This window comes from Eurosta solidaginis, chromosome 2 (genome assembly GCF_040869045.1).
Source record: "Eurosta solidaginis isolate ZX-2024a chromosome 2, ASM4086904v1, whole genome shotgun sequence".
In the NCBI taxonomy this organism is placed as follows: domain Eukaryota; kingdom Metazoa; phylum Arthropoda; class Insecta; order Diptera; family Tephritidae; genus Eurosta; species Eurosta solidaginis.
This window is the reverse complement of record NC_090320.1, coordinates 256,463,566-256,601,042: the sequence shown is the minus strand read 5'-3', so window position 1 is coordinate 256,601,042 and position 137,477 is coordinate 256,463,566. Positions and strand designations below refer to the sequence as shown.

The following is a 137,477-nucleotide window of genomic DNA, read 5'->3' as shown; positions in this document are numbered from 1 at the left end:
TTTATGTTTGTAGGTATGCTGCCACCTTGTATCGTTCCACCATGATTTCGCAATAAATCGCAAAATACTTTTCCAAATGTAGAGCTCAACTTTTTCAAATATTTCGCAAAGAAATATGAGAATGAGATATAATTTGTTTACAATTAACCCTAGGATGCATGCGTAAAAAAACTACAGTTATATATACGATGAGCCTCGGAGGCTCAAGTACCAGAAGTATGGGTTTAATTATAAATAAAACAAAATATTACTGGGATAAAACTTTAATTCATTTATCGTTTTTTTTATTATTACAAATATGTGTAATGGTTATATAAATACAAAAAATTGTGTGCTAATTAGTACAATTGGAACAAGTTTCGCAAAGCAGTAATGAATGTTCTTTACAAATCCTTTTAGCACACTTAGCGCAAAATAGTCTGCTCATGTGATTTATTTTGGAAGGACAGAATTCATATCTTTTCGTTTTATCGGCGAAGCATCATTCTTAGTCGGTACTTCTTCTTCAATCTGTATAAAATTTGCCATAGCCATTTTATGAACTTTAGACAGTTTCGTTGAACTTTCTGCTCTCCGCTTCATAAATGGAAGTACTAACTCAATTGCTAGTTCCTTCAGGCAAATACGCCATTTGTGCCGTATCGCAGTTTCATAGGCGGGATTTTCCTGAATAAATACCAAAAAGGCGTTCAGAGCTACAACATCCATTATATTATACCAAACAGCCATAGGCCATCGCCTTGTTTGCCTCTTGCATGTATAATTACACCCTTGGTTTTGTTATAGAACTCGACAATATCTGGTTTTTTAGTTACATTCTCAATGTTAACAACATCATCGGGATGCATAGAGCTTAGTAATATAACCGCTTTGTTTTTTTTTTCCGACGTAACTTACTAATGTTAAGTCATCTTTGAAACCAAATTGAGATGAGTAAACGCTTCTTCCTTTAGAAGCTTGGAATTCTTCTGGTATTTCGTTTTATTTTTACGCAAAGTTCCTACAATCGTTATTCCAGCTTCCAATAAATCCAATGCAAGGGGAATTCTCGTGAAATAATTATCAAAAGTTAGATTTCGCCGAGAATTCTCTATGGTTGTAACAAGGGATTTTACGATATTCTCAACTACATTATGTGGAACATTATTTCCGTGCTGGCGACCTAAATAAACTTAGCCATCAATCGCATAACCCGAATCGCTTTCATAAAGCCAAAAGAATTTAATTCCGTACTTGGCTGGCTTCGATGGCATATACTGAATAAAACTTGCGCGTCCCCTAAAACTTAATAGCTGTTTGTCAATTGTTACAAATGCTTTTGAAATGATTACTGTTCGGCACCTCTGTAGAAACAATTCCCATATATGACGATTGGGCGCAAATTTGTCTGATGAAATTCGAAAGTTGCGTGTTCTCTTATCATCGAATCGAAGTATCCTGCGTATGTTTTCGAATCGGTTCATTGACATTGTAGCTTTGTATAAAGGGTTTGCCGTCTTATCCAGGAAAAGCCTGCGGCAAGTATGGCTGTCTTAAGGGGTGACTAAAATACCAAAATGATTCAAGAGATTGTGTAGCGCAACCCTTTCAAAAGGTTGCCAGCGCAATTTATAGCTTATACAATTCAATTATCAACCTGACCTAAAAGTGGAGAATTCTGTTTCCTTAGCAGCCGAGGCTCTTACGACCCCCAATAGAACTAGGGGGTGGAGGGCGGTATGACCTAGAAGATTCATTGTGGTAATTTTAAATAGTCGCCGAAATGGTCGGGCTTGTACCTCGATGGTGCTATATAGGAACGTAGGTAACGAATCTATATCCGGAAAAGGACCATCAACATCGATAACACTACTCATAACCTTTGGAGAGAGTCTTTATTGCACATGCACAACAACAGACTATAAATTGCGCTAGCAACCCCTTTAGTCCCAAAATATTGACATTATTAGTGCATGTGACATTGATTTGAGCCCCCAGCTGTTTAAGGGGGGTTGAATATCCCCGTGGCAGAGCCGCAAGAGGCCACTAAATTCAACAGAGGTTCGAAGGTAAAAAAAAACTACGAAAGGCAATGCCGTTGTACCGGTTTCTGATTCATATTCCCTTACACTTCGTAGTGTTTATGGTTACACCAACTACAACACTAATTTGCTGCTAAGACTTTGTCAAAGTATACTCATTCAGTATTTTAGAATATGCCAAGGCTTATGACGCTCTTTTCTTCCCCGAAATAAGATTTGAGTCTTGCGGCAGTGATTGAGGCTAAAGAACAACTCATCCTTCTATATTGTAACAAATCCAACCCTGTTTAAACTCTTACAATTTTTCTTTCTACTCCAAAAGATCAAGATTCTGCTCTTATCAAACGTCCACTTTTATGATTACAATAGAGTTTTAGTCAACACAAATTTCAATGTTTCGAAATTAGTATATTCTTCACTTCAATTCATATTCATACATTTTAATGTAAACACAGAAATAACAAACGAAAAATTCGCAACACTCGTCTTCGCCATTTCCAGTAGTCTACTTCAACTTCTTCTTGGGACGCAAGTTGTTGGTATGTCCACACTTCTTCTTGCGACAATTTGTCGCACGTGGATGCAAACGAGCGTAGCATTTACGGCAGATCATCTTATCGCAATTATATTTTTGTGCCAAGATACGCAATGATGGTTCAATAATACCACCACGTAGACGCAATACCAAGTGAAGTGTTGATTCCTTTTGAATATTGTAATCAGAGAGTGTACGTCCATCTTCCAATTGTTTGCCGGCGAAAATAAGACGTTGTTGATCTGGTGGAATACCTTCTTTATCCTGAATCTTAGCTTTGACATTTTCAATCGTGTCAGAGGGCTCGACCTCCAAGGTTATGGTCTTGCCAGTTAGCGTTTTAACGAAAATTTGCATTTTGTTTGTCTTTCTGTAAGATAAAAAGAGGTAAAATTATAATTAATCAGGATAATTTGTAGAATTCTATATTTTGCGAAATGTATTTCGTGACGTGCAAGTTTTCGAGGTTAGAAATGTCTGGGAGCATATTTTCTTTTATTTTTACCGATTTCTTGCTTAATTATTTAGCAAAGTTAGCTCATTCACTGTTCTTTAACACTGATATACTATAATTTTTAATTGTTTTAGAGATAATTAATAATTCACTAAAATTATGGCTCACCTCTGGAAACGTGTACACAAATGCCAGAAAAGAATCCAAGAGGGAAATTTGCAAAAAGGTGGGGAATACTTTGACAAGGCATGAACAGTGCTGCCAATGCTTTGGTATCTAAAGGCTAGTTCGCATCGCAGAACATGTGACCCAAATAAGGTTTAGAAACATTTGGTTGATTCCTCGAGTTTAACACCCCTATTATGTGTTTTCATACGATAAACGCTTGCTAGCGTATCGTAAAAAATCAGCTTTCGTATTCCGATTCCATCACGCCCGATAGATGTACTTTATTTATTTATTAATGACAGCAGAGTTATTTTACAAATTTTTGTGAATCTATATGAAACAGATTGCAAAACAAAACATAAATACTAACAATTCATTTCTCTTGTACGTAAAAGTGTTAAAAAGCTGCAAAAGTTCTTAAAAGCTGTAAAAACAAAGAGGATAGATTTAAATCTATCCTCTTTGCTAAAAGTAAAAAAAAAAAGTTTAATAAAAAAATAGATTTTAGAGTATGTTTTAACAGAAGTAGAAGGCAGTTTGCGCGCCCGTAAAAATAAGTCAGAAATATTTTGAAGGTTTGTGCCACTTTAAGGTTTCGTGCCCAGGGTGTTTCAACAGAGTGTTGGGAATGAGGCTTTAGTTGAATTTTTTTGGATTTTGTAATTATTTTATATTTACTTTTATTTAAGTAGCTCCCTACGTATCGTGCAAAAATTTATCAACGATAGCTAGCGTAGAAAATTGTACAGCTGATGCGATAGTTAGCGTATGGCAATACCACGATAAACGTTAACGATCGGGTTTCCCGCACAACCAAGCTCAAGATCCGCTACTGGTATCGTATGAGTTCATAATAGGAGTGCTAGTCTACATATAATGAGATGATTTTAATTTTCTTTTCATACCAATTTTTTCCTTTGGTTATTATGCCCTTTATTTTTTTTGAAAGACAAACAACAAACTCTAGGTGAAAGCACGAAATAAAAGAGAAACATGAACATTCGAAAGCTAATAATTTACTATTGGGTGGTTTATTTTAGACTTATGCATGTGTAAATACGGTAAAAATCAAAGCGTTAATTCAAGCAATTAATCAGCTTCGGTGATCGGCCAATTAGACGGCCCATACATGCCATAAAAGCTATGCGGAAATATAAAACGACGGAATTTGTACAAATGAAAATTTTGACATACACGGCTCAAAAACACTGCGCAATATTCATTTTTAATGTAGCGCAACAAATGAAAGATGTGTTTTAATTGTATAAAAAAGGCACTAATTTTATTAAAAAAAAAACACTTTTTATTTTCCACAGTGCTGGTAATTTACAGTATAAGTCGAAAAACTCGCACCAGAAGCGTTTATTTTCCATTGCATTAATAATATATATTTTTTAGTTGCAAGACCAGCTCAACTCATTGCAGCACTGCGCAATATTCATTTTTCAACTAGCGTAACAAATGAAACATGTGTTCTAATTGTATCAGAGGCGTCACTCGATACTTTGTTGTTGCCAAAGCAACCCTGTCATGTCGAATGTGATTCTCAAGGAAGTTTTGTTTAGTTTTTTTAAATTGAATCCTATAAAAGCTGGAGACATTGGTGCTTTATCGGTAACCGTATCGGTAACCTTTTAACAGCTGATTCGACCAACCTTATGAGAATCAATGCAATCGATTATTGGTGCCGCTAAAGTCGTAACCGTATCGTAGCCAACCAATTGGGTTTTGGTTTACCGTCGTAACGATAAACAGCTGATTACGTTAGGGATACGGATACAGCGATACGACATACGGCACCAATGACTCCACCCATAGTTATGCGGTGAAGTGGTTTTGCATAATTACGACACGAAGAAAAAAGCATGAGCAATATTTGCAGACATGCGTAAATATTAAAATCGTTTTGATTTTAGCGCAGTTCTCTGCGCAAATAGCGCAACCAACCGGGCAAATCCTTGTGCAAGTTGGTAATTGGCACAAGGATACTTGAGCCGTGTAAATGGCGTATTAGTTGTTCAAAATCGAGATTTCCGTTCAGTTTCGGCTCAAAATTAATTTTCACTGAGACTATATTTTTAGCATGAGCCTATGTCAATCGGTAGCTTCTTTTACCGAAGGTGACAAAATTTTTCTAGTGTGGTGAGAATTCTTTCCAATGCAAATATAAAGCGACGTTAAGTTATATTCACCTTATATGTATCAAAACTTTTCATTCAAAGCAGAGAACGTATAACTCAAGAGAACCGCCAACACAAAGAATAGTGGGCAACAGTAAAGCATCAAATCGCAAGTAGGTAATTCACCATTGGGAAAAAGTGGCATAAAATTCGTCAATTCCAACGCTAGAAAACCTTTATTTTGATATAATGATCAAATTTTGTTAACGTTTTTAATAACTTTTTTGTGAGATTTCATCGAAAAGACCGCGTTTTTTGCTGGTCTTCAAGTGGGTACTGTGGTGAATTATCTATCGCCAGCTCGGAAATTTGTATTGCTGTCCGTTGTTGGCGATTCTCTATAAATTTACGTCTCTCATTCAAAGTATTGTCATATCGAGCCAGAAATCGTGGTATCGAGTATAGCAGTGCATACTTTACACTCGGTTTGTTTCATTCCTAGCCACCAAAAGTTAAGGAACGCAAAATACATTTTATTTGCAGTTTTTCCAAATATTTTTGAATACGTTGCGAAAAGGTTTGTTTACAAATAAGTTCGTTGTTCTGTTTACGTTTTAAAGTATTGAATTTAAAAACCGATAATGGATTCCTTGGCAGAAGCATATAGCAGTATTAATAATGGTAATGTGACTGAGTTTATTTTTAGAATGAAAAAAATTAAAAGCTATATAAATTAAACCTTTTCCAGATCATGAATACATCAATGGAGATGTTGAAATTATGGAGAACTCGGAGGTAGTTGAATATATTGTAGAAGAAGCACAAATCGGTAAGTAATGAGCAATGAAACAGCGGAGTCACAGATCCCATTGATGGCCTATAAATGTATATAGACACGTACTTATATCAACTACACTTAATATCTTTCTGTCTGTTCAGCAAAACTAAACACTTGCTTAAGTATATCTAAGTATCCAGAGATTGCCATTAAATGATCCCAATGAAATTCTCTGAAATGTGTCTGTTGACTTGTAAGGGCGAGTTACTTCACTATCGCCTGTTGTTGCTGTAGCGATAAGGTTGCTCCCCGAAGGCTTTGGGGAGTGTTATCGATGTGATGGTTCTTTGCCGGATACAGATCCGGTACGCTCCGGTGCTAGCCCGACCATCTCGGGAACGATTTATATGGCCACGTTAAACCTTCAGGCCATCCCTTCCTCCCCACCCCCAAGTTCCATGAGTACTTGGGGTCGCCAGAGCCTCGTCTGTTAATCAAATACGACTCGCCTCGGATAGGTGAGGTTGACAATTGGGTTTGGAGAAGCTATATATTGCGCTAGCAATCTGAAGGGTTCCTCCAACTGAAGTTAAAGCAAACTTTGGAGTCAAAAGGATGTTATTGTCATGTTAACACAAGTAGGACGAAAATCCGTCACTTATTGTATTAAGCACAAAAACATTTCCGGAAGTTTTGAGGAATTGTTAAGTGGAAAGACCTTTGCCGAAAAACATTCCGGTATTAGCATCTTCTGGTACAAATCCGCCTGCCGCGGTAACGATTTGTTCCACCCTTCGGGCTTATGAGTTTTGGACGCATCTGACGACAGGTGTTCGTGTTGTTGTAGCGATAAGGACACTCCGCGAAGGCCTTGGGTAGTGCTTTCGATGTTAACGGTCCTTCGCCGGGTGCAGATCCGGTACTAAGCCCCGACCATCTCGATTTGTTATGGGCACATTCGACATTCTAGGCCATCCCGCCCTCCCACCCCCTAGATCCACGAGGTGTTAGGGGTCGTAAGAGCCTCGGTTGGTAATGAAACAGGATTCGCCACGGATAAGTGAGGTTGACTTTTGGGTTTGGAGAAGCTATATATTGGGCTGGCAAACCCTTGAGAGGCTTGCGCTACACAACGCCTTGAATCCATTTGGTATTTTAGTCGCCTCTTACGACAGGCATACCTACCGCGGGTATATTCTAACCCCTAACCCGCTGGGGGGACGACAGGTGTTAATGGGGGATTGTGCTAGGCCGCTCACAGTATATTGAGGTATCCTCATCGAAGTATGCTCATAGTAAACTTACCTTAGAGTATTTCTGGTGCTAACATGTTGTATTTCCGGTCCTAAATACGGAAATATTTGGAGTATATGGGCAAAGGCATTAGGTCCGTAGGTAAACCATTAATTACGCACTCCTCGCCTGGGGATTCAAGGCGTTGTATAGCGCAATTTATAGCTTATCCAACCCAATTGTCAACCTCACCTTCGAGCGGCGAGTCCCGTTTCACTAACTGACGAGGCTCTGTCGACCACAAGCTCCTCATGGAACTTTGGGGTGGGGAGGGAGGGATGGCCTGAAGGTTTTATGTGGCCATATAAATCGTTCCCGAGATGGTCGGGCTAGTACCTTAATGGTGCTATGTTACCGGAGCGTACCGGATCTGTATCCGGCAAAGGACCATCACATCGATAAAACTCCCCAAAGCCTTCGGGGAGTTACCTTATCGCTACAACAACAACAACAACTCCTCGCCTGATAATTGATAATTGCTGACCCCATCACTTTTGGAGGTGGTGGTGATGCACTCGCAAAATAAATCAGAATCCTCCTAACAAACCTTATGGCAGAAGCAGTTTCCACCGGGTTAGAATATAAAAAAGTTGCTGTTAAGTTTCCATATTAAAGAAATGTTACATGCAGGGCATACCATGGCTATCTTTAAGCCGTCCGTACCCCAGACAAGGAGTCTGTTGGAAACTCCCTAACTTCTTTTATATACCAATTCTATTTCAAGATTTGTTTTCTGAAACTGAAATTTAACTTTGTTGTGAGAAGGGATGAATCTGACTCTACCTCTCTGCGCTATCCTATGTATCCGCCGATGACATATTGAGTTTATTTATTTACGTCTATTTTTGCAGTTGAAGAACGTGAAGAGCCGAACATTTTCGACTCAGATGAATACACGCAGACAGGCAGAAAAAGACTTTGGTCCAAGCCGGCAGTAAAGTTGATGTTGTGTCTAGTAGAAGACATACTGCCTGATGTGGGAACCACTACCAAAATGCCTACCAAAGCTGAAATGTATAAATATGTTGCCAAAGAAATGAGAAAAGAAGGTTACTCCTTTACTGGTCCACAAGTAGAAAATAAATTTCGTGGCATTGAGAAAACATATAAAAGAAAAAAAATGCAACTTACTACTACGGCTAGTGAGGCGTTAGCAAAACCACCTTCATCTAAAAAAAAAAGGTAAACAAAAAATATATTTCTTCTTTCTTTTCTCAAATTTTAATTTCCTATAGGAAAGCCGATGCTACATCAGAAAGCGATGAATCAAAATCAGATACAGAAGTCGTATGGATGCGCTGTAATGAACCCTCTAATCCAGATCGAGCCGAATTTAAAGTTGAACCGAACACCTCACCTAGGGCTGCATCACCACAAGCTGATCTACTCGAACGAACCACAGAAGGTACGAAAGAAAAAAGTATTTGGGCACATTTTGCCGCAGCAAAAATGCGTTTATTCACTTGCCGCTCTGAAAACGACCTTTTTTTTTTAAACTGATTTGCTTTTTTTCGAATTTAGACTCCGAAACAAAGATATTAATTTTTGAAGTTCGAAGTTAAACCCATCCATATATATTTTTTAATTATTATGATTAAAACTGTAACCAACAAAAATGAAGGCTTGGTCTGGCTTCGAACTTGGATAGCCAATATCAATGTTTTGGAGGCTAGCTTCGAAAAACTGTGAAATTGCTTTTTTTGCTTACGGATCAATCTCAGCAAAGAAGTTAGTTTGATCCAATAGTCATAAAAAAATGTTGAGGGTTATACCTTTATTCCATTCAGCAGTAGAGTTATTTAGTATTGACGTATTTGACGATCTTTATAAAATTGTCTTGTTTGTTTATGTTACAGGAGACTTTCCCAGCACAGCCACAAATCGTAAAGATAATATTTCAGCACGTCCGCTGCTAAGGATATTTACAAAAATGGCACACGAAAGAAGACGATACCATACTAAAGTACTGGAATATTTGAAAGAAAAGGAACGAAGAGGCAGACAGCGAGAGGAAAGAGATCAAAAGAAATTGGAGCTTCTTGAACGTGTTATTCGGCAGAATACGTAGAGTATACATTAAGCTGTTAAACCAAAAATTTGTATGTCGAGTGGAATATGATACATTTTGGTCTAAATATAAGCTCAGCGAAAATTCATTTCTATTGGATAAATCTTAAAACGTACATGATGCTCATTATTTGGAATTCTTGGGTTTAACACTGTGGAAACGCACACTTTTTCATTATACCAAAAATCTCCAGTCATTGTTATTAGATCGATATAACAATTTTAACCTTAAATAGGTTTCAATCCTAGCAAGTATTCACTGAAAGCAGTTAATCCCACCAATGTGAATGCAAAAGGCAAGAGTTAGCATAAAATTAAATCTAAACCTTATCCAATTGAATGCAATTTTTGCACAGCTTATTCATAGACTAAAATCTATATCATATCATATATGTATATATCTAAAGAGAATTATTTTTTTCTTGATGTTGGCCTAGCATAGATATCTAATTATGATTTGTTAATAAATAACACCGTTATATTCCTATAGTTTGAAAAACGACAAGGCAATCATTAATTGCGAATATAAAATTTAGTTACTCGAAGTATGCAAATATGATGGTACATGTCTCAGACGGGGTGGAGCATGTGTTGGATCTCCTCTGACTAACATTATAATGCTTTTACTACCCGGTTGGCGGCGATGTTAACTCAAAACACACGGTAAGAAAAATGAAACACAAAATTTTGCAGCTGATGCCGGCAGGATCGAAGTATTAAGAAAAGGTCAACTGTCAGATCCAATGAGCTGGACCTTAAATTATATACAGGTTTATTCAAGTTTACGAATTGTGCAAAATTTCTCGACTTGATCGATAGATTCCAGTTCCAGTAGCTTTAAAAACATAAACTGAAAGTAATTGAAATATATGAACGCGGTTACTGGAACAGCTAAAAACAAATCGTAAGATGCGGCTCCAAAACCGAGTCGAATGTTTTGTGAAAACCAAAACATGTCTGATAAAGGAGGGGAAGAAAAAGAGTATGCAAGAAAAGTTAGCCGCTAGATGATGGTTATCCCCCATAATCACACCAAGTGCGATAAAAGGCTTTCACCCAAGTTTGGTGACCCACGAACTAAGATGACCCAATTTTACAAAATGTCAATTAAATTCTTAATATAAATTTTTATACTTAGCTGAGCAGAGCTCACAGAGTATATTAACTTTGTTCGCATAACGGTAATCCGTAACGGCATAAACTAATCGAGATAGATATAGACTTCTATATATCAAAGTGATCTGGGCGAAAAAAGACATTTATTTAGCCATGTCCGTCCGTCCGTCCGTAAACACGATAACTTGAGTAAATTTTGAGGTATCTTGATGAAATTTGGTATGTAGGTTCCTGGGCACTCATCTCAGATCGCTATTTAAAACGAACGAAATCGGACTATAACCACGCCCACTTTTTCGATATCGAAAAATCCAAAAAGTGCGATAATTCATTACCCAAAGACGGATAAAGCGATGAAACTTGGTAGGTGGGTTGACCTTATGACGTAGAATAGAAAATTAGTAAATTTCTGGACAATGGGCGTAGCACCGCCCACTTTTGAAAGAAGGCAGTTTGAAAGTTTTGCAAGCCGTAATTCGGCAGTCGTCGAAGATATCATGATGAAATTTGTCAAGAGCGTTACTCCTATTCCTATGTGTTCTAAATAAAAGTTACCAAAATCGGATGACAAACACGCCCACTTTAAACAAGACAATTTTTTTAAGTCAAATTATAACAAAAAATTAAATATCTTTACAGTATATAAGTAAATTGTGTCAACATTCAACTCCAGTAATGATATGGTGCAACAAAATACAAAAATAAAAGAAAATTTCAAAATGGGCGTGGCTCCGCCCTTTTTCATTTAATTTGTCTAGAATACTTTTAATGCCATAAGTCGAACAAAAATTAACCAATCGTCGTGAAATTTGGTAGGGGCATAGATTCTATGACGATAACTGTTTTCTGTGAAAATGGGCGAAATCGGTTGAAGCCACGCCCAGTTCTTATACACAGTCGACCGTCTGTCCTTCCACTCGGCCCTTACAGGATATCTTGAACAAAAATCAAAAATTTCTTTACTAAACTTAGTTCACGCACTTATCTGTACTCACTTTATCTTGGTATTAAAATGGTCAAAATCCGACTATGACCACACCCACGTTTTCGATATCGAAAATTACGAAAAATGAAAAAAATGCCATTATTCTATACCAAATATGAAAAAAGGGATGAAACATTGTAATTGGACTGGTTTATTAACGCAAAATATAACTTTAGAAAAAACTGTAAAATGGGTGTGACACCTTCCATATTAAGTAGAATAAAATGAAAAAGTTCTGCAGGGCGAAATCAAAAGCCCTTGGAATCTTGGCAGGAATACTGTTCATGGTATTACATATATAAATAAATTAGCGGTACCCGACAGATATGTTCTGGGTCCCTCTGGTCCACATTTTGGTCGATATCTCGAAAACGCCTTCACATATACAACTAAGTGCCACTCCATTTTAAAACCCTCATTAATACCTTTAATTTGATACCCTTATCGTATAAGCACATGTTAGAGTCACCCCTGGTCCACCTTTATGGCGTTATCTCGAAAAGGCGTCCACCTATAGAACTAAGGTCCTCTCCCTTTTAACACCTTTCATTTGATACCCATATCGTACAAACGCATTCTAGAGTCACCCCTGCTCCACCTTTATGGCGATATCCCGAAATGGCAAACTGCGGAAAGAACCAAAACGGTGACCTTGTAACCGATGTGCAGAGAGTACTTAGATTATGGAGGCGAAATTTCTCTGCTCTCCTAAATGAAGACAGCGATGTACCGTTCAGGCATGATGAACCTAATACCGCAACCGATGTTGATGGAATTAATGTCCCCCAATCCAAGTGTGACGAAGTCAGAATATCAATAATCACCGGAGCTATTCAAATATGTCGACGAGGAGTTAGAAAGACGCATGAATTAATATGAGTCCAGTCCACAAGAGGGATTCTGCAAAAATCTTAATTTCGCATATAAGGTCCTGCAAAGCGTATTGTGTTAAAGAGTAAAGTAGACCGTGAATCGGCAGTTTGGACCTTATCAGTGCGGTACCTAGTACATGTACCATCGACCCATGCTGCAAGGAAACCATACAGATGAAGTCAGTAGTAAAACAACACAAACTTGACGGCCCCCATAATATGGTCATGAGTTTTAATTTTGTAGGGAGGGAAAAGTTGTGGTACTATTTCGCTACTTGTTTACTACTTTAGTAATGCAATGTGCAAACAAAGGCAGTCTGGATATAAATCCACATTGGAGAAGGGGACTCGAAAGAAAAGAGAAGCGGTGAAATGAAGAATTCTTTACTTAAGCTCATAACTGCTATAACTATATCGGGAGAGGTCTCAAAAGACGCGCTTTAGACCCAGGATCACGAATCCGAAAGCGGAAATTGGAAATTTTATTTCTTTTCGGAGATATTTGCAAACAAAATTGAAAATTTTCATGTGGTGTAATTTTGATGATTTTGTTGTATCCACAAGAAAAAATGTGGGTGTTTTGCTCTCCAAACCGGTGTTAGACCCACTCAGGGCAATTTTTTATAAGCGCGGCCGAAGGCCGCCAATGCAGAAAGATGTTCTGCTCAAAAATACTATGGATCCTACTATGGTTTTTGGAAATATCTTTTGACAGAAATAAAATTTTGAATTTCCGCTTTCGGATTTCTGACACCTCTCCCGCTCGCTTTGATTTTTGCAAATCCGACGCAGCCCTCTGTAGGTAATTTTATCATAAGAAATATGTAAAAATTTGTGAATGTGGCAACGCTATATAATGTAAAAAAAATTTCATTGGAGAAAATACAGCATTTTGCATTGTCAACCAACTGCTGAAGTGGAAGCTGCGAATTTATACAGGAGTGGATAAATTTATTTTAAAAAAAAAATCTAAGTTTGAACAATTAATATTTAAATTGTCCTTATTAAAGAAAATAGAGTAGATATAAGTGAATATAAGTGAATAAAACACAACAAGAAAGAGAAGAAAATCATTTTATATAAATAAAGCTTTCCCAAAAAAAAAAAATTTTCTTTATAACACAAGGCGGTAAGTTACAATTAAAGCTTAGTGCGTTCAAAAATAGCAACAAAATGGCGGACGCTTCGGCGTCTACGCACGCCGATAGTGAAGATGTAGGGACACATAGCGGTTCTAAGAAAAAGAAAAAAAATAATGCTGCGGCCCATGAAATGCATCCATATAAAGAGAACAATTCGAAAAATCAAAAAAATTTACAAAAAGATACCCCAAACATGGCTGCGCTGCAGATTCCAATGCAGGGTATGCTTGTACCTAGAGGTACGTATAAAAAATTTTTAGAAAAGATTGAAATAAAAGACATGAGCCCCTCTAAAAGTGATGTGCAAAAAGAGACACAACACAATCAGTTATCTGACAAAAATAAACCTGATCAAACTGTACCTGAAAGGATGAGTATTGATATCAGCAACAAAACGTTGATGATACAGCCTGCAAAGGACATTACCAATGAATCTTCAGAAATACTACCCAAATGTGACGAAAAAACTAACAATTTAACTGACATTGAAGTAATAAAATATGACAAAAACCACAACGGTGAATTTTGTGTATTTTTTGATACGAGTCAAAGTGAAAATTTCAACAATACGTCCATCAAGAATGGCCTTTTCCTAATAGATAAAATAAGAAAATTTAACATACCAGGAATCAAGACAGTAAGGGCAATTGGACGTTCCTTATACAAAGTCTTCTTTAATACACGTATAGATGCCAATAACACAATTGACAATAAACAACTAAAAGACAATAATATCAGAGTTTTCATACCAAAAAGCATGGTGGAAACCTATGGTGTTATAAAACAAGTTCCTCAAGACTTCTCCGACAAAGAAATTATGGAAAACATAATTTCAGATGTAAAAGTTACGTCTGTAACACGAATTCTTAGAAGAGACATAGACAACAAAGACAATTTCATACCAACATTCACAGTCAAAATAAGTTTTGCAGGAGTAGAAATACCTGAGTCAGTAAAGATTTTCTTTGTAGACATGAAAGTCCACCACTTCATACCCAAAGTAAGACAATGCTACAACTGTGGAAGACTTGGACACACCAAAAAAACATGCAAATCAAAAAACAGATGTATACTTTGTGGAAATGAAACAGGTTGTGAATCAAAATGTGTAACAGGGAACAACAAGTGTATTCTGTGTGGTCAAAATGGACATGTTTCACTGAATCAAGACAAATGCCAAAAGTGGACTCAGGAAAAAAACATTACAGAAATCATGACTATAAAAAAACTCTCCAGAAGGGAGGCCTATGACACATACAAGCAACTGAATAACTATACAAATCGTTTCGATTTGCTTGATGAAGAACAATTCCCAAATCTTCCAACACAGAAACCTAAAACTGTCAACAGAGACAATATAATAAACAGGAAATTTACGAAAATTAAATATAGCAAGGTGGTAGAAATGCCAGAAAATAATAACAGAGCAAGGGAAAGAAATATGGTTGCAAAAGATGCTCTGAAACACAATCCATCATTTGCCTCAAATGAATGGTTTAAAGTATCAGAAATTGAAAAACTAGTGACACTCTTGTGTCAAAAATTTCAAATAAACTCTGAAGAACCTATTGTAAAATTGTTAAATAATCTGTACAAAAAAAATGCAAATGAGAGACTAGAGTCAATCAGCACAGAAAATTACATACTAAATGATAATGCGTATTCTACAATATAACTGTCAAAGCTTGAAATCCAATAAAAATTACATTGACTTTTTCATCCAAAAATATAACATTGATATAGTAGCACTACAAGAAATATTTTCACATGACATTAACACTAATAATCACAAACTAATAGATTTTAATCTTATTAAAAAAACTCGGCCTGATGGTTACGGAGGGGTAGCCATAGGCTGCAGGAAAAATATTCTTTTTAAAAAAATTAAATATTCTACATCGTATGACATCCTTATGATGAAAACCACTAGTCTACAAACCAATTTAACTGTATGCACAGCATATTTCCCACCAAATTTAAACTGTAACATTTTTCAACAGGAAGTAACCAAGCTTTTTGACAAATTATCCACACACTCTAATGTAGTTATCCTGGGTGATTTTAATGCTAGATCTCTGACATGGGGTGATACAATAACAACGATGAAAGGAAAAATTTTGGAAAGCACGGTTCAATTATACAATTTTATGTGTCATAATGATGGCACTATAACACACAATATTGACTCAAACACTGGCTCAGTCTTGGACTTGAGTTTCTCTAATCTCAGACAAAATGTTCTTTGGACTTGCAGCCAATCCTTCATAGGAGGAAGTCGCCATCACCCTATTATAGTTGAAGTTGAAGATATAAGAAAACAGCCTATTCACTTTATTGCCAAAAACAAACTTAGTGCTGAACTAACAAAAATATCTAATGCCAACTGTTCTTCAAATATAGAAAACTCTATTAAAAACGCAATCAAAAAGGCTACAATCCATCTGAACAATTTCAAACACACCCCAAAGGCATGGTGGGATGAACAGATGGAAAAAAATTATCGAGTTCTTATTGCAAAAACCAAAAAAGCAAGACTAACAGGAAGAATTGAAGATATAAATGATGCACTAGAGGAAAAAGGAAAATGGAAAAAGGCTGTAAAAAAGGCAAAAAGCCAAAGCTATAAAAACAGAATTGAAGAACTCAATCGAGATCCTCATAGTAAAAATGCATGGAAATTTGTACGCAATGTGAAGGGAAATGCCAGCTTTGCAAAATGTAGCTGGCCGGAAGAAAACAATACTCCCTACCTAAATTTCCTAAAAGAACAAGTCACTAATCTTACAGACAACAACTTAGTCATTAGACAAATTGATAATGATGACTATATTAATTTCACACAAGAAAAATTCGATGAGATTCTTATCAACAAAAGATCGACAGCTGGAGGACTTGACCGGATAACATATGAGATGCTGAAAAAATTGCCAGTGGAAGCTAAAAAAGCACTAGCTCAAATGCTAGAGAATCATCTAAACAATAATAATGTCAAAGACAGTTGGAGGAGAATAAAAATAGTACCTATTCTAAAACCAAACAAAAATTCGGACGATATTACAAACTATAGACCAATAGCCTTAATCTCTGTCATTGCAAAGACTGTGAACATGTTAGTGAAAGAAATCCTGGTACAACATTTGGACACAAATAAAGTGATACCAACCAAAAGCTATGCATACAGAAAAAATAGATCTTCAGTCATGTGCATAAATGAAATAACACATTATATTGCTGATCAGAAAAGAAAGAAAAGGCATGTATTTGTATGCGTATTAGATCTTAATAATGCGTACAACTGTGTAGACCTAACAGCTCTAAAATCTATGTTAATTGAAATACACACCAATCCTACTATAACAATGTGGATTCATAACTTCTTTTCAAGAAGGTATTATATCTTAGGAAAAGAGTCGATAGAAATAAATAATGGACTGCCTCAAGGCAGCTGTCTGTCACCAATTTTATTTAACTTATACACTAGATATCTACATACTATCAGCGATGAGTCTACGCAACTATATCAATATGCAGATGATTTTGTAATAATATGTCATGACAATATCAAAGAAAGAGCACTTAATACACTACAAAACAAAATCATTAATTTTCAGGACATATGTAATTCACTTAAACTATCATTTAATTTCTCAAAAACAAAATTCATGTACATGACATCTGGTAAAAAACAATCTTTCAATCTTAATATACAGAATACTCCAATTGTACAGGCAGATGAAATAAAAATATTAGGTAGAGTTATGAATTTTAGATCCACTATAAAAGATCATGTTAACAAAATCAAAAAAGAAGTGCAGAAAGCAGTTAACCTTATATCAAAGCTAACTACAATTAAGGCAGGACTAAGTCCAAAATATAGTTTAAACTTCTACAAAGCCTTTGTGAGAACAAAGACTGAGTATGGTTGTACTACCTTTGCAAATGCGCCTAAAGGTTACAATTCAAAACTTCAAATAATCTCTAATGAAACTATAAGGAGATGCTTAGGAGTACCTCCAAGTACTCCAATTCATAGTAGATATGCATTGGCAGGAGAACTACCGCCATTAACAAGAGCTAAATGGTTGACAGCAAAGGAGCTAACCAAACAATGGTTTATTAATGACTCACTTATATCTCAACTCCAAAACAACCCGGAAATAAACTCTAGTTACAGCTACATATACAATAAGTTTAAAAATATCTTTGACAAAATAGACACAAACATCACATTCCGTAGACACTGTACTCTACACCTATTAGGCACGAACCTTGACAACTCAAAAAATCAGTATTCTAAAGAACAACTTAAAGCTATGTACAATGAAATAAAGACAGACTTACATAACAAAGGCTTTTTTATTCTTGCAACGGATGCTTCGGTAACAGAAAGCAGCACAGGCTGCAGCATACATGATATATACAAAAATTTATCATACTTATACAGGCTTGATGATAAATACTCATCTACCTTTGGGGAACTGACAGCCATCAAACAAGCGATAAAAATTGCAGCAATGGAAAAATGTAAGAAATTGGCCATCTTCACAGACAGCCTATCCTCAATAAATGCACTAAAAAAGAAAACAACAAATAATTTCATAGTTGCAGAGATTCATAATAAATTGAATAGCTCAGACCTGGATGAAATCCAAATTATTTGGACGCACAGCCATGTTGGAATTTTGTTTAATGAAAAGGCGGATATTGCTGCCAAAGAAGCTGCTACAAGAGGGGCAGCAATAGATACTGCTCTCACACCTCAAGAAGCTCTAATAAAAATAAAAAAGATTTTAACAAATGAATGGAACCACGAATTTCAAACAATAAGTATCTCCAAAGGTACTTATTTTGCAACAATATGTTCAGACACGGATCAGAACCCCTGGTACAATAATAAGCAAATTCATATGGACCCATATGAAATTAAGCTTATTAATAGACTCATTACAGGACACACGTACTCCAAACAATATTTAAGCAGCTTCAGGCATGATGTGTCTGAAGTATGTTCATTTTGCACCTCCATAGAAACGCCAGAGCATCTTATATTTGAATGCACTAAGTTTGACACGCTGCGAAACAAGTACAATATTTTTAAAAATTCCACATCATTATTAGAACTACTTAAATCAAAAAGTATAAAAATATATGAAGAACTTGTTAAATTTATATGTGAGGCACAGCTTTCTAAAAAGTTATAAGGTGTGTTTAATAACCAACACATAAAAATTTTTGAATTATTAGATTTAGAATAAAATCACAGATTTTCTTTTCTCGCTTTACATACATTAAAATATAAAATACAAATACACAATGTAAATATATATAAACAAACATCTAAATGTAATGTAATCATAGAATATAAATTATAATTAATATCGAAATGAAGAAATTAGAGTAGATATAAAAATATTATTAAAAAGAAAAATTCAATGTAAATCCACTCCAAAACATCCACTGTTGGTTTTTTGGCAACATAAACAACTCTACAAAAATCTTGTTACATGGTGTATAAGGTGATATCACAAACATCTTAACCAACCAGCTGTATTCGGATGAATACAGACAAATCCACAAAAAAAAAAGGAGAAAATACAGCAAACAAAAACGGAATTCGACTTTGGACGGAAGCAATCTGGAACATATTGGTAGCAAAATCAAATTTAAAATTGCAGGAGTTACATAAATAAGAAAATGAAACCGAATTTAATTAGTTTGCTATTAATTTTACTATTAACTAATGCACAAGTTAGTGTGGCTGGACCAATTGGTGCCGGCATCTGCTATGCCGGTTGTGCCGCCGTGGTAGTTGCATGTTTCGCAGCTGCTGGTGTGACTTTTGGCACTGTTCCAGGTTCAGTTATTGCAGCCACACCAGCCTTGGCAGGATGCAATGCAGCTTTCGGAGTATGCGAAAGTGCGTGTGTGGCGGCTCTTGTTGCGCCCACACCGTGAATAATTGGAATGAAAAATTGGTAATAGTCTAGTTGAGGGGTCGACTGCTAATACGCTACCAAAAATATCGAGTGAGGTGTCAAAAGGCGCGTAATAATCTCGAGAACAATAAGCCGAAGGCGGAAAAGAAAAATTTTATCTCTGTCCGGAGATATTTGCAGTTGAAGTTGGCGATTTCCATGTGGTTGTTGTTGTGTTTGTACCCACAAAAAAAATTGGGTAATAGTCTAGTTGAGGGGTCGACTGCTAATACGCGTCAAAAAATATCGAGAGAGGTGTCAAACGACGCGTCTTGACATCAGTATTAATAATCCGAAGGCGGAAAATAAAAATTTTAACGCGTTCAAAAGATATTAACGAAAAACCGAAAAAAGACCCGCGGGTACCTCCGAAACCGGGGGTCGGATCCATAGTATTTTTGTGCAGAACACCTTTCTACGTTGGCGGCCTTCGGCCGCGCTTATAAAAAATAACCCTGGGCTACGCCATGCCAAGTCCGGGTGTGTCGTATAACCGTGGCTACCGCCACGGTGATGCACAATTTTTTTGGGGGGTACTAACACAACAACAACCACATGGAAATCGCCAACTTCAACTGCAAATATCTCCGGACAGAGATAAAATTTTCCTTTTCCGCCATCGGATTATTGTTCTCGAGATTAATACGCGTCTTTTGACACCTCTCTCGATATTTTTGGTAGCGTATTAGCAGTCGACCCCTCAACTAGACTATTACCGAAAAATTAATGTAATAATTTCAATAAAGATGTACATACAATTTAATTTAAGTTTTATTATTTTTTTGGTGAAAGTCTAGTCAACTGATAATACGCTACCAAAAATATCGATGGAGGTGTCAAAAAACGCGTATTAATCTACAACAATAATCCGGAGGACGAAAATGAAAATTCTATGTCTGAACATATTTCCAGTTGAACTTGGGGTAAAAGTCTAGTTAGGGGTCGACTGCTAATACGCTACCAAAAATACCGAGAGGTGTTAAACGACGCGTCTTGACGTCAGTATAATTAATCCGAAGGCGGAAAATAAAAATTTTAACTCGCTCAAAAGAGTTAGAGAGAGTGGCTACCGCCACGGTGATCCACAATTTTTTTGTGGGTACAAACACAACAACAACCACATGAAAATCGCCGACTTCAACTGCAAATATTTCCCCGACAGAGGTAAAATTTTTCTTTTCCGCTTTCAGATTATTTTTCTCGAGATTAATACGCGTCTTTTGACACCTCTCGATATTTTTGGTAGCGTATTAGCAGTCGACCCCTCTACTAGACCTTTGCCCGATATTTTTGGTCGAGTTTTAGCTGTTTTGCGCTAAAGTAAATTACCAAAAAAAAAAAATAATAATAAAATTCAAATTAATTTTTATATACAGCTTTATTTAAATTATTACATTTTTTTACAATGTTCATGGTGTGGGCGCAACAAGAGCCGCCACACACGCAGTTTCGCATACACCGAATGCTGCATTACAACCGGCCAAGGCTGGTGAGGCTGCAATTACTGCACCTGGAACAGTTCCAAAAGTCGCACCAGCAGCGGCAAAACAAGCCACCACTACGGCTGCACAACCGGCATAACAGATCCCAGCACCAATTGGTCCACACACACTAACTTGTGCAGTAATTAATAATATAATCAAGAGCAATGTAATTGAATTTCGTTTCATTTTTTATTTAATTATTGATTTTTCTACTAACGTTTTCGAACTTGCTTCAGTACCATAGTGTACAAGTACAAGTATAGGTACACTATGTGCAAGGATCAAGGCAAGTAACTTCAAATTTTGTGCGCCATTTGCGCGTGAAGCATCCGCGACAGTTCTTGGAGTATGAATGTGGTAAAGTTTCCAAGTATAGAAAATCGCAAAACCGTGAAACACAATTTGAAAAATTAACAGTAAAGTTGATATCAGATAACATGTTTCCAATTTCACTAGTGGAAAATTAAACCTTTAGGCAATTCGTTTCATTTTTGAACCCCAAAGCAAAATTAATGAGTAGAGCAACGGTCGTCAAAAGAATTGACGAGTATTTCGATTTAATGATGGTACAAATTAAAAATGAATTGGCGAATCAAAATTATTTATGTACCACTGCTGATGTTTGGTCAAGCAAGCATCGAAGTTTTTTTTGGATATACTTGCCATTGGCTAACTAATTCTTTCGAGCGCAAGTCGGTAGCTCTAGCGTGCCATCGATTTAAAGGGACACATTCGCATGACAAAATTAATGAAATCATCATGAATATCCACACAAAATTGGGTCTAAATTCGAATAACATATTACATATTTCATCACATAGATTTATAACCTTTTAAAGAAAGCATTCCTTTAACATACCTGTATAGCTACTGAAGTATAAAAATATCAACTCTGATATAAGAAAATTAGTACTGAATGGTAAAAAAGTGTGCATTCATTTCAAGTTTACATTCAATAAAGAGTGGGAATGGCTCCTTGGAGTGGACTTCTTAATCTTAAGACGATGCGATATAAAAACATGGATGTGCCACTTCATTTCGGCTACGAGAGAGGCTACAGCAGTAAACGAGTGCTGGTGGAAGAGAGTCAGCAAATACCACCAAAATCAGAAGCAGTCATCTTGACAAAGGTTGATGGAGATTGTGGGACAAACAAATTGTGGGTTGTCGAAGCAGCAAATAAATCAGCACTGAACATACTTGTAGGAAAAACCCTGGCTATGACAAAACAAGATGGACGTATTCCGGTAAGAGTACTCAATGGAGCTATTTTGGGAAGATGCCAAGAGGCCGAAGTAGTTATTAACTGTGAACAGCTCCAGGAACACGTTTCATCTAGTAATACTGATCTTTCAAATGACATCACGGCATGGACGCAGGGGCTAGAGGAAGCCTATTAGAGTAAGGTGAAACAACTGCTCCTAAAGTACGCGAACATATTTGACCAGGATGGTTCCAAACCAGGCCGCAACAATGTTGTGAAACATCAAATTAACACTGGAGATGCGAGGCCGATCCACCAAGCTCCACGTAGGGTTCCACTGGCGAAGCTGGAAGTTGTGAGTCAAATCATACAAGAAATGAGCGACAGCGGCGTCATCGAACCATCAGCTAGTCCATGGAGCTCACCGCTAGTACTTGTAAAGTTGAATGACGTTACGAAAAAGGATAGCTATCTATTGCCAAGAATTGACGACACTCTGGACTTGCTATCCGGTACGAAATGGTTTTCCACACTGGATTTGAAAAGCGGCTACTGACAAGTTGCGGTGAAAGAGGAAGATAAAGAGAAAACAGCCTTCAGTGTCGGTGATTGTCTTTGGCAATTTACAATGATGCCTTTTGGACTTTGTAATGCACCAGCTACTTTTGAGAGACTCATGGACCAGGTACTGCAAGGACTACATTGGAAAACATGCAATTGCGTACCTGGACGACATCATCGTATTGGGCAAGAATTTTGATGAACATCTTAAGAACTTGGAGGAAGTTTTCCAGAGAATAGCTGGCGCTAGTCTGAAGTTAAGTCCCAAAAAGTGTGCGCTGTTTAAAAAAGAAGTAAATTATTTGGGTCACAAGGGAACGAAAGAGGGCATCTGCACAGCGAATGAAAAGATAGAGGCAGTAAAGGATTGGCCAAGACCACAGAATCTGCATGAATTGAGAAGTTTCCTTGGGCTGTGTAAATATTACCGCCGATTTGTACCAAATTTTGCCAGCATAGCCCATAGTCTCCACGAGCTAACAAGAAAAAATAAAGCTTTTGAATGGAAGAAGGAGCAAGGAGTAGCTTTCCAAACATTAAAAGAGCGTTTGTACACTGCCCCAATGTTGGCATATCCGATTCCAGGAGCCACGTTTATTCTAGATACAGATGCGAGCGGATATGCTATAGGAGGCGTTTTATCACAACTGGTCGATGGACAGGAGAAGGTAATTGCATATTACAGCCGTTCAATTGGAAAACCAGAGAGGAACAATTGCGTTACACGGAGAGAGCTGTTGGCATTGGTAGAGTGCATTAAACATTTCCACAAATACCTCTACGGCCAGCGATTCCGAGTCAGGACAGATCACGCAGCGTTGAAATGGCTTCTGCAGTTCCGTAATCCGGAAGGACAATTGGTACGGTGGATCGAGCGACTACAAAGCTATGACTTTTCCATTGAGCATCGGATAGGTAGTACCCATGGAAATGCTGATGCAATGTCACGAAGACCATGTAGTTTGGAAAGCAAGCACTGTTCAAAGGCCGAGGCTAAAGAAGACATTATAGATGTCCGGCTAATGACTATAACAGGCACAGATGAATGGGACAAGGAACAGCTAAGAAAGTGTCAGCTAGAAGATATAGATCTGTCACGTGTTATGCAAGGGCTCGAACGAAACGAAAGACCAAACAGAGAAGAGATGTTAGCAGAGAGTCCCATTGCGAAGTCATATTGGGCACAGTGGAACAGTTTAGAATTGATATCCGGTTGCCTTCATCGAGTATGGGAAAGTAAGGATGGTAAATGTATCAAAGACGACTGAGTTACAAGTAAATGATTCGTATACACATATGTACTTATGTATTTATTTGAATTTAAAGAAATAAGAGTTTAATATGAAAATTGATGCTTGAATTACTGAATACTATGTATGGGACTCGCACGTCTGCACCTGACGAATGCTCGACGAACACTACTCTTTACATTCGGCCTCCTGACTCTTCGACCGGCCCGGTCGATTGGCTATCGTCATCATCGGTTGTATCCAACTCTGGGTTAAGTGCGCACCAAGGTTTAATGTGATCTACACTAACTACATTGCTATATCGTCGTTGAGTGATCATTGTATCCGGTAAATCTTCGATTAGATAACTGTCATGATCCAGTACCTTAGATACAATGTATGGACCCCTATAGGCTGGATCAAGCTTGTGTGATTCGCCCGTAGCCACTGGTGCGTAATCGACAAATACCAAATCGCCGACTTCATACTGGTGTGGTTGCAAATGTTTTTTATCATACCTCTCATTCCACTTTTGGCGTTCAGTTAAGATATTCGTGGCTGCTTCTTTACGCTTTGTTTCGATGTCTCCATCCATTAGTAGATACGTCTCTTGGATTGAAATGAAATACCAGCTCATTTGGAGTGAATTTGGTAACACTGTTTTGCTGTGAGTTTAACGCCCATTGGATGCTTGGTAGGGAGCAATCCCAATTTTTCGCTTCTTTGGTACTGCACTTAATGAAACTGAGAATAGTTTTATTGACCCGCTCGGCCTGGACGTTATGTTTAAAATTGGTATAAGAGGAAAGGCTTTGGAATGGTTCCGGAGTTATTTGGGTGACAGAAAACAGAGAACGATAATTGGAAAGGAGGTTTCATCAGTGGTGGATGTTAACATTGGTTTACCACAAGGCTCGGTCTTGGCGCCAATATTGTTTACATTGTATATCAATGATATCAAAAGATGCTTAAAATATTGTAAAATACGTCTATTTGCGGATGATGCATTGCTTATCATAAGTGAAAAATATGCAGAATGTGCCATGCTGAAAGTACAAGAAGACCTGGACTCGCTATACAAATGGTTATGCCTTAGAAAACTGAAATTAAATGTCGAAAAAACTAAGTTCATGATATTTTGTAAAAACACCAATATCATAAGTAACAATAGTTTAAATAATATTACGCTGAAGGTAAAAAACATGGAAATCCAAAGAGTAGACAAAATTAAGTATTTAGGAGTTTTGATTGATGATAATCTAAATTTTGGAGAGCATGTAACTTATCTGGAAAGGAAAATTGCACAGAAAATAGGCTTCATGTATAGAACATGTAAACATATCAGTCAAAGTCATAAAATATTGGTATATCGTTCAATTATTGAACCACACTTTATTTATTGTCCTACTATTCTGCTATTAAGTAATGATATATATATTAAGAAACTTCAAATACAGCAAAACAAGGCAATGCGATTTATTTTAAAATGTCCTCCAAGAACGCCAAAAATTGTAATGCTCAATAGATTAAACTGGCTTAGTATTAAACAGTCAGTTAGTTATTTCACATTGAAATTTATACACCAACTTAGGTTAGGAATGTTACCGAATTACCTGAGTAGTAAAATACATTATAATCATGAAATCCACAATTATGGAACAAGAAATTGCAATAATATAAGACTGCCTAGAATAAGAACTGAGTTCGCCAAAAGGTCTCTTGAATATTTAGGGTATAAAATGTATAATGAGTTACCTTCTGATTTGAAAGACTGTGAAAATATTAGTAAGTTCAAAGAAAAATTGTTTTTATATTGTACGTCACTAAATGTGACATGAGTAGTTATGTTTAATTTCTTATGTTAACCTAAACTAGGTCTTAAAGACCGTAATAATAAATAAATAAATAAATAAAATAAATTAGCTCTAGGAGTCCTGACAGCTGTTTTGACGTGTTGTATACCATTCTTTTGCATAAAGTACTGGAAAGCTTTAGAGGTGAATGCTGTACCGCGGTCAGATATGAGACGGACTGGCTGGCCAAATATGGACATCATCTCTTCCAATGTTTTCGTGACAGGTTCGGTTTTTGTATTCCGCAATGCCTTCAGTAGTACATACTTGCTGAATCCACATACAATGACCCAGACGTATGCATTACCCCTTTTGCTTTTTGGAATCGGTCCCAGGTGATCAATATTCACCGTTCGGAATGGTATCGGTAAGACTTCGATAACATGATGCTGACTCTCAGATTTCCCTCCTTTCACCTTGAAAAGACAACACTCTTCGCATGAGTTAATGTACGATTTTACATACCTTCTGATTCTTGGAAACCAGAAGCGCTTCCCAATGCGTTCCACTGTCTTCTCTACGGCAAATTGGCCCATATCATCATGACATGCCTTTGTTATTCGCCATCGTACTGCTTTCGGAATTACCAGCTTTGGTTGCCCTTTGACGTTACGATATAACCGACCTTGCTGCATCTGGTAATCAATCCGTATTTGCTTTTCGTCTACGTCAGGTGTGGAGGTATCGTTTTTTAAAATGTGAACGATCCGCCTTAACTGGTTATCTTGCATTTGCATAGCGTAAATCCAATCATCTTTGATAGCTGTCGGGCCACGTACTCTCATCACCTTTTCGGCTGCTGTAATCGTAGGGCTCGGTGGTTGCACTGGAGCTCTACTAAGACTGTCTGCATGTGCCATTCGTTCGCCAGATCGATGAATGCATTCGAACTCGAACTCCTGAAGCTTAAGCCACCATCTAGCTACTCGAGGTTGAAGTAACGTTGTTGCCTTTGTAGTTGCTATGGCGTTGCAGTCGGTTACCACAAGAAAATGCGTACCCAACAAGTACACTCTAAATCTTTCTAGTGTTTCTACGATTGCAAGCACCTCTAGTTCGTGGCTTGCGTACCTGCTTTCAGCTGCACTGCACTGTCGACTGTAGTATTGTACTGGCTTCAGACCTTCGTCTTCCTTTTGTAATAATATACCTAAGATACCTAGAGCGATGGCATCTGTGTGCACCTCATGTGGCTTTGAAGGATCGAACAGTGCCAGAACCGGTTCAGATGAAAGTGCTAACTTCAATGCATCGAAGGCTTCATCTTGTGCTTTCGTCCATTCGAAACATTCGCCCTTTCTGAGCAATTGAGTGAGGGGCTTCGTAATGACACCATAATGTGGAATGAACCTACGAAAAAAACCGGTTAGTCCCAAAAACTGACGTACCTGTGTCGCTGAAGTCGGTAGTGGGAAATCTTTGACGCTTTGTACTTTCCCCTCGCCTGGCTGAATACCATTTTGACCAATTATATGACCCAGAAAAGTAACTGTCTCCGCCAAAAAAACACATTTCGATGGTCGGAGCGTCAAGCCTGCTTCGTGTACTTTTGCTAAAAACTCTGCCAATACGTGAATACCCTCGTCCTTTGTTGATGAAGTAATGATAACTTCGTCGACATAACTCACAATCTTGTCCCGTTGCTTGAGATTCTGAATAATCTTCAACACCATCTCCTGGAATACCATAGGTGCGTTCACCAGCCCGAAGGGCATAACATTGTGCTCAAACAGCCCATCCGGGGTAATAAACGCAGTGTATTGTTTGCTCTCTTCCTTCATTGGGATTTGATAATATCCCGCGGTCATATCCAGTGTGGTATAGAATCGGTTGTTCCCTAATCTCGCTAGCTGTTCCTCTACTATAGGCATTGGAAATGGTTTCTTAACAGTCACAGTATTGAGTGACTAAAATAAATTGATCCTCTTGAAAAGATTTTATTTTATATAAATTGCAGATTTCAACAATGTGGAAATCTTTCTTTATTAAGAATTTTTCAAAAACTAAAAAATATGACAATCTTGATATTCATTTTATAACATTTTCAAATATTACTTAACAAGTCTAACAATTTTCAAATACATAACAAAATGATACAGTATTATTTATAACCAAGTATAATATAACTCGCCCTTTCCTAAAAATTCGAGTTTCATCGAATTCAAAAATACAACAAAGATTGATTTTTTTTTTTTTTTTTTGTAAATAACAAAAATTAATTAATGTAACATTTTATATTAAATCAATATTTATTAATAATAAAATAACATATAGTTTCCTCCATTTATGAAATGATTTCCAATTTGAATTATAATTAATTTATATTTTTTTTTTTTTTTTTAATTAATAACTCTATATCATTTGTATAATAAATGATTTTTACTTATTTTTTTTTTTTTTTTTTTTTACAAATCTATGTATTTAGAGGGTCTGCGAAATTGAGCAATATCTACTTTTTTAGCATTATAATTATATTTATTATACCTTTTAGCAGTTTTCTGTCTATTTGCGTAAGGATTTTTAATATACAAGTTTGGATTTTTCAAATCCAAATTCACATTTTCTCTTTTACTATTTACTCTTTCAATTGTCTTTCTCTTACATTCTTCAATTCCCAACTTAACTTCTTCAAAATTTATATTTGTTTTATTTATAAAGTCAACTGGTTTTATTTTAGTTGTACTGTGAATCGTGTTATTGTAAAAATGTATCGATTTAAGTACCAATTCTTCTGCGTTATTAATATTACTACTGTTTTTATACTCAGTTGAGCAGAGCTCACAGAGTATATTAAGTTTGATTGGATAACGGTTGGTTGTACATATATAAAGGAATCGAGATAGATATAGACTTCCATATATCAAAATAATCAGGATCGAAAAAAAATTTGATTGAGCCATGTCCGTCCGTCCGTCCGTCCGTCCGTTAACGCGATAACTTGAGTAAATTTTAAGGTATCTTGATGAAATTTGGTATGTAGGTTCCTGAGCACTCATCTCAGATCGCTATTTAAAATGAACGATATCGGACTATAACCACGCCCACTTTTTCGATATCGAAAATTTCGAAAAACCGAAAAAATGCGATAATTCATTGCCAAAGGTGGTTAAAGCGATGAAACTTGGTAGATGGGTTGACGTTATGACGCAGAATAGAAAACTAGTAAGATTTTGGACAATGGGCGTGGCACCGCCCACTTTTACAAGAAGGTAATTTAAAAGTTTTGCAAGCTGTAATTTGGCAGTCGTTGAAGATATCATGATGAAATTTGGCAAGAACGTTACTACTATTACTATATATATGCTAAATAAAAATTAGCAAAATTGGATGAAGAACACGCCCACTTTTTAAAAAAAAATTTTTTTTAAATTCAAATTTTAACAAAAAAGTTAATATCTTTACTGTATATAAGTAAATTAAGTCAAAATTCAACTCCAGTAATGATATGATGCAACAAAATCCAAAAATAAAAGAAAATTTCAAAATGGGCGTGGCTCCGCCCATTTTCATTTAGTTTGTCTAGAATACTTTTAATGCCATAAGTCGAACAAAAATTTACCAATCCTTCTCAAATTTGGTAGGAGCATAGATTCTGTGACGGTAACTGTTCTCTGTGAAAATGGGCGAAATCGGTGGAAGCCACGCCCAGTTTTTATACACAGTCCACCGTCTGTCCTTCCGCTCGGCCGTTAACACAATAACTTGAGCAAAAACCGATATATCTTTACTAAACTTAGCCCACGTACTTATCTGAACTCACTTTATCTTGGTATAAAAAATGGCCGAAATCCGACCATAACCACGCCCACTTTATCGATATCGAAAATTACGAAAAATGAAAAAAATGCCATAATTCTATACCAACTACGAAAAAAGGGATGAAACATGGTAACTGGATTGGTTTATTGACGCAAAATATAACTTTGGAAAAAACTTTGTAAAATGGGTGTGACACCTACCATATTAAGTAGAAGAAAATGAAAAAGTTCTACAAGGCGAAATCAACAGCCCTTGGAATCTTGGCAGGAATACTGTTAGTGGTATTGCATATATAAATAAATTAGCAGTACCCGACAGATGATTTTCTGGATCACCTGGTCCACATTTTGGTCGATATCGCGAGAACGCCTTCACATATACATCTAAGGGCCACTCGCTTTTAAAACCCTCATTAATACTTTTAATTTGATATCCATATATCGTACAAACACATTCTAGAGTCACCCTGGCCCACCCTAATGGCGATATCTCGAAAAGGCGTCCACCTATAGACCTAATGCCCACTCCCTCTTAAAATGCTCAGTAACACTTTTCGTTTGATACCCATATCGTACAAACATTCTACAGTCACCCCTGGCCCTCCCTAATGGCGATATCTCGGAAAGGCGTCCACCTATATACCTAATGTCCACTCCCTCTTAAAATGCTCAGTAACACCTTTCGCTTGATACCCATATCGTACAAACATTCTAGAGTCACCCCTGGCCCATCCTAATGGCGATATCTCGAAAAGGCGTCCACCTATAGACCTAATGCCCACTCCCTCTTAAAATGCTCAGTAACACCTTTCGTTTGATACCCATATCGTACAAACATTCTAGAGTCACCCCTGGCCCACCCTAATGGCGATATCTCGAAAAGGCGTCCACCTATAGACCTAATGCCCACTCCCTCTTAAAATGCTCAGTAACACCTTTCGTTTGATACCCATATCGTACAAACATTCTAGAGTCACCCTTGGTCCACCTTTATGGCGATATCTCGAAAAGGCGTCCACCTATAGAACTAAGGATTACTCCCTTTTAAAATACTCATTACCACCTTTCATTTGATACCCATATCGTACAAAAACCTTCTAGAGTCACCCCTGGCCCGCCCTAATGGCGATATCTCGAAAAGGCGTCCACCTATAGACCTAATGCCCACTCCCTCTTAAAATGCTCAGTAACACCTTTCGTTTGATACCCATACCGTACAAACATTCTAGAGTCACCCCTGGCCCACCCTAATGGCGATATCTCGAAAAGGCGTCCACCTATAGACCTAATGCCCACTCCCTCTTAAAATGCTCAGTAACACCTTTCGTTTGATACCCATATCGTACAAACATTCTAGGGTCACCCCTGGCCCACCCTAATGACGATATCTCGAAAAGGCGTCCACCTATAGACCTCATGCCCAGTCCCTCTTAAAATGCTCAGTAGCACCTTTCGTTTGATACCCATATCGTACAAACATTCTAGGGTCACCCTTGGTCCACCTTTATGGCGATATCTCGAAAAGGCGTCCACCTATAGAACTAAGGATTACTCCCTTTTAAAATACTCATTACCATCTTTCATTTGATACCCATATCATACAAACACATTCTAGAGTCACCCCTGGCCCACCTTTATGGCGATTTCTCGAAAAGGCGTTCACCTATAGAACTAAAGCCCATTCCCTTTTAAAATACTCATTATCACCTTTCATTTGATACCCATATCGTACAAACACATTCTAGAGTCAGCCCTGGTCCACCTTTATGGCGATATCGCTAAATGGCGTCCATCCATAGAACTAAGGCCCACTCCCTTCTAAAATACTCATTAGCACCTTTCATTTGATAACCATATCGTAAAAACGCATTCTAGAGTCACCCCTGGTCCACCTTTATGGCGATATCTCGAAAAGGCGTCCACCTATAGAACTAAGCCCCACGCCCTTTTAAAATACTCATTAACACCTTTCATTTGATACCCATATTGTACAAACGCATTCTAGAGTCAACCCTGGCCCATGTTTATGGCGATATCCCGAAAAGGCATCCACCCATAGAACTAAGGCCCACTCCCTTTTAAAATACTCATTAACACCTTTCATTTGATACCCATATTGTACAAACGCATTCTAGAGTCAACCCTGGCCCATGTTTATGGCGATATCCCGAAATGGCGTCCACCCATAGAACTAAGGCCCACTCCCTTTTAAAATACTCATTAACACCTTTCATTTGATACTCATATCGTACAAACACATTCTAGAGTCAGCCCTGGTCCACCTTTATGGCGATATCCCTAAATGGCGTCCATCCATAGAACTATGGCCTACTCTCTCTTAAAATACTCTTTAATACCTTCCATTTGATACACATGCCATACAACCACATTCCAGGGTTACCCTAGGTTCATTTTCCTACATGGTGATTTTCCTTATTTTGTCCCCATAGCTCTCAACTGAGTATGTAATGTTCGGTTACACCCGAACTTAGCCTTCCTTACTTGTTTAATATTCGAATATTTATTTATTTATTTATTTATTTATTAAACATTTCTTAATGCATATTTTAAATAAATTACAATATTGAAAGAGCACATTCTATTACTCTATAGCATAAGAAAGGTACATGGCATTTTTTATATTAAATTTTTAAAATAGTATTAAATTCCAGTTCACATATTAAAATTCTTTTTCAGTGTGGGGTGTATAGTTTTTAATAATATTATAGAATAAACTCATAATAATTCAGATAATTAGTTAAGATTACGATAGAGAAACAATTGATAATTCGTTAATTAGTTAAGGTTCCGATAGAGAAACAGTTGATATAGTTAAAAAAGTTACATATGACTTACAACAACGTCCTCAGCAAGGCTTCTAGATCGTAGTGGCTAAAACTAATCAGATACATTTTTATTTTATTTTGAAATAGGTTAAGATTTCTTATAACTTGTACAGAAGTAGGGAGAGTGTTGAACATTTTGCACGACGTGTATGTATAAAAACTTCTGAAGTGAGATGTCCTAGCATGCGGGATTTGTACCGATGGAAGCAGATTGCTCCTAAGGTTGTAGACTTCAGACGGATAACTTTCTAAGTACCCCGATCTAATAAAGAACGTTTTTAGGACTTTAAATAAATATAGATGACGACATGGTAGTATATCTAGTCTCCTAAAGGATATCATAGCGTGAGACCTGTAGTTTGCGCCACATATGCGTCTTATAATTCCCTTTTGGAGTGTTACAATGGGTGATAACTTACTAGCCGAGGCGCCACCCCAGCAGGTAATCCCATATTGAAGTTTCGATTGGACTAGACCATAGTAAACAGCTTTTAGAGTGGACATAGTGCAACACTTTTTGAGACGATAGAAGTGACGGGTAGTGTACAGAAAGTAATGTTTTAGTTTCTGAATGTGTGCAGACCAATTTAAATGATTATCGATTGTAATGCCTAGGTATTTGAAATTTTCAACAACATCAATCCTGAAGCAGTTATCACTGCATTTAACGTTGGTTGCAAATGAACTTTTCGTGCCATTCAAAGTGCACACCATATGATGGATGTTAAAACGTGCTCATTCTGCTGAATGAAAAAAAAGATCACAAACCTCAAATTCTTTGGGAGCAATGCTAAAATACATCAACTTCGTTTTGTTACTAACTAGTAGCGTGTGTAAAGCAAACCAAGTCCTCAGCATATGTACATCGTGGCTAATATCACATATTAGTTCGAAGTAACTCGTTGTACTATACGCAATGGCAAGATCATCTGCAAAGGCAGTCGTTTTGCCCTTCAATGGAATTGAAAAAATTGAATTAATATAAATGAGGAACAGTACCGGGCCAAGGACAGAGCCTTGGGGTACGCCCAGATTAACTTCCTGCAGGCTACTGTAGTAACAACCCACTTTAACTTTTTGTATTCTATTAGACAGATAGGATGTAAACCATTTGTACATAAAGCCACGAAAACCTGCACTATGTATTTTTTCCAGAAGTATATTCCTGTCTACCATATCAAAAGCTTTTGTTATGTCGACAAATAAACCAGCACAGCTACTTTTACTATCTAGAGCTTTGTACACCTTTGAACAGAAATCTAGTAGAGCGTCCTCTGTTGAGAGTCTGGATCGAAATCCGAATTGCATGGGGCTGAAAAAGTTCGATTTATCTAGAAAGTTCACAACTCTATTTTTAACCGCCTTTTCAAATACTTTGGAAATCGATGGGAGTAGAGATATGGGCCTGTAGTTACGTGCGTCCCTCTTATCCCCTTTTTTGAAGATCGGGATTACAATGGCACATTTAAGATCATCAGGAAAAACACCCTGAGTTATACTTTTATTGAATAAATGTTTCAGTATATCTACTATATTGAGCGATATTTTTTTTAATAAACTATTTGAAATACCGTCATCGCCGCAAGAGCCAGAGTTGGTCAATGTTTTTATAATTTTAGCGATTTCGAAGCTGGATATGGGGTTAAAAAAGAAACTATTAGTTGCAAATTGGCATAAGGGTAGATTGGCTGCAAACTGACAATCACAAACGGTTGAACTTGAATTACCAATCGAGGTAAAGTATGTATTAAATTTGTTAGCAACTTCTTCTGGGTCTGTAGTCAGCTGGCTGTCAGCACGTAGGGTAACTGGCTCGTGGCTCCCTACACTGTCCCGGTTTAGGAAACTGTGGATGACGCCCCATTCTTTTCTGGTATTGCCCAAAGCTGAGTTAAACTTGTTTTTAAAAAATGTATCGCGCGTAGTGCGTATTGCTTTATTGGACTGATTGCTAATTTTATTGTAGCGAGAGCGAAGCTTCCTACAATTGGGATGCTTAGCACATTTTTTGCCTAACTTATTTTTGAACTTTATTTTCCTTAATAGATCTCGGGTAATCCAAGGTTTAAGCCGCAGAGCTTGTTTACGCTGACTCACATTAAGAGTGCAGTTATTGACATGCACTTTTAAAGTGTTTAAAAATACACCATAAGCCGCCGATACGTTACTTTCCGCGTACACGTCTGACCAATTTTCGAGAAGAAGCTTGTTATTCAGCATCGTAAAGTTTACCTTACAAATCGATTTACGAGCGCGGTTGATACATGGTTTGCCTGACGTAATACCAGTAAGCTGTATACCAGTCATCGTGTGATCGGTTACTTGCAAGTCCATATTAAGACTTGTACAATTTCTATTAGGGAGCGAGTTGAAACGACAAAACGCGTGGTCAATGCAAGTGCCTGAACTTGTTCGTGTTGGTTCATTTATGTAGGATTCCAAACCATTTACCGCCATTAAAGCCAAATATTCGTCGGTAATACTGGAACGATGCAAAATATCCAAATTGATGTCACCAAGAATAAAAAAATTAACCGATTTCGCATTTACCACTAAAGAGGAATATTCTTCAAGGAATAACGAGATAGGTACAGACTGAAGTCTGTATACCCCCAAGAAAACAAATAGTTCGCCTTTGATATTGATAGAAAGCTGTAACGTATCTGCACTTTGTAAGCTATTACTAACTGACGAGCAGTCAAAAGTATCGCGTACAAAAGCTGCAACACCTCCTGCACTGTAGCTGTCATTGGTATTTGTATAAAAGTTATAATTGGGGATTTTATAATCTCCTACTTCATACGAAAAAATCCATATTTCAGACAAAAATATAATATCTGGAGTGTTGAATGCATCCTTTCTATATCTGAATTCCCAGTGTGGGAATTCGCTGTAGTATAATGTGCTACAATATCATTTTCTTGACAAAAAAAATTTATCAATGCATTATTGAACTCGTTGTCCATTATTAATTTTTCTGGTTTCCCTAAAAATGCAATTCTCTCTTCAATTTTCGTTTTGACAGTAATCATATTTTTATCACTAAGTCTATGTGCCGTTCCTAGCTTTGTAAACTTATCAATCGTTGTTAAAAAACAAGTTTTCTGAATTTGAAAAATATCTAAATGTACCACAGAATTTGGTTTATCAGGTGTAAAAGTATTTTTAAATTGTTTTTTTATCGGTCTCCTATCGTATTTATTTTCTTTACAAATTCTGCAACTATTGCAATATCTATTTATATATTTAAACAATTTTGGATTAAAATATAAATCTTTTAATTCTTCATAATTTTCTTGAATCCCTCTATTATTACCCTTTAAATGATTATCATTGATAAAATCTAATAACTGCTCTTCAGATTCAATGTCCTCAGCCAATTTTAAACAATTAATAAATTTAAAACTATTGTCATTAGAGAAAAGTTCAATTAATTTTAATTTTATTATGTTATATTTATCTTCTTCAATTTCAGAATATATTCCAATTTTCCCTTTTCTTAATTCTCTTCTAAATAAATCATTTAAATAACGATCATTTATTAAATCTTCTTCGGCAATGTAAACTATTTTGTATTTGTTAAAAAGTAATTTTTTCTCCCTACGTTTATTTTTGAGTATTCTAATCTGAGTTCGATATTCGTTAATAATGGAATCTGTTGTAATAAAATTATTACTTAAGTTTTCTTGAAAACAATGAAAACTACCCAAAGAACTTTGATTTATTGAAACTCTACTTAAAAAATCAGCTACTGCATTTTCTTTCCCTTTAATATACTCAATATCGAACTGAAATTCGTCTAATAAAATTTTCCACCTAATAATGCGCGAGTTGGGGTCTTTTAGAGAAAATAACCATTTTAAAGGCTGCTGATCTGTCTGTATAAGAAATTTTCGACCATAAAGGTAACAACGATAGTACTTTACGGACCAAACTATAGCTAGCAATTCTTTTTCTATAGTTGAGTAATTCTTTTCATGCCCATTTAATGTCCTACTAGCATAACTCACTGGTTTCCCTTCTTGGCTTAACACTGCACCGATAGCTAAATTACTAGCATCAGTAGTCAAAACAAATTTTTTATTAAAATTAGGATAACAAAGTAAAGGCGGGTTAATTAGAATATTCCTCAATTTCTCGAAAGCATCTATATACGACTGATCTTTAGCATTCATCTTGGTATTTTTTTTTAAATACTTTATAATAGGACTTGCTATAAAAGAATAGTTTTTTATGAACTTCCGGTAATATCCGGTTAAACCAAGGAAGGATTTTATTTCTTTCACAGTCTCTGGTAATTTCAACTTTTGAATCGCCGCAATTTTTTCCGGATTTGGCTTTATACCTTCACTTGTAATTATATGCCCAAGAAAATTCGTCTCTTTAGATAAAAATGTACATTTATCGACTTGTACCTTAAGATTAAATTCATTCAATTTTGAGAAAATTTTTTGTAAGCTTTCAATATGCTCAGTTAATGAAGTTGAAAAAACAAGTATATCGTCCATATATATTACACAAATTTTATTGATAAAATCAGCTAAAACAAAATTTAACATGCGCTGAAAAGTTCCAGGCGCATTTTTGAGACCGAAAGGCATTCTGACGAACTCAAAATGTCCCCTCGACGTCGAAAATGCCGTTTTTTCTATATCTCTCTCGTCCATCAATATCTGATGAAAACCTTTTGCTAGATCAAGTGAAGAAAAATACTGAGCTTTACCCAACTTATCAAATAATGATTCAATATTCGGAATTGGAAATTTATCATCCACTGTTATTTCATTGAGTTTCCTAAAGTCAATAACTAATCGCCATTTTTGTTTCTTAGAGTTATCGGATTGTTTTTTAACTATCCATAAGGGAGAATTATATGGCGACTTACTATTTCGAATAATATTTTGTTTTAACATGTCATCTATTTGTGACTCAATTTCCTTTTCCAAAAATTGAGGATGCCTATAATTTTTACAATATATTGGCTTAGATGGTGTTGTTATGATTTTGTGTTTAACACAATTAGTGGTCGTCAAATTCTGACCATCTATATAAAATAGATTTTTATTTTTAAACAAAAAAAAATTCAGCAAGGTTTTTTCTTCTTTATTTAAATCTTTTGGAATTAAATCTTTAAGTTCCGAAATTCCAAATTTTTCCAAATAATTAACCTCTTCATACTTAATATTAAAACCATTATCGAAGAATTTAATGTCATTATTATTTACTGTCAATTTATTATTTTGAAAATCTATAATCGCTCCAATTGATCCTAAAATATTTATACCAATAATACAGTCAAAATTTTTATTCCAAAATTTTATTAATTTTATAGACATAGTACTATTTTTATCATTAAATTCCGTTGGCACATTTACTATAACCTCATCTGTAATAATGTTTTCATTGACTAATGTATTCAATAAAATTGGTTTTACTAATTTTTTTCGAATTCCCATATTTTGAAAAAATGTATAATTGCCAAGCGACGTTGCAGCCCCGCTATCAATCAAGCATTTTGTCTTGATATTATTTATAGTACATATTATTACTGGTAATGTTGATTCCGAGGCTGCAAATGAAAATTTTCATTTATATTTATAACGTCAACTTCCATCGGTTCTTGACCCTTAACATTTACAAAATTTCTACTTGGTTTTCGATGTAAGCTCCTAAAATTCCCTGTGTTATAATTTTGCTGATATCCACCTTTTCCATTATTATCATTTAAATTTTGATAAAAATTGTTTCTGTTATTTTGATCATTAAAGTTTCCATAATTATTGTTATCATATTTGTTTTTTATTTTGGAATTTTGATTTGAAATAAAAGTATGATTTTCATTTAAGAAATTGTCACGATTTGAGCAATTAACTCTGTTTTGAAAATTTTTATTTTCTAAGGTATGTTCATTTTTAAAATTATTTGGAAAACTATAACCATACTTATAAGTTACCAGCTTTATATCATTCAAAATATTATTTTCTAAGTAGAAACTATATGCAGTGTTAATAGATCTTATATGATTTTGCAACAATAATGATTTAATATGAATGGGCAAATAATTAACATATATATCAAATATTAATTTTTCATTATTCTCAGGAGTATATAAATTATCTGGTTCTAAACTAAATTTTGTGTTCATTTGACTTAAAATATTTCTTAATTTAAAATGTAGCTCCTCAATATTTTTTGCATTTACATTTAGAGCATCACTTCTCAAATTAAAAAATGTCCTTTTAATACCAAACTCTTCTTTTAACTTTATAATTACACTCTCCCAAGTAGGGTTAACTAATGTCTCAACTACTCTCAATGCTTTACCCTGCAATCGATTACCTAAAACAGTTTGAAGAGTGCCTTGATGTTCTGCCGGTGTCAACTGTAAAACGGTTGTAACGTCCCTTAAATAATTTGATAATGTATAATCATTACTTCCGTTGAATGCAGGTAGACTTCTTGCTTCACGAAGACATTCAGCTAAAGTCAGAGCCATGTTTAATATTATGAACTTGAGTCGTTGTGAAAATCTGGAAAATTATGCTGCAATTTCCTTGTTCTTTTTAATATATTTTATTGATGATCTTTCGATTTATTTAATTGGTAAATCTAATTGTTTACTACATTTTTACATTATTTTTACGAAACAGTCTTTCATTAATTCCTTTTATTATTTGTTAATATATATTATATAAATGTCTTTAAATAGTTTTCAATATTTAAAAGTTTTTTTTCACACAATTTTTTTTTTTTTTTTTTTAGTGTTTTCCATATATTTAGTAATTCTCCATATATTATTTTTCACATAAATCACTGTTTTACCAAATAGAGGTAATTTTCCAAATTAGTTGTTGGTGAAGTTGGTGTATTCACTCCTTTTTTGTTGGTAAGGTTGTTTTAATTTGATGTATTCGCTTAAATTGTTCGATCGCTGGATATGTTTTTTTTACCATACATATCCCATCCTCGTCGCCACTAAAATAAATTGATCCTCTTGAAAAGATTTTATTTTATATAAATTGTAGATTTCAACAATGTGGAAATCTTTCTTTATTAAGAATTTTTCAAAAACTAAAAAATATGACAATCTTGAATATTCATTTTATAACATTTTCAAATATTACTTAACAAGTCTAACAATTTTCAAATACATAACAAAATGATACAGTATTATTTATAACCAAGTATAATATAACTAGTGCGCGGAAGTCGACACACATTCTGTCTTCACCATTGGACTTCTTAACTAAGACCATTGGAGCTGCATGTGGCGACGTACTTGGACGAATGATATTGTGATCCAATAGATTTTCCACTATCGTTGACAACACCGGACGTTGCGAAAATGGCAATTGATAGCGCTTTCCCACAATTGGCTTATCAGTGGTGACTTGAATCTCCATTTCAGTCATGTCGCATCTTCCTAAGGCTGACAGCTCTTCTGAAAAGCAATATTCGTACTGATCTAACAAGGTGCTCAACTGCTTGGAGTCACCCCCATTCACGGTGTTTACTTTCATCTGTGGCCCTGGCTCTTCTATCCTCAACACTCCTGAGTCGATGACAAATTTTGCGTCTCCACTACATAGCACATCACGAACGATGAGTAACTCATATGGCATAAACTCGTCTGCCACTATGATTAACCAAACTTGCACTTCTTTACCATCCAGCTGCATGACGACATTTACCTTGTGCTCTGTTTCGACAATACCGCCTCCAAAACCTTCAAGTTTCTTATTGGCGGCCTCACGTTGTAAACTGATAGGAACTAGAGACTCCTTGACCATTGACACATCGCTGCCCGTGTCAATAAATGCTGAAATATCTCGCCCGAATACATTTACATTTTTGGTTACTGGTGGTGGTACTGTATCCACTGACTCTGCTATGTTTGCTACCAGTGGTTTCGCTATGCCACATGATTTGGCTTCGTGTCCAAATTTGTTGCATTTCTTGAACTTAATTTTGCGCTGTGGATGTGGACACTTAGCTGCTATGTGTCCCACCTCGTTGCAATTATAGCACCGTACTGACTTCCGAGCTTCTTGACTATTCAGAGCTTCTGTTGTACCCTGGCGCTCGTTTACTACACTCTTTTGCCACCCAGGCATCGCAGATAATCTTTCAATTGATAAAAGTAATTCGTGATATGACCCCAAATTCATAGCATGTAAAGTTCTGGAAATATTCATATCATTTAGACCATTAATAATATAAGAATTTATTGATACTTCATCTATATTTCCGCTGCGTCCCAAACTTAGCATTACGTAAAAGTACTCTTTCAAACATTCACTGGGCCTTTTCCTGCGTCTCCCCATTTCGCGATGTATTTCAGCTGAGCTTGGTGCACTTGGGAAATCTTTTCTTAACATCTCAACGAATTGAAACCATGTTCTGAATGCTGGCTGGGAATCAGCCCAATCTTTTGCCACCCCTCTTAATTTTTGTTGCGCCACGAATAGTACTTCTTCATCACTCCATAAATATATATCTCGCAATTGTTCGATCTTCGCTATGAACTGACTCGTTGCTTGGTGTCCCTTTAGTGGGTCAAACTCTAGCAAAATGCCGATAATCTCCCTCATTGAATATCTTGTACCTGCATGCGTCGTCGTTGATTGGACATCCGTCATTCAATCGCGACGTACTTGTCCAAGCACAGGAGTACTTAACTCTCTAACCGGCGTGCCTGTTGCTCCTGGAATTTCTGTAGATCGCCCTGGTACTGTTGCTACAATGTTCGTTGGAGCTTGTGCTGATGCTTGTGAACTCCCAGATGCTATTTGCTGTTGGCTTACCCCTTGCTCCAAATTCTTATCTCCAACCTGGAATGTTTCACTACGCCCTTGCGTTATAGCCTGTAATCCACTCACGGTTTTTGATAAGCTGCTCATAATTTCTTTGAGTTCACCAATTTTTTGCTGCCACGATGGATATTCACGCGATTCGACCTCCTCAATATCCACCTCATCCGACTCATATAGTTCCATTAGCGATGCAATCTTGTGGCTCTTATTGCCCGAAACTGCGACTATCGTTTCTCTGAATTTTTGAACGTCTATCGTTTTTCTGAATTTTATCGCGTCTATCGCTGATCTCTCCTGCCTTACCAGTTGCGTTCAATAACTTAATTCCGTGAAGCAAATACACACAAGTGTGTATATACTTTAGTTTAAAAAAAATTCTTTGCGTGATCAAAATTCCTTGAATCGAATCCTACTTCTGACGTTGTCAAAGACGACTGAGTTACAAGTAAATGATTCGTATACACATATGTACTTATGTATTTATTTGAATTTAAAGAAATAAGAGTTTAATATGAAAAATGATGTTTGAATTACTGAATACTATGTATGGTACTCGCACGTCTGCACCTGACGAATGCTCAACACACACTACTCTTTACAAATGCAAGAAGAAACTGATAGTTGTTCCCATAAAGAGGATTCCTGACGTGCTCAACGAGCTACATAATGGTCCAAGTGGAAGTCATCTTGGAATCACGAAGACGCTCGAGAAAATTAAGCAAAGATTCTATTGGGTTGGTTGCCGTCAGTTGGTCACCGAGTGGATTGCCAACTGTGAGGTTTGCAACAGAGCGAAAGGGCCCAAAACACGAAGTCATGGCCAGATGAAGCAGTATATTTCAGGTGCACCATTTAAAAGGATCGCCATGGATGTCGCAGGTCCATTTCCTACTAGCAACCACGGAAACAAATACGTACTGGTGGTTATGGATTATTTCAGTAAATGGCCAGAGGTATACCCAATCCCAAACCAAGAAGCAGAAACAGTAGCAGAAGTGTTTATAAACAAATGGGTTGCAAGGTATGGTGTACCAATGGAATTACATTCTGACCAAGGCAGGAATTTTGAATCAGCTGTGTTCCAGGAAATGTGTAAATCATTGGGCATTCGAAAGCCAGATACGATAAAGCAATTGATTCGGAAGGTTTTCAGGAAGGGGATTTGGTGCTGTTATACAACCCACAACGTAAAAAATGTTTTTCCCGAAATTGCAGTGTAATTGGGAAGGCCCATACAAAGTTGTAAAACGGATCAACGATGTAGTGTATCGCATACAAACCATCGGTAAACCACGAACCAAAATGAAAGTGGTCCATTTGGAAAGGCTAGCAGCGTTTATATCGAGAGATTTGTCTGATCGGGACGATCAGACTTAGGTGGAGGGCAGTGTTACGAATATTAGCAAAACTAAGGGGCGCTGCTATCTCTAAGCCGATGCTAAACAGTGATATCATGCACATCCATAGATCAATCATTATGTATCTACATAAACAAAACAATAATTGCGTCTACACATATGTACCATGTACGTATACGAGCAGCTGAGAATCAATGCACAAACACATGCATATCTCTGAGATACTCTTGAAAGTATGCAATGAGAGAAGCTATAAAATCGTGCAATTGTAGTTACAGCTGAGAAGTTTGAGAGCTGATGGCATCTAGCAGATTCTGGAAATGGAAGTGCCTAGAAGACGCGAACGTTGAAAGCAGAGAGTATAAAAGGCAGCAAATGTAGAGGCGCTGGAATTCAGTTTGATTTGAGCTATCAAGCAGTTTCGATTAAGACGCTATCTAGCGAGCCATAGCAGTATTATTTTGAAAGTCAGTTTTCATTTGAGCTATCAATCAGTTTGTTTATTAAGCAACCTATTCGTTGCAAGTATAAGTGTTATTGTGAAGTACTTTAATAAAGGCCATTTTTCCATTATTCAATATTGGAGTTATTTTATTCAACAGTTTAGCGATACGAACGTTGGCAGAAAATTGCAAATAAGGGGAATTGCAGTAAATTCGTTACAATATTAACTGGAGAAATGGGTTGAATATTCATTTGAGAACTGTAAATTTTCTCAAAATCTCTCGAAATTAGGATAATAATTTGAAAATATTAATGACCTTGGAGATCAACTGGGACACTTTTAATTTTAGAAAATTTCTCAAAGGCTGGATAGTGACTGGAGAATGAAGTTGGATATCAACTCGAGAACTATCTGGTTTAAGAATAATTAAATAATGATGTTGGATATCACTTTCCGAACTAGATATATATTTCGCCGGATAATTTTTTTCCATGTTTGTTGGGTAAACAAAATCCAGCAGTTGCCGTATCTACAAATCTAGATGATAAAAAACCTACGTTGCCGCACAAAACATCATATCCCAAAGGCAAGGCGAATTCATTACAGGTGGTGTTATCCCATCAGCTGATTGCTTCTTCTTGATAATTTTCCATACAGCGCCTTGTACTACAACATGTCAGTTAATCGAAATCAATGCAATTTTTCTTTTGACTTGACATTCTTCCGCACGGCGAATTGGTCGAATTCGCTTTGCCACCACCTGGTATGGATTCGCCTTAACTGGAGTTTAAATTTGACTAGAGTTTAAGCACACTTAGTTTAAGCTTAGCTTAACCAACCACTGATAAACCGGGCCTAAGAGACATATCTTTTACGTGACTATGTGAAATGACTAATTTTGTATATAATTTTTGCCGAAAACGGTAGTTTTAGCTAATTTCATTTCATTTATTAAAAGAAATATATAGTAGTACAATAAGACCATGTATGAAGTTTTATAGTACAACAGACATTAAATAACAGGATAATAATAAAACATTAAAGTTTCAAATTTAACACATTAACCTAACCTATTTAAGGTATATAAAATAATATATGATGGAAACCAAAACAGATTCATAACAGAATATGCTCACTACAATTCATAAAGAAACAAGCAAGGAAGGTTAAGTTCGGGTGTAACCGAACATTACATACTCCGTTGAGAGCTATGGCGACAACATAAGGGAAAATAACCATGTAGGAAAATGAACCGAGGGTAACCCTGGAATGTGTTTGTATGATTAAAGAGTATTTTATGAGGGAGTGGGCCATAGTCATAGTGTACAAGTACAAGTGTGTTGACTTATCTGTCAAGCATTCTGACAGGCACTCGCTGGATTCGGAATGACAGCGAATTCAAAATGGATACCATTACCGAATGCTCCGAATGATTGAAAAATTGAAAAAGTCCATACGATTGGTAGTCAAAAATGTTGTCGTTGAGACTAAAAATGCGACTCTAGACCTGAGATTTCCATCAGGTGAGCGAGGCTGTTTGTAGTTTTGACGTTTATCGCACTTGGTATAGGTACACTATGGCCATAGTTTTATAGGTGGACGCCATTTAGGGATATCGCCATAAAGGTGGATCAGGGTTGACTCTAGAATTTGTTTGTACGATATGGGTATCAAATGAAAGGTGTTAATGAGTATTTTAAAAGGGAGTGATCCTGAGTTCCACAGGTGGACGCCGTTTCGAGATATCGCCATAAAGGTGGACCCTAGAATTTGTTTGTACGATATGGACATCAAATGAAAGGGGTTAATGAGCATTTTAAAAGGGAGTGGGCCTTGGTTCTATAGGTGGACGCCTTTTCGAGATATCGCCATAAAGGTGAACCAGGGGTGACTCTAGAATGCGTTTGTACAATATGGGTATCAAACGAAAGGTGTTAATGAGTATTTCAAAAGGGCGTGCGGCTTAGTTCTATAGGTGGTCGCCATTTCGAGATATCGGCATAAAGGTGGACCAGGGGTGACTCTAGAATGTGTTTGTACGATATGGGTATCAAATTAAAGGTATTAATGAGGGTTTTAAGGCGCTTCCCAAGGCAGTCGGTTCTATGTACCGGAGCGACTCGGGATTTTTCCCGACCAAGGACTGTCATTTCAGTGTGACCCCATCTAATTTGTTTCGTCCCTCCCACAAATTGTCATCCTCCCAGCAGCTCCTTGCAGCAGGACTGCTCCATATTCTCTTACTCCGGGAAGGCATCGAATCCAATCCGGGTCCGTCTCCTGACCCCGGTCCTGAGAAATGGTTTTGCTGCATCTGCCGGAAAAGAATCTTTTTAGGACGGTCATACTCTGTTCAGTGTGTCTCGTGCGAGGGATGGTTGCATCGGACAGGTTGTTCTGGGCTTGATCCCAAAACCCGACGTCCACGTAACTTTTATAAATCTTTTGTGGCTCCTTGCTGTTCACGCCCAAGGGCGTCCCGTAGTCTACGCCTAAGCGCCCCCACTATCTTCCAGCAGCCCCGCTGCTCAGCAAGCCACAACAAGTACCCGCTGCTGCTCGCGCCCCACGGCGCCAACAACTCAAACAGCTGATACCACCCATAACTACTACCTTCGTAGTAGAGTTGGTAGCAGTGCTGAGCATCAGCCCCTGCCCCCGTCTTCTTTCCCCTCTTTCCGGCAGCAATCGTGCAGGTCAGGGAAACATACTCTTAGTCCCTACCTCCGTTTGCACCGTCTGCCAGCACAGAATATATAGGTTTGCGACATCCGCCCAATGCAGCTCCTGCCTTGGGTGGTGCCACTTTCCTAGATGTTCTGGTCTCCGCGACGGCAACCCCCCGACGGGTTTCATCGCGTCATGTTGCCAGGTCGCAAACCCAAATCATCCGGGTACCCCAATGCTTGCCCAAGGACGCCCAGTCCCAGGGCCACAACAGCAATTGCGTCCTGGCCTTCCACAACCCAGGCGTAGTCACCCGTCACTTACCCCCAGAGTGGCGACGTCTCCCCTTATGCACTTCAGAATTCTGCAGTTAAACTGTAATGGACTAACTGGGAAGATTACGGAGATAGTCGATTTCATGAAGCGGCACAACATCCGCATTGCTGCGATTCAAGAGACTAAACTCACAGCAAGATCTGCATTGCAGACCTGCTCTGGGTATAATGTCCACAGGAAAGACCGCGAGAGCGGAAATGGAGGCGGTCTCGCGTTTATCATACACCACTCTGTGCAATATTATATATTTGATCCTGACATCGACCGCAGGGACAATGTCTCAGAACGTCAAGGCCTATCTGTCCGGTCAGGCGATGCAAACCTAGAAATCATCAACATTTACATCCCTCCTGCCACCTGTTGTGCCAGTGGATACCGCCCTAATATCAGGGCCTTACTCACTGGCAACAATCGCATTATCTTAGGCGATTTCAATGCCCATCATGATCTATGGCATTCAAACTTGCGGGCGGACAGTAGGGGTGAGATGTTGGCGGATCAAATAGAAGAAACGACGTTCTGCACAATAAACGGAGACGCCCCCACACGTATGGTAGGAAGCTGTCACAGCTCGCCAGATATCTCAATCGTGAGCGCAGAACTCGTAAACTGCGTCAACTGGCAGCCGATGGTAACATTGGCATCCGACCACCTGCCCATACTTATTTCGCTTGAGCGTATCGCCGACTTCATCGTCACTGAAAAACGCACTTTCATAAACTTCAAAAAAGGAAAGTGGGAAGAATATAAATCCTTTACAGACAGCCGCTTTGCTGCCCTCCCTATCCCGACTGATGCCCGCCAAGGGGAGCGTGCCTTCCGTAAGGTCATTAAATCCGCCTCGGCACATTTCATTCCCGCCGGGAGAATTCCCGATATCCGGCCCCACTTCCCGGCGCAGCCCGCAAACTTAGCGAGAGATCGTGACCTTATAAGACAGCTTGATCCAGGCGACCCCCAAATAAGGGATATAAACCAACGCATCAGATTGCTTGTGGATGAACACAAGCGGGCGAAATGGGAGGAGCACCTAAGAGGTTGTAACCTCTCTACCGGTGTGGGTAAACTTTGGTCCACCGTAAAGTCCCTATCGAATCCGACTAAGCACAAAGACAAAGTTTCCATCGCCTTTGACGACAAAGTGCTGTCGGACGCGAAAAAATGCGCGAGCGCTTTCTGCCGACAATATATAATGCATCCTACGGTCGACAAAGATAGACGGAGAGCCAATAGACACGCACATAAACACAAATTCAGCGCATCACAAATCACCATCACCGCAAAAGAGGTTGAGGACGCCATTGGTCGTGCTAAACCATCCAAAGCAGTGGGCCCTGACGGCATAGCCATGCCGATGCTTAAAAGCCTAGGGAAAGAGGGTTTCAAATATTTAGCGCATGTCTTCAATCTGTCTCTTTCCACCTTTGTCATACCTGAGAAATGGAAAATGGCCAAGGTGGTCCCGCTACTAAAGCCTGGGAAACCAGCTAACATAGGTGAGTCGTATCGTCCGATATCTCTCCTATCGCCTGTGGCAAAGACGCTCGAAGCCATTTTGCTTCCTTATTTCCAAGCAAATTTGCAGCTAGCCCCTCATCAGCATGGCTTCAGAAAACTCCATAGCACTACCACCGCGCTAAATGCCATTAGCACCCAGATAAATTGCGGTTTAAATCAATACCCCTACCATAGAACAGTACTCGTAGCGCTAGACCTATCAAAAGCTTTTGATACGGTCAACCATGGCTCGTTACTGCAGGACCTGGAAGGGTCTACCCCTCCCCCAAGTCTTAAAAGGAGGATCGCAAATTATCTGGGTGGTCGGCAGGCATCGGTGCAATTTAGAAACGAAACATCAAAAACAAGGAGAATTAAACAAGGGGTGCAACAGGGTGGTGTCCTATCCCCACTTTTGTTTAATTTCTACATATCTAAGCTACCTTCACCACCGGAAGGAGTCACAATCGTTTCCTACGTCGATAACTGCACAATAATGGCCACAGGCCCAGGCCCAAAGATCGATGCGCTATGCAATAAAATAAACGGCTACCTCCCTGATCTCTCCAGTTTTTTCGCCTCGCGAAACCTGGCATTATCACCGACTAAATCTTCCGCGACCTTATTTACAACATGGACGTCCCAAATGTCGACCATTTTGAACATCCACGTCGATGGCACTACGCTACCGACTGTCCTACACCCCAAAATCTTGGGTGTGACGTTTGATCAGGATCTACATTTTGGTGAGCACGCAGCCGCAATTGTTCCGAGAATTCAGAGCCGTAACAAAATCTTCAAATCCCTCGCTGGCAGTACTTGGGGAAAAGATAAAGAAACGCTCATGACTACATACAAAGCAATTAGCCAGCCGATTACGTGCTACGAGTCACCCATATGGTCGCCAAGCCTAAAAATCACCCACTGGAAGAAACTACAGGCCTGCCAAAATACTGCTCTCAGAATCGCCACGGGCTGTCTTTTTATGTCCCCAGAACACCATCTGCATAATGAGGCGAGAATACTCCCCATCAGGGAGAGAAATGAGATGCTGACCAAACAGTTCCTGTTGAATACCCAGAAACCTGGGCATCCCAACAGACATCTGATGAACCAGCACCGCCTAGGGGCTTAAGGAGTCATTTCCGTAAGCATTTTGAGGAAATACGGCACCTGAGAACCCAGCCGTATGAAGTGAAAAAACACAAGCAGGTCCTTGGTGAACTCCAGGCGTCGGACCTTTATGCCGGGAATTGCCCGGTGAATCCAGTATTTAACGAAAATTATCCAAAACTCGCGGAAGAGGAACGCATACTCCCCAGGGAAACGCGTGTCACTCTTGCTCAACTTCGTTCTTGATACTGTAACAGGTTAAACTCTTACCTATCCAGAATCAACCCCGACATACAAAATGTATGCCCCGCTTGCAATGTGTCCCCACATGACACCAACCATCTCTTCAATTGTAATGTGGAACCAACGCCTCTAACACCCCTTTCCTTATGGTCCACCCCTGTTGAAACGGCAAGTTTCCTTGGACTCCCGTTAGAGGATATTGATGACAATTTGTGATCGCTCGCGGCTATTAGGTGGGGCGAGCATTGATACAACAACAACAACAACAACATGAGGGTTTTAAAAGGGAGTGGGCCTTAGTTCTATAGGTGGTCGGCTTTTCGAGATATCGCCATAAAGGTGGACCAGGGGTGACTCTAGAATGTGTTTGTACGATATTGGTTTCAAACGAAAGGTGTTAATGAGTATTTCAAAAAGGCGTGCGGCTTAGTTCTATAGGTGGACGCCTTTTCGAGATATCGCGTTAAAGGTGGACCAGGGGTGACTCTAGAATGTGTTTGTACGATATGGGTATCAAATTAAAGGTATTAATGAGGGTTTTAAAAGGGAATGGTGATAGTTGTGTATGTGAAGGCGTTTTCCAGATATCGACCAAAATGTGGACCAGGGTGACCCAGAACATTATCTGTTGGATACCGCTAATTTATTTATATATATAATACCACGAACAGTATTCCTGCCAAGATTTTAAGGGTTTTTTATTTCGCCCTGCAGAACTTTTTCATTTTATTGTACTTAATATGGTAGGTGTCACACACATTTTACAAAGTTTTTTTCTAAAGTTATATTTTGCGTCAATAAACCAATCCAATTACCATGTTTCATTCCTTTTTTCGTATTTGGTATAGAATTATGGCATTTTTTTAATTTTTCGTAATTTTCGATATCGAAAAAGTGGGCGTGGTCCCAGTCGGATTTCGGCCATTGTGTATACCAATACAAAGTGAGTTCAGATAAGTACGTTACCTGAGTTTAGTAAAGATATATCGATTTTTGCTCAAGTTATCGAGTTAACGGCCGAGCGGAAGGACAGACGGTCGACTGTGTAAAAAACTGGGCGTGGCTTCAACCAATTTCGCCCTTTTACACAGAAATAAGTTATCGTCCCAGAATCTAAGCCCCCACCAAATTTCACAAGGATTGGTAAATGTTTGTTCGACTTATGGCATTAAAAGTATCCTAGACAAATTTAATGAAAAAGGGCGGAGCCACGCCCATTTTGAAATTTTCTTTTATTTTTGCATTTTGTTGCACCCTGTCATTACTGGAGTTGAATGTTGACATAATTTACTTATATACTGTAAAGATATTAACTTTTCTTTTAAAATTTGACTTAAAAAAAATTTTTTTTAAAAAGTGGGAGTGGTCGTTCTTTTTGGCTAATTTTTATTAACCATACATAGAGTAATAAGGGTAACGTTCCTGCCAAATTTCATCATGATATCTTCAACGACTGCCAAGTTACAGCTTGCAAAACTTCTAAATTACCTTCTTTTAAAAGTAGGCGGTGCCACGCCCATTGTCCAAAATTTTACTAGTTTTCTATTCTGCGTCATAAGTTCAACTCACCTACCAAGTTTCATCGCTTTATCCGTATTTGGTAATGAATTATCGCACTTTTTCGAAATTTTCGATATCGAAAAAGTGGGCGTGGTTATAGTCCGATATCGTTCATTTTAAATAGCGATCTGAGATGAGTGCCCAGGAACCTACATACCAAATTTCATCAAGATACATCAAAATTTACTCAAGTTATCGTGACAGACGGACGGACGGACGGACATGGCTCAATCGAATTTTTGGCAATAGTCTAGTTGAGGGGTCGACAGCTAATACGCTACCAAAAATATCGAGTGAGGTGTCAAAAGACGCGTATTAATCTCGAGAACAATAATCCGAAGGCGGAAAAGAAAAATTTCATCTCTGTCCGGAGTTATTTGCAGTTGAAGTTGGCGATTTCCTTGTGGTTGTTGTTGTGTTCGTACCCACAAAAAAAAATGTGCATCACCGTGGCGGTAGCCACGGTTATACCACACACCCGGACTTGGTCTGGCGTAGCCCAGGGTTATTTTGGTAATAGTCTAGTTGAGGGGTCGACTGCTAATACGCTACCAAAAAACGTGTCAAAAAACGCGTATTAATCTACAACAATAATCCGGAGGACGAAAATGAAAATTCTATGTCTGAACATATTTCCAGTTGAACTTGGGGTAAAAGTCTAGTTAGGGGTCGACTGCTAATACGCTACCAAAAATACCGAGAGGTGTTAAACGACGCGTCTTGACATCAGTATTAATAATCCGAAGGCGGAAAATAAAAATTTTAACGCGTTCAAAAGATATTAACGAAAAACCGAAAAAAGACTCGCGGGTACCTCCGAAACCGGGGGTCGGATCCATGGAATTTTTGCGCAGAACACCTTTCTGCGTTGGCGGCCTTCGGCCGCGCTTATAAAAAATAGCCCTGGGCTACGCCATGCCAAGTCCGGGTGTGTGGTATAACCGTGGCTACCGCCACGGTGATGCACAAATTTTTTTATGGGTACAACACAACAACAACCACATGGAAACGCTTCCCAAGGCAGTCGGTTCTATGTACCGGAGCGACTCGGGATTTTTCCCGACCAAGGACTGTCATTTCAGTGTAACCCCATTTAATTTGTTTCGTCCCTCCCACAAATTGTCATCCTTCCAGCAGCTCCTTGCAGCAGGACTGCTCCATATTCTCTTGCTCCGGGAAGGTATCGAATCCAATCCGGGTCCGTCTCCTGACCCCGGTCCTGAGAAATGGTTTTGCTGCATCTGCCGGAAAAGAATCTTTTTAGGACGGTCATACTCTGTTCAGTGTGTCTCGTGTAAGGGATGGTTGCATCGGACAGGTTGTTCTGGGCTTGATCCCAAAACCCGACGTCCACGTAACTTTTATAAATATTTTGTGGCTCCTTGCTGTTCACGCCCAAGGGCGCCCCGTAGTCTACGTCTAAGCGCCCCCCCCCCCCCATTACCTTCCAGCAGCCCCGCTGCTCAGCAAGCCACAACAAGTACCCGCTGCTGCGCGCGCCTCACGGCGCCAACAACTCAAACAGCTGCTAACACTCACAACTACAATCTTCGTAGTAGAGTCGGAAGCAATGCTGAGCAACAGCCCCTGCCCCCGTCTTCTCCCCCCCTCTTTTCCGGCAGCAATCGTGTAGGTCAGGGAACCAGACTCTTAGTCCCTACCTCCGTTTGCACCGTTTGCCAGCACAGAAGATATATGTTTGCGACATCCGCCCAATGCAGCTCCTGCCTTGGGTGGTGCCACTTTCCTAGATGTTCTGGTCTCCGCGACGGCAACCCCTCGACGGGTTTCATCGCGCCATGTTGCCAGGTCGCAAACCGAAATCATCCGGTTACCCCAATGCTTGCCCAAGGACGCCCAGTCCCAGGGCCACAACAGCAATTGCGCCCTGGCCTTCCTCAACCCAGGCGTAGTCACCCGTCACTTACCCCCAGAGTGGCGACGTCTCCCCTCATGCACTTCAGAATTCTGCAGTTAAACTGTAATGGACTAACTGGGAAGATCACGGAGATAGTCAATTTCATGAAGCGGCACAACATCCGCATTGCTGCGATTCAAGAGACTAAACTCACAGCACGATCTGCATTGCAGACCTGCTCTGGGTATAATGTCCACAGAAAAGATCGCGAGAGCGGAAATGGAGGCGGCCTCGCGTTTATAATACACCACTCTGTGCAATATCACATATTTGATCCTGGCATCGACCGCAGGGACAACGTCTTAGAACGTCAAGGCCTATCTGTCCGGTCAGGCGATGCAAACCTAGAAATCATCAACATCTACATCCCCCCTGCCACCTGTTGCCCCGGTGGATATCGCCCTAATATCAGAGCCTTACTCACTGGAAACAATCGCATTATTTTAGGCGACTTCAATGCCCATCATGATCTATGGCACTCAAATTTGCGGGCGGACAGTAGGGGCGAGATGTTGGCGGATCAAATAGAAGAAACGACGTTCTGCACAATAAACGGAGACGCCCCCACACGTATGGTAGGAAGCTGTCACAGTTCGCCAGATATCTCAATCGTGAGCGCAGAACTCGTAAACTGCGTCAACTGGCAGCCGATGGTATCATTGGCATCCGACCACCTGCCTATACTTGTTTCGCTCGAGCGTACCGCCGACTTCATCGTCACCGAAAAACGCACTTTCATAAACTTTAAAAAAGGAAAGTGGGAAGAATATAAATCCTTTACAGACAACCTCTTTGCTGCCCTCCCTATCCCGACTGATGCCCGCCAAGGGGAGCGTGCTTTCCGCAAGGTCATTGAATCCGCCTCGGCACGTTTCATTCCCGCCGGGAGAATTCCCGAAATCCGGCCCCACTTCCCGGCGGAGGCCGCAAACTTAGCGAGAGAACGTGACCTTATAAGGCAGCTTGATCCAGGCGACCCCCAAATAAGGGATATAAACCAACGCATCAGATTGCTTAAGGATGAACACAAGCGGGCGAAATGGGAGGAGCACCTAAGAGGTTGTAACCTCTCTACCGGTGTGGGTGAACTTTGGTCCACCCGTAAAGTCCCTATCGAATCCGACTAAGCACAAAGACAAAGTTTCCATCGCCTTTGGCGACAAAGTGCTGTCGGATGCGAAAAAATGCGCGAGCGCTTTCTGCCGACAATATATTATGCATTCTACGGTCGACAAAGTTAGACGGAGGGCCAACAGACACGCACATAAACACAAATTCAGCGCGTCACCAATCACCATCACCGCTAAAGAGGTTGAGGACGCCATTGGTCGCGCTAAACCATCCAAAGCAGTGGGCCCAGACGGCATAGCCATGCCGATGCTTAAAAGCCTAGGGAAAGAGGGTTTCAAATATTTAGCGCAGGTCTTCAACCTGTCTCTTTCCACCTTTGTCATACCCGAGAAATGGAGAATGGCCAAGGTGGTCCCGCTACTAAAGCCTGGTAAACCAGCTAACATAGGAGAGTCGTATCGTCCGATATCTCTCCTATCGCCAGTAGCAAAGACGCTCGAATCCATTTTGCTCCCTTATTTCCAAGCAAATTTGCAACTAGCCTCCCATCAGCATGGCCTCAGAAAACTCCATAGCACTACCTCCGCGCTAAATGCCATTAGCACCCAGATAAATTGCGGTTTAAATCAAAACCCCCACCATAGAACAGTACCCGTAGCGCTAGACCTATCAAAAGCTTTTGATACGGTCAACCATGGCTCGTTACTGCAAGACCTGGAAGGGTCTACCCTTCCCCCATGTCTTAAAAGGTGGACCGCAAATTATCTGGGTGGTCGGCAGGCATCGGTGCTATTTAGAAACGAAACATCAAAGCCAAGGAGAATTAAACAAGGGGTGCCACAGGGTGGTGTCCTATCCCCACTTTTGTTTAATTTCTACATATCTGAGCTACCTTCACCACCGGAAGGAGTCACAATCGTTTCCTACGCCGATGACTGCACAGTAATGGCCACAGGCCCAGGCCCACAGATTGATGAGCTGTGCAACAAAATAAACGGCTACCTCCCGGATCTCTCCAGTTTTTTCGCCTCGCGAAACCTGGCATTATCACCGACTAAATCTTCCGCGACCTTATTTACAACATGGACGTCCCAAATGTCGACCATTTTGAACATCCACGTCGATGGCTCTACGCTACCGACTGTCCTACACCCCAAAATCTTGGGTGTGACGTTTGATCAGGATCTACATTTTGGTGAGCACGCAGCCGCAATTGTTCCGAGAATTCAGAGCCGTAACAAAATCCTCAAATCCCTTGCTGGCAGTACCTGGGGAAAAGATAAAGAAACGCTCATGACTACATACAAAGCAATTAGCCAGCCGATTACGTGCTACGCGTCACCCATATGGTCGCCAAGCCTAAAAATTACCCACTGGAAGCAGCTACAGGCCTGCCAAAATACTGCTCTCAGAATTGCCACGGGCTGTCTTCTTATGTCCCCAGAACACCATCTACATAATGAGGCGAGAATACTCCACATCAGGGAAAGAAACGAGATGCTGACTAAACAGTTCCTGTTGAATACCCAGAAACCTGGGCATCCCAACAGACATCTGATTGACGAGCCAGCACCGCCTAGGGGCTTAAGGAGTCATCTCCGTAAGCATTTTGAGGAAATACGGCATCTGAGAACACAGCCGTATGAAGCGAAAAAACACAAGCAGGTCCTTGGTGAACTCCACAAACAGGCGTCGGACCTTTATGCCGGGAATTGCCCGGTGAACCCAGTACTCAAAGTAAAGTATCCAAAACTAGCGGAAGAGGAACGCATACTCCCCAGGGAAACGCGTGTCACTCTGGCTCAACTTCGTTCTGGATACTGTAATAGGTTAAACCCTTACCTATCCAGAATCAACCCCGACATACAAAATGTATGCCCCGCTTGCAATGTGTCCCCACATGACACCAACCATCTCTTTAATTGTAATGTGGAACCAACGCCTCTAACACCCCTTTCCCTATGGTCCACCCCTGTTGAATTAGAGGATATTGATGACAGTTTGTGATCGGTCGCGTCTGTTATGTGGGGCGAAGCACTGCTACAACAACAACCACATGGAAACCGCCAACTTCAACTGCAAATATCTCCAGACAGAGATACAATTTTTCCGCCTTCGGATCATTGTTCTCGAGATTAATACGCGTCTTTTGACACCTCACTCGATATTTTTGGTAGCGTATTAGCAGTCGACTCCTTCACTACACTATTACCGTTATTTGTTATAATCGCGGCCGAAGGCCGCTAACGCAGAAAGGTGTTCTGCGCAAAAATACTATGGATCCGACCCACGGTTCGGAGGTACCGCGGGTCTTTTTTTCGGTTTTTCGTTAACATCTTTTGAACGCGTTAAAATTTTTATTTTCCGCCTTCGGATTATTAATACTGATGTCAAGACGCGTCGTTTAACACCTCTCTCGGTATTTTTGGTAGCGTATTAGCAGTCGACCCCTAACTAGACTTTTACCCCAAGTTCAACTGGAAATATGTTCAGACATAGAATTTTCATTTTCGTCCTCCAGATTATTGTTGTAGATTAATACGCGTTTTTTGACACCTCCATCGATATTTTTGGTAGCGTATTATCAGTTGACTAGACTTTCACCAAAAAAATAATAAAACTTAAATTAAATTGTATGTACATCTTTATTGAAATTATTACATTAATTTTTCATTCCAATTATTCACGGTGTGGGCGCAACAAGAGCCGCCACACACGCAGTTTCGCATACTCCGAAAGCTGCATTGCATCCTGCCAAGGCTGGTGTGGCTGCTATAACTGAACCTGGAACAGTGCCAAAAGTCACACCAGCAGCTGCGAAACATGCAACTACCACGGCGGCACAACCGGCATAGCAGATGCCGGCACCAATTGGTCCAGCCACACTAACTTGTGCATTAGTTAATAGTAAAATTAATAGAAAACTAATTAAATTCGGTTTCATTTCCTATTTATGTAACTCTTGCAATTTTAAATTTGATTTTGCTACCAATATGTTCCAGATTGCTTCCGTCCAAAGTCGAATTCCGTTTCTGTTTGCTGTATTTTCTCCAATGAAATTTTTTTTACATTATATAGCATTGCCACATTCACAAATTTTTACATATTTCTTACGATAAAATTACCTACAGAGGGCTGCGTCGGATTTGCAAAAATCAAAGCGAGCACATGATTGGCTGACGGCCAGATTTTTGCTTAAAAGGCACCGTTACCATATTTATATTTTTATACATTATATCTGCCGTCATCCAGTGAGTTTTATATTTCCGGCTCACGCTCAATTCTCGAGGAATGCTCTGGATCGTTGAGAGACTTGAGAAGCAGGGGCCCTATTTGTGGTAGCCGATAAATATACCACTATTAAATTATACACACACTGTTTTATTTTTATAAAATACCTTTATTATAATCACTCCTAAATGTATGCTAACAATTCGTTTAAAAAATTTATATCAGAATGAAAATTTTTTAAACAATAATTTCAAAATTGAAATATAAAAAATTAACAAGAACCAAAAATTCAATTTATTTAAAGTAGGTACATTTAAAGTTGAATATAAATATAACCCTACAATACTCCCCCTTCCGGAGATTTAACGTTAAATAAATTAAAAGTAACTTTCTTTTTTGTTTTTGTGTTAGGTATCGGTATTTTATCAATCATTGCTGGTTTTAAACGATCAATAGGAATGGATTTAATTTCATTATTTATCTCAATTTTAAAGTTTTTAATATCTTTTTCAATAATTCTATAAGGACCCTCATACGGATGCTGCAAGGAATGTTTGTTTATTACACGTACAAAAACAAAATGACATTCTTTTAAATCTTTTGGAACAAAAATACCGCTAGAATTTTGATGAAGTTCCAAATTTGATTTAAAATTTTTAAAATGTTCACGCAAACTACTTAAAACATCCGCCGAAGTTACATTCACTGTAGTTGAAACAAATAATTCACCAGGTAATCTTAAATTTTGGCCATAAACCATTTCAGCTGGTGTTGCCGAAATATCTTCCTTAAAAATCGATCGCAAACCCATAAGCACTATTGGTAACTCTTCATAGCAATCTCTGGACCCATTCCTAGCCATTATTGAAGATTTAAGCTGTCTATGGAAACGTTCTATCATTCCATTAGCTTGGGGATGATAGGAAGAAGTCGTTATTTGATGACTTTCATTAATTCTGAAAACGAGTTTGAAGTAAACTGAGATCCCTGATCCGTTGTTATATCCAATGGAACCCCAAAACGTGAAATATATTCCTTCAAAAATTTATTTACAACCGTAACTGCAGAAATATCTCTTAGCGCGAATGCCTCTGGCCAACGTGTAAATCTATCAATTATAGTTAATATGTAACGATATCCCTTTGAAACAGGCAAGGGTCCGACAATATCTAAGTGAATGTGTTCAAATCTAGCTTTTGGAATTTTCACAACTGGAGATTTTGTATGACGATGTACTTTCGATTTTTGACGACTTATACATTCTTTGGACCAAGTATTGATGTCTTTATTCATTTTTGGCCAAAAATATTTCTGAACTATCAAACGACGTGTAGCTCTACTACCAGGATGTGAAATCCCATGTAACATATCAAATATTATTTTTCTTAAATTGTTGGGAATGAATGGTCTAGGATTTTCTCCTGACACTTCGCACCATATATTAAAAGTTAAGAACAGGAATTTTTATTAGTTTCAAATTTAAAAATGTTTGTTCTGAGGTAAGTTTGCCTAATTCACTATCTTGTTGTTGTTCACTTTGTAAAATTTTTAAATTAATGTCCGAATTATTAATCGCTTCTACTTCAAATGCACGAGATAATGTATCAGCTACAACATTTTCCTGTCCTTTAATATACCTAATGTCATTCGTAAACTGTGCAATGAATTCCATATGTCTAGTTCGTCTTGGACTGCGTTCTGTTTTTGAATTTAAGGCAAATACTAGAGGCTTGTGATCTGTGAAAACTGTAAATTGACGTCCTTTCAGAAGGTAACGAAAATGTTTAATGTTCAAATAAATAGCTAACAGTTCCCTATCAAATGCACTATATTTCATTTCGGATGGAGACAATTTCTTTGAAAAGAATGCAAGTGGTTCTGATTTATTATTAAACGTTTGATGTATGACACCACCTATTGCCATATTGGATGCATCTACATTTAAAGAAAGTTTTGCATCTTTGTTAAAATGATTTAACAATATCGCAGATGCAAACTTTTCTTTAATGCATTCGAAAGCTTTATTAGATGTATCGTCCCAAATTAAAACTTTGTCTCGTTTCTTATTTGTTCTATTAATTAAATCATAGATAACTGTCGTAAACTCTGCTAATTTTGGTATATATCGATGGTAATAATTAACCTACCAATAAATTTTTGTGCCTGCTTAATAGATTTTGGACGATCAAAATTTCGAATGGCTAAAACTTTTCCTTCCGAGGGCCTAATTCCCGTTTCAGAAATATTACGTCCTAAAAAGTCAACATTTGTTACGCCAAAAGTAACATCATCCTCCCAGCAGCTCCTTGCAGCAGGACTGCTCCATATTCTCTTGCTCCGGGAAGGTATCGAATCCAATCCGGGTCCGTCTCCTGACCCCGGTCCTGAGAAATGGTTTTGCTGCATCTGCCGGAAAAGAATCTTTTTAGGACGGTCATACTCTGTTCAGTGTGTCTCGTGTAAGGGATGGTAGCATCGGACAGGTTGTTCTGGGCTTGATCCCAAAACCCGACGTCCACGTAACTTTTATAAATCTTTTGTGGCTCCTTGCTGTTCACGCCCAAGGGCGTTGCCACATTCACAAATTTTTACATATTTCTTATGATAAAATTACCTACAGAGGGCTGCGTCGGATTTGCAAAAAATCAAAGCGAGCACATGATTGGCTGATGGCCAGATTTTTGCTTAAAAGGCACCGTTACCATATTTATATTTTTATACATTATATCTGCCGTCATCCAGTGAGTTTTATATTTCCGGCTCACGCTCAATTCTCGAGGAATGCTCTGGATCGTTGAGAGACTTGAGAAGCAGGGGCCCTATTTGTGGTAGCCGATAAATATACCACTATTAAATTATACACACACTGTTTTATTTTTATAAAATACCTTTATTATAATCACTCCTAAATGTATGCTAACAATTCGTTTTAAAAATTTATATCAGAATGAAAATTTTTTAAACAATAATTTCAAAATTGAAATATAAAAAATTAACAAGAACCAAAAATTCAATTTATTTAAAGTAGGTACATTTAAAGTTGAATATAAATATAACCCTACAATACTCCCCCTTCCGGAGATTTAACGTTAAATAAATTAAAAGTAACTTTCTTTTTTGTTTTTGTGTTAGGTATCAGTATTTTATCAATCATTGCTGGTTTTAAACGATCAATAGGAATGGATCTAATTTCATTATTTATCTCAATTTTAAAGTTTTTAATATCTTTTTCAATAATTCTATAAGGACCCTCATACGGATGCTGCAAGGAATGTTTGTTTATTACACGTACAAAAACAAAATGACAATCTTTTAAATCTTTTGGAACAAAAATACCGCTAGAATTTTGATGATGTTCCAAATTTGATTTAAAATTTTTAAAATGTTCACGCAAACTACTTAAAACATCCGCCGAAGTTACATTCACTGTAGTTGAAACAAATAATTCACCAGGTAATCTTAAATTTTGGCCATAAACCATTTCAGCTGGTGTTGACGAAATATCTTCCTTAAAAATCGATCGCAAACCCATAAGCGCTATTGGTAACTCTTCATAGCAATCTCTGGACCCATTCCTAGCCATTATTGAAGATTTAAGCTGTCTATGGAAACGTTCTATCATTCCATTAGCTTGGGGATGATAGGAAGAAGTCGTTATTTGATGACTTTCATTAATTCTGAAAACGAGTTTGAAGTAAACTGAGATCCCTGATCCGTTGTTATATCCAATGGAACCCCAAAACGTGAAATATATTCCTTCAAAAATTTATTTACAACCGTAACTGCAGAAATATCTCTTAGCGCGAATGCCTCTGGCCAACGTGTAAATCTATCAATTATAGTTAATATGTAACGATATCCCTTTGAAACAGGCAAGGGTCCGACAATATCTAAGTGAATGTGTTCAAATCTAGCTTTTGGAATTTTCACAACTGGAGATTTTGTATGACGATGTACTTTCGATTTTTGACAACTTATACATTCTTTGGACCAAGTATTGATGTCTTTATTCATTTTTGGCCAAAAATATTTCTGAACTATCAAACGACGTGTAGCTCTACTACCAGGATGTGAAATCCAATGTAACATATCAAATATTATTTTTCTTAAATTGTTTGGAATGAATGGTCTAGGATTTTCTCCTGACACTTCGCACCATATATTAAAAGTTAAGAACAGGAATTTTTATTAGTTTCAAATTTAAAAATGTTTGTTCTGAGGTAAGTTTGCCTAATTCACTATCTTGTTGTTGTTCACTTTGTAAAATTTTTAAATTAATGTCCGAATTATTAATCGCTTCTACTTCAAATGCACGAGAGCTACAACATTTTCCTGTCCTTTAATATACCTAATGTCATTCGTAAACTGTGCAATGAATTCCATATGTCTAGTTCGTCTTGGACTGCGTTCTGTTTTTGAATTTAAAGCAAATACTAGAGGCTTGTGATCTGTGAAAACTGTAAATTGACGTCCTTTTAGAAGGTAACGAAAATGTTTAATGTTCAAATAAATAGCTAACAGTTCCCTATCAAATGCACTATATTTCATTTCGGATGGAGACAATTTCTTTGAAAAGAATGCAAGTGGTTCTAATTTATTATTAAACGATTGATGTATGACACCACCTATTGCCGTATTGGATGCATCTACATTTAAAGAAAGTTTTGCATCTTTGTTAAAATGATTTAACAATATCGCAGATGCAAACTTTTCTTTAATGCATTCGAAAGCTTTATTAGATGTATCGTCCCAAATTAAAACTTTGTCTCGTTTCTTATTTGTTCTATTAATTAAATCATAGATAACTGTCGTAAACTCTGCTAATTTTGGTATATATCGATGGTAATAATTAACCTACCAATAAATTTTTGTGCCTGCTTAATAGATTTTGGACGATCAAAATTTCGAATGGCTAAAACTTTTTCTTCCGAGGGCCTAATTCCCGTTTCAGAAATATTACGTCCTAAAAAGTCAACATTTGTTACGCCAAAAGTACATTTACTTGGTTTTATATTTAAATCGTACTCCGTGAGGCGCTGAAATAGTACGCGAAGATCTTTGAAATGTTGTTCCTCATTTTCGCTTGCCACTAAGAGATCATCAATATATGTAAAAACAAAGTCTAAATCATTAACTACTTCATTAATAAACCGTTGAAAAGTTTGCGCGGAGTTTCTAAGCCCGAAAGGCATTCGTACAAATTCAAACATGCCAAAAGGCGTAGTAATTGCAGTTTTATAGATATCCTCTTCTGCCATTGGAATTTGGTGATAAGCTCTTACCAAATCTAGCTTCGAAAATACTTTCTTATTTCTGAGATTCATGTTGAAGTCATGAACATGGGGCAAAGGATAACGATCAGGGACTGTGACAACGTTTAATCTTCTAAAATCTCCACAAGGACGCCAGTCATTTAACTCCTTCTTGGGTACAAGATGCAAAGGAGATGCTATTGCTGAATTAGAAGGCCTACATATCCCTGTCTTTACTAAAAAATCGAATTCAGTTTTAGCTACTTTGATTTAATAGGGTCTAAACGCCTTGGTTTAGAAAATGGCAAATTTCCTTCAGTGACAAGTCTGTGAACTGTTGTATGTCTAACTGGTTGTGAATAATCTGGTTCAGAAAATAAAGAAGGAAATTCTTTCAATAACTTTGTAAATTTGTTATCTACAGCGAAAATTTTAGTAGCGAAACATTACAAACACATGAAATTGTGTTAACTGAAAGACTTGTTACCGGATCTACTAAGCATTTGCGTTTAAAATCAATTAAGAGACCATATTTACACAGAAAATCAGCACCGATAATTGGTTTAGCTATATCTGCTATTAAAAACGTGAACGGAAATTCGCGACGCAGTCCTAAATTTATATTTAAAAGTTTTTTACCGTATGTCGAAATCGTTGAACCGTTAGCTGCCGTTAAAATAATATCTGATGACTTTTTCGAACATGAAGATTTGAAACCGGAAGCACTGAAATTTCTGCTCCACTATCTATTAAAAAATTCAATTTTTTTGTTTTATCAAAAATAAATAAGCGACGTGTAAAGGTGTCTAAATTTCCGTTGTTTCTCGCCGCAACAACGGATGACTTTAGTTTGACGAACTATTGTTATTTTTAAAAGCGCATGGTTGTTCGCACTTCAAAGCCTGATTACCAAACTTATAATGATACCTACAGAGCCAATTTGGGTTGTCACGAGATTTTGATCGATATCTAGAGGGAATTCTAAAGCGATTCCTACTAATAGATCGCGACCTTGAATAATTTTGACTCATCTGATTTTTAATTTCACTAATCTCTAATGATAATTTTTCAAAATTTTTGCAAATAATGTTAGTTGTTTGAACCAAATTTGAAATAATTGCATTTTCGCTTTTAGAATTTGGAAAATTTCTAACTGAAGCTATTTCATTTTTATTATAAGCTTTCCAAATATTATCGGCTAATTTAACTAATTCACTTATTTCAGTCGAATTCGAACTAGCAAGGATAATACTTAAATTTTTTGGCAACTTCCTTATCCAAAGCTTTTTAAGAATTTCCTTGCTAAAATTGTTTCCAGAGAGTAGCACTAGAGACCGATAAAATTCAGAAGGTTTACGATCTCCCATTTCTGAATCGGATAACACTCGATCTAACTTGGCATTCTCACTTAATGAATGCCGTTCAATTAAAATTTTCTTTAATGCAGAAAATTTGTCATCTTCAGGAGGATTTTGAATAAAATCAAGAATTGTCATAATTACCTCCTGCGGAAGTGCAGTTATGACATTTTCATATTTTGTCCCTTCCTGAGTAATGTTCTTTCGACTTAATTGCATTTCAGCATGGATGAACCATGCTTCAAGGCAATTAGTCCAAAATTGGGAAAGTTTTACCGATGTAGCAAAAATTTCGTTATTTTGATTCGCATATGGATTTGGTAAATCATTTTGATAATTTTCATTATCCAAATCAATAAGTGAATCGTTTACTTGATTTCGTGGTGTAGATGTACGTGTATTGTTTGATGGTGAATGAAACATTGTTAATAAAAATAATTACAAAAATTATATTATAGGAAGAAATAAAAAATATCCGGAAAGGAGGGTTTACAAAACAAAAATGTTTAATCTATTTTGATACATATACATATACATATAAATAATATAAATTTAAATAAACTAAATGTTAGATACAGCTCACCAAATTCCTTTATTTGTTGTTGATAGTTGTCGCAATTGTATATTTTTACTGATTTTGAAATAAGGTGTTTGTCCAAAAGACCCAAAACTTCGTAACTAACTTCCTAAGAGCCTTCCCACACGTTCTCTGTACTCACGGGCGAGCTGTTGTTTCTATTACATTTGTTGTTGTTGTTGTTTTTGTTGTTGTGTGTTCCGGCTTTCTATTGTAGTTGTTGTAGTTTCTGCTGCTGCTCCTTTAAGTTATTCGATATTGCTTTTGTTGTATTTTAACGTTTGAAATCTCTGCCTCTGAACGATGATGATGTACGGTAGCAATTGTTTGAAGTTGGTGCGATGATAACGTGTTGGCGCGACTTGAGTACTTTTTATTGTGTCAATAATGGCCACAGGCCCAGGCCCAAAGATCGATGCGCTATGCAATAAAATAAACGGCTACCTCCCTGATCTCTCCAGTTTTTTCGCCTCGCGAAACCTGGCATTATCACCGACTAAATCTTCCGCGACCTTATTTACAACATGGACGTCCCAAATGTCGACCATTTTGAACATCCACGTCGATGGCACTACGCTACCGACTGTCCTACACCCCAAAATCTTGGGTGTGACGTTTGATCAGGATCTACGTTTTGGTGAGCACGCAGCCGCAATTGTTCCGAGAATTCAGAGCCGTAACAAAATCTTCAAATCCCTCGCTGGCAGTACTTGGGGAAAAGATAAAGAAACGCTCATGACTACATACAAAGCAATTAGCCAGCCGATTACGTGCTACGCGTCACCCATATGGTCGCCAAGCCTAAAAATCACCCACTGGAAGAAACTACAGGCCTGCCAAAATACTGCTCTCAGAATCGCCACGGGCTCTCTTCTTATGTCCCCAGAACACCATCTGCATAATGAGGCGAGAATACTCCCCATCAGGGAGAGAAATGAGATGCTGACCAAACAGTTCCTGTTGAATACCCAGAAACCTGGGCATCCCAACAGACATCTCATGAACCAGCACCGCCTAGGGGCTTAAGGAGTCATCTCCGTAAGCATTTTGAGGAAATACGGCACCTGAGAACCCAGCCGTATGAAGTGAAAAAACACAAGCAGGTCCTTGGTGAACTCCAGGCGTCGGACCTTTATGCCGGGAATTGCCCGGTGAATCCAGTACTTAACGAAAATTATCCAAAACTCGCGGAAGAGGAACGCATACTCCCCAGGGAAACGCGTGTCACTCTTGCTCAACTTCGTTCTTGATACTGTAACAGGTTAAACTCTTACCTATCCAGAATCAACCCCGACATACAAAATGTATGCCCCGCTTGCAATGTGTCCCCACATGACACCAACCATCTCTTCAATTGTAATGTGGAACCAACGCCTCTAACACCCCTTTCCTTATGGTCCACCCCTGTTGAAACGGCAAGTTTCCTTGGACTCCCGTTAGAGGATATTGATGACAATTTGTGATCGCTCGCGGCTATTAGGTGGGGCGAGCATTGCTACAACAACAACAACAACATGAGGGTTTTAAAAGGGAGTGGGCCTTAGTTCTATAGGTGGTCGGCTTTTCGAGATATCGCCATAAAGGTGGACCAGGGGTGACTCTAGAATGTGTTTGTACGATATTGGTTTCAAACGAAAGGTGTTAATGAGTATTTCAAAAGGGCGTGCGGCTTAGTTCTATAGGTGGACGCCTTTTCGAGATATCGCGTTAAAGGTGGACCAGGGGTGACTCTAGAATGTGTTTGTACGATATGGGTATTAAATTAAAGGTATTAATGAGGGTTTTAAAAGGGAATGGTGATAGTTGTGTATGTGAAGGCGTTTTCCAGATATCGACCAAAATGTGGACCAGGGTGACCCAGAACATTATCTGTTGGATACCGCTAATTTATTTATATATATAATACCACGAACAGTATTCCTGCCAAGATTTTAAGGGTTTTTTATTTCGCCCTGCAGAACTTTTTCATTTTATTGTACTTAATATGGTAGGTGTCACACACATTTTACAAAGTTTTTTTCTAAAGTTATATTTTGCGTCAATAAACCAATCCAATTACCATGTTTCATTCCTTTTTTCGTATTTGGTATAGAATTATGGCATTTTTTTAATTTTTCGTAATTTTCGATATCGAAAAAGTGGGCGTGGTCACAGTCGGATTTCGGCCATTGTGTATACCAATACAAAGTGAGTTCAGATAAGTACGTTACCTGAGTTTAGTAAAGATATATCGATTTTTGCTCAAGTTATCGAGTTAACGGCCGAGCGGAAGGACAGACGGTCGACTGTGTAAAAAACTGGGCGTGGCTTCAACCAATTTCGCCCTTTTACACAGAAATAAGTTATCGTCCCAGAATCTAAGCCCCCACCAAATTTCACAAGGATTGGTAAATGTTTGTTCGACTTATGGCATTAAAAGTATCCTAGACAAATTTAATGAAAAAGGGCGGAGCCACGCCCATTTTGAAATTTTCTTTTATTTTTGCATTTTGTTGCACCATATCATTACTGGAGTTGAATGTTGACATAATTTACTTATATACTGTAAAGATATTAACTTTTCTTTTAAAATTTGACTTAAAAAAAAAATTTTTTTAAAAAGTGGGAGTGGTCGTTCTTTTTGGCTAATTTTTATTAACCATACATAGAGTAATAAGGGTAACGTTCCTGCCAAATTTCATCATGATATCTTCAACGACTGCCAAGTTACAGCTTGCAAAACTTCTAAATTACCTTCTTTTAAAAGTAGGCGGTGCCACGCCCATTGTCCAAAATTTTACTAGTTTTCTATTCTGCGTCATAAGTTCAACTCACCTACCAAGTTTCATCGCTTTATCCGTATTTGGTAATGAATTATCGCACTTTTTCGAAATTTTCGATATCGAAAAAGTGGGCGTGGTTATAGTCCGATATCGTTCATTTTAAATAGCGATCTGAGATGAGTGCCCAGGAACCTACATACCAAATTTCATCAAGATACCTCAAAATTTACTCAAGTTATCGTGTTAACGGACAGACGGACGGACGGACGGACATGGCTCAATCGAATTTTTGGCAATAGTCTAGTTGAGGGGTCGACAGCTAATACGCTACCAAAAATATCGAGTGAGGTGTCAAAAGACGCGTATTAATCTCGAGAACAATAATCCGAAGGCGGAAAAGAAAAATTTCATCTCTGTCCGGAGTTATTTGCAGTTGAAGTTGGCGATTTCCTTGTGGTTGTTGTTGTGTTCGTACCCACAAAAAAAAATGGGCATCACCGTGGCGGTAGCCACGGTTATACCACACACCCGGACTAGGTCTGGCGTAGCCCAGGGTTATTTTGGTAATAGTCTAGTTGAGGGGTCGACTGCTAATACGCTACCAAAAAACGTGTCAAAAACGCGTATTAATCTACAACAATAATCCGGAGGACGAAAATGAAAATTCTATGTCTGAACATATTTCCAGTTGAACTTGGGGTAAAAGTCTAGTTAGGGTTCGACTGCTAATACGCTACCAAAAATACCGAGAGGTGTTAAACGACGCGTCTTGACATCAGTATTAATAATCCGAAGGCGGAAAATAAAAATTTTAACGCGTTCAAAAGATATTAACGAAAAACCGAAAAAAGACTCGCGGGTCGGATCCATGGAATTTTTGCGCAGAACACCTTTCTGCGTTGGCGGCCTTCGGCCGCGCTTATAAAAAATAGCCCTGGGCTACGCCATGCTAAGTCCGGGTGTGTGGTATAACCGTGGCTACCGCCACGGTGATGCACAAATTTTTTTATGGGTACAACACAACAACAACCACATGGAAACCGCCAACTTCAACTGCAAATATCTCCAGACAGAGATACAATTTTCCGCCTTCGGATCATTGTTCTCGAGATTAATACGCGTCTTTTAACACCTCACTCGATATTTTTGGTAGCGTATTAGCAGTCGACTCCTCCACTAGACTATTACCGTTATTTGTTATAATCGCGGCCGAAGGCCGCTAACGCAGAAAGGTGTTCTGCGCAAAAATTCCATGGATCCGACCCCCGGTTTCGGAGGTACCGCGGGTCTTTTTTTCGGTTTTTCGTTAATATCTTTTGAACGCGTTAAAATTTTTATTTTCCGCCTTCGGATTATTAATACTGATGTCAAGACGCGTCGTTTAACACCTCTCTCGGTATTTTTGGTAGCGTATTAGCAGTCGACCCCTAACTAGACTTTTACCCCAAGTTCAACTGGAAATATGTTCAGACATAGAATTTTCATCTTCGTCCTCCGGATTATTGTTGTAGATTAATACGCGTTTTTTGACACCTCCATCGATATTTTTGGTAGCGTATTATCAGTGACTAGACTTTCACCAAAAAAATAATAAAACTTAAATTAAATTGTATGTACATCTTTATTGAAATTATTACATTAATTTTTCATTCCAATTATTTACGGTGTGGGCGCAACAAGAGCCGCCACACACGCACTTTCGCATACTCCGAAAGCTGCATTGCATCCTGCCAAGGCTGGTGTGGCTGCAATAACTGAACCTGGAACAGTGCCAAAAGTCACACCAGCAGCTGCGAAACATGCAACTACCACGGCGGCACAACCGGCATAGCAGATGCCGGCACCAATTGGTCCAGCCACACTAACTTGTGCATTAGTTAATAGTAAAATTAATAGCAAACTAATTAAATTCGGTTTCATTTCCTATTTATGTAACTCTTGCAATTTTAAATTTGATTTTGCTACCAATATGTTCCAGATTGCTTCCGTCCAAAGTCGAATTCCGTTTTTGTTTGCTGTATTTTCTCCAATGAAATTTTTTTTACATTATATAGCGTTGCCACATTCACAAATTTTTACATATTTCTTATGATAAAATTACCTACAGAGGGCTGCGTCGGATTTGCAAAAATCAAAGCGAGCACATGATTGGCTGATGGCCAGATTTTTGCTTAAAAGGCACCGTTACCATATTTATATTTTTATACATTATATCTGCCGTCATCCAGTGAATTTTATATTTCCGGCTCACGCTCAATTCTCGAGGAATGCTCTGGATCGTTGAGAGACTTGAGAAGCAGGGCCCTATTTGTGGTAGCCGATAAATATACCACTATTAAATTATACACACACTGTTTTATTTTTATAAAATACCTTTATTATAATCACTCCTAAATGTATGCTAACAATTCGTTTTAAAAATTTATATCAGAATGAAAATTTTTTAAACAATAATTTCAAAATTGAAATATAAAAAATTAACAAGAACCAAAAATTCAATTTATTTAAAGTAGGTACATTTAAAGTTGAATATAAATATAACCCTACAATACTCCCCCTTCCGGAGATTTAACGTTAAATAAATTAAAAGTAACTTTCTTTTTTGTTTTTGTGTTAGGTATCAGTATTTTATCAATCATTGCTGGTTTTAAACGATCAATAGGAATGGATCTAATTTCATTATTTATCTCAATTTTAAAGTTTTTAATATCTTTTTCAATAATTCTATAAGGACCCTCATACGGATGCTGCAAGGAATGTTTGTTTATTACACGTACAAAAACAAAATGACAATCTTTTAAATCTTTTGGAACAAAAATACCGCTAGAATTTTGATGATGTTCCAAATTTGATTTAAAATTTTTAAAATGTTCACGCAAACTACTTAAAACATCCGCCGAAGTTACATTCACTGTAGTTGAAACAAATAATTCACCAGGTAATCTTAAATTTTGGCCATAAACCATTTCAGCTGGTGTTGCCGAAATATCTTCCTTAAAAATCGATCGCAAACCCATAAGCACTATTGGTAACTCTTCATAGCAATCTCTGGACCCATTCCTAGCCATTATTGAAGATTTAAGCTGTCTATGGAAACGTTCTATCATTCCATTAGCTTGGGGATGATAGGAAGAAGTCGTTATTTGATGACTTTCATTAATTCTGAAAACGAGTTTGAAGTAAACTGAGATCCCTGATCCGTTGTTATATCCAATGGAACCCCAAAACGTGAAATATATTCCTTCAAAAATTTATTTACAACCGTAACTGCAGAAATATCTCTTAGCGCGAATGCCTCTGGCCAACGTGTAAATCTATCAATTATAGTTAATATGTAACGATATCCCTTTGAAACAGGCAAGGGTCCGACAATATCTAAGTGAATGTGTTCAAATCTAGCTTTTGGAATTTTCACAACTGGAGATTTTGTATGACGATGTACTTTCGATTTTTGACAACTTATACATTCTTTGGACCAAGTATTGATGTCTTTATTCATTTTTGGCCAAAAATATTTCTGAACTATCAAACGACGTGTAGCTCTACTACCAGGATGTGAAATCCAATGTAACATATCAAATATTATTTTTCTTAAATTGTTTGGAATGAATGGTCTAGGATTTTCTCCTGACACTTCGCACCATATATTAAAAGTTAAGAACAGGAATTTTTATTAGTTTCAAATTTAAAAATGTTTGTTCTGAGGTAAGTTTGACTAATTCACTATTCTGTTGTTGTTCACTTTGTAAAATTTTTAAATTAATGTCCGAATTATTAATCGCTTCTACTTCAAATGCACGAGATAATGTATCAGCTACAACATTTTCCTGTCCTTTAATATACCTAATGTCATTCGTAAACTGTGCAATGAATTCCATATGTCTAGTTCGTCTTGGACTGCGTTCTGTTTTTGAATTTAAAGCAAATACTAGAGGCTTGTGATCTGTGAAAACTGTAAATTGACGTCCTTTTAGAAGGTAACGAAAATGTTTAATGTTCAAATAAATAGCTAACAGTTCCCTATCAAATGCACTATATTTCATTTCGGATGGAGACAATTTCTTTGAAAAGAATGCAAGTGGTTCTAATTTATTATTAAACGTTTGATGTATGACACCACCTATTGCCGTATTGGATGCATCTACATTTAAAGAAAGTTTTGCATCTTTGTTAAAATGATTTAACAATATCGCAGATGCAAACTTTTCTTTAATGCATTCGAAAGCTTTATTAGATGTATCGTCCCAAATTAAAACTTTGTCTCGTTTCTTATTTGTTCTATTAATTAAATCATAGATAACTGTCGTAAACTCTGCTAATTTTGGTATATATCGATGGTAATAATTAACCTACCAATAAATTTTTGTGCCTGCTTAATAGATTTTGGACGATCAAAATTTCGAATGGCTAAAACTTTTTCTTCCGAGGGCCTAATTCCCGTTTCAGAAATATTACGTCCTAAAAAGTCAACATTTGTTACGCCAAAAGTACATTTACTTGGTTTTATATTTAAATCGTACTCCGTGAGGCGCTGAAATAGTACGCGAAGATCTTTGAAATGTTGTTCCTCATTTTCGCTTGCCACTAAGAGATCATCAATATATGTAAAAACAAAGTCTAAATCATTAACTACTTCATTAATAAACCGTTGAAAAGTTTGCGCGGAGTTTCTAAGCCCGAAAGGCATTCGTACAAATTCAAACATGCCAAAAGGCGTAGTAATTGCAGTTTTATAGATATCCTCTTCTGCCATTGGAATTTGGTGATAAGCTCTTACCAAATCTAGCTTCGAAAATACTTTCTTATTTCTGAGATTCATGTTGAAGTCATGAACATGGGGCAAAGGATAACGATCAGGGACTGTGACAACGTTTAATCTTCTAAAATCTCCACAAGGACGCCAGTCATTTAACTCCTTCTTGGGTACAAGATGCAAAGGAGATGCTATTGCTGAATTAGAAGGCCTACATATCCCTGTCTTTACTAAAAAATCGAATTCAGTTTTAGCTACTTTGATTTAATAGGGTCTAAACGCCTTGGTTTAGAAAATGGCAAATTTCCTTCAGTGACAAGTCTGTGAACTGTTGTATGTCTAACTGGTTGTGAATAATCTGGTTCAGAAAATAAAGAAGGAAATTCTTTCAATAACTTTGTAAATTTGTTATCTACAGCGAAAATTTTAGTAGCGAAACATTACAAACACATGAAATTGTGTTAACTGAAAGACTTGTTACCGGATCTACTAAGCATTTGCGTTTAAAATCAATTAAGAGACCATATTTACACAGAAAATCAGCACCGATAATTGGTTTAGCTATATCTGCTATTAAAAACGTGAACGGAAATTCGCGACGCAGTCCTAAATTTATATTTAAAAGTTTTTTACCGTATGTCGAAATCGTTGAACCGTTAGCTGCCGTTAAAATAATATCTGATGACTTTTTCGAACATGAAGATTTGAAACCGGAAGCACTGAAATTTCTGCTCCACTATCTATTAAAAAATTCAATTTTTTTGTTTTATCAAAAATAAATAAGCGACGTGTAAAGGTGTCTAAATTTCCGTTGTTTCTCGCCGCAACAACGGATGACTTTAGTTTGACGAACTATTGTTATTTTTAAAAGCGCATGGTTGTTCGCACTTCAAAGCCTGATTACCAAACTTATAATGATACCTACAGAGCCAATTTGGGTTGTCACGAGATTTTGATCGATATCTAGAGGGAATTCTAAAGCGATTCCTACTAATAGATCGCGACCTTGAATAATTTTGACTCATCTGATTTTTAATTTCACTAATCTCTAATGATAATTTTTCAAAATTTTTGCAAATAATGTTAGTTGTTTGAACCAAATTTGAAATAATTGCATTTTCGCTTTTAGAATTTGGAAAATTTCTAACTGAAGCTATTTCATTTTTATTATAAGCTTTCCAAATATTATCGGCTAATTTAACTAATTCACTTATTTCAGTCGAATTCGAACTAGCAAGGATAATACTTAAATTTTTTGGCAACTTCCTTATCCAAAGCTTTTTAAGAATTTCCTTGCTAAAATTGTTTCCAGAGAGTAGCACTAGAGACCGATAAAATTCAGAAGGTTTACGATCTCCCATTTCTGAATCGGATAACACTCGATCTAACTTGGCATTCTCACTTAATGAACGCCGTTCAATTAAAATTTTCTTTAATGCAGAAAATTTGTCATCTTCAGGAGGATTTTGAATAAAATCAAGAATTGTCATAATTACCTCCTGCGGAAGTGCAGTTATGACATTTTCATATTTTGTCCCTTCCTGAGTAATGTTCTTTCGACTAAATTGCATTTCAGCATGGATGAACCATGCTTCAAGGCAATTAGTCCAAAATTGGGAAACTTTTACCGATGTAGCAAAAATTTCGTTATTTTGATTCGCATATGGATTTGGTAAATCATTTTGATAATTTTCATTATCCAAATCAATAAGTGAATCGTTTACTTGATTTCGTGGTGTAGATGTACGTGTATTATTTGATGGTGAATGAAACATTTTTAATAAAAATAATTACAAAAATTATATTATAGGAAGAAATAAAAAATATCCGGAAAGGAGGGTTTACAAAACAAAAATGTTTAATCTATTTTGATACATATACATATACATATAAATAATATAAATTTAAATAAACTAAATGTTAGATACAGCTCACCAAATTCCTTTATTTGTTGTTGATAGTTGTCGCAATTGTATATTTTTACTGATTTTGAAATAAGGTGTTTGTCCAAAAGACCCAAAACTTCGTAACTAATTTCCTAAGAGCCTTCCCACACGTTCTCTGTACTCACGGGCGAGCTGTTGTTTCTATTACATTTGTTGTTGTTGTTGTTTTTGTTGTTGTGTGTTCCGGATTTCTATTGTAGTTGTTGTAGTTTCTGCTGCTGCTCCTTTAAGTTATTCGATATTGCTTTTGTTGTATTTTAACGTTTGAAATCTCTGCCTCTGAACGATGATGATGTACGGTAGCAATTGTTTGAAGTTGGTGCGATGATAACGTGTTGGCGCGACTTGAGTACTTTTTATTGTGTTGGTTGTTGATAATCCCGCAGTGGAATTTGTTGATGTCACGTTTTAGTTTAATAGTCGTTTTTCTTGGATCGAACTAACTGTCAAATAAATCTGCCAACTCCGTCTTATTCTCTAACTTTAATTCCTCAATAATTTGCAATACTTCATTTTAACCATCATTTTGTTTTGCACTTAATATAGTATTCAAGGTACGATGATATAATGTTGTTTTGAAATAATTAAAAAATACTGGATGGAACGAATTTTGTCGCTCCAAATTCTCAATGTAGTAGTTGATTCAAATCACATTCGATCGGTTGCGTATACGGCTTTAGAATGTTAAGTAAACCATCTAATCCAGCTGGTGAATCAATGGATACTGATGGTATCTTATTATCTTGTGATTTGTTGCTCAACTGCAGTGCTACTCCATATGATAATTTATCACACACACACCAAAAAGGTTTCTTGTTTTATTTAACTATTATCTAATTATTTAAATAATTAGATTAGATTAGATTATTTATTTATTACGGCCAGAAGCCTAATTCGTAAATTTGAAAATATTACAGTTTTTTATCTTATAGCTAAGGTTTTACAATATTCATATAATTTTGTTTTAAATACTGTTATTTGGTTGCAACTTTTTATATCCATAGGCAGTTCATTGTAACTTTTCAGACCCTTGTAGAAAATGTTCTGTTGATCAATTTCAGTTCTAAAAAACGGCAATTTGAAATTATGTTTGCTCCTCGTATTTATGTTGTGAGTTTGCTGAACTAATGCTATATTTTTATTTAAATACTCAGGTACATTTCCATGTTTAATATTAAATATGAATTTCATGGAGTGGAAAAAAATCTTTTGTTTCACACTTAACCAGTCTAAAGTCTTCAACATGTCAGCCGTTCGTGTATCTCTAGGTTTCTGAAGAATAAATCTCATGCATCTATTTTGAAGCTTTTGGAGCTTGTCTACTTCTTTATCCGATATTATGAATAGAATGGACGGGCAGTACACGAAGTGCGGTTCTATAACTGATTTATATAAGATTATTTTGTACTTTTTCTGAATGAATTTCGTTGTTCTCTGCATCACTCCTATTTTATTAGCAACTTTTTTAATTGTATAATTTATATGATCTTCAAATTTGAGTTTATTATCAATTATTATTCCTAAGTATTTTATACTGTTAACTCTTTGTAAGATTTCATCATTTATTTTTAGCTCGGCTATATCCTCCTCATTGACATTCCTCCTTGTTATTATCATATATTTAGTTTTATTTATGTTTAGTTTCAGTCTATTACCACACAACCATTTATACAAGTTATTTATTTCATGTTGCATTTTGGCGAGTGCAGTATTAATATTATTTTCACTTATCATAATTAATGCATCATCCGCAAAAAGTCTAATTTCACAACCTTCGATAGCATTGACTATGTCATTTATGTATATAAGAAATAATATAGGTGCCAATACTGAGCCTTGAGGTAACCCTATGGGTTAGTAGATTACATAATTTTTCAATCACGCATTTTCTTCGAATAAATTAAGTTATTTCCACGATTCACGACTGTTGTGACTGGCTGGATCGCGAATGTGGTAGCCGATAAATATACCACTATTAAATTATACACACACTGTTTTATTTTTATACTCAGTTGAGCAGAGCTCACAGAGTATATTAAGTTTGATTGGATAACGGTTGGTTGTACATATATAAAGGAATCGAGATAGATATAGACTTCCATATATCAAAATAATCAGGATCGAAAAAAAATTTGATTGAGCCATGTCCGTCCGTCCGTCCGTCCGTTAACACGATAACTTGAGTAAATTTTGAGGTATCTTGATGAAATTTGGTATGTAGATTCCTGGGCACTCATCTCAGATCGCTATTTAAAATGAACTATATCGGACTATAACCACGCCCACTTTTTCGATATCGAAAATTTCGAAAAACCGAAAAAATGCGATAATTCATTGCCAAAGGCGGTTAAAGCGATGAAACTTGGCAGATGGGTTGACGTTGTGACGCAGAATAGAAAATTAGTAAGATTTTGGACAATGGGCGTGGCACCGCCCACTTTTACAAGAAGGTAATTTAAAAGTTTTGCAAGCTGTAATTTGGCAGTCGTTGAAGATATCATGATGAAATTTGGCAGGAACGCTACTACTATTACTATATATGTGCCAAATAAAAATTAGCAAAATTGGATGAAGAACACGCCCACTTTTTAAAAAAAATTTTTTTTAAATTCAAATTTTAACAAAAAATTTAATATCTTTACTGTATATAAGTAAATTAAGTCAAAATTCAACTCCTGTAATGATATGATGCAACAAAATACAAAAATAAAAGAAAATTTCAAAATGGGCGTGGCTCCGCCCATTTTCATTTAGTTTGTCTAGAATACTTTTAATGCCATAAGTCGAAGAAAAATTTACCAATCCTTCTCAAATTTGGTAGGGACATAGATACTCTGACGGTAACTGTTCTCTGTGAAAATGGGCGAAATCGGTGGAAGCCACGCCCAGTTTTTATACACAGTCCACCGTCTGTCCTTCCGCTCGGCCGTTAACACAATAACTTGAGCAAAAACCGATATATCTTTACTAAACTTAGCCCACCTACTTACCTGAACTCACTTTATCTTGGTATAAATAATGGCCGAAATCCGACCATAACCACGCCCACTTTATCGATATCGAAAATTACGAAAAATGAAAAAAATGCCATAATTCTATACCAAATACGAAAAAAGGGATGAAACATGGTAACTGGATTGGTTTATTGACGCAAAATATAACTTTGGAAAAAACTTTGTAAAATGGGTGTGACGCCTACCATATTAAGTAGAAGAAAATGAAAAAGTTCTACAAGGCGAAATCAACAGCCCTTGGAATCTTTGCAGGAATACTGTTAGTGGTGTTGCATATATAAATAAATTAGCAGTACCCGACAGATGATTTTCTGGATCACCTGGTCCACATTTTGGTCGATATCGCGAGAACACCTTCACATATACATCTAAGGGCCACTCGCTTTTAAAACCCTCATTAATACCTTTAATTTGATATCCATATCGTACAAACACATTCTAGAGTAACCCCTGGCCCACCCTAATGGCGATATTTCGAAAAGGCGTCCACCTATAGACCTAATGCCCACTCCCTCTTAAAATGCTCAGTAACACCTTTCGTTTGATACCCATATCGTACAAACATTCTAGAGTCACTTCTGGCCCACCCTAATGGCGATATCTAGAAAAGGCGTTCACCTATAGACCTAATGTCCACTCCCTCTTAAAATGCTCAGTAACACCTTTCGTTTGATACCCATATCGTACAAACATTCTAGAGTCACCCCTGGCCCACCCTATTGGCGATGTCTCGAAAAGGCCTCCACCTATAGACCTAATGCCCACTCCCTCTTAAAATGCTCAGTAACACATTTCGTTTGATACCCATATCGTACAAACATTCTAGAGTCACCCCTGGCCCACCCTAATGCCGATATCTCGAAAAGGCGTCCACCTATAGACCTAATGCCCACTCCCTCTTAAAATTCTCAGTAACACCTTTCGTTTGATACCCATATCGTACAAACATTCTAGAGTCACCCTTGGTCCACCTTTATGGCGATATCTCGAAAAGGCGTCCACCTATAGAACTAAGGATTACTCCCTTTTAAAATACTCATTACCACCTTTCATTTGATACCCATATCGTACAAACACATTCTAGAGTCACCCTGGCCCCCCCTAATGGCGATATCTCGAAAAGGCGTCCACATATAGACCTAATGCCCACTCCCTTTTAAAATGCTCAGTAACACCTTTCGTTTGATACCCATATAGTACAAACATTCTAGAGTAACCCTTGGTCCACCTTTATGGCGATATCTCGAAAAGGCGTCCACGTATAGAACTAAGGATTACTCCCTTTTAAAATACTCATTACCACTATTCATTTGATACCCATATCGTACAAACACACTCTAGAGTCACCCCTGGCCCACCCTAATGGCGACATTTCGAAAAGGCGTCCACCTATAGACCTATTGCCCACTCCCTCTTAAAATGCTCAGTAACACTTTTCGTTTGATACCCATATCGTACAAACATTATAGAGTCACCCGTGGCCCACACTAATGGCGATATCTCGAAAAGACGTCCACCTATAGACCTAATGCCCACTCCCTCTTAAAATGCTCAGTAACACCTTTCGTTTGATACCCATATCGTACAAACTCATTCTAGAGTCACCCTGGCCCACCCTAATGGCGATATCTCGAAAAGGCGTCCACCTATAGACCTAATGCCCACTCCCTCCTAAAATGCTCAGTAACACCTTTCGTTTGATACCCATATAGTACAAACATTCTAGAGTCACCCTTGGTCCACCTTTATGGCGATATCTCGAAAAGGCGTTCACATATAGAACTAAGGATTACTCCCTTTTAAAATACTCATTACCACTTTTCATTTGATACCCATATCGTACAAACACATTCTAGAGTCACCCTGGCCCACCCTAATGGCGATATCTCGAAAAGGCGTCCACCTATAAACCTAATGCCCACTCCCTCTTAAAATGCTCAGTAACACCTTTCGTTTGATACCCATATCGTACAAACATTATAGAGTCACCCCTGGCCCACACTAATGGCGATATCTCGAAAAGACGTCCACCTATAGACCTAATGCCCACTCCCTCTTAAAATGCTCAGTAACACCTTTCGTTTGATACCCATATCGTACAAACACATTCTAGAGTCACCCCTGGCCCACCCTAATGACGATATCTCGAAAAGGCGTCCACTTATAGACATAATGCCCACTCCCTCTTAAAATGCTCAGTAACACCTTTCGTTTGATACCCATATCGTACAAACATTATAGAGTCACCCCTGGCCCACACTAATGGCGATATCTCGAAAAGACGTCCACCTATAGACCTAATGCCCACTCCCTCTTAAAATGCTCAGTAACACCTTTCGTTTGATACCCATATCGTACAAACATTCTAGAGTCACCCTTTGTCCACCTTTATGGCGATATCTCGAAAAGGCGTCCACCTATAAACCTAATGCCCACTCCCTCTTAAAATGCTCAGTAACACCTTTCGTTTGATACCCATATCGTACAAACATTATAGAGTCACCCCTGGCCCACACTAATGGCGATATCTCGAAAAGACGTCCACCTATAAACCTAATGCCCACTCCCTCTTAAAATGCTCAGTAACACCTTTCGTTTGATACCCATATCGTACAAACATTATAGAGTCACCCCTGGCCCACACTAATGGCGATATCTCGAAAAGACGTCCACCTATAGACCTAATGCCCACTCCCTCTTAAAATGCTCAGTAACACCTTTCGTTTGATACCCATATCGTACAAACACATTCTAGAGTCACCCCTGGCCCACCCTAATGGCGATATCTCGAAAAGGCGTCCACCTATAAACCTAATGCCCACTCCCTCTTAAAATGCTCAGTAACACCTTTCGTTTGATACCCATATCGTACAAACATTATAGAGTCACCCCTGGCCCACACTAATGGCGATATCTCGAAAAGACGTCCACCTATAGACCTAATGCCCACTCCCTCTTAAAATGCTCAGTAACACCTTTCGTTTGATACCCATATCGTACAAACATTCTAGAGTCACCCTTTGTCCACCTTTATGGCGATATCTTGAAAAGGCGTCCACCTATAGATCCTTTAAAAATACTCATTACCATCTTTCATTTGATACCCATATCATACAAATACATTCTAGAGTCACCCCTGGCCCACCCTAATGGCGACATTTCGAAAAGGCGTCCACCTATAGACCTATTGCCCACTCCCTCTTAAAATGCTCAGTAACACTTTTCGTTTGATACCCATATCGTACAAACATTCTAGAGTCACCCCTGGCCCACCCTAATGGCAATATCTCGAAAAGGCGTCCACCTATAGACCTAATGCCCACACCCTCTTAAAATGCTCAGTAACACCTTTCATTTGATTCCCATATCGTACAAACACATTCTAGAGACACCCCTGGTCCACCTTTATGGCGATATCTCGAAACGGCGTCCACCTATGGAACTAAAGATCACTCCTTTTCAAAATACTCATTAACAGCTTTCATTTGATACCCATATCGTACAAACAAATTCTAGAGTCAGCTCTGGTGCACCTTTATGGCGATATCCCTAAATGGCGTCCATCCATAGAACTATGGCCTACTCTCTCTTAAAATACTCTTTAATACCTTCCATTTGATACACATGTCATACAACCACATTCCAGGGTTACTCTAGGTTCATTTTCCTACATGGTGATTTTCCTTATTTTGTCTCCATAGCTCTCAACTGAGTATGTAATGTTCGGTTACACCCGAACTTAGCCTTCCTTACTTGTTATAAAATACCTTTATTATAATCACTCCTAAATGTATGCTAACAATTCGTTTTAAAAATTTATATCAGAATGAAAATTTTTTAAACAATAATTTCAAAATTAAAATATAAAAAATTAACAAGAACCAAAAATTCAATTTATTTAAAGTAGGTACATTTAAAGTTGAATATAAATATAACCCTACACTATTCAGTAACTGTGAGTTTTAAAATGTACACGTTTTCTTCATATAATTTCTATGAAAGAAAAATGCACATTTCAAAACTCATAGTTACTGAATAGGGCCCCAGTTGAAGTAGCAGGTCGGCGTTTCACAGTCACACCTAGTGAGGAAAGTTCTAATGATTCCGAATCGGTTTCGGACGGCACTAAACAAATTGTTGATGAGAAACCCTTGGTATCCGAAGATAAATTCCTGTCTCTACGTTTACGACGTACACCACCAACTTTGGAAAAAGCGTCCGACACCAATTCCGCCTCCAGGGCCAGCAGTATACTGCAGCGTAATACAACGAACGCCAAAGTTAGCACCAAGTCATCCAGATCGTAAAGGTCAACACGAAGTCTTATTGCCACCAGGTTCACTTGATCACCTCGGACCAGAGCGCAACAGCCACCAACAGTACCAACACAGCGCGCCATAACCAACAAGAGCGACAAATTCACCAGCAACAACAACATCACCAGTAACCACGCCGGCAGAGGCCCACGGTACGTACTCTGGCGGCCATGTAAGTACCAGCCATGTATGAACTTCAAAATAATTACCCTACAAAAAATTTGGTCATAAAACTTACCCACGCCCATGCAAATGTGACTAGTTTTAATGCATGTATGTATGTACCTTTATGTACCTAATGTTCGGTTACACCCGAACTTAACCTTCCTTACTTGTTATTTATAAAAACTTCAAACTATATTTTTCAATACGCCTAAATATATGCGTCTATTTTATTTTTCATTTTTCACAATAATCGAAACTTTTGAAAATTTAAAAATCAATATTGAAAATTACAAAGTTCAAACTAACTAAAATACAAAGTTAAATAAAAATAATAAGAACCCTACATCAATAAGCACTATCTGGCACCTGCCAACACAGCCGTTTGATCCAGCCAAGTATTAGAAGGCCCTAGACAAAATCCACACAGAATCGGTAAACGCTTTTGCCGATTTTTAAAAATGTTATGCAACACCATATTCAAAAATATTCACTTTGGAGTACCAAGGGAGGTCTAGTCCTAATCCACCTGACTCTGCCAACTCAGTGGAGATCCCCTCCTTCCTCTGTTCTGCCATCGTCCATTCGCACAACATGACCTAGCCACCGAAGCATTGGGTTTTTATTCACGGTACTATCTTCATATATATATTCGCATATATGCGAAAAGCTCATACACGCGATATTGAGCAGGCTGATGCAGTAGTAATTGGTGCAGTTTAGGACTCGTATTTCTTGTGGATAGGGGAGAGCATTCGCAAACTCGTGGAGAGATGGTCAACTCCTGGACTTGTTCAACAAAATTATTGGGCTTTCAGTACAAATCGTGGATATATGACCATTACTTTAAGTTTTCAGGTGACCTTTGATCTTTTACTCTTTACTGAAACTCAGGCCGCGACGACCTTACACACTTGCACAGCCAGTGGCTTTGGTCAAACTCTTCTTCTGCGCAACTTGTAGATTCCCAAATAAGTGATTGGGCCGAATTGGCCGACAGTGTCGTAGTGAGGTTTTCTTGCGCCCGGGAAAAAATATTTTTTTTGACTCACCCCCCTTACTACGCCACTGTTTCTTTTTTGATTTCGAGAACAGAGTGAAAACACACAGACACGATCTTTCCTATGGATGTTTAGCCGTTAGAGTCTCGGAGGTTCGATCTAGATGTTAGCTTTGTATTTTGAGGCTATAATATATACTATTTTTATTCATGTAATCGGTTATCTCCGCGATCGCAGTTGTCACTGTGAGGGAGAGAGATGGGTGGGCACGCCGTGAAGGAATATTTTTGTTTAAACATATAGGTACCACACAATGTTAATGCAAGTACATAGTTTGTATTAAAAAAGTTATAGTTTTCCTTTAAATAAGGTTGAACACTTAACCATTCTTCTGCCCTTCTGACGCACTTTTCACCATAAGATGAGGGAGTAAAGATGAATACAAAGTATTGCACACTTATATATATATATATATATGGATTTATTTGAACACATACTATCTATACATAATATGTACAATTATTTTGTAAGATTTTAATTAGTTTTCAAAAATTAAGGCAAGCTTTCTTTTGGACAACTTGAATGCACAAAAGCCGACGGCATTTCAACACTTTTTTTCTACATTTTTCTATCGACTTTCTTAGATTTTATTTAAATGGAAGACAAACGCCGTCGACATTGTAGCAATTGCATATATATATAGCTATGTACATTTATACACATACCACGGTACCTACCTATTTTCACTTCTGCACATTTATCCAATCTTTATTACACAAATTTACATTTGCACCATCACTTAACAATTTTCTTTTGCATTTTAAAATTCAATTTGTAAAGTTTTATTAGTCACAACAGCACAAAATCACGATTAACCGATCAGTTAGAAAAACACTTGTTTTCTTTGGATAACCAAAAAAACTATGCAAATGAAAACGTAAACAAACAAAAGTGTCAAAAATGGCCGCGCGCACGAACAAAACAAGAAAGAAATGAAAATGACAGCCCAGGCTGGTGCGGACAGAATAACAAAACGCATGGTGAACACCTAATCTGGTTTTTCTAGAGCAACACCAACTTGTTTCAGGGCCATGTAGAAACTCTACAGTGCGCCCTCTTGTATATCTATCCTCTTTAATCGAGATCTTTCAGAATCAAAATGGGTTTCACAAACTGTTCCCAACTCTACAGTGCGCCCTCTTGTATATCTATCCTCTTTGCTCCAGCTTTATTCCTTCATTTACGGCATGAATTGAAAAGGTGCCTCTTGCCAACTTTATGGTAGGGTTAACTGTTTGGCAACTCTGGTAAAAAATATTTCTTTTTCCTTAATGACTTGGTTGCACTTGCGTTTATCAGAAATGTCAGAATTTTTCCCCATCATTTTTTTTATGAACCGTATAAATCATTGTTTACGGTTTGATAAATTTTGTTTGCGTTATATTGTATTTTTTTTTTCATTTTTGAATTATGAATGTTTAACGGTCTGTCCGTGGCAGCCGGTTCTGCCGGATGTCGTTTTATTTCGAATTTCAAGCGTTTTAAATGAGTTCTGCGCTTTTTGACCATTTTAAAGACATATATGACCTTTTTTATGTTTATGGCGCAGGACAGCAAGGTTGGCAAGAACCCAACCCAGCCGACATGACTAGCCACTGTGCACCACTACATCATGCCGACTGCCTTCCTTGCTGCTCCCATAGTAGATGCGTAACCTTAACAGGGTATTAATAATCCGAAGGCGGAAAATAAAAATTTTAACTCGTTCAAAAGATATTAACGAAAAAACGAAAAAAGACCAGCGGGTAACTCCGAAACCGGGGGTGGCATCCATAGTATTTTTACGCAGAACACCTTTCTGCGTTGGCGGCCTTCGGCCGCGGTTATAATAAAATAACCCTGGGCTACGCCATGCCGTAGCGTATTAGCAGTCGACCCCTCAACTAGACTTTTACCAAATATTTTAAGGAAGGTGGGAGTAGTTTTTAAATTTATATAAGACATACTTTTTTTCAAGATTTATAAGTTTAGATTTTTATTGCCAAACGTGAGCAAAATAAGAAATGTATCAAAATAGAACATTCAGCACTTTGCTTTGTAAACCATGTGAAAATGTATATGTTTAATTCAAAAATATATGCCAATTTTTTTGGTGGCTGAAAGACTTCACAAAAATTTAAACTATATTCGTTTGTGGTGAATAATATACATTTTAATATGCTCTGCATCGCAGTCCATCCCGACAACCGATTTAAAAATATATGGACATATTTTATAATATAAACTTTGTTCACTTTGTATGCTTATCTATTTTATCTGTAATCCGTAACTGTATTTAGTCTGGTAAAAGTCTAATACGCTACCAAAAATATCGAGAGTGGTGTCAAAAGACGCGCATTAATCTAGAGAACAATAATCCCCATGCCGAAAAAAAAAAATTGTATCTCTGTCCGGCGATATTTGGTTATACCACACACCCGGACTTGGCATGGCGTAGCTCAGGGTTATTTTTTATAAGCGCGGTCGAAAGCCGCCAACTCAGAAAGGTGTTCTGCGCAAAAATATTATGGATCCCACTCCCGGTTTCGGAGGTACCCGCGGGCCTTTTTCCGGTTTTTCGTTAATATCTTTTGAACGAGTTAAAATTTTTATTTTCCGCCTTCGGATTACTAATACTGATGTCAAGACGCGTCGTCCGACACCTCTCTCGATATTTTTGGTAGCGTATTAGCAGTCGACCCCTCAACTAGACTATTACCTTTAGTCTGATTAACTGTTAGATTTGTAGACTAATAAATAAAAATAAATAAATGAATAATGGAGTTCATTTATTTAATAATTTGGTGATTCGAACCGATAACGAAGGCAAAGAATAATCGAGAATTCAAAAAATACGTTACAGAGCAAAAGAGTCTGGAATGTGACTCCAGCTTTAAGCCCCCATTACTGATACTTAGCATAGACTTGACTTGATTTGGCGTAAACTTGGCAACTTAGCCACGATTATACTCTACTTGGCGCATAAAATCTGGCATCATAATCAGCGTTGAAATTTATTTTTAAATAATTGTCAATTTGTATGACAAAATGTCAAAATGAAATGGAAACAAACAAATGGCATCTCAAAATGTAAACGTCACTTAGAACTTACATAGAAAATCAAAATTCAACAGACTTCTAAGTCAAGTTAAGTTTTGAGTAATCAGTAACATGCAATGTTCATTTAACAGAACTGTAAGTGACAGTTCGCAAGCCAAGTCAAGTCCATGCTAAGTATCAGTAATGGAGGCTTTATTCCTTCATTTACGACATGAATTGCAACGGTGTCTCTTGCCAACTTTATGGTAGGGTTAAGGCTCCATTACTGATACTTAGCATAGACTTGACTAGACTTGAGAACTGTCACTTATAGTTCTGTTAAATGAACATTGCATGTTACTGATTACTCAAACCTTAGCAACACTTAACTTGACTTAGAAGTCTGTTGAATTTTGATTTTCTATGTAAGTTCTAAGTGACGTTTATATTTTGAGATGCCATTTGTTTGTTTCCATTTCATTTTGACATTTTGTCATACAAATTGACATTTATTGTTTATGATGCCAGATTGTATGCGCTAAGTGGAGTATAATCGTGGCTAAGTTGCCAAGTTTACGCCAAGTCAAGTCAAGTCTATGCTAAGTATAAGAAATGGAGCCTTTAACTGTTTAGCAACTCTGGTAAAAAATATTTCTTTTTCCTTAATGACTTGGTTGCACTCATGATTCAATCAGTAATTGGAGCATGGGTTGCACTTGCATTTATCAGAAATGTCAGAATTTTTCCACATCATTTTTTTTATGAACCGTATAAATTAATAGCAAACTTAATGAAAAGTTATATGGTAAAAAGGTAATTTATAATTATTTTAAGGACGCTTACATTCAGTAATTGTCCGACATTAATTCACCGTCGCTTTGACACATATCCTGGAAGTGCTGTCTTCAATTAATTTACAAATATTAAAGATGTCAAGTTACGCACAGTCGGATCAAGCTGTTGCGCAGGGAAATGGAGAGGTACGAAATTAAAAAAAAAAAAAATTAATTGAATTATGTACAAAGTTTTAACTCAATCTAGGTGGCAGCAGCAGCTCAGGATGCTGTGCCCGCAGATCCCAATAGCCAACAGGAACAACGTCAACCCACAAAATTGGAGTCATTTTTTGCCATGACTAAATCTTTAATATTACGTGCACTCATAATATATTTCATAAGTTCATTTTTTCGACGCCCACAAACAGCTACAACTGATGTTAATCAGCAACAAAAATTGGCTAATGCTGCACCACGACAAAACGCATGGAATTATTTCGAAAATGGCACCCTTTTTGATTTACACGTGTGGTTGTCGGAGAATGCCAATGATGTAGATTTTAAAAAACAAACAAATTTAATATGGTTACAAGAAGATTTAGTATATGGTGATTGGTCATCAGGTCCAAATCGTGATGGCACATATACACATCATGTAAAATTAAAAGCATCAAAATCATTAATGAACAACGGTAGTATATATTTACACGCATTTGCCACACGTTCCGGTGAGAGCCCTGATCCTGCAGCCGAGAATTATGCGAAACGGGGGATGATGGGTCATCAGCAACGTATGTTAAATAAGTATAAACGTATACGTGTTAATCGCAATTATAATCTGCTTGCGAGTGAAAAGGAAAAATTAGCCATGGAATTGGAATATGCTAATTTAAAAGATACAATAGTATCACATTGGCATCCAAATTTGACGATTAATTTAGTCGTGGATCAAACAAACTGGGCGGCGGGTACTGTACCACCACCACTTGATGAATATGTGAAGTTTGTTGATGGTGGTAAAACGTATTTACCTATTGTATTTATAAATGATTATTGGAACTTGCAACGTGAATATTTTCCCATCAATGAAACAACGCCAGAATTAGATTTGCATTTAACCTATCAACCATTAGGCATGTTCAAGTGGCAATTGTATGCAGCGCAACAAATGAAAAATAAATGGGGTGGTAATATGTTGGGTGAATTGATGAGTGCTGGCGGACCAGAGGTAAGGAGCTCGAACGATCAGTTTGTAGTTGTGCTTTACGATGTTTATACACTGTAGCGGTCATTTAACGTTTTTTATGCTAAATATGTTAAGAATATGACAGCGAAATACTATCAATTTAGGGTGGTAGGATTGCCTGACAATGCAAAGCAATGACATGATTTCATATATCCTAATCCCAACAGAAAATACTTTAAACAAAAAGTTGTTTGTAAATACTAAGAGACCGCGCTACTCTTCCAACTTTATTCGTGCTTTTTATTTTTGTTACAATAGGATGATCGGAACCTGAGATCAGAAGATCTTTCACTGAGCAACTTTTCATGCAAGAAATACACTCGATGTGTTAGCCAAACCACTGCCAGCAGGTGATCTCGCTTAAATTTTTTTTTAATTGAAAAAAATGTATATCTAAAGATTTTGATGTTGCTTTATCCGATCATTGATGTGGAAGACGAGACGCTTTCATGAAAAGCTTCTACGCGCAAATACATCCGCCTTGCAGATGTCGGTGGGAGTTCGTAGGAAAAATAAAAAAATTAGGTCGACGCAAATTGAGAGAAGCCAAGCCTAAAGATACTTGGGTGACGGGCTTATATATTTGTATTATTATAATTATTAACAGCGAAAGACCATTCATTACTATAGTGTGCTAAGTTAATAGCTCTAAAGAAGTTACTACTGGGTAAATGAAGTGGGGTTTCGCACGAACGCTTTCCTTCATACTTCTTTTAACATAACACACTAATCATTTCACTTTCCTCTTCTAGGAAAACGACGAAGATCAAGATTCATTGAAAGAAACTCTGCTCGATACAAATATTTACTTGTTGGGACTTACCGTCGCTATATCAATATTACATTCTGTATTTGAGTTGCTGGCCTTCAAAAATGATATACAATTTTGGAATAATCGGGAATCACTGGCTGGTCTCTCAGTACGTTCTGTATTCTTTGGTGTTTTTCAATCGCTCATTGTGCTATTGTATGTCCTCGATAATGAGACTAATTTTATGATACGCGTTTCATGTTTTATTGGATTGGGCATTGAAATTTGGAAAATACACAAAGTCGTCGATATAGACTATAATACAGATCAGAAATTTTTGGGAATATTTCCCAAAATAAGTTTCCAAGATAAGGGTTCATATGCCGAAAGCCAAACAAAAGAATACGACAATCTGGCATTCAAATATTTAAGTTGGGCATGTTTTCCACTGTTATTAGGATATTTTATTTATTCATTGTTTTATAATGAGCACAAAGGATGGTATTCATTCGTTTTAAATATGCTATATGGTTATTTGCTGACGTTCGGTTTTATTATGATGACACCTCAATTGTTTATCAACTATAAATTGAAATCAGTAGCGCATTTGCCATGGCGTATGATGACCTATAAATTCCTAAATACGTTCATAGATGATATATTTGCATTTGTTATTAAAATGCCAACCATGTATAGGTTGGGTTGTTTCCGTGATGATATTATATTTTTTGTATTCCTTTATCAACGTTGGCAATATCGCGTTGATTATAAACGTGTAAATGAATTTGGCTTCTCCGGCGAAATGGCAGAAAAATCATCTAAACCAAAACTGGAAGCTGTTGAGCCTGCGCCAGAGCAACAGCAGCAGCTGCAGCAAGATGATAATGTGGCAACAGCTATCAAAGAGACTCCTAAGACAGCCATTGAAAAGAAGGAGGATTAAGTATTTACCAAGTATACATATAAATACGTATAAATAAATATAGATGTTAGTTAATTCTAAATCGAGTTTTCCCCGCCTTCCCCACTGCATCAACTAGTAATGTGGATTGATCATATGCTCGTATTTATGTATGTGATTTTTTGTGAAAAAGCATTTCTTTGTTTATGTTTCCCTAAAATCTTTAACTCACTATAATTAGTTAATTGGATTATAATAATAGGTATATATGTAACCTTTTTAAGTTGCTTTTTGACAATTGAAAAAAAGAAAAAAGACACTTGAATTCTTTTAATAAAATAATCATGTATTGTGAATCGGACTGTCTTTTCTTATCAGTAGTCTTAATCTTATCACGTTTGGATAAATAACATCGTTATGCGTATTCCTGTAATCTGTTATTAGCCCATCTAAAGGCAGTGGCTAAATAACTAGCAGAACAGGGTGTACCTAAAATCGGAGACACAAACCTCTGGTGGCCATAATGTATAACATATAGCTGAATCGGGTTGCGATGAATAGTGGATATACAACAACCCTTATCGCGAAGCTCACGCGGAAAAGTGTTCGCCTTCACTTCTTTTGTTCGGGCGAACTTTTCCGCATATCGGCAATTTCGTGCGTACATAAGTTCACTTCGAAACAGCTGATGCTCTATTGTGAATTGGCAGTGAACAAATAATTTACTTACAATTGTGTGAATTTTGTAACCAAGCATATATTTCCTTAAAATACAACAAAAATAGAAATAAAAAATGTATAAAATAATGTTTAGTATTGTACTTACGTCGGTATTGATTGAGCCCGAGGAGAATATAAATGTGAAATCGATTCGGAGGGAATTAAGGGACAGTTCTACCCCTTTGGAGCTGAATGATTCACTGTAAGCTAAAAGTTAATATTTTCAGCAATGCTACGACAATAGCTGGAGACATTGGTGCTTTATCGGTAACCTAATAACAGCTGATTCGACCAATCTTATGAGAATCAATGCAATCGATTATTGGTGCCGCTAAGTCGTAACCGTATCGTAGCCAACCAATTGGGTTTTGGTTTACCGTCGTAACGATAAACAGCTGATTACGTTAGGGATACGGATACAGCGATACGACATACGGCACCAATAGCCGGAGTCATTGGTGCCGTATGTCGTATCGCTGTATCCGTATCCCTAACGTAATCAGCTGTTTATCGTTACGACGGTAACCAAAACCCAATTGGTTGGCTACGATACGGTTACGACTTTAGCTGCACCAATAATCGATTACATTGATTCTCATAAGTTTGGTCGAATCAGCTGTTAAAAGTTTACCGATACGGTTACCGATAAAGCACCAATGTCTCCAGCTAATAACTCCAGCTAATGGCGTTGGGTTAAGGAAGTTTAATTAGCCCTTATGGTATGGCTACGGCGTTAACGTTATGGTATGGCACCATTAATGGATTACATTGATTTCCATAAGGTAGGTTTGATCAGCTGTTTTATCTGGTTCTGGTTTTATGGTTATAAGTCACCATTAATTGGCCTTATAGCCAACCGATTTGTTTATATTTGAGTTGGTGAATTTATTAACTTTTAGATTATTTTATTTATTGTTTTGGATACTTTTTGACCTAAAGACTAATTTTTTGTGGAACGTGTTTGTAATTATTGCGTTTTCATCATTTTTATGAAATTTTCACGATTTTTAGGTTAAGTCACCATTAATCGATCACATTGGAGATGGATATGGTTACGACTATGGCTTTAGGTTTAAAGGCCAAATTAAACTTCCTTAACCCTAACGCCATAGTGGTAACCATACCCATATCCATAACCATCTCCAATGTGATCGATTAATGGTGCCTTAACCGAAAAATACTGAAAATTTCACAAAAATGAAGAAAACGCAAACAATTACAAACATATTCCACAAAAAATAAGTATCTTTGTCAAAACGTATCCAAAACAATAAATAAAATATACAAAAAGTTAATAAATTCACCAACTCAAATATTTTTAGCTTATGGATATGGCGAAAACCCAAAAACCAATTGGTTGGCTATGGTATGGTTATGGCGTTAGCGTTATGGTATAGCACCATTAATCGATTACATTGATTTCCATAAGGTAGGTTCGATCAGCTGTTTTATCTGGTTATGTTTTTATGTTTATGAGTCACCATTAATTAGCCCTTAAGGACGTTTAATTTGGCCTTTAAAAACATTTTTGTAAAAGGCTGTAAAATTGTCCCACTCTAATGTCGATAAAATTTATCATATTTTTTTCATCTCTTATTTGCTTTTTCACCTGTGATATTGAAACCACCTTTATAAACAAAACTGGCGATCTGGCAGAAATGTAACCCCAAATCTGCAGTTTTCAGTAGAAAAATCGCATTTAAATAGTGGAAATTATTTATTTTCAATAAACAATTGCTGGTGCACATTGGAGAACATGTATTCCGAATGGGTATCCCTCTCTTCACAAATTTCGGCTGACAGCTGTGCAGCGCAATCTTCTAGTGTACTGAATAAATTTCCAGCATCTGCTGGACGTGAAGTTACAGTGTCTGTTGTACGTCAGCTAGCAAGTAATTTAGGTATAACGCAAAATGCTGAACCAAGTCATTTGGTGCGAGACGAAGAGGTGGGTATTGACAAGAAGCTATTTTTTCTACATGAGGAATGTGTGTTTGAATTATTTGTTCCGCAGGTGAATTGGTGTATGGACGTCATTTGTTTTGGTTTGTCATTACCGTTGCAAGAGCATGAAACTATTAAGGATTGTGTAAATGTATACTGTGAATGGCTGACATCATTGCATCCGCAACCCAGGATAAGTGTACCGAAACCAATTTGTGAAGATGCGAATATGTATTGCCGCAAAATTATTAGCCACTTTCACAATTTATTCGTTCCACGACAAGGAGAGAGTGAGTTTTCTTTGTTTAATAAATCAACCATTGCAAATTGTAGTAGAAACGTACGATAATTTTTATACTCAGTTGAGCAGAGCTCACAGAGTATATTAACGTTGATTGGATAACGGTTGGTTGTACAGGTATAAAGGAATCGAGATAGATATAGACTTCCATCTATCAAAATCATCAGTATCGAAAAAAAATTTGATTGAGCCATGTCCGTCCGTCCGTCCGTCCGTCTGTCCGTTAACACGATAACTTGAGTAAATTTTGAGGTATCTTGATGAAATTTGGTATGCAGATTCCTGGGCACTCATCTCAGATCGCTATTTAAAATGAACGATATCGGACTATAACCACGCCCACTTTTTCGATATCGAAAATTTCGAAAAACCGAAAAAATGCGATAATTCATTGCCAAAGGCGGTTAAAGCGATGAAACTTGGTAGATGGGTTGACGTTATGACGCAGAATAGAAAATTAAGATTTTGGACAATGGGCGTGGCACCGCCCACTTTTACAAGAAGATAATTTAAAAGTTTTGCAAGCTGTAATTTGGCAGTCGTTGAAGATATCATGATGAAATTTGGTAGGAACGTTACTACTATTACTATATATGTGCTAAATGAAAATTAGAAAAATTGGATGAAGAACACGCCCACTTTTTAAAAAAATTTTTTTTAAAATTCAAATTTTACCAAAAAATTTAATATCTTTACTGTATATAAGTAAATTAAGTCAAAATTTAACTCCAGTAATGATATGATGCAACAAAATACAAAAACAAAAGAAAATTTCAAAATGGGCGTAGCTCCGCCCATTTTCATTTAGTTTGTCTAGAATACTTTTAATGCCATAAGTCGAACAAAAATTTACCAATCCTTCTCAAATTTGGTAGGGGCATAGATTCTATGACGGTAACTATTCTCTGTGAAAATGGGCGAAATCGGTGGAAGCCACGCCCAGTTTTTATACACAGTCCACCGTCTGTCCTTCCGATCGGCCGTTAACACAATAACTTGAGCAAAAACCAATATATCTTTACTAAACTTAGCGTACTTATCTGAACTCACTTTATCTTGGTATAAAAAATGGCCGAAATCCGACAATAACCACGTCCACTTTATCGATATCGAAAATTACGAAAAATGAAAAAAATACCATAATTCTATACCAAATACGAAAAAAGGGATGAAACATGGTAACTGGATTGGTTTATTGACGCAAAATATAACTTTGGAAAAAACTTCGTAAAATGGGTGTGACACCTACTCATATTAAGTAGAAGAAAATGAAAAAGTTCTACAAGGCGAAATCAACAGCCATTGGAATCTTGGCAGGAATACTGTTAGTGGTATTGCATATATAAATAAATTAGCAGTACCCGACAGATGATTTTCTGGATCACCTGGTTCACATTTTGGTCGATATCGCGAGAACGCCTTCACATATACATCTAAGGGCCACTCGCTTTTAAAACCCCCATTAATACCTTTAATTTGATATCCATATCGTACAAACATATTCTAGAGTCACCCCTGGACCACCCTAATGGCGATATCTCGAAAAGGCGTCCACCTATAGACCTAATGCCCACTCCCTCTTAAAATGCTCAGTAACACCTTTCGTTTGATACCCATATCGTACAAACATTCTAGAGTCACCCCTGGCCCACCCTAATGGCGATATCTCGAAAAGGCGTCCACCTATAGACCTAATGCCCACTCCCTTTTAAAATGCTCAGTAACACCTTTCGTTTGATACCCATATCGTGCAAACATTCTAGAGTCACCCCTGGCCCACCCTAATGGCGATATCTCGAAAAGGCGTCCACCTATAGACCTAATGTCCAATCCCTCTTAAAATGCTCAGTAACACCTTTCGTTTGATACCCATATCGTACAAACATTCTAGAGTCACCCCTGGCCCACCCTAATGGCGATATCTCGAAAGGCGTACACCTATAGACCTAATGCCCACTCCCTCTTAAAATGCTCAGTAACACCTTTCGTTTGATACCCATATCGTACAAACATTCTAGAGTCACCCTTGGTCCACCTTTATGGCGATATCTCGAAAAGGCGTCCACCTATAGAACTAAGGATCACTCCCTTTTAAAATACTCATTACCACCTTTCATTTGATACCCATATCGTACAAACACATTCTAGAGTCACCCTGGCCCACCCTAATGGCGATATCTCGAAAAGGCGTCCACCTATAGACCTAATGCCCACTCCCTCTTAAAATGCTCAGTAACACCTTTCGTTTGATACCCATATCGTACAAACATTCTAGAGTCACCCTTGGTCCACCTTTATGGCGATATCTCGAAAAGGCGTCCACCTATAGAACTAAGGATTACTCCGTTTTAAAATACTCATTACCACCTTTCATTTGATACCCATATCGTACAAACACATTCTAGAGTCACCCCTGGCCCACCCTAATGGCGATATCTCGAAAAGGCGTCCACCTATAGACCTAATGCCCACTCCCTCTTAAAATGCTCAGTAACACCTTTCGTTTGATACCCATATCGTACAAACATTCTAGAGTCACCCCTGGCCCACCCTAATGGCGATATCTCGAAAAGGCGTCCACCTATAGACCTAATGCCCACTCCCTCTTAAAATGCTCAGTAACACCTTTCGTTTGATACCCATATCGTACAAACACATTCTAGAGTCACCCCTGGCCCACCCTAATGACGATATCTCGAAAAGGCGTCCACCTATAGACCTAATGCCCACTCCCTCTTAAAATGCTCAGTAACACTTTTCGTTTGATACCCATATCGTAAAAACACATTCTAGAGTCACCCCTGGTCCACCTTAATTGCGATATCTCGAAAAGGCGTCCACCGATAGACCTAAGGCCCACTCCCTCTTAAAATGCTCAGTAACACCTTTCATTTGATACCCATATCGTACAAACAAATTCTAGAGTCAGCCCTGGTCCACCTTTATGGCGATATCCCTAAATGGCGTCCATCCATAGAACTATGGCCTACTCTCTCTTAAAATACTCTTTAATACCTTCCATTTCATACACATGTCATACAATCACATTCCAGGGTTACCCTAGGTTCATTTTCCTACATGGTGATTTTCCTTATTTTGTCTCCATAGCTCTCAACTGAGTATGTAATGTTCGGTTACACCCGAACTTAGCCTTCCTTAATTGTTAGTTATGTGTATGTATGTAGAAAATATGTATCATGGCAAAATTAAGTACACTTCGGAAAATGGTGAAACCCCAAAAGGAATTATTTCTTTTATTTTCTGTTTGTCGAATTGTTATCTTAATGACCTTGATTTAAGTGCACCCATAGACTTCACCTTGCTATTGCTGTTGCTGTAATGCGAATAAGATATCTGTTTTTCTAATTCAACCAGCTATACAAAGCCAGATTCCTAGCAGTTCCGCATTCTAATAACGTATTCTGTTAATTAAGTTTATATCCAAATTTCTTAATTTAATCCATACTACAATTGGTAGTTCCAAAGTTGGTTCGCTGCCACGGCTTTGCTCAGCATAGCCCATAGTTATTTATTCCCTGAACTATTTCGATTTTTGCTTCTTTAATCCGAATCTGATACATATGCGGATGTGATAACCTATAGAGACTTAGTATATCTGTGAATGCTGCATACATCCTGAAGGCTAGAGTAACGTCTGCTATCTATTGTTATGTGATGTAGGAGCTTTAGATAACTATGGAGATGTTTTTGATATACTATAACATGATACATCACATGATCATTTAACAGGTTGGGCGATGCCGATTGGCGCTTTCCAAGGCAGCTGGTTCTATGTACCGGAGCGACTCGGGACTTTTCCCAACCAGGGACTGTCATTTCAGTGTAACCCTATTTAATTTCACTGCTACAACAACAACAACAACAACATGCCGATAAGCCTAACCTTTCGGGGTTGCTCTATGTGCAGGCTGCATCCGATTGAGCAACTAAATTTTGTTTTGATTCCGTGCGCTTTGCCTAAATATAATAAAAAAAAAAATTTACACAAGCATTTCTAAGATTATTTCCTTAATTTTGCCTAACCACAATTACGATCTTGTAAATATTAAGCTAAAAAATATAATGCAATTATTAAAACTTCTTAACCTTCATTTTCAAGTCTTGCCATTTATATATCAAACCTCGCTTGGTAGGTGCTCGCTAATTAAAGCTTTAATACATCATATTTTTATGACTTTTTAATTTGTTTCACTAATTTTTATTCAAGGCGCTGATACGATCAATCGTCAGGCTGTGCTATGTCATCGTGTACTGCGTACTCTGCAACAAACCGCACAAATATCACAAACAATGGATCGTAAAACATGGGAAGCACTACTATTATTTTTACTAGCCATCAATGAAGTTCTGCTAGCGCCACCTACTGTAAAGGATGATGTTGGCGATCAGCTATGTGAACGCGTACTCTCGGTGCTCTTCGAAGTTTGGTTGCTTGCTTGTGTTCGCTGCTTTCCCTCGCCATCACTATGGAAAACTTTACAAGAATCATGTGCAATGTGGCGTCATCGTATGGCGTTGATTGATCAATGGAATCGTGTGAATTTAGCATTAACGGCACGTTTGCTAGAGTTTACATATGGTCCTGCATTTCCAGAGTTGAAGATTTGTATGTAATTTTGATTAGATATGCCATTTCTTTATATCCAACTGTGCTATCGTAATTTTACACAAGCATACCCCCACCCAACTCTTAGAAATATATTTTTTATTTGAAAACGCTGTATAAACATTGCGATAAAAGAATGCCTTCGGTAAAAAATTAAAGTCACTATGTTCGAATTTGTAATTTTTTTAATCAAATTTTGACTCGTGTGTTTCCTTTGGAAAAAGTGGAAACATCATTCGAAGGTAAACGTTTGCAATACACTCATTAAAAATTCTGATGCGAGTTTCCCTGTTAGCTTGTAAAACTTCAAACTTCGTTACAAATAAATTTAGATTCACAGCGGGTTATATAAATATACGTTTTGTTCAAACCAACTATTTAACTTGTGAATATTTAAATAATTTTTGTTCTCCCCGTTTGTTAGCTGATGAAGATGCCCAACTTATTCCAGCAGATATGACTAACGATTGTGTAGCACAAACTTGGTATCGCTTCCTGCGCACAATTGGTAATCCAACTGCCCTATGTTCACCACATATCATCAGCAAATCTTCACATTTTATGCAATGGGCTCTCACACATGACAAGGGCGCAGAAACTTATCAGCATCCATGTTTGCAAGCGCTGCCGCAGATATTTTTAAAAGCTATTAAAGGCATTTCCAATCAAGTTGATGCATTTCTGGGTAAGGCATAAGGCAACGAGAAAATATCAAATATTTTAGAATTTTTTAAATATTAACGAGCTCTAGGCCAAATATTTGTATATTCTTAATAAAGCACTATACGTGAATTTTTGATATACAATTATATTATTTGAGCCCTTGATTTTGAAAGTGGTCTAAGTCATATTTTCCTTGTTTCGAGATAATTAGAGTTTTGCGTTATAAAGGATTGAAAAATATTTTTGCACTATGGAAAATGATTTTTCGACAGTAAAGTAGTGCCAACAAACAAGAATTTATTATGGTTGTGAAGTTTATTACCATTTTTAACTGGAAATGTGCTTTTGAAAGGTTGGAAATGACTTAGACCACTTTCAAAATTAACAGAATGACTTTATAAATGACTTATACCGAGGAAACATTTTAATTAGTAATTAACATTTTATTCAAACTCATTTCATTATAACAAAGTAAATTATTTATTATGACATATTTAGGGAACTGAAGTGTTTGTGAAAAATTGGTGGGATATAGGGTAGTAAATCCATCATATCTTTATGTTTTTCTTTTGTTATTGGTATAATAGTTGTGTATAATGGAGGCAAATCAATATTTGCATATATTCTAGGTCTTCCTTTTTTAGGTGAGAGGTCTAATATTTTGAATTCGGAATTGTCATCCAAGGAAGTTTTATAAAACATCTTATATGGAGATTTTGTTAGAAATCTGATCCATTGAATTTTAAGCCAAGACACAGCTTCTCCATTGGTGTTTTTCTTTCTATTATTCGTTGAATGTTTAAGTTTTTTTGTCGAAATAAAATTTCTCTGAGCCATTTGTACCTCCAAAAATGGGTTTTTCTTTTTACATACTTCTATTAAACTATAATAATGCTCAGGTATGTATAAATAATTTGATTTTTTAATTTTAGTTTCTATTAAACCAAAATCCCGATCATTTGGCAAAAAAGAATGGCCGGATACCATAAATTTATGATCAACAGTTTCAACATTATTATCAGATGACTGAACAATTTTTAACCAAATTAAAGCTATGTTGATGTTACGATTTTGTCCTGTGCAGGCATCACTGTAAGCTATGACATGCTTTTGAGTGGTAATGTCCTGAATGTCCTTTAAGATGCAAGACGCAACTTCCTGTGATCGCCTTGAAGCGATTGTTTCATCCCATACGTACATTTTAGCATTTTCATTGTGGAAATTATGAAACCCTAAATTGTATACATACATGTTGCGCGTATAATAAGCTACCGAGACAGAAAGTTATGGGTAAGAAAGTGCTTTCTGTAGATCAAATGTGAAACCGTAATATTCACTCGGGTTATCTTTTGCTCTTTGTATGTCTTCTGTCAAACTTTTTCTAGCCTGTTCGGCACTGTTAAGATGGGAATCATGAATTTCCATAAGATGCAACTTCTCGTCTTCGTTAATGGATGCTTCTATTTTTAGTTTTAGTGAATCACACTTTTGGCAAGTGTCTTTGCGAGGAGTATGAAAATTTAAGTTGAACTCCGTATTGAAAATTTTCCTGTAAGTCCACTCCTTCACACGTGGTGTATTATTTTCATCACATTTTTCTACATACAGCTCATACATTTTTCGAATATCTAAGTCAGCACTTAAATACTTTCGACCTGAAGTGTGATGTGATCTCGTGTAATGGCTCTCACATGCTGGAAAACTCAGAATATGTTCTCGTACCACTTTAATTTTTTCTTCATCTGTTTTTCTCGATGAACCAGTCATTTTGCCACGTAAATCCATTCCAGGGGATTTAGCATTTAAGGCACGGCTTAATCTTCCGTAAGATATTTTAAAAGTATCCAAAAAAAAAGTTCTACAAACAGAAACTTCTGACATCCGTAAATTTATATGAAACTTATAACTACATTTTCTCATGTATCCTTTGTTATTTCTGGGTCGCCTTTGCTTTATTAATAGTTTTCCAACCAAACCATGCAGAAACAAATTCTGTTTTTCGAAATTTGCTAATTTTCAAAATGCATCAAAATTAGCTTTCCTGTCTTCATATCCAATTGCATTTATACATTGTTTGGAACAAAGGCAATATTTATTTTCGAAAAGTTTGCCACTCACAAGCTTAGACTTTTTTGTTTCATATTCCTCTCCCCTATTTCTCTTAATTTTTCTTAAATTTTGTGCATAATTATGTTGATTTCGGCTCCTCTTTCTTGATTTCATGTTAATTTCTTCCATTTGTAGGGGTTCCGAATTCACTTTTAAAGTATCAGTTGATTCATCTGAAGACGATATTACTCTTATTCGTTTCCATTTCTTGGGAGCATTACTTACACTTCTTCGCAGGATAATGTCTACAATTAACTATATATAGAACATTTTTACATTTTAAGGATTACTTGATCATACCTGAATCGTTATCTGAAGGCATTACAAAATTACTATTTATTTTCCAAAATTTCTCAACAGACTGACTTAAACCACTTTCAAAATAAACAGTTTCTATATTTTGTTTAACAACCAAAAAATTCATTCAATTTTACGAGTTAATTTTCATGGCATACCGCCAATCTCTTCAGATTATGTTATTTTATTATGGTTAGATAACAAGTAGCTGATAAACTCGATTTTTTAAAATTTTGACTTAGACCACTTTCAAAATCAAGGGCTCATTTAATTTGTCGATAGATATTTCGACTTCAGTCTGAAGTCATCATCAGGAATTGTTGAATGCAATATGAATCATAGACATATACAAATAGTTGTAAATGCAGAAATTCAAAACGGAATACAACCGAAATCAAGTTATATACCCATTTAATAATTGAAATATTCGAAGTTTATATAACCATTTTTATAGATTAGTTAGAGCAAGTGTGTTAAGCAATTAGTAGTTATTTTATGATCTTAACCTATATCAACCATTTAGTTAATGAATTTATGTAATAACTTGTCCCGAATGCTATTTATTGTTATTTGTTAGAGACATTATATGTAAGATATTGCATTCGTGGCCTCTGTCTTTTCTATATTTTCATTTATAACCTCGATATACACTAGACCGTACCTGGCAAAATGTTTCACTGCTGTTTGACTAAGGCTTAGAAAATGAATGGAAATATTGTTTTCCAATCGCCGTGTATAAAACTCGATATGCAAACATTGCATGAAGGCTTATTCGCCTTTAAATATAAAAATGAATAAATTTATTTCACTATGCGACAAAATCAACTTTTTTTCTGGGTATTGCACCAAACCCACTTTTTTGTAGAGATTGAGGATTAAGTAGACAAAGTACTATCTCCTTTCTTCGAAGTTAGCCTCCAAAAAATAGATATCGGCTTTCGAAGTTCGAAATACTACATTTCGAAATTTTATTTCTTTTGTTAACGCGCTCAGCAAATTAAAAAAGTAAAAATGTGGTCGCGGTAACCTTTTTTCCCTTATTTGAAGGGTTGAATTCTTTTTTTGAGAAATTTAGTATAACAGCTGTTATACGAGGTGAAAAGTCAGATAGTCCCATGGTAGTGGCTACTACTTTTATGTTTGCACATACTCTGCACTGAAATTGCTCGTACTGTAATCTTTCAAAAAAAAGAATTCAGCTATTCAAATAAAAGAAAAAGGCGGACCACGACCACATTTTTACTTTTTTAATTTGCTGAACGCGTCAACAAAAAAAAAAAAAATAAATAAAATTTCGAAATGTAGAATTTCGAACTTCGAAAGCCGATATCTATTTTTTGGAGGCTAACTTTAAAAAACGGAGATAGTACTTTGTCTACATAAGCCTCAATCTCTACAAAAAAGTGGGTTTGGTCCAATACCCAACCGGCTGTTGCACAGTGTTTTTAAAAGTTGTAGAAACTTAAAAAAAAATAAACTGATTTCGAAATAAAATTGCTATATTTCGACTCAAATTTTTTGAGCAAAGTGATATGTTCGGAATCTAACAAAACAGTAAACATTATAAACAATTGCGGATTTACAATTAGTTAAAATCGAAGGTATCCAAGTTATTTCGGAAGTTAACTTCGAAAAAGTTGTCGACCCAAGGTAGTACGTCGAAACACTTTCCTTACGGTCTTATGTACAATATATGTATGTACGTATTCCCCAACAAAAAAATTTGCTATTAACCGCGAGTGCGATTCATAGGCATTTATCGGTCACCACCGCATCAGACTGAAGATGTAATTACAAATTTACTTGATATACGTTTGTCACTTAACGAGGCCACCACCAATTCAACGGTTAGCACCGGTATACATCATCACTTTTTTCATCATGGCAGTAATAGTGCACTGAATTCTAGTGGTAGTAGCGCAGCCTCTAGTGCAAATAATTCAAATAGTGCACATCAACAACAACAACATCAGCACCAACATCATTATTATCATCCTCACTTGCATTTACATGGCGCTGGACAATTCTTACGCGATAATTTCATTAGTGGGTCAGCTAGTTCAGCTTTAAATGCTATTATGGGTCATCATAGCAGCGCTTATACACCATCGAGCAGTGCTGGTACACATATCACTGGCAGTGGTAATGCAACTGGCAACACAAGTGTAAGTGGAAGTCAATCTGCGGGTGTGGTCGGTTCAATCTCATTTGGTACTCCATTGAGTGCAATGTCGAGTGTAACATCTGCTTCAGCATCGGCTGTGGATGGTACACAGCAGCAACAACAACAACAAACACATATGTCATGTACGCCAACACCTCCATTGCAGCGCCGTTTGGCGAAAAGTTTTAGCGTAGCGCCAGCACTTGGCAATAGCAGCGGCAGCAGCAGCAACACAGCACAACAGAAGGGTGCGCCAGATTTCACATACATAGATATTTTCTGCTGTATTATAAGGCCGCATGAAATTCGCATAGCTTTTGATGTGTATTCACCTTTATTGGTTTTTGATACCTTATTAAAGCTGCAATTATTTGTTTAATTTTGCTGATTAATTTATGTGCTGTGCATTTGGGAAAATTTTATCTTATCTCATTTGCTGATTTTAAGCATGCTTACTGCGAAAAACGGCGAAGTTTTTTTACATATGACTCAATCTATTCAAGAAAATTCGTTGGTCCAATACCCAGAACAAAATTGTGAATATACAGCTGCGAATACGAAAGCAGCAGTCAATATCTTTAACAAATTTTTTCAATTATTTTTTTGTTTGTTTTTAATGGTGTGTTCAATTAATACTTATTATTTAAGAATTCATGAGCTTAACACCGATTTCCTTTTTCTAAGAGAAACTTAAAAGAAAGAAAGAAACATTTACTGGTATATTGCGATGGTACCATTTCGAAAACCGCCACGTAATCATCATCAGGCAATTTCGTAATGTTATCAGAGGTTTCACGGAGATTCGAACCGTGAATCATACGGTGAAACTGCAGTTGCCTTGACCACTAGGCTATTCTGCTTGTATTTGTTTCCTTGCTTAATTCTATTTTATATATTTTTGCTTGTTTAAGAAGAAATTTTTTCGACAACGCAGTTTAGCAGCGCAAAACATTTTACTTATATTTTGTACTTTCTCAGACTAATCAGACTAAAAATCATTGGGCCTCAGAACTGCATACTCTCAAAAACTATTTTTTCCCATATTACGAAAACATAGGAAAGAAGAAAGCAAACAATAAATTTGGTTATACCTTTTACTGCTATTTTCATATTCGTAGCTTTAAGTCTTTTCCAAGCTTAGTGCGCGCATTAACGAAAGAGATCATCTTCTGGTGAAAGAAGTGATGTGTGAATGATTGTTACTGATAAAGTCTAACGAATTCGGCAAAATTAGTTCATAAATATTAGGGTGCATGAAATTTGTACTTTTTTTGTAATATAATTAACTAAATAGCTTTAATGTGTCTTTTAAGCTTTTTTTTGAGAATGTTAATGTTCACAATTTTGATTGATCTCAATGGAGCCACCATTTTATTGGACATATTATTTTTATACTCAGCTGAGCAGAGCTCACAGAGTGTATTAATTTTGTTCGCATAACGGTAATCCGTAACGGCATAAACTAATCGAGATAGATATAGACTCTTATATATCAAAATGATCTGAGCGAAAAAAGAAATCGGACTATAACCACGCCCACTTTTTCGATATTGAAAATTTCGAAAAACCGAAAAAGTGCGATAATTCATTACCAAAGCGATGAAACTTGGTAGGTGGGTTGATTTTAAGTCGAACAAAAATTTACCTATCCTTGTGAAATTTTATAGGGGCAGAGATTCTATGACGATAACTGTTTTCTATAAAAATGGGCGAAATCGGTTGAAGCTACGCCCAGTTTTTATACACAGTCGACCGTCTGTCCTTCCGCTCGACCGCTAACACGATAACTTGAACAAAAATCGATATATCTTTTCTAAACTTAGTTCACGTACTTATCTGAACTCACTTTATCTTGGTATTAAAAATGGGCAAAATCCGTCTATGACCACGATATCGAAAATTTCGAAAAATTAAAAAAGTGCCATAATTCTATACCAAATACGAAAGGAGGGATGAAACATGGTGATTGGATTGATTTTTTGACGCAAAGTATACATAACTTTAGACAAAACTTTGTAAAATGGGTGTGACACCTACCATATTAAGTAGAAGAAAATGAAAATGTTCTGGAGGGCGTAATCAAAACCCTTGGAATCATGGCATGATTACTGTTCGTGGTATTGCATATATAAATAAATTAGCGGTACCCGACAGATGATGTTCTGGGTCACCCTGGTCCAAATTTTGGTCGATATCTCGAAAACGTCGTCACATATACGACTAGGGGCCACTCCCTTTTAAAAGCCCCATTAATACCTTGAATTTGATACCCATATCGTACAAACACATTCTAGACTCACCCCTGGTCCAACGTTATGGCGATATCTCGAAAAGGCGTCCACCTATAGAACTAAGGCCCACTCCCTTTTAAAATACTCATTGCCACCTTTGATTTGATAGCCATATCGTAAAAACACATTCTAGAGTTACCCCTGGTCCACCTTTATGCCAATATCTCGAAAACGCGTCCACCTACACAACTTAGGCCCACTCCCTTTTAAAATACTCATTAACACCTTTCATTTGATACCCATATGGTACAAACACATTCCAGAGTCACCCCTGGTCCATCTTTATGGCGATATCTCGAAAAGGCGTCCACCTATAGAACTAAGGCACACTCCCTTTTAAAATACTCATTAACACCTTTCATTTGATACCGATATCGTACAAACGCATTCTAGAGTCACCCCTGGTCCACCTTTATGGTGATATCTCGAAAGCGTCTTCACATATACAACTAAGGGCCATTCCCTTTTAAAACCCTCATTAATACCTTTAATTTGATACCCATATCGTACAAACACATTCTAGAGTCACCCCTGGTCCACCTTTATGGCGATATCTCGAAAAGGCGTCCACCTATAGAACTAAGGCCCACTCCCTTTTAAAATACTCATTACCACCTTTCATTTGATAGCCATATCTTAAAAAACACATTCTAGAGTCACCCCTGGTCCACCTTTATGCCAATATCTCGAAAACGCGTCCACCTACACAACTTAGGCCCACTCCCTTTTAAAATACTCATTAATACCTTTCATTTGATACCCATATGGTACAAACACATTCCAGAGTCACCCCTGGTCCATCTTTATGGCGATATCTCGAAAAGGCGTCCACCTATAGAACTAAGGCCCACTCCCTTTTAAAATGCTCATTACCACCTTTCATTTGATACCGATATCGTACAAACGCATTATAGGGTCACCCCTGGTCCACCTTTATGGCGATATCTCGAAATACCCCTTTTAAAATACTCTTCAATACCTTCCATTTGATACCCATGTCATACAAACACATTCCAGGGTTACCCTAGGTTCATTTTCCTACATGGTGATTTTCCCTTCTTTGTCTCCAAAGCTCTCAGCTGAATATGTAATGTTCGGTTACACCCGAACTTAACCTTCCTTACTTGTTGATTATAAGGCAATTCACAAGGTCTCTTCGCCGTATGTGCTATGCTTTAATTAACTTTTGTATTGGAGATCATGGAAACAACTCAATTCTTAAAATTTTACATGAGTACCGACACTCTTGGGAACTGCCCATAGATTTTAAAAATTGTTCACTGTAAATTATATGTACGTAATAAAGTTCAGAGGTGTGTATTATTTTAGTCTTATTTTCAAAATGTAGTTGTTGAAAAATTATTTTTTAATATTTTTAACTTTTTTCTGTATCTCCATTTGTATGGATTTAAAGTTTTTTTAATTTAATCATGTACGTAGTCACTAAAAGTATCTTTCCCAGTTTGCTGTATATAACCGCTGCAACAACAGTTGTTGCACTAAATTAAAAAAGATTTTTGTACTCACAGTGTTCAACCGCTATATGTTTTTTTGTAGACCTAACATTTATGCGTTAGTATGTAGATCAGTTTATGAAGTTTACGCCCCTAAAATCATTTATTTACATAAGTACTTACCAATGGCGGATCCAGGGGGGGAGGAGGGAAGTCTGGGGGGCGATCGCCACACCTCATCTTTTTTCTGGACAACAATTCCTTTTGAAAAAAAAAAAAAAATACTAAAGAAGGACCAATATTTTTGATTTCATTCCCTACATCGCGTTAATGTGTTACTATTTGGCAGCAGTAATACATTCAAGCCAGGAAAACTCCGTTGTTTTGGGAATTGTGGCACGCTCAGCCTTATACTATACATAATTCTACATAAAGATAAAAAATATGTAAAATTAAGTCAACCTATAGTTCTTTGGGCAGCTCATAGTAGTTGATGGAACCTATCTTCCTCCGGTCCGAAATTCGTTTAATGCAGCAGAAATTCTTTGAACAATTAAACAGTTCAACACAAACATATCGCCTATTTACTTCAATAGTGTCATAACTCAAAAACATGACTTTTGGGTTAATAACATATAAACGTACCCAATACCATGATCTATGTTGTATAAAAAAATCTTTGTGATCCCTTAAAAATTTACCACGTGCTATACAAATAAAAATATGCCTTTATATGCGCAACATATGGCAGTTAAAATCTTTGAATGGCTCTCCTGGAAAATTGTGTTTTTTGAGTTATGACACTATTGAAGTAAATGAGCGATATGTTAGTACTTATATATTAATTAATTTTATATTACACCCATATGCTGGCTTGCAGTGACTGACAATTGCAATAGTTTGGTTTTCATTCATGGCGGAACGATACAAGGTGGCAGCATGGTGACATACCTACAAACATAAATAAAAATTCCATGTACTTTGTTTTTGTAAATTCGATGGACAAATGTCAAAATCGTACTGCGCCGGAAGTTGAAGTATCAAATCAAATAAAAAAAATTTATAATCAGCTGTCCCATGCCGCCACCTTGTTTCGTTCCGCCATGGTTTTCATTGACACATTAAAAATTATAAAAAGTGTTGACATTTTAATTACAATTGTCAGTCAATGCAAGCCAGAATATTGGTGTTAGCTTACATAATAAACAATAATTTATAATGTCTTATTATTAAAATATATACAGTCATTAAATTTGGCTCCACCTTTTTATAAAATTATGTATTATTATCCAAATAGAAACTTAAAACTTTTTAGAAAATTCAGGAAAATTCTGTGAATTTTCATGCAGATTTTCAGCTTTTCGGTAAGAATTTTTAGAACTTCTGAGAGATAAATACTAAAAATTCTTACTGAAAGCTAAAAATTTGCATGAAAATTCGCGGATTTTTCCCGAATTTTCTAAAAAGTCTTAAGTGTATATTTGGATTGTTGGTGTTATATAATAATACATATTTTTATAAAAAATATCGAAAATAATGAAGGTCGCAGCAGAACTTAGTAAAAACTCGAAAAATCTGAGTGATGATGACTTTTGTAAATGACTGTAGATATGTATGTGTGTTTGTATGGAAAATTTTAAGGTCACTTTATCTTACTTAAAAAGTTGACTTAAATCGCCCCCTCCCAAATCGTGCTGGATCCGCCACTGGTACTTACATATTTTACCATTTAAATTTTCTTGATACACTAGGCATTTTGATATTTGTTCGTGTGTTATTGTATATGTATGTATGTAGGTATGCAATTTTGCTGCTATCTTCTTTCATAATAAGTAACTAACAATTCCCAACATTTTTTTTGTATGCTATTTTTTTCGATATCAATCCACACATTATTTTAGGCTTGACCAAAGCCGCGCTTATCGGTTTAACCAGTGCACGTTTATCGGCAACGCAAGCACCACTCACACCCAACTCTGGCCCGCCGTCCTCTAATAGCTTGACATGTAAGTTTTTTTTTGTGCAGCAAAACTAAAAGCTTGCAATTTTTAAGTATGTGAAATAAATGCAAAATTAATTTTGAAAAATTGAAACTTTTTTGTTACCTCCTAAAAATTGGAATTAATAAATTAATTAAAAAAATGTAATTATGTATTATAGAAGCTAGCACTAATTGATATTAACCATTTCCTAAATTTAAAATTTTTATACGCACAGCCTTACCTTCGCTTGGATTTGAGCAGCGTCCAGCTTTGGCTGTTGCACGTCCCAAATGCAATAGCATTTTACATTTATTTGGCGAGTGGCTATTCGAAGCAGCACACATTGGTGGCGACGCATGGATGTTGAACACAAAAAGTGAGTAAATTGAAGTACATTCGTATTAATAAATATATTGCGGTTATCGCAATCATATTGGTCAGCCAAAGTTCAAGTTTAATTTTTAAGTAAATTTTTAGTAATTTTTTAGTCAAACTTTAGAACTTTCAACAAATTTTTTAATATGGAATAAAGTTGAATTATTTGTTACTCATCAGTTTAGTTCATATTATTTTCATTCTTAAGAAGCTGGGCCCGTATTACGTTTTACGATCCGTGATAGAAGCTCACTTTTAAATCCCAAACGCTCTGTTGTAGTTGTTGTATTAAAGATAAAGACACTCCTCGAAGGTTTTGGGGAGTGTTATCGATGTTGATGGTCCGTTGCCGGATATGGATACGGTACGTTCCGGTAACATAGCACCATTAAGGTACTAGCCCGACCATCTCGATTAATATGACCACATTAAAACTTCTAGGTCAAACCGCCCACCCAGCCCCCAGTTCCATGAGGAACTTGGGGTCACCAGATCCTCGCCTACTAAATATGTGTATGATATATTAATATTTGTAACAAGATTGCCTTCGCGTAGGTGAGTTTTATAATTGGGTTGCGGAAGCTTTGAAGCTATAAAGCTTTATATTGCGTTTATCAACTACTTGAATCCCTCCCAAAAGCTCTGAAATGGTTTATCGAATTAATGACATTTTACACTAGCGACAAATAGTACTTGTTAGATCTATAACACTATGTGACAAAATCAACTTTTTTTCCAACCCAACTTTTTTGAGGAGTTTTAGGCTAAAGTATAAAAAGTACTATCTCCGTTTTTCGAAGTTAGCCTCCACAAAATAGATATGGGCTTTCGAATTTCGAAATTTAATTTTTTTGTTAACGCGTTCAGCAAATTAAAAAAGTCAAAATGTGGTCATGGTCCGCTCTTTTCCCTTATTTGAAGGGTTGAATTCTTTTTTTGAGAAATTTAGTATAACAGCTGTTATACGAGGTGGAAAGTCAGATAATACCATGATAGTGGCTACTACTACTTTAATGTCTGCACATACTCTGCACTGGAATTGCTCGTACTATAATTTAAAAAAAAAAGAATTCAGCCATTCAAATAAAAGAAAAAGACGGCCCACGACTACATTTTTACTTTTTTAATTTGCTGAACGCGTCAACAAAAAAAAAAAAATTCGAAATGTAGAATTTCGAACTTCGAAAGCCGATATCTATTTTTGGAGGCTAACTTCGAAAAACGGAGATAGTAATTTGTCTATATAAGCCTCAATCTCTACAAAAAAGTGTGTTTGGTGCAATACCCAGCCGGCTGTTACACAGTGTAACTTATTATATTTGGACAGTTGCATGGTCATCGTTTGAGCGAAACTGGTTTCCAGTCAATGATCGTAAAACGTAATACGGGTCTTGGTCTGATCTTATATTGTGGGGTGCAGATAAAAGTATAAGAAAAAAATTATTTAAAATTTAAAAATATCAACATTCACTTTTTGCAAATTCTCTTCGAAAAATGTTTAATTCAAAATTCAAAAATTGTTCAAACAAAGTAATTGACAATAAACAAAAATCCAGCATTATCAGTGATTTGCACCAGATGGCGCAACACTGAATAAATATAGTTGGTAAAAAGGAATAGAAGTAGCAAATTTGCCAGTCAAACAAACCACCGCTGTATAGCTATTAGCACAGCATGCCTAAAGCGTACTGATGATGAAGGCTTAGTACCCTTCGAAATGGATCTATCTGCGCAGCTATGACAGGTTGTCTGAAAAATTTTCTACTTACTATTCCAAAAACAAAATACAATTTTCCAAATTTAGAAAAATTAAAAAATAACAATAATTATCATTAGAAAAAAATTATTGTTCTGGCCTTGAGCTCGATTCGAACCTTGAATGAAAATTCAAAAATTTGAAAACTAATTTCTTTAACTTTTTCATTCACACGAATTCAAATATTTAAATTTAGTAATTTATTAGTTTTAAGCTATAAAAAATGTATTTTCGAAAAATTTTCAGGTGAAAATTTAAAAATCAATTACTTCTCTCTTTGGTCAAATTTTTACGAACTTTAGACAAAACTTAGAAATTTCAACAATTTTTTTCGAAAATGAAAATTTTGTTTTTTAAATTTGTTTATTTACTTTATAATGTATATTCAATAAATTCTTTTCGCAAAATAGTTGAGTCAAAATTTCAAAATTCAAAAAATTATAATTTTTTTTTGTCAAAATTGAAGAATAAATACATAATTGAAAGTTTTTAATCAAAATTCGAACATTCATAAAAAATGTATTCATAGTCAAAAGTTAAATTACATATTTAAGAAATTTGAAAAACCCGTGATCTTAAATATTTTTCTGTTTTATTAATCTGCTTGAAAAATTTTTAGTCAAAATTAATGATAATGAAATAATATTTAATCTACTTAATTTTTTGTCAAAAAGTGAATTGAGTTAAAATTTCAAAATTCAGAAAACTAGTTTCTTTTATTTTTTTGTCAAAATTGAATTATAAATTTATGGTTGAAGATTTTAATAAGAATACGAACAACTAAAACCAAATTATTTTAGCCAAAATATTAAAATTAGTTTATTTTTGAGGAATTCTGTCAGTATTAACTTTTTTTTTTAATATTTTGACAAAATTATTAAAGTTTCTGTTCGAAAACTATTTAGTCACAATTAAGAACGTACACTTAATACCAAAAAAAGTTGTTTAATTATGTACATTGTTTTTATACATTTTTTAATCTTTAAAAAAAATCTAATAATATCTAATTTATTATAATTTTGAATCAAAATTTGTTTAAGTCAAAATTCCAAAACTAATGTCTTATTTTTTGTCAAAAACTCAAAATAAATTTCTAGTTGAAAGATTTCAATCAAAATTCGAACATTTTAAAACAAATTATTCTTAATCAAAAATTAAACAAAAAAAAAAATTCTTTTAAACCAAAACTTAAATTTTTTTGTAATTTCTATTTTTTGTTATTTTGTCAAAAAAAAACAAAAATTGATGAGCCATTTCCGTTCGTCTGTCCGTCCGTCCGCAAACACGATAACTTGAGTAAATTTTGAGGTATCTTGATGAAATTTGGTATGTAGGTTCCTGGGCGCTCACCTCAGATCGCTATTTAAAATGAAATCGGACTACAACCATTACCAAAGACGGATAAAGCGATGAAACTTGGTAGGTGCGTTGACCTTATGACCCAAAATAGAAAATTAGAAAAATTTTGGACATTGGGCGTGGCACCGCCCACTTTTAAAAGAAGGCAATTAAAAAGTTTTGCAAGCTGTAATTTTGCAGTCGTTGAAGATATCATGATGGAATTTGGTGGGCACGTTACTCCTATTACTATATGTATGCCAAATAAAACTTAACAAAATCGGATGACGAATACGCCCACTTTAAAAAAAAATTTTTTTAAAGTCAAATTCTAACAAAAAATTGAATATCTTTACAGTATATAAGTAATTTATGTCAAAATTCAACTCCAGTAATGATATGGTGCAACAAAATACAAAAATAAAAGAAATTTTCAAAATGGGCGTGGCTCCGCCCTTTTTCATTTCATTTGTCTAAAATACTTTTAATGCCATAAGTCGAACAAAAATTTACCAATCCATGTGAAATTTGATAAGAGCATTGCTTCTATGATGATAACTGTTTTCTGTGAAAATGGGCGAAATCGGTTGAAGCCACGGCCAGTTTTTATACACAGTCGACCGTCTGTCCTACCGCTCGGCCATTAACACGATAAATTGAACAAAAATCGATATATCTTTACTAAACTCAGTTCACGTACTTATCTGAACTAACTTTATCTTGGTACTAAAAATGGGCGAAATCCGACTATGACCACGCCAACTTTTTCGATATCGAAAATTTCGAAAAATTAAAAAAATGCCATAATTCTATACCAAATACGAAAAGATGGATGAAACATGGTGATTGGATTGGTTGTTTGACGCAAAGTATACATAACTTTAGAAAGAACTTTGTGAAATGGGTGTGACACCTACCATATCTGGTCCACATTTTGGTCGATATCTCGAAAACGCCTTCACATATACGACTAGGGGCCACTCCCTTTTAAAACCCTCATTAATACCTTGAGTTTGATACCCATATCGTACAAACACATTCTAGAGTCACCCCTGGTCGACCTTTATGACGATATCTCGAAAAGGCGTCCACCCATAGAACTAAGGCCCGCTCCCTTTTAAAATACTCTTTAATACCTTCCATTTGATACCCATATCGTACAAACACATTCTAGCGTCACCCCTGCTCCACCTTTATGACGATATCTCGAAAAGGCGCCCACGTATAGAACTAAGGCCCACTCCTTTTAAAATACTCATTAACACCTTTCATTTTATACCCATATCGTACAAACACATTCTAGAGTCACCCCTGGTCCACCTTTATGGCGATATCTCGAAAAGGCGTCCACCTATAGAACTAAAGCCCACTCCCTTTTAAAATACTTATTAACACCTTTCATTTGATACCCATATCGTACAAACACATTCTAGAGTCACCCCTGGTCCACCTTTATGGCGATATCTCGAAAAGGCGTTCACCTATAGAACTAAGGTCCACACACTTTTAAAATACTCATTAACACCTTTCCTTTTATACCCATATCGTACAAACACATTCTAGAGTCACCCCTGGTCCACCTTTATGGCGATATCTCGAAAAGGCGTCCACCTATAGAACTAAAGCCCACTCCCTTTTAAAATACTTATTAACACCTTTCATTTGATACCCATATCGTACAAACACATTCTAGCGTCACCCCTGCTCCACCTTTATGGCGGCATCTCGTAAAGGCGTCCACCTATAGAACTAAGGCCCACTCCCTTTTAAAATACTCTTTAATACCTTCCATTTGATACCCATGTCATACAAACACATTCCAGGATTACTCTAGGTTCATTTTCCTACATTGTGGTTTTCCCTTACATTGTCTCCAAAGCTCTCACCTGAGTATGTAATGTCGGTTACACCCGAATTACTTGTTTTAAATTTTTTAATCTCGTTGAAAAACTGTTTGTCAAAATTCAAATATTAAAAAAAAAAAACTAATATATTTTATTAAAAAAAAAAATTCAAAATAAATGTATTTTTTGAAATTTTAATGGTAGTGTAAAAATGGCGTTGCTGTTGGTCTGTTGTCCCTTCCCAAAAAAAAAAAAAAAAAAAACAAAACAGAGCAGGAAAAATGTGATAAAAAAAACCTAAAAAACGGAATTGTATAGCTTACCGTTTTTTTCGAATAGCTGAACTTAGCACAACGAATGACATTTGAATTTTTTTTTAAAAAATCTCTTATTTTCTATTTTCTCCACAGAACAAGCCACTGAAGCAAGTAAACGCCCCTCATCGATGATCATGGAGAATCGCAAAGGTAGCATTTCACTTTCACAGCCGAATTCCCTAAACGATCCGAATAGTTTACCACCCTCGTTAACCATCGACAAATATGAGTCGGGACGTGCCGAAGCCATAGGCACACTCTGTAAAATCTTTTGCGCCAAAAAGACGGGCGAAGAAATTCTTCCCGTATATTTGGCACGCTTTTATATGGCTTTACAGCAATGTCTAAAAATTACCGAATCGAAGGAATGTGATGAAACATTGGCCAGTATTTTGCTGAATTCATCCGATCTATTTCGTCTTGATTTGAATGGCGTGCAAGTTTTGTTACCAGGATTTATAAGCGCCTTAGAAATTGTGTTGCCCGATAAGGATTTGAAAATAAAAACACAAGCAATGCTTTTCAATAAAACGGAATTACGACGTGCATCGATCAATATTTTACTATCCATACTAACTTTACCATTGCATTTTCAAACGTTGCCTATACGTGATTTGACTAATGAATCGCCTGAGCGGTGAGTTGAATTAATTAATTTTCTTAGCATTTTAACATTTTCTGAATAAAATCCTAAATAATCATATTTCAGCATCGTTACTTTTATACAACTAAAGCCACGTTTAATTAATATACTTATGAATGCTTTGCAAGTAGAAACTGATGCACAGAATACTCATATGCTACTTGGTGGTCTTTTATTGACTGTGCAGGATGCGGTTACCTTTGAGGAAACTGAGCTAGCTGGCACTGAGCATTTACATGCAGCATCACCAACACCGGGAGATACGAATTTGCTAAGTTCGGGTATGTGAAGAAAATTTTTAAAGTCCTAACGTTTTGAATTACGAGTCCCAATAGTTTATTTTTAATTATATCGTTATTTTGACATACATCAGCGTACAAAAGAATGGCATATGTATGTTTTAAGAATAACAATCTTTGAATTTTGTAACTGAAACTATGCAAATCATCTCAAAAGCGTTTTCGAACAATCCAAGAAAATTTTACGAAAATGTCCAACTTTTTATTTGAAGTTCTCTGAGTATGCAGTTTTGTAGCCCAGTCAATTCTAGTTTTTAAATTTACTGTTACTTACTAAAGTTACTGTCATAAATTATCTTCCATATAAAAAAAATTCACACTTTGTATGAAGTAAAATTGATTGCGCTTCAAAATTGCGTACTTTTTTCGAATGTTGGAATCTTAGCGAAAACGTTTTTGACATAACTACGCAAACCAGTTTGAGCTACAAAATTCATAGCTGATTTTTCTTGAAATATCGAAAATAATAAAAGAGAATTTAATTGATGAAATTTTGGTCAAAATTGCCACTGTTTTTTTCTGTTCGCTGCGGTATGTAGGAGAGGACGGGGTACATTTGACACTTTAAAAGTCGTTTATTTTCTATAACATATAATATAATTTTAAAAGAGTTAAATGTATAGAAGCTCCGGGGTTTGTATGTGCAATAGGGCGGGTCGATTTAAAAATCGCTCATTACTCTGTGAAAATCGTATTCTAGGGATCAAAATAAGAAACTTTGCCGAAGGAACCATACCTCTAAAAGGAATTCTGATGATTAGAGGTATGGTTCCTTCGGCAAGTTTTCTTATTTTGATCCCTAGAATATGATTTTCACAGAGCAATTGGGCGATTTTTTTGCCTCCCCACAAATCGACCCGGCCTAATGTGCAATAATGAAAATAAAAACCTAGAAAAAAAAGTGTAGCTAATTTTTATTTGCATTTGAAAATTCTTATATATGCTTGCCTATAATGTAATAAACTTGAGCATAAATTGCTCCGATTTATCTAATTTGTTTATTCCATATATTCCACTGCGTGATCTTCGGCATAATAGATTATTCATCGAAATAACTCATAAAATGAATTATGCTATGAATGAACCTATAACTAGGACTATACATCTAGCAAATCGATTCAGTAATGTTCTTAATTTTAATAACAGCTTATATAAGTTTAAGCTTGAATTGTTTTCTATTTCTAACTAGTCTGTAAGAAAGCATGTACTTTTAGACTGAATGAATTAAATAAATAAATAAATAAATAATTAGTCAAATGTGCCCCACAGTGGGGGCGCATTTGACTTTTTCTGGGGCACATTTGACCATATTTTCTCCTAGGTTTTCTCAATAATTTATTTGTGGATATTTTATTAAGAAAAAGCCTCAGTTTATTTGTACGTATTTATACTTATTATAACAAAAGATAGAATTGAAGTTTAGAAAAACTATTTTATGTATAAGCTGTCAATTTTAACATCAAATAATTATTTGGTGCTGTTGCGACGAATTGATGATGGGTTATTGGTATCGGAAGTTTAAACTCAGCTATGTCTTTTATAACAGGTTGTATAAAAACTCAGTTGTTTGGAGATATACTACGCAAATTATTTATATTTTGGGTGGAATCGCAAAATATCTCTTCAAATAAAAGAGCTCCTTGTAATTTTCCCCGAAGTCGACCAAAACGTATTCTCCAACCTTTAATACCTCGTCGTCCAAAAATTTCAATTTTGAAATGTCTAGCCAAGCTTTTTTTTCAAGACTAGCCAAGCTTGTTTTTTGCAGGCTTTCTTAGTGTAAGACAAGGATTTCAAAAATCCATAAGGCCAGCTTTCTCCAGCCGCCTTATTAGTTACCCAACTAGATGGACATGATATGTTATTAGCCACCACAAACTCATAAACAAATCCTTGGAATGTATCGTAAGACAATCCATATGCAAAAAACGCACACTTCTGTGCATATTCAACAAATTTTTCTTCTTGAAATTTTGTTAGCGTTTGATGGCTTGTGTATTTAGAGTAATAATTAGTGCCCCTATTGCCGTTTACAACTCAACTTAGTTGGGTTGTAATTAAAACAGCTCAATTTTGAGACAACTCAACTCCTGTTTGGTATTACGAATTACAACTTATTTCAGTTGAAGTTGAATTGGTGTTGCCAACCTAGGAAAGTGATGATTTGACAGATAAATGAACAGCTGATCAATTTGTGGCGGAAATTTAAGCATTTGCAAAAGTGATTTTGTTATTACAAGATATTATATGATATGAAATCTATTTTATTATGGCGAAAATATTGGTGATTGACGTGTCGCGATTACGGAAAACATTCGCGTGATCATTCCAATTCCTTGGAACTACCTAGCACCAAGTAAGAAAATGTTTAATTGATAAATAATGAGCTTCAAATGAAGTTATTTTGCAGATTTGAAAGAAAGCATTTTGCTCATTACTAAAGATAATTAAGGACCATTTCCGCAAACGCGTTCGAGGAAAGTCTTTACCCCTATTTTAAAATTATGCGCCACACTCAGATTCTTTGCTGATGGCAGCTATCAAAAATGCTGTGGAAATGGTTTTGGTGTTGGACTGGTTTTAGATATTATTGAAGAGCATATTTGTGCGAAGTGGATTAAAATCCAAACCGCAAATATTGTATTTTACTCTAAAACAGGATTCCCAGGATTAGTGATTAGTGTCAATGGGACTCATGTTCGCATAATTTCATCTATATTGGCTCCATCCGAACTGCGGCCAGCCTCGTCCAACTTCGGAATGTCCCTCCATAAAGTCAAAAAGTTATTCAATGTAATCCTTCGTTTAAACGTTGTTTTTTCTATAAATGTGTACAAAATTGTTGATTATTATTTGATTAAAAAAGGTTTAACTACCGGCTTTAAATTTTTTGTTTTTTCTTTGGTAACGTTTTATGAACCCTTGCACCACCTAACTCTTATCAAAGGTGGTATCAAAGACGCGTTTCGATCTCCGTTTTTAAGATTCGAAAGCTGAAATTAAAAATTTTATTTCTGTCGAAAAATATTTACAAAAACCCACGAAATGGGCCGAGGATCCGAAAAATGAGACCCGATCCACAATTTTTTTGCACAGAACATCTTTCTGCGTTGGCGGCCTTTGGCCGCGATTTGTAAAAATAACCCTGGGTGGGTCAAACGCCTTTCTGCATTAGTGTGTACAAAAAATCTGGCAAATACAACCACATGAAAATTTTAACCGAAATGATATGACAGTAATTAAATTTTTAAATTTGTTTTCGGATTCTTAAATCGGAGGTCGAAACGTGTCTTTTGATACCAACTTTGATATCATATTTTATGATAAATATACAGTCTCCCTGATGAAGATGAAACAATTTCATCGAAACGCGTAGGAGGAAAAGAGAAACCTGGTGTTTTGTCTTTATTTTATCGGCCGAAAAGCTCCAAATAATTACAATTTGAAAATTTTTGTTAAAAATTAGGTGGTGAACCGTCTTGTAAAACGTCACCTTTTTTCAAAACAACTGCAAAATTGTATGAGACAACTGTTAGTAATCAGTTGTAAGATTTTGACGTCTTTGACAACTACACCAACACAAGGTTGTAAACGGTAATGCCACAAAAAGTTGTTAGACTAGACAACTCAACCGATATTTTTTTGACAGGTTGAGTTGTAATCTGTAATATCAAATTGCGAAATTTCAACTCAACCAGAGTTGAGTTGTAAACGGTAACAGGGGCATAAAATTATTATCACAACTACTGTCGTTTCCAGAGTCCGAATAGTTCCTTAAAGGATCTAGTTTCTTCAATCGCATGATCAAAGATGAACGTAGCTGTTTCGCGATTATGCCAAATATCTGAAAGGGCTTTCTTCATATTGTTCTCATTTATCGGACATGGGTTGGTCGTTCTCTCGTAGTTACGAACCATTATTACATTAAAACTGGGCAATAGAAAACTATTTGTTTTATTATTTATCAACATATGTTTAATGGGGAACATTTGACATTTGACAAATGTGCCTTTTGGCGAAAGTCAAAGGTGCCCCATTCTACTTACCGTTTCGTTTTCTTGAATTTTGCAAACCGTATTTCACTTCAGAAAAAGTCACTATTTAATTTTATAAACACACGTGAAATATAATAGTGAATTTTTTTCTGTTTCTTTTCATACGACTAAGGTGCTTTCCACATCTGTATATTTTTCATAAAAGCCCCCGTACATACTACAGACAGTAAAGTCAAATGTGCCCCAGTGTCAAATGTACCCCGCTCTCCTCTATCCGCAAAACCTCTTTATGAAGGTTTTGCTAATGACAAATTATGACAAATTTTCCGTTATGAGAAGTTAGGATAAATAGATCATTATGAGCAGTAGAGTAGAAGTGGGAAAAATATCGATAACCTATCGATATTATTAATTGAGTTTTAGTTAATACCGACAGCTTAAAAATTTAGGGCAGGATACCGATTTGATCGCTCACTGCTAGTTTCAAAATGCCTGACAAACAAAGACTAAACTATGTTTATGAGAATCCAGGTTGAACTAGCCGCTCCGTGCGGACCTCACATAGACTAAATGAGTCCACTGTGTGAGAGTGCAGAGTTTACCTCCTTCACGAAGCCTGTAGCAATATGAATTTCGCAAGCACTAATCCCCAACATAGCAAGGCTTAATATCAATAAAACACCGCGGAAAATAAAACTTTATCTGTGCTCGATGAATATTTTAAATCGATTGTACTATTTTTTCTAAAACAAACGATATGATGAATATCGATAAACTTCCAGCTGTATAGTAACATCGTCAAAAAATTGGCGCTAGAAAGAAATGGACTAGAAAAAGCTCCGGAATGATTATTCAAATAATGCCAAAATAGAACCGAAATTATCCCGAAGGCAATTAAAATGGTCCATAATATTTGCGAAACAATCTCGAGACGAACGGTTGCCTGAGCTATCCCGAAACCAGCCACGAAATAATGCCCAAATTATCTCGACATAGCTCCGAAACTCTCGAAACGAATAATACCAAAAACATAAATATCGGTAGCTCCGAAACATTTCGCGAAATATTCCGAATACAGACTCAAAATAGTCCGGGGACATTAACAAAATTATCTCGAAATGATCGCGAAATAACCCGGAAACAACTCCGAACTCATGCCGATTTCGATATTATTCCGTTGTAGTTTAGAAAGGATCCCGAGATCAGTACCGAAACGAGCGGAAGATAGTTTGGAAATTACCCCGAAAACAATCCCGAAATTTTCTGTAGACGCTCCCAAAATGATATAGAAATGATCACGATTTAACCACGAAATGATTCCGAAACAATTCCGAAGTTATCCCGAATTGTCCCGAAATTATCTCGAAGTAGTCCAAAAGCAATTCCGAAACAACCTGAATATAGTCCCTCATTAAATCCGAAAACAGACCCGAAATGATTCCGGAACAACTACGAAATAATGCCAAAATAGTCCTCAAATTATTCTGAAATAGACTCGAATTTGACTTGATCTGACAAGGCCTCGAAAACAACCCATAAACTAGCAACTACCGGCTAACGCATTATCGAGGTAGGTGGGAATACAGATAAAGTATAGAGGTTAAAAAATTAAATGTTAAAAAGTAGGTTGAAGGTCAAATTCGGATGTTACCCTAGGTCCTAATCTTACTACTTTGTGTGCGACCCATGTTTTAAATTAGCTGCATATGTATACAACTATTTAGGCCTATTTTTAAGCATAATGTCACTTTTTTGTTAAATTCAAAAGTTTTAATTTTTATATTATGTGCTTCTTTATTATTTTACATTTGTATATTCATCATTTACCGCAAAACCCCCTTATATGTTTATTGTAATTTCTTATTTTTCTTTTTTGTTTAATTTCTGATGTTCATTTATTCACGTGCCTGAAAAAAAATTGAAAAAAAAATATCATTGTAAATACTACCATACGCAATGATCATTATCGTCAAATCACATCATAAACCAACACCCGCTAAAAAATAAAAACGTTTGTTACAACAATAACACACTGCTTGGCACATAGCTTGCTCAGAACGCTCTGCATCAATAACCAGCGCTGGCAATTCTAGTTTAGGTGGTCATAGCGCTGCAACAATTGGCGGCGTTGGTGGTGCTACGTTGGCCTCGGGCAGCGCTGCTATGACTGGAGGTAGTGGAGCTTACGCGGGACGTGATAACTCATCACAACATGATTTCCCCAGCATTACCATATCCGATGATTTCCCTATGGAATTACTACATGAGTTTGAGAGTGCTTCAGTTTATGGTAATTTTGTTTTTTGCTTTTAAATTTGTTTTTGCGTTTTTTACCATTACTTTTGTAATTGCCTTTTGATTTTTGCGCCAAATTAGTAAGTGCTCTAAATAATTTTGGATTCAATTGTACATAGCTGCATAGTTTTTTCTGAAATATTTACTGTTGTTTACTTTATTTGAAAATCAGCTTATAATTGTTATTGCAATTGTTTGCCATGTTGTAATTGAATTGTTGTTTACATGTTGCTGTTTTTTATAGTAATATTTATTGATTATAATCTGTTTTTTTTTCTCTATCTATCTCATTTCCATCTTCCTCAATGCCTTTAGATAATGCACATGCCTTATTCGTGCGTGCCACCTATTTGGTTTGTCATCGTTTGATTTCATCATGGAAAACTGATTTGAATGTTTCTTTAGCCGCTTTGGAATTACTATCCGGCTTGGCGCGTTTGCATATTCGCGACTCAGGTAAGATTTCATAAGTGTTGCATTGGTATTCCAAATTGGTTATGGGTTTTGTCAGCAAATGTTACATATTTCCTTTTTGGATATTTATATATATTTTGTATTATATTCATATATGGTGGTTTGCTTGATTTGCATTCATACTGGGTGTTCCATGTACTATAAAATTTGTAAAAAAAAAAAACAGAAAATGTCGGTTGTTTTCTGGGCGATATATGGTCCTTTTAATTCGTTTCTTCGGTGCTAGATAACTTTTCGACGCTTGAGTGGAGGATCAGCCTATACCCATCAGCTTCAAAGGCGTCCTATCTCAGGAAACTTGTTTGAAGAATTAGTTTGGAGCTTTATCTAATAACGCTATCTCTAAATTCGATCCAGAACCTCATCCTTCAAACAATTTCTTTTATACGACGTTTTTTTTAAACGCTGAAAATTTATTTTCCGCTTAGTAGTCAATATCCTTTCATTAATAAATAGCTTTCCTTTCCGTAAACTAAAGAAAGAAAATTATTTTAAAAATCTTTTATACCGAATGGCACTTACTAACCTACAACGTTAGAAATAATTATACAAATGTAAGAGAAGCTCAGTCTAAATACGTATCTTCGGAGCTAAATCGCGCGCGAAAGTTTTTTTTAATAAAAAATATTTAATTTATCAATAGCCATCAACTGTACTAATTAGGGTTGCCAGATTTTTATTTCGGGTTCCCGGGACAAACCTCAAATTTGAGCCAAATTCCCGGAATTTTTAAAAATTTCCCGGGGCATTTGAAAAATAAGAAACATCTATATATTTGTATGGATTGCTCATTCGGCGAAATAATTTTTAGATAGAATTAAACTTTTTAAACTCATTTATTTATAACAAATAATTTTATGAAACAGGCTAACAATTAATACGTTTACTGTGTTTAATGTGAATTCACATTCTATGGGTTCATTTTCCAAACGTTATTTTAAAACACAATACTTCCCCATGCAAAATGAATATTTAGGTGTGCGAAATGTCAAACATTGACAATATTCAGAACCACAGTACCCTGCAAAAACTCTCCATGTAATCTGACTAGAAATTTACGGTCATTGTGCCCGGTCATTGTAGTAATGATATTCATAGTCACATTTGCATGGGCGAGAGTAGATTTTTCACCAACTTTTCTGTTTCGTTCCTATTAATGTGAACGTGCCGTGTGGCTGTGTGCGTTTTTGGTCACACGATTTTTGCAGGGTTGGGATGCATTTTTCTTCTTTACAGAGTTGCATGCAATATGCTAATGAGCTGAATACAATCGAAGCCGCAAATATGGCCATGTTTCGAGTAGATTATAATTTACTAATTTTGATATAGTGAAAATGCCGGGACATAGCATTTCCCGGCGGGACACTTTAAAATTTGTGAAAAATACGGAATGTCCCGGCCAATACGGGAAATTTGGCCATGCTAGTACTAATGCATGATTTCATATTTGAAAATAACATTTTGTCCATCCTTCCTACTAAAAGTTTGAGTTATTCTCATATTATTGTCGATTCGTTCTAAATTTTGTGTACTGTATTGGAGCCTTAATTCAAGTAATGATAAGGCAAAATTTAAATTTTCCTTTTCCCGCGTTTCGATGTTTGCGCATCTTCTTCAATGAGTCCAGTTTTAATTTAAGGGGAAAGTAACTTGTGTATCGTAATTTTCGGGTTTTTATTTGTATGGTTGCAGCTTTTTACTTGGATTACTGATATTTTTATTTTGAGTACTGAACTTGAATTCTTAGGAAATGAGAAAGTGCAAGCTTTATATTTTAATTGAAAATTAACAAAACAGTGAATGATAAAAGCGAATGTTAATATTGTCTAAAATAAAAAGTGTGCTTTTAAGGTGACCACCACTGTATTAGACCAACGCTAAGTCATGCACAATTAAAGGTATAACAATGTGACTAGCTGTCGTATTTCTAGTACGACGAAGAATTTTCTCAATTAATGAAAGTGTCGAACATGTGGATTTCAGTAAATGTTGTTTTTGAATATTTTGTTGAAGTTTGGAGAAGAAAATTGGTAGCCTTAAATGGTTTGAGACACGCACTTTCTGATGTGTCCGGAGAACTAAGTTCAGTTTGTGGTAAAGCTGCCGACGAGCCTAAATTATTTCATCTCTGAACAAATTTTGTTGACCAGAGAGTTAAAAATTAAAAAAAAAAAATTTTATTAAAAAAGTAAGAAAATGTGAAAATTTTTTAAGTTTAATGAGAAGTTTACGGTTTTTAATTTTTAATCTAAAAATATGCATGTACGCTTTTTTATATTATTTTCGATTTTTTTCTAGATTAAAAAAAAAAAAAAATTCAAGCATTAAGTTAAGGCTCAAAAAGTATTATATAAAAATGTAATAAATGCATACATTTCTTCTCTTGTTTCTTCTCTCCCCCCGAAAAAATGCAACAACTAATAAAAAACTATACTTAAAACATTTATTGTTAAATTGTAATCAACTACTACACTAACCAACGCATCCGATCTTTTTGTGCACTATTGAAAAAAACTGTTTTTTTCTTCATCTAATTTATGCAACTTTCCCACTGTACTAAATGTCCTTTTCATCATCATTCTTTTGCTACATTAAATTAAATTGTATATAATTAATAACTTATAAATAAAACGTATATATTTATCGCTGCCTTTTAGCTAGGAAATTTACAACTGGTATATAAAACTAATTCTCTATTTACTAACAACTTTTTTCGTACTCTCTCTGTTTCTTTTCTTTCATTTTCATCACAAACGTTTATCGCGTTTTAATTTTGTAAATATTAAAACTTTTTTTTACGCTCTAACTCATGGCTCGCTCTCTCTCACATATTCTCCCACATACATGCATCAACTAACACACTCTCATACTAAAACCGTTATTTGTATATTTAATTTGAATTTTTTTGTTATTAACGGGCGAAACGGGTTAATTAAACGTACCATTTTTCATGTTTTTCTTTGTACATTTTCTTCATCAATTCGTTAAAAAAACTCTCAAACAAATATTCGTACACCCAAAAAAAAAAAAATATATCAACCAAATTGTAAAATATATAAAAAAATCGCAAAAAACATCCATACTTAAAAATATAATAAACATTATGGGTTGCAAATTCTACAATACAATCGAAAATCCAATTCAAACTCAAATTCAAAATCAAATCACATAGAATCCTTAGTTAAAATTGAAGAACCAAGTCAAAATCTAACTATAATATCCACAGACGCGTTAGAATGTAAACGAGCCGTTAAATGGATCTGCGATTATATATGTTATCAGTGTTCGCGTCCACCGCCAGCACATAGCAAAGATTTACACAGCACCATTGTCGCAGCCTTCCAATGTACATCCGCTTGGCTGATGCAACATCCATATTTGCTGCAGGACAAGGATTGTTTACAAACTGTATTGGAAGTGGTCGAATTGGGTATTTCCGGCACGAAAAGTGTCAGCAAAACTGGTGATATACCAAAATTCAAGGATGAAAAGGAATTGAAACCAGCATCGATGCGCGTACGTGATGCTGCAGAAAGTCTACTCACTATTATACTCGAGCAAGTTGGCTATTTTCCCAGTGAATGTGGCCCAGAATCGATTTCATCTCTTTTGGATGAAGTAGCTTTAATGAAACATTGCAACTCAATGCCGGAGGGTACAAGTGCTGGTAGTGGTGGTACTGGTGGTTTGTCTATAACAACTGAACAAGCTATTGCAAAATTTAAATATTTCGTGACGGAAAACTCGACTATATTGGCGCTTTTGGAGGAGCCACTGGGCAATGCTGAGGATCCACAGCCGACTGTTACATGTAAGTTGTTTATTTAAAGGTATTATTATTACAACATTATAAATATTTTTATTCATTCGATGTTGTTGTTAAAATAACTGTTAAAAAATGTTTATTACTCCTGAATAGATCGGTTTATTTTAGAGCTTACGTTTTCTCTCGAACACAAGCGAAATTTTCGAGATCCGAGAAATGTAGAACTTGACTTCTCGCGAGATTCTCGTGTCACGAAGTACTCGTAAATCTCGCGAGCTTCTCGACATTCTTACTTAATCGCTGTATAGACATTATTTATACACTTGGTTTTTTTTACTTGTGACTTTTTTGTTGATTATATTGCTTCAATGACATTTAACTTAAAACATATTTATTATACATATAATTTTGTTCGCAATATTTATTTTTTAACGAGGCATCAAGAACACGGCTTCTCGCAAGATTCTCGAATCTCGAATTACGTGTAAGGCTAGCGAGATTCTCGAATCTCGAACTACTCGTAATACTCCCGACCTTCTAGACTTTCAATTCAGTCGGTGCATTGGCAATATTCTATACATTTCGGGGTTTTTTACTCGTGGTTTTGCGGACATTTTGGCTTGTTCTCCAGAAGAAATCGTAAGCTCTATATAAAACAGCCAATTAGACGATTAAGTTGAATGTCGAGAAGCTCGCGAGCCTTACGAGTAACTCGAGATTCGAGAATCTCGCGACCTTTATGAGTAATTCGAGTGAATCTAGCGAGCGTTACGAGTAATTCCAGATTCGAGAATCTCGCGAGAAGGCAAAGGCGAGAATCTCGCGAATGGCAAAAATCAAAAAAATCATGAAAGCGTTCGCTAAATCAAGAATATACAACTGTTTTTTCACAGAAAACTATAGTTTACCAGGTAGAGCCGCTCAAAGTTGACCAATTTTCAACATTGGGAAAAATTTGAAATTTTTCTTCTTTTTCGCTGTATTTAAAATGGTTTTGTGAGTAAATAAGGCGGCCGGTTGTCGTTTTCTTGTATATCAATTAAAGACAATTTAATTTAGGATGGAAAAAAAATTGCTTTTTTTTTTGTTAAAAGTTGGCGGATATACCTGTTTTTCGAAATGCCTATTTTTAGGCCCTTTTTAAAACTTTGATGGGGGAAAAAAATGTTAAAATATGTGCTCCGTCAAATTAACAGTAGTTACCTAAATTCATAAAGTCTACCTGCGTCCAGCTGCAACTTCACTTTTTACATCAAATAAAGTTAAACAACCTTGGGCATAAATACGCGCCTGAGCAGGTATATATACTTCAGTACGGCCGTAATGTAGTTTTTGTTATTGGAACTTGTTAAGAACATACATTTTTTTAGTTACGAATTGTATGCCTGAAATTCATTTTAATAATTTGAGTAGGTATATAAAGCTATCCATCATACAATCCACATTATCATTCGTCTTTTGGAGATTAAGGAACTAAGTATTCTGTTTACTTAAATAAAGTGAATAGTATTTTTAAATATAGTTCACAGTTTAATATTTAGTCAGATACACTCGAAGCCAATTCTAATATGTATCTAGAAAACTCGAAACTATTTGCGGTGCTTAAATCTACAAAGTCAAGAAGGGACTTCGTTGAGGCTATTATGAGAGAATTAGCGAGTGAAACAAGCCTTAAAGAAAAGGAAGGCATGGAAGAAAAAATTGGTTTACAATGCATTATGATAGAAAGAAAATGGAAGGACGTCTATCGTAAAAATTCAAAATTTCTAAGTAATCATGAAAAGTGGCTAGCTGACAAAACTTTTTTGGATGAAGAAACGCCTAGCACGTCAACCAATCCAACTAGAGGGAGACCAACAAAACCCATAGAAGAGTGTTCTACCTACACAAGGAAAAGGAAGCTGTCTGATACCACAAACGCTATGGCCACGACTCATCTTTCAGAAGCACTGGTTATTAAATATAAAAAAGACGAAGGAAACGTGAAGTCTCATATAACAGAAGCAGTTGCGGTAGCAAGTCCAGTGCGACTGATGAGGATCAAAAACAGCATTCCCACGCCACCAAATGCGCTACCTAGGAAATACACTCCCGAAGAAGCTTTGGCGCTGTTTATAGATGTCGGTTTAATGAAGAAAAAATATATTATATTGCGTAAGTCATTATTGCAACGTAATGCCGATATTTTACATGGATACAAAAAAATTACTCAAGCCAAGAAAGAAGCAGTTCCTCTAAGTCCCAAAATAACCGAAGTATCAGCTTAAATTGAGCTACAAAACCTAATGGATCATACGTCTACACAACGCCTTCAAAGTTTTACTGAAGAAAAGTTGAAATCACTGCCAAAGGAGCTAGTATTGATAACTAAGTGGGGCTGTGATGGATCATCAGGACAAAGCGCATATAAACAAAGAATAAATGTAGACGATAAAACAATTAGAGATAGTAATATGTTTATGGCTTCTATTGTTCCATTACGACTAAAAGGTGAAGCTTCAGAATATTGGAAAAATCAACGTCCGTCATCAACTATATTGTGCCGCCCGATATTATTTAAATACGAGAAGGAGTCTTCGGAACTCATAAAAGCTACAGTGAGTGATATAAAAAATCAAATTGCCAAATTAGAACCAACAATAATTGAAATTGAAGAGTGGAAGTCATTACAATAAAGCATGATTTTTTTCTAACAATGGTCGATGGAAAAGTTTTGAACTTAATAACAAATACGACATCTACAATGAATGTCCAATTTGTAAGAAGAGCCAAAAGGACTTTGAAAATCTTGATGATTCAATAACTGACGAACTAAATTATGAGTATGGAATATCTCCTTTGCATGCTAGGATAAGATGTGTGGAATTTGTTTGGAAGCTGGCTTATACACTACCACAACAAGGAGTTTTCGACGACAATACAACATGTAAGAAGAAACAAAACGGGAGAAAAAAAATAATTAAGGATGCATTCTATAAAGAGTTTGGCCTTAGAGACTGTCCAAATTATGGATACGGAAATACAAATGATGGTAACTCCTCAAGACGAATTTTTGAAAACGATGAAGTGACTGCTCGCATAACAGGAGTTGATAGAGATATTGTGAAAAGATTGGGAGTAATTTTAAATAGTTTAAACTGCCATGAACCAGTTAATGGACCCAAATTTGGAGAATATGCATCTAAAACTACAGAGTTGCTACATCAAAAGTAACCTGAGAAGAAACGTACACCAACGGTACATAAAATTTTAGCACATGGAAAAGATTTAATAGAGTACCAGTGCTTACCATTAGGAGAATTGTCTGAAGAAGCTCAAGAATCTAAGAACAAGGACTACAAAAGATATAGATGTATGAACACCTGCAAAGTAACACGAGTTAGACAAAACTAAAACCTTTTCAAGATGTTAGCTATCTCTTCTGATCCAGTCATATCATCTATGAGGTATGTAAGAACACAAAAAGGTCTTACAGATGCGTATAGCTCAGAAATGGTTGCTTTGTTAGATATATGTTCCAGTGACGATGACTATGTTAAGATAAAATAAGTTTCTGACTTCTTATCACAACAATGAAAAAGAGATTTACTAATCAATTTTGTTACTTTATTGAAAAATAAGATATCTATGTACAAGTTAATTTTTTCTTTCAAATAAAAGAATTAATTAATTTAGTAATTTATAAATATATACTTTTCGTTATTGCATTTCTCTAAATCTTATCAAATTTATTTTAAAGTTTAGGCATTTCGCCTTCAAACGAGTGTTAAATTTTTATAGAAATCAATACGTCTATCGAGTTTGGTACAAATTGGTAAAGCGGTTACTAAGATCAAACTTTTTAGCATAAATGGACAGTGCCACTCCCCTTTTCCTAAATTCGTTGGCTGTTTAATCTTTAGCTCAAATAAAATTTCATTGAACCACTTTCAATAACTTTTACTTATTAATAAAATACATATTTGGCTTGTAAATTAAAAAAAAAAAAACGTAAAATTTTACGATGAATTTTGAAGCACCTTGTTATTGTGGCACCAAAAACGGACATTTGAGTTTTATAAGAGTATTGCCATTTAAAAGAAACAATACGTCTATCGATTTTGGTAGTTACGTGACTAGATTACGTGACTACTTAGATACAACTTTTTATCATAAGTGTGCAGTGCCACGCTATCTTATCAAAATCATTAGTTTATCTTATTTAATGCTTAAATACGTCGTTATAAGGCAAATCTTATTTTATTATTTTTATTTTTTACTAAAAACATTTTCTTTTTGCATTTTTCTAAAAATTTTCGACTTTGAAGCATTTTTTCGAAGCACCCTGTATCTATGATATTCTAAGCTTTCACACAATAAAACTTCAAATAATTAGCTTTCATTTGCATTTGAAATTTTTAAAATATCTTCATTGGTTCAAAAGTTATGATTTTTGCAAAGAAAAAACTCAAAAGGCGCCACTGTGCGACGTTCAGCGGTGAGCCAGAAGGTTGGTTGCATTTTACACCACACAATTCTTGAATTCATCTCTGTTGGCGTTCCCTATTCGCGCGCTTTCTATTCGCGTTTACTTTTATCAATTTTTCTTGAAAGCAAATGTGATGTGTAGGGGTGTTTTTGTTTTTTTTGTTTTCAACTTACGTATTTAGTCTAAATTTAAAGCGTGTTTTGCAATAGTGTTGTGTTCCTCCAAAGTTGAATTCGTTATTTTAAAACCCAAATTTGTTTGGTATTCAACAGTCCAAACTTTTTCGGCTGTAGCGAAGCTTTAACCACATTCGCATTTTGTAAATATATATGTGTGCCCATCACTGCTTAAGATACAAACTTCCAAACAAAAAGTTTTGGGAAAGCTACAGAAAAAGCTTTGATTTCTGAAAGTTTTGTTTAAGTTGAAAATATCTACATCACATAAATAGATAAATGCAAACGTTCAATCCTGAAAGCTTGTAGAAAAGCTCGTAAAAAGCTCTAGCACCTGAAACTGCTTTCGTTTGAGTTATTTAAAAAAATTCTGGACCCGTATCTTGTGCTACGATCCGTGATCGAATCGAATCACAATAGTTCCGAAATGGTGCATCTGATTAAGGAAATATGTGAACCAATGGTTACGTGTACTAATTAGATCCATAACTTGTTTTCATTTTTACGAATAGTTTGACGGAAGCTCATCCCAAAGCTCAACTATCAAAATGTGTCAAAGCTTACTCTCATTTTAAGTAGAGGAATGTCGTTCTTTAAAAACTTTCAAAACGTTTCCCACTGCCGCCATTTTCAGTAAACCTTACGATTTCTCGAACTTGTTGGAGCAGATATATCTCGCCAGTATCGGCTTTCTGCGAGATTCTCGATGTACTCGTAAAGCTCGCGAGCATCTCAGCATTCAGTAAAATCGCTGCACGGACAGTATTATATATGGCTTACGATTTCTTCTCCAACACCACCAGCGAAAATTTCGAGAAGAAATCGCAAGCTCTGCAGACAATATTGCAAATTCAGCGATTAAATTTAATGTCGAGAAGCTCGCTACGTATAATACTGGCAATACATCGAGCAAATTGAATGCCGAGAATCTTGAAAGCCAAATTTTCAATCTCACGAGTCTCGGGCAGGACGGTTTTAAGAAAATTACGTATCATACGCCTGCTTAAACATTATATTCAGGGTAAGGCCATATTTCGTTCATCCTTCCAAAGGCGTAGCATTTTAACAGTTCCATGCTTCTTAGGACAATTTCACCTCAACGCTTGATAGATCGCACTATTTATGACATTATTTGCAAAACTCTCTAATTTAATTCTTTCATCTCTTCCAGTGCTAATACGTGGCCCATTCGGTCGTCATGCTTGGACCATGCAGCTGCGTCATTTGCCACGAAGCAAATCTGGTACAAAATACCATGCTGTAAATCCTGGTCGCCCCATACCCATGAACGATACCCCACTACGTATAGAATTCGATCAGAAATTCTTTCCTGACGGTGTTGATAAGGTGACCCCATGCGTCGCTGATTATTCCATACCTACGCTCGAACAGATACGTGAACAATATGGCATCGAAAATATACGTCAATTAGAGACAATGATTGAAAATCAAAGTATTGATGAGAAATTAGCTTGGGCTGCAACTGATAATAGCGCTGATAGTTTGTCACATGCCCAGGAGAGCGTACCACCATCGGTGTGTCATGAATTTCAAGCTGCACGTCTTTTCCTTTCAAATTTTGGTTTCCTCACATTCGAAGAACGTAATCCGAATAATCCAGCGGAATCATTAGGCGCCCCCGCACAACGTCCACTCATCGTATTGGATACAAAACGTAATCAATTTGCTCAAGAATTGGGTATGTTGGATAAATTGAGTGCACGCACTTACGATACGGTACATGTGTTCTATGTTAAGACGGGACAAACAATGGCACAAGAGATTATTGGCAATATGAGCGATGAAAATGTGCGTACATTGGATGCACATTTCGGGCATATGCTGTTGACTTTGGGTAAGTTGGGGGGGAAAATGTAAGAAAATATAACATTTGTCATAATCAAAAAAAAAAAAAAAGCAGTTATGGTATTGTAACGAATTTAGGGAAATTCCGCTTACTTGAAACCTTCTGCTAACGTTCGAATCGCTAAACTGTTGAATATATCACTCTAATATTCAGTATTGCAAACTGGTCTTCATTTAGTAGTACTTCACAATTATACTTCACAACCAATAGCGTGTTTAAATCAAAACTGATCCGTAATTCCTCAGTTTGCGCTGCTTTTATACTCTCTGTTGCCTTGTCAGCATATTACTCCAAAGGCCTAGACGTTTCACCTTCTAGAATCTCCTGCTTGGTTACCAGCTATATACGTGTGTATGTGTGAGAACCAACTTCGGCTGATGAATACATGTTGTGCGTGAGTTATTCTTCGTCGCCTTTTATGTACGTGTGTAAATGGATTAAATTCATGTGTTCATCTACACCAACGTGACTCGCTTTAATGTTTACATGTTCATAAGAGTCGCTGCTTCATATTTTTGTTGTTGCGTGATTATTTACTAACATCCTAGTGATGTCAACATTCGCCACAGTATTTTGGTCTGAGTTTTTGATGGTGAATATTTCACCCTATCTCGCCTCCCAATAAAAAACGCCCAACAACAACATAGGGTCATAATCCACTCATCCGTCGGTTTTATGTTAAAAATCGTTATTTTCTAAAATTTAACATTTTTATCGATTTTATTTCGCATCTCTCTCTCCGCGTCCCCTCTTTGAATTTGCAAGTCTCTCCCTCTGTTCTGTAAATCTTGGTTTCCATTTGCCTCTCCGTTTTCCTGCGTGCCCCTGTCCCGCTTCTTATACCTTTTCCCTCTCTCTGTACTGGTGATTTTCTCCTTCTCCCTCTGCTTTAATTAATTTCTTAAGTCTGTTTTGAATAAAACTAAAGTAACATCCTTCATACATTTCCATCATCCCCTACAGGCTGGCCCGTCGACTTAGAAGAACATTCCGGCTGGACTGGTTTTATCAACACCTCATGGTCGCTGAAGAACGCCACACAACGCGAAGCAGAAAAGCAAACAAATAATCGTTTTCCCCAATCTACCAACATCAATAATGATTTACGTTTTAATGGTGAATCTAAAGTACTATATTGGGCTGATGTTAGTTCCGAAATAGCATTTGTAGTACCAACTGAATGGAATTTACATTGTGAAATAGATGGTAGTTGTCTCTCACTCTGTTCTTCCCATTCCTCGGGCGATAGTCTACAATCGTCAGCATTGTCGGTGACGACAGGCAATGTTTGGGCACGTACCTCAGATGTTAGTTCCGACGCTGTAAAAACACTAAGATCCCGCAATCTCTCATTGGAATTGGATACCAAAATGGGTGGTAGTGGTGTTAGCGCAGCAGGTACGAAGGAACCAATACCACCAACACGACGTAAAACAAATGCAATGAAACCAAGTTTGCAAGCGCAAACGCCAGCAAAGATTTTTCTTGTATGGCTGGAATCGTTTGAAGATCATTTAAATTTCCCAATAGGTACGTGGATGAGTGAGATGTGTGTTCGTTTTACCTTTTTTGACTCTCGTATACTCATAAGCTTTTGATTTTTTTGTTCGCTTGCAGATGATTTGCTGGCTTATACACGTACTGGCGAGGAAACGCAAGCATTGCAAATTCCACGCGCTAGCGACTGTCATGTCATTTTCTTACATGCTTTACAATCTGGATTGTTACGTGTGAAATTACAAGGGCCAACAGGCCGTATGAGTTTTGCTACCCCCCTGGTGGATGGTATGGTATTGAGTCGGCGTGTGGTGGGCAATTTGGTGCGACAAACAGCTCATAATATGGCTAAGCGGAGGCGTTTAGATAATGATAAGTGAGTGGAAGGGGCAAGAATATCTAGAAAAAGAAGAAAACATAACTTCTAGAGTAAAAAAAATTTTTTTTAGCACAAAAAAATATAAATAAAAAATTAAATTGAAAGAAAAAAATTTTAACAAAACAATTGTATGAAAATATATAAAAAGTAGAAGAATAAAAAAGTTAAAAGATATATGAAAACAGTTAAAAAAAAATTTTAAATGATAAAAACGAAGAAACCAGAACAATTTAAATATGTATATTATCTATTAACCGATATCGCGCTATCGATTTTTCGATAGGATTTGGGCTCAGGAAAAAAAGTTCCAATACGCATACCCAAAAAAATAATAGTCCAGCCTGCGAAAAAAAAATGGCGAAAGGGTAAAATTTTCGACCAAAACACTCCCCAAAACCCAAAAAATATTTACATTTATATTTTTTGGGTTTTGGGGAGTGTTTTGGTCGAAAAATTGACCCTTTTGCCATTTTTTTTCGCAGGCTCGAAAATTATTATTTTGGGTATGTGGAACTTTTTTTCCTGAGCCCAAATCCGATCGAAAAATCGATGGCGCCATATCGGTTAGCTTTCGTCCATACAAATCGACCCAGGTTAATGTATATAAAAAAAATTGTTTAATTGTTTAAAATTAAAATTAAATAAAATTAAAAATATAATAAAATAAAAACAACTATAAAAATATTAGAAACAAAAACTAAAAGAAAAATTTAACAAAAAATGAAAAAAGGAAAACTTTAAAGGAAATAAAAGGAAAAGATTAAAAATTATAATTAGAAAAAAAAAATTAAAAAAGAAACAAAAACAAAATACATAAAAATAGTAGACGAGCCAAAGATATTCAAGTAAGTAGTATATGTACCACAATTATCAGAGCGGCTTACGAAATCAGATTGCTACAACAAAAACGAAATAAAAATAGCCCATAAACCAGTAAACACACTAAAACACATTTTTAATAGAACAAAGTCAAAAATACCAACCGCGGAAAAAAGCAATATTATATATAAAATACCTTGCAAAGGTAATGCCAACGAATCCTGTAACAAGTTTTATGTAGGAACTACAAAATCAAAATTAAAAAGCAGATTAGCACAACAAAAATCTGATTTTAAATATTGTAAACAAACACAGAACCATAAAACGGCCCTAATGGCCCACTGTGCAAGCAATGAACACTCACCAAACTTTGATGAAGTTTCTGTGCTCCAAAAAGAAAAACAATACAAGAAGAGATTCACATTAGAAATGCTGCACATAATCAACACACCGACAGACAAGAGAATAAATTACAAATCTGATGTAGAGAACGTAGCACAGGCGTACAGATTTTTGTTATCAAAAAAGAGTTAGTATTATACTCCACGTGAAGCAGTACAAACGTGTAAATAAATGTATGTACATATATGAATAAATTTGTAGTAGGGATAATTATTTATTATATTAATGCTTTATGTTGTTATTAGTTTGTCCTGAAGACGATTACCGACGGTAATTCGAAATATATTGGCAGAACGAAAAACATAGTCCTCGAGCCAGCAAACTAGAAAGTCAAAATACATTCCGATAATAAAAAATTAAAAATAATTAAAAAATATATGAGAAAATATACAAAAAAATCGTAATAACATAATAAAATAAAATAATGAAAATAGTGGAAAGAAATAACTAAAATATAAATACAAAACCGCGAATGGGTTAGTAAAAAGGATAAAAATAGGAACAAATTATAATAAGTAAGGATAAAAAAAAATATTAAATAAAATAAAAAACCTAAAAATAAAATGCCAAAATTAAAAAAAATTACGTTATACAAAAAAATAATAACAAAACACTTAAAGTCACGCAAAAAATTAAATGATTAAAAAGTAGAAATAAAAAACAAAAAATGAAAAATATAATTATTCAAATATTTAAAATTAGTAAATAAAATTAACGAAATTAAAAAAGCAGGCTACGTCAATGGATAAGAATTGCAGACAGAAAAAATTTGAGAACGAAAAAAGTATAAACATACAAAAAAAAAACATAAAAATAAAAAAAAAATATATAAATATACAAAAAAATATAAAAATACATAAAGTATATAACAAAATATAATAGGATAATATAAAATGAAAAAAGAAAATATAAAAATGCAAAAACGGTGTTTAAAAATCGATAAAAACATAAAAGAAAAAGTGTGAAAAAAAAAATAAAAAAGAGACAAAAACAAAAAAAAAAAAAGAATGTAAAAAAAAACAGAAAAATATTAAATAAAAAAAATATATATATGATTGGAATTAAATAGAAAATAAAAAAGAAAAGCAAAAAAAAAATGAATAAAAGGGCATGGAAAACTATAAATCGATGGGATAAAAAGAATAAGAAAAATTAAGAAAAAAATAATAATAATAATAAAGCGTTTGCAAAGCAAAGCTAAAGGAGATACAAAAAAAAAAACATATTAGTAAAATAAAAAAAATATGAAAAAACAAAAACAATAAAAAACAAGTAAGGACGGGACTGTCTTCGGCTGTGCCGAAGACTTCATACCTTTCATGAATGGGGCTGAACAATAATCTTATCCCGTTCGTAATCTCCAAATAATCGGATGTATAAGATAAGAAATATACAGTGAACAGATGTACATACCTAAATGATTTTTAAGATAAATATAAAATAAAAAATGGCAAAAAACCCCCTTATCTGAACGATCGGTTGTATGGGATATATATTATATATAGCTCCGATCAAAGTGATTTTTTCAGAAAATCTTCTATGATATATGAAAATATATATCACCGAGTTTCACGTTTATACTTTCTAAATTAAAGGAGAAATGGCCAAAAATCTTTCTATCTGAACGATCGGTTGTATGGGATATGACTATATATAGGTCCGATCAAAGTGATTTTTTCAGGATATCTTCTATGATATATTAGAATATACATCACCGAGTTTCACGTTTATACTTTCTAAATTGCGGCAGTAATGACCAAAATCGTCTTATCTGAGCGATCGGTTGTATGGGAGATATATGTTATAGTGGTCCGATCCTAGCGGATCCGACAAATGTCTAATATAATACAAAAATACATCCTTGTGGCAAATTTCATTGAGATATCTCAAAATTTGAGGTACTAGTTTGCGTTCAAACAGACAGACGGACGGACAGACGGACATGGCTATATCAACTCAGTTCGTCGCCCTGATCAATTCGGTATACTTAATGGTGAGTCTATCTTATATATTTCTTAACGTTACAAACATCGGACCAAAGTTAATATTTAATATTTCATGTTCATGAAAGGTATAATAGACATTTGAAAAGAAAATAACTTTGAAAAGCATCGGAAGAAAAAATGTTGTGAAAATTTCAAATACATTAGAAAAGTACTAGAAGTTTCTTTTTTGAATAATTTGCTAACATTTACTTTCCTTACAGTTTTCAACCACCACACGTTCGGAGACGACTTAAAGTGCAGGATATAGTTCAGAAATATAAAATGGATTTGAGTGAACCGGAATTGTTGGCGCATCTTTTTAAAAGCGCTGTATAGACGCATAGTATTAGATACATACTATTTATTGAGCTCATTTTAAAGCGACTACATATTTATAATTCTTGTAATTAATTAGCTTATCGCTATAGATAAGCCGCCGTCAGGTTTTCGAGAGAGTGGTGAGCGCTCAACATACGAATGTGTTCCAACGACTACAGAAAACTTGAGGTTTCACCGTAAGTCCGATCATCCCCTGTTGAAATCATATAGCGCTCGGATAATGGCCCGGGAAATGTTGTGCAGTCTATGTGACGTATGTAATTATAAAGCGCGTCTATATACATATACATACACATTTTCTTTTAAATCTAAAACCATTAAGTATTTATTCATATACACACATATACATTTCTTATATAAAGTTCTGTTACATAATTAATTGAACTGCACTTAACATTAAACTTGATACTTATACAATTAATGTAAATGCAATAAAATTAACAAATGTTTGCTCCACATGCAACAAGCTCAAAAAAAAAAAAAGCCACCAACAAAATATCGTACAACACAAACTATAAGGCTTAGCTAAGCTTAGCAAGGACAGTTGTTGTAAGCAAAGCGCGCTTTAATTAAACGACAGTATGCGATTTCCTATATTGCCGCTTGCTCATACACATCATTTATCACTTTGATAAATACGCGCTTTTGGCCACATAAATTCAATAACACGTACCTACGAGCGAGTCAAACAACAAACAAGCAGAACTTTCGGTCGGTGGGTAACAGATTGTGTGTGTTTATGTGTGTGTGTAATGGATTATTCTAAAGTGTGCATATGTATGTGAATGTGGATAATGGCAGCTATAAAAATAATATTAAATTGTGCAGTTTTGTCGACTTTCACACGAAATTCAAATTCAAATCAAAATAAAACGAAATAAAAACAAGTAAAGGTGTCTAAGTTCGGGTGTAACCGAACATTATATACTCAGCGTGAGCTTCAATTGCACATTTAATTTCAGATAAATTACTTTCATACATAACACGTTGCACCGCCCGTTTAAGAAAAAAATGTCTCCCCATTTCCTCTTACAATAAAACTTGATAAGTGAAATATCATTGATTCAAAACTATTTTTTGCTAAGTTATAGCTTATTATTCTAGTCTACGACCCTTTTAAACCTTTTAAACTTGTTTTATATCTAAATTGCCGTGGTCTTTAACTGATCCCGTCCATTTTTACTAGACATATTTTCTGCTATAAGGAAAATATTTGCACCCAATTTTGTTACGATATGTAAATTTTTCTTCGAGTTATGGCTCCCGAAACATTGACAATTGCTTA

General features: G+C 36.4%; 4 protein-coding genes and 1 long non-coding RNA gene across 15 annotated transcripts; 3 read left to right on the top strand and 2 right to left on the bottom strand.

The window, feature by feature from the left end:
• Positions 1-2,408: 2,408 nt before the first annotated feature.
• RpL40 (ribosomal protein L40) lies at positions 2,409-3,311 on the bottom strand. 2 transcript variants are annotated; one of them, XM_067769980.1, is made up of 2 exons: positions 3,179-3,311; positions 2,409-2,926 (listed from the first exon to the last, which is right to left on the bottom strand). In XM_067769980.1, the coding sequence occupies exon 2, from the start codon at positions 2,911-2,913 to the stop codon at positions 2,527-2,529; it is 387 nt and encodes a 128-aa protein (XP_067626081.1). In that variant the 5' UTR covers positions 2,914-2,926; positions 3,179-3,311; the 3' UTR covers positions 2,409-2,526. The 2 variants fall into 2 exon arrangements, with proteins under 2 accessions (XP_067626081.1, XP_067626082.1); XM_067769981.1 differs by having other exon boundaries at positions 3,062-3,191.
• Positions 3,312-5,751: 2,440 nt separating this feature from the next.
• LOC137242724 (uncharacterized) lies at positions 5,752-10,989 on the top strand. Of its 2 annotated transcripts, none has more exons than XM_067769978.1 (5): positions 5,752-5,979; positions 6,047-6,127; positions 8,221-8,551; positions 8,605-8,789; positions 9,226-10,989. In XM_067769978.1, the coding sequence occupies exons 1-5, from the start codon at positions 5,940-5,942 to the stop codon at positions 9,435-9,437; spliced, it is 849 nt and encodes a 282-aa protein (XP_067626079.1). In that variant the 5' UTR covers positions 5,752-5,939; the 3' UTR covers positions 9,438-10,989. The 2 variants fall into 2 exon arrangements, with proteins under 2 accessions (XP_067626079.1, XP_067626080.1); XM_067769979.1 differs by having other exon boundaries at positions 5,759-5,979; positions 8,605-8,774; positions 9,226-10,988.
• Positions 10,990-85,630: 74,641 nt separating this feature from the next.
• Positions 85,631-88,962, top strand: LOC137240833 (putative lipid scramblase CLPTM1). Its single transcript, XM_067767667.1, has 3 exons — positions 85,631-85,912; positions 85,974-86,936; positions 87,707-88,962. The coding sequence occupies exons 1-3, from the start codon at positions 85,862-85,864 to the stop codon at positions 88,646-88,648; spliced, it is 1,956 nt and encodes a 651-aa protein (XP_067623768.1). The 5' UTR covers positions 85,631-85,861; the 3' UTR covers positions 88,649-88,962.
• Positions 88,715-89,593, bottom strand: LOC137240834 (uncharacterized). Its single transcript, XR_010949845.1, has 2 exons — positions 89,433-89,593; positions 88,715-89,370 (listed from the first exon to the last, which is right to left on the bottom strand). It is a non-coding gene; the product is annotated as an uncharacterized lncRNA (long non-coding RNA).
• A 1,339-nt stretch (positions 89,594-90,932) lies between these two features.
• On the top strand, positions 90,933-136,688 carry LOC137240831 (ral GTPase-activating protein subunit beta). Of its 9 annotated transcripts, XM_067767659.1 has the most exons (17): positions 90,933-91,274; positions 91,341-91,560; positions 95,800-96,198; positions 96,623-96,883; positions 101,020-101,679; positions 107,078-107,182; positions 107,394-107,534; positions 112,882-113,425; positions 113,498-113,712; positions 119,773-120,015; positions 120,336-120,476; positions 123,152-123,169; positions 123,721-124,305; positions 130,076-130,759; positions 131,735-132,301; positions 132,389-132,644; positions 136,075-136,688. In XM_067767659.1, exons 1-17 carry the CDS (start codon positions 91,083-91,085, stop codon positions 136,187-136,189), a joined length of 5,346 nt encoding a protein of 1,781 aa, XP_067623760.1. In that variant the 5' UTR covers positions 90,933-91,082; the 3' UTR covers positions 136,190-136,688. The 9 variants fall into 9 exon arrangements, with proteins under 9 accessions (XP_067623760.1, XP_067623761.1, XP_067623759.1 ...); XM_067767660.1 differs by lacking the exon at positions 123,152-123,169; XM_067767658.1 differs by lacking the exon at positions 123,152-123,169 and having other exon boundaries at positions 123,667-124,305.
• The last annotated feature ends 789 nt before the right edge of the window (positions 136,689-137,477 follow it).

What these genes read in the sequence shown, in the direction of transcription:
- RpL40 (XM_067769980.1), bottom strand. Translation starts at nt 2,913, where the DNA reads ATGCAAATTTTCGTTAAAACGCTAACTGGCAAGACCATAACCTTGGAG.
- LOC137242724 (XM_067769978.1), top strand. Translation starts at nt 5,940, where the DNA reads ATGGATTCCTTGGCAGAAGCATATAGCAGTATTAATAATG. An exon ending in TGTAGAAGAAGCACAAATCG is followed by an intron (nt 6,128 to 8,220) that starts GTAAGTAATGAG and finishes CTATTTTTGCAG; the next exon opens with TTGAAGAACGTGAAGAGCCG. An exon ending in AGAAGGTACGAAAGAAAAAA is followed by an intron (nt 8,790 to 9,225) that starts GTATTTGGGCAC and finishes TTTATGTTACAG; the next exon opens with GAGACTTTCCCAGCACAGCC.
- LOC137240833 (XM_067767667.1), top strand. Translation starts at nt 85,862, where the DNA reads ATGTCAAGTTACGCACAGTCGGATCAAGCTGTTGCGCAGGGAAATGGA. An exon ending in TTGCGCAGGGAAATGGAGAG is followed by an intron (nt 85,913 to 85,973) that starts GTACGAAATTAA and finishes AACTCAATCTAG; the next exon opens with GTGGCAGCAGCAGCTCAGGA. An exon ending in TGAGTGCTGGCGGACCAGAG is followed by an intron (nt 86,937 to 87,706) that starts GTAAGGAGCTCG and finishes TTCCTCTTCTAG; the next exon opens with GAAAACGACGAAGATCAAGA.
- LOC137240831 (XM_067767658.1), top strand. Translation starts at nt 91,083, where the DNA reads ATGTATTCCGAATGGGTATCCCTCTCTTCACAAATTTCGGCTGACAGC. An exon ending in ACTAATGAATCGCCTGAGCG is followed by an intron (nt 113,426 to 113,497) that starts GTGAGTTGAATT and finishes ATCATATTTCAG; the next exon opens with CATCGTTACTTTTATACAAC. An exon ending in TTTGCATATTCGCGACTCAG is followed by an intron (nt 120,477 to 123,666) that starts GTAAGATTTCAT and finishes CAAATCACATAG; the next exon opens with AATCCTTAGTTAAAATTGAA.